Genomic DNA, 142243 nt, shown 5'->3' with positions numbered 1-142243 from the left:
CACTGCTGGGGATTGAACCCAGGGCCTTGAGCATGCTCAGTCAGCACTCTACCATTGAACTATATCCTCAGCTTACAGAGCTAATTCTAATGGCCCCTGCTAGTGTGCCAATTAGCGTCCACATCTGATCTTCTCCCCTGGCCACATCGCACATTGGAGATCAGTTACATGGTCACTTGTTCTGAATGTCCTCCCCAAGGAGACGGCAAGCCCCCATCTTGCTTACCTTAACCTCTTAAAGCCTTTGCTCTTCTAGAAGGTGATTTATTTTTAATTATGTGCATGCATGTGTTTTAGGGGACTATGTATACATGAATGACAGAGCACACAAAAAACAGAGATGTTGGCTCTGCTGCAGCTGGAGTTACAAGGAGTTGTGAGCCACCCAGTGTGGGTGTTTAGAACGGAACTCGGGTCCGCTGTAAGAGCCACACAAAGTCTTAACCTCTGAGCCATCTCTCTAACCCCATGGGTCTTTTTATTTGGAGACAAAATCTCATGAATCCCAGGCTAGCCTCAAACTTACCTCATACTTGGGGTGACCCTAAGCTCCTGATCCTCCGTCTCTACCTTGTGAGTGCTGGGGTTACAGGTGGATGCCAACACAACCAAGTATATGCAGTGCTAGGGGCAGAATCTAGGGCATCGCAAACACTAGGCAAGCAGTCTGCCGATAAAGCTCCATCCCACCCTTTCAGCATCCTCTTAAACTTATATCAGACCCCTTTGGTTTCCGTGCTCTACTTCTTCTTTAGAGTAAGCCAAAGTCCTTCTAAGGACAAAAATATCCATTGAGTTTGGCATGTCTGCCTTTTGACTCCCTCTCCCCATGAGGGTTCTACGTCACAGCCGTGCTGTGGTGCTCAGGTGTGGGTGGTATGGTCCCACCTCTGAGTCTTTGCTCTAGCTGACCCATCTTCTAGATACTCCTTCCCTGCAAGTACTGTGTCCACAGCTGCCTCCGCAGAGGCAGGGGACACACGGGAGACATGCATGGGTAGATTGAGGGAACCCCGTCACTGAGGAACCAGTGTGGGGAAGAGTGTGGCTGGGCGTTCAAATCCCACTCCTGCCACAGTTTCAAGTCACACTGTGCCTCTGAATCTGGTTTCTCATCTGTAGAGTGGGATCATGGGGACAATACCTGCCTTGGGGGAGGGGGTATCCTGGGGTTAAGAAATAGTATTAATAACAAGCACTGAATTTAGAATCCTGCACATAGTAGAGGGTTGGCTTGTAGCCCTCACATATTGATGGCCAGCAAGGGCTGGACTTCTCTGGCTGCTTCTTTTCATCTAAGAGTGCCTCTGACTCTTAGACAAACCTGGCCCAGGGCCCAGAGTGCACTCCCTAGGGCACCAGGCTCTGTATCCCAGGATGGTCACAAGCTGACTTCATGGCACAAGAACTCTGGGAATTTCCTGGCACGAGGGCTTCTGTTGCCTGGACATGAGAACAGCTGATGGATGGCTGGGCTGATGCAAGTGGGAAAGCCACCTCCTGCCCCCCCAACCTGAGCTCCATGGTCTGGGATGGGACACCTGGCATCTAGGCTCAACCACACAGGACACGACTGGTCCAACTATTGGCATGCCCTGTGGGTCCATCACAGACAAAGACTAGGGTCTTCTGAACACAGATTCTTCCCAACCCTTTGACTTGAGCACACCAGGTATTTTTGGCAACTCTACCCCAATGTCTGGGGCCTATAGCAATCTCTTCCTGTCACAGAAAGGGCTGGGGCTAGACAAGCTCACCCAGAAAGGGCTTGGGAGTGCTGTGACTGTCCTGCGGCACTCTCCAGTTTGCATACATATATTCCAAAGAGCAGCTACTGAACACACAACTGGGACATAGCAGCATGGTTGACAAGGTATGATCTTGCCCTTGGCTGGCTTGCTGTATGGCCCAGCTCTCCCCACTTGACCAACGAAGAAACTAAGGTTCAGAGGAATTACCTCTGAGAGCCTTCAATGGCAGATCCAGAACCCTGCCACAGGATGCAAAGAGATGTTTTCCTAACAGACCTTACTGGCTATGAATCAAAATGGTGGCTCTAGCAAAACCATTAGATGGCGGTCTCAGGGCACCGAGCTAAATATAAAGTTAGGAATCCCATCTATGAGAGACCCCTGTACAGGCCTAGCCCTGAGCAAGAAAAAGCAATCAATCAGTGCTCTCTGCCTATCCTTTCCTGACCAGCATCCTGTCCTGTGCTATAACACAAGCCTCACAGGGTTGCCAGGGCTCAGTGGGAGGGGCGGTGGCACCTCCTGTCCATCATGCACCAGTAGAAAGGAGGCAGGTACAAACACATACACACACACACACACACACACACACACACACACACACTGTGGCCCACAGGTTGACGATTTTTAGTAACCTTCTTATTCTTATCCCTGGAGTGAATGGGGGAGGAGAGGAACAGTGACAGTCCTGGGACAGGGAGAGTCTCGCCCTCTGCTGCCACTGAATTCTTCCATTAGGGATTCATTCCCTCTGGTCTTGAAGATCTTCCTGGTACCTGATGTGACTAACCTACAATTCTGGACAGTCGAGAGTTAGAGCTTCATGTCCTCAACCTTTGTCCATGTAGGGGGACTAAGGGAGGAAGGGTCTGGGAAATTGCTTCACCACTGGGCTCCAGCCAGATAGTCCTTCAGGCTGGCCACATCCCTCCTTGTCTAGACATGGACTGAGAATGGAAAGCCAGAGTCCCCAGGGGCCAGCCTGCCTGTGCCTGGGGTGACTGTGCTTCCCATGGAGGCCCACCCAGCCTGGCAGAGTCTTCCCACGTGCAGCTAGCTGCCAGCCCAGCAGAGGTGAGTCACTGGCCCTCAGAACAGTCTACACAAATGCTGGATAAGCCACAGACCTCCAGGCCCTGCCCAAGCTCTGCTGCCCAGCCCCCAGTCTCTGATAGCACATCCCTGTCGCTAAGGACCCAGCCCTGCCCTTAGCTCTTGGAGACCCAGAGCAGAAATGAGACCTTCAGTATGACAGTGAGGGTCCTTACCTTGGGCACACCCACCTCAGTGGGCCCATTCCTCCCTTAGACCTACTGCACAGACTCGCCCACCAGCTGTTCCTCCATGCAAGAAAGAGGCCCCCTTAAGCCTGGCTCCGTTTCAACTCCGGGGTGAAGGAGTGGGGGGTCAAAGGTCAGAAAGAGCAGAAAGGATGCTAAGGTCCGCAGGTGGAATGAGACTCGGAACCTGTGACCCACGTCTCCCTCCCCAAGGCTCAGCGCCAGGCTCCACCCCGCCCGCTGTAGACTAGCTTACAGTGGCGTCCTCCGCGCCGTGGTGGCCGATGAGGCGGCTGCCCCCTGGATGCCGCTGTGCCCAGCGGCTGATGTCGTAGACACGGCGTTTGATGACCAGCCACTTGTCGCCTGGTAGGTCGTGCTGGCGGATCTGCTCCCAGCGGAAGATGGGCAGGGGCGCCCCCAGCGGTGCGGGCCCCTCCCGCGGCCCGGGTCCCCCGCCGGGCTCCCCAACGCCGCCCATGGCCACCGTGCACACGTCCTCCGGACCCTGGTACGTGGCCGAGGTCTGAGAGAGACACCGAGGGAGGCGAGGTCGCGAACGGGGGTCTTCCTCCGCCGCCTGCCCTGCCGGCCCCGCCCTGCCGCTGCGGCCGCCGTACGAACGTGCGCTTGCCCGACTCTCCGCGCAGGGAACTTTTCCCTCCCTTATAACCGCGCTGACAGCGCTCGCCTCGCCCGCCCCTCGTCCCGGCCCCCACGCTGGCCAGTCCCGCGCCCGCTCCAATCCAGGCGCGGCGCCTCCACCTCCATTGGCTGCCCGGGGAGGGCGGTGTCGCGAAGGGGTTTGCCCCACCCGTGAGGGCCTGGGGCCACCACGCCCGGCCCTGCCCCCGGGGCACTGTCCCGCCCCCAGTTCCTGGGACTCAGGACTCAGCTGAGAAGGGGGCGGGGGGATAGGGACCCAGCGCAAGGGAGTCCGGCGGGCCTCTGCGCCGGGGCGCACCACCATTCAGTCCCAGGGGCCCCGAAGAGGAGCCTGGGTCTGAGCAAAAGAAAAAAAAAAAAAGGCTGAGAAGTGTAGTTAGGGACGTCACGGGGCTTTAGCCACGCACCCGGGCGGCTAGAAATGAGGACACTACCTCGGGGTGACTGTCAACAGCTTTCACACAATGGGCCTCAATCCCCGACCCCCCAGCAAATCAACATCCACACAAGGAAGCCATCTAGAATCATCTGCTGGGACGGACGGCCTCGTCTTTCCTCTGGCTGCATACAGGATTGGGGATGCCCAGGGTGGCCATTGCGGAAAAAGGGAGCAGACAGCACTGCTTCCCGGAGCTCTGAGGTTCATGAGATGAAACCATGGACTAGTCTGCAATGTGTGGCTGGCTTGTTACCGCCTCCCACTTTTCCCCCTTCGATGGTCGCATTTTTGACTTATTAAATTTAAATCCTCTTGAGAGTGTAGCTACATTCCCAAGCGATGTTCCTTTGAGGTAGACACCAGATCCTTAAAAGTTAAGCATTCTATCAATTGGAGCCACACTGGCAAACTTGAAGGTTTGCCTGGAGAACCTGCCTGCAGAGCCAGTGGAAGAAACAAACTCCCCCTCACCACCCTAATGTAACTCGGGACAGAAAGGTAAGGCAGACCTGCTGGGTGGGAAAGAATCTTTTCAGAACCTTAAAGTGTATTTCTCTAATATTCTAACCATTCCCCTTGGCTTTCCTATGAATTTGTAGGAGACCTGGACCCTCAGGCACCGTGTGGATACCGAAATCCACCAGTCCTCCTTGGCCTACATAAAATAGTACTTTCATGCAACCTTCACACATTTTTCCCAGGCACTTTAAATCATCTCTGAATTCCTCATTATGCCTAATGTGATGTGAATGCTGTAAAAATAATTGTTCACTGCATTGTTTAGGGAACAATAAGAATAAAAAGGCTGAAAGCATTCAGTCCAAATGCAGCCATTACAGGCCTAAATGCTCAGGACAAGAAAAAAAAAAAAAAAAGCAGAGGCGAGTAATACTCTAAAGAATGTTGGTGAGATAGATACTCAGGACCTGTGAAATGAGGTGACATCAGGGCCAGCCTACATATACACACTGCTTCCATCATATGGACTGTGAGGAGGTCTTGCATTTTGGAAATTTCCAGAATTATTTTCTGAACGTGTCCAATTTACCCCTGTTGTGTCTTAGGCTGCAGAACTCACAGAGATGGAAGACCCATGATCCCTGAGTCAAAGGTCGACCAGAGTTCAAAGAAAGGGACTCATAGTTCTCTCTAGTTCAAGGAACTCTTGCTTTGGTTAGCGTGGACCAGAGACTCATGGTGCTGCCACAGACAGGAGCTGTTTAATCCCTTTCTACAGAGGCTCTTTAAAATCCTGGAACCCGGTTTCTGCACACCTGGAGGAGCCAGCAGCCTGGCCAAAGAGGATGGGCAGGTACTGCTGCCCCCACATGGTCACACTGAGCACTGGGATGGAGAGAGTCTACTCTTCCCAGGAAATATACCTCTTTGCATCCAAACCTAGATGCCCAGAGGGTGTGGTCCTTGCTCCATTTTCAGCACCTCTCAGTATTAAGATATGGCTGGCTCAAAGGCCATCCAAGGGCTCCTTTCCTAGGGGCTTGGCCTGGACTGGGTTATGGGAGGCAGTTAGGGGTAGGGTAAATTAAATCTGTGTCCTAACCAAGGAGTGTAGGCTGGACAGGCTGGGGAGATAAATCAAAGACAAGGCCGGAACCATGCTATCCTCTCTGGCCATTTCAGTCCAACATGGGGTCTATAGGTGGCATGAGACTCTCTTTCCACCTGTATCTAGCTGTGTATTCTCCAAAAGCCTAAACTATGAGTGACCTCTCCCTACCTCCCACACAAACAGCTTCCCACTTTAGTTCTCTGCAGGCCTTTGTGTCATCTCTACGCAGCTCTGTGTCTCTGATCTCTGACCCTGGAGAACTTGCAACTTGTAGGGAATCTGGGGGTGGGGTGGGGTTGGGGGAACTTGAGACTCCATTGTCCCCAAATACCCAAATCTGGGCAGCTGAGGCCTCTCGGACCACTTGGAAAGGGAGAGGCATCACTCAACATTCCTGAGCTGCCATTGGGCCACTGCCAGGGTGTGTGGGTGTAGAAGGGGAGGGAAGCCAGCCAACTGGAGTACTTTTTTTTTGAGGGGGGCAAGCTTGAGGTTTGAGGAGAACCCTTTGAATACCCTGAATGTAGCCCCTTACCTCTGTTCCAGCTGGATTCTTTACTGATGTAAGCTTCTATCCAGGCTTCTCGTTGGACGCCTTGATATCACCACCCCCTACAGAGCCACCAGCTACTGTCCTAGAGCCAAGGCATGTTTGTGCAATGCCAGGGCAGCTCAGCAAGTTGGATAGGCAAGGAGTGGCTTTGAGAAAAAGCTCCAGAGCCACCAAGAAAGAGCAGTCCTAGAGTTCAGGCAGCAGATGCCCAAAGGAACTCAAATCAGAGCTCTAGGGTTTGGTTTGAGTTATAAATCACATCATGAGCTTGGTTATTAGTTCGTGGTACAGCTCTTCTGAGAAAGGAGGGGTGGAAGCCTCAGGCACCACAGAATTATGTAAAGGCCGTTTGGAACTATTTAGGCCAGCAATCACAAGCCTATGGGACAGCTCCTCATTAATACCCTTGGATTCACAGAAATGTGCAGTGAAGGTGACCCCAAATCACTATTAGGGATGCAGCTCCAAGCCCAGGGGGCGAACACCTTACAGCTCTTAGAACGGTTACTACCAAAACCAATAAAATAATTCTGTCCAGAAGGCAGAAGAGTTGGAACCCTGGGGAATAGTTGGTAGAAGGGTACAGCCATAATGGAGACGAATATGGAGGGTTCTCTTAAAAAAATTAAATAAAACTACCACATAAGCAAATTTACTTACTAATGGTTATTTATTAAAAGGACTCTAAGCAGGGTCTTCAAGAGATATTTGCATACACATTAACAGGTACCAGTAACCCATGCCTATCATCAATGAATGGACAAACACAGTGGGGTATTACACATACAACAGATTATTACCAAGCCTTAAAAAGGAAGTCCCGTCATCTTACAACATGGGTAGATATTGAGGACACTACATTAAGTGAAACAAGCCAGTCACTGGAAGATGAATATACTATGATTCCATTTACAGCAAGTCTCTAGAGGAGGGAGTTAGAGTCACAGAGGCAGAAGGTGGAATGCTGGTATCCACAGCCTGGGGGCAGGGAAAATAGGGAATTATTTAATGGGCATAGCCTTTGTTTTTCGAGATATAAAAGGTTTGTAGATTGGTTTCATGGCAGTGTGAATGTCCCTAACACAAGTATAATTCGACACTTAAAATGCATGATAAGATTACATGTTTTAAAAAGTGGGTAAGTATGGCAGAGATTGCTTGGTGGGTACTTGCTGTGCCAGCCTGATGACCTGAGACCAGATCCACAGAACTGTTACAGAGCTTGATCCAGTGGCTCCTGCCTGTAATCCCCGTGCTCCTGAAGGGAAGGTGGGAAACAGAGGCAGGAGAATTCCCAGAAGCTAGCCTGGCTTATACAACATCAGACAATGACAGACTCTGACTCAGAGAGAGGGGAAAATATGGACCAACACAACATCAGAGGTTGTACACTCACACACGCTCACACATACACACACACACACACACACACAATCAACTCACAAGCACCAAATGAATGCCCACAATGCATGAAATGAATGAGGGAAGATTGTGGGGGAAAAAAAATCATCATCCCAACACATAAATGAGAAAAGCCACTTGCTCCAAGGTTATGGCCCTGGCAGGATTCAAATCAGGGCAGGTTTGGCAGATGGTAAAGTGAGATATCTCAGGGTGCTTCACCAGGTAAAAGTGATTAGTCAGGTTCAATGCCTCCATGCCTAGAGGCCAGACTCATGGCCGGCCAAGGAGGCCTCAAATGATCCCTATGTGCCAAGTATTCAAAAAAACCCAAGTGGGTTATCTAGAAAATTGAAGAACTGTGTGGCTGATAGCAGATGACCTCCCCAGTCAGCTTCCAAGAGTCAGAGCCTGAGCTACTTCCCAGGATATAGTATAGGAAACCTAGGTTCAAGTTCCAGGCCTGTCTCGGTCTGTTTTTTGTTCGTTTTGTTTTGTTTCTTTTGTATGTGTGGTTCTGAGGATCAAACTCCAGGCCTTGAATTGAGCACTTTACCACTGATCTATACCCCTGGCCTTCTGTATCAATTAAAAAGGCAAAGAACCTCAGCACACTTTGAGTTTTTAGTATTAAAAAACAAAACAAAACCCACCAGCTGAGCATGGTGGCACATACCTTTAATCCTAGCACTCAGAGGCAGAGGCAGGTACATCTCTGAGTTTGAGGACAGCCTGTTCTAGAAAGTAAGTCCAGGATAGCCAAGGCTGTTTCATGAAGAAACCCATCTCAAAAAGCCAAAATCAAAATCAAATCCCGGCCCAGAACAACAACAAAACAAAAAAACAAACAAACTTAGAGGTGAGTTAATACTTTGGATCCCAGAGACTTAGGTCTTTGTAACACCTTTCTTTCTTTCTCTTTCTTTTTCTGGAGCAGGGGACTGAACCCAGGACCTGTGCTTGCTAGGCGAGCCTCTACCACTGGGGTAAATAAAACATGACCTCAGGACCTCTTTATGTTCTCCAATGCCTCTCTCCATTTACATGAGGGATAATGGCATGTTTTTACGTTGCTAAGAGGCTGAAATAATGGATTCACAGAGAGGGCTGGGAACTCTGACTAGGGCTTGGCTATTAACTGCTGCTAGCAGGGTGTGGCTGTGTTGATGGCCCCACCTGGGGTCTGTTCATGGTCAATGCTTTGTAGGAGCAGGACAAGTAAATCAGGGGAGTAGGGTCCTCCATGGGCTTCTAGGGTGTCTCCTGGTGTTCCTGTGGTCCTGCATGAGGCTGGGCCCCAAACACAGAAGTTAGAGACAGATTAAATCCAGTGCTTAGGTTTTCATCCTCCCTTGTCCCCAGGTGAGCAAGGGTTGACATAGTTAGAGGATGCCATGGAGAACTTGTATGGTACACCAAGTCCTCCCTTCCCTGACATCCTTTGTCTTTTACTTTCCTCCATCCAGTAACCTGGATGTATTGCTGGTATGTTTATTATTGCCAATGCCAAGCACAGGGGAGACCCGAGTGTTGGTTAGTGAATGAGTGGATATGACAGGGGTCTGGTCAGTGACCTGGTGTCTGTGCGGGATAGGGATATAGCGAAGGATTCTAGATTCTAATCATAATGGAGCAGGGGGAGGGGTGTGAGAACACAGAGGTGCAGCAGAGGCAGAAGAGTCCTGGGAACAAGCTACTGGCCGGAGAACATGTGAAGGCAGAGGACCTTGACAGAGCTCTGGATAGCCCCCAGCTGATCTACCATCTGAGTTGTACCTGGGCCTCAGGCCAATTGAGAAGTGCCTGTAGGCTACCAACAACCAACCCCAGAATCTGATGTACCGTCCTCCCAAGAAAGCACAAAGCCCCACAGGGGCAGGGGCAGGGGCAGGGACCAACAAGACGTCCTCTCATTCCTCCTCTGAGGTCACCCCACCTCTTTCCCCTTATGTCTGCCATGCCCAGCAATTCTGTAGTTCCCACAGTCCTAAGGCAGGTAGCACCAGCCAATTCTGAACTGTCCTGTCAAGCCCCAGGAAGCCGAGATGCCTTGACTACCAGGCTTCTAGCAGACCTGGGGTCATCTGTGAGGGCTAGGGGTTTCACAGGTCAGAGCTGAACTCGGAGAGTGGCAAACTCATTCCTCAACTCCAGTAGTCTTCCCGACAGCAAGTAAGTGGTGGCAGCAGTGGGGGTGGCTTCAGGATTTGGGGTTAATCCCAAGCACGAGGCCAGTCAGGAAGGGATTTGATTTCATTCCTTCAGATGCCCAAGCCCTGGCCAGAGCCCTAGGGAGCAGGAGTGAAGGCCACTGCTGCCTAGCCCCTACCAACAAAGCCTTCCTTTATTAAATAGAGATCGTGTTACATTCCACTTGAAGGAAATAGGGGCGTGGTAAGGGATATGTCCAGGTTGGATCCCCCAAGCCCAGTTCCCAAGTGGGCTGTGATGGGTACAGCAGGGTCCAGGTCCTGCATGGCCTGCCCACTCCATCCAGCCCAATCACAGGGCCCCTGCCACCTGGATGGCTGCCCAGGCTACATCCTGAGGCTTCCCTGGTGGCACAGACCTCTGTAATTTTAGGAACTGGGCCTCCTGCAGATGGGGTTGAAGTGGGGAGGGAGGGCCAGGGAGAGGGAGGCCTCTATGCAGAGGAATAAAAGAAGGGTCTTGAACTCATCTTTAGAGCACTTTGGGGCAATTATCCCTCCACCTTGTTCAGACTGGAGACACCTGCCTTACCACTGGGGCAGTCTAATGAGGCCACTTGGGAAACAGAGTGAGAGTTGGCCACAAGGGGGTGCCAGTGATCCAGGACTTAGAAGCTATGGGGGAGATCCAGCCTCCTAGAACAGCGTTGGTAAGAATCAGGGACTTGTGGAGGGGCCTGCTCAAGTGTCCCCTCCCCGAGGCTTAGCCTCTCCTCAGTATGGCTCCAAGCTCCTTGGTCTTTGGTGCTTTCTTGAGATCCTCTTGGTGGCTACAGAGCCCAGTGTGCAAGAGGGTCATCTCATGAAGTCCAGGCCAGGCTGTCCTTCTGTCTGTCCCAGGTGGGATGGGTGGTATTGGCTCAGTACTGTCTCTACAGCCTGGCTGTTTCTCTGTCCTTCATCTTCTGGCTCAGAGCTGGCTCCAGGAATTCTTGTCTGTCTGTCCCAAGGCAGATGTTTGCTCTAGCTCAGAGCCTACTTCAGGCCTGGGGCCATGCCCTAGGCCTCCTGGGGGAAGAAGCCAAGCTTGGCTAGTGACATCCCCTTCCGCAGCCTCATTATTTCCCAGAACATCGGCTCAGCTGCAGACAGAGAGGACAGTTCATGGTCACTTTAGGCAACTACCTTGGCCTTCTCTGGTTTTGGGCAGAGCTCTGGGAACCCCCTCATCCTGGTCAGACATGCCTGCACTCTCTGCCATACAGTTGTTTTCATAACAGGCTTAGAACTCCACGTCTCTGGTTGCAAATGTTCCTCCACCTTGACCCAGAGCAGTGAGCAGGGCCCAGAGCATCAGTCCCTGTGTCTGGAGAAGGACCCTTTAAGCAAGGACTCAGGAGGCAGGGAAGCCATGCTCTGGTGGACATGAAAAAATAGGCAAGGGTCACAGGAGAGAGAGACATCATCAAGAACCTTGAATGTCACAACTAGTAACAGGATGCTGTCTTTGTTGGACCAAAAGATTTCAAGGCAGAGACGGGTGCAGTGGTGCACACCTGTAATCCCAGCACTCTGGGAGACAGAGGCAGGAGGATTACTATGAGTTTGAGGCCAACCTAGTCTACAAAGTTAGTCCAGGACAGCGAAGACTACACAGAGAAACCCTGTCTCTCTCAAAACAAAGAAAGAAAGAAGCAAAAAACAAAGATTTCAAGGCAGAAGAAAAAGCAGCATGACCCAGATATGTGGAAGGCACCAGGTCTGCTGCCCCAGTGAGGCAGAACCCAGCACCAAGGAGGATCTGGGACAGTTTATTAACCTGCAATGCTCCCTTCTGCTACACTTCTACTGGAGAGACTCCAGACGCTTGCCTCTGCTGCCGCTGACAGGTAGACTCTCTCCCTCCCTTGGTCACTATCCCTGAAAAGGCCACTAGGGGTCACTCACCATCCTGCCGAACCAGGCCTTGCTGGATGTAGCGAATGTACGTGAAGAAGTTGCATACTGCAGTGATCTGTGGGCAGAACGGAGAGGGTGTGACCCACAGATTCCCCATACTCTAGGGTCCCCTCCAAAAGCCTGTGTGGACCCTACCCCAGTAAGCAGAGCCAGGGGTTGCTCTCTGACTCTGCTAGAATGGGGCTTCCAAGGTGTGATTAACAGTAGCAAGATTGCTCCAGCTGCTAAGAATAACTGCTGCTACTGTCTGGAAGCTGTGAAGCAGGTGAGACACAGAGACACCATGCCCGCTTTACCAGTGATGAGGACTGTCAGCTGTGGAGTTAGGAAGCGGCCAAGCTGACAGATGAAATCAGGCAGCCTGCACCAGCAGCTAATCTCAGTCTTCTCTGGACCCGCTCCGCCGGTGCTAGGAGGTATGTCTGGGTCCGCCAGACAAAAACTAGGTGTCTTGTGTAATTGCAGGAATTAGAGTCGCTTTCCTGAGCTGCCTTGGTCCCTAAGCTTGAAGACCAAGGATAGCTAGAGAGGCCTGTTCTCTGCCAAGCTCTGGTGATCCTTCATTGGTGTAGGTGCAACCCCAAAGACTCTTACAGAGAGGAGGCTCTGTTGGTATCCTGCCTAGAGGCCCAGAGGCCTAGGCCTGGCCCCATCTCCCAAGCTTCTGCGGGTTTAGGCTACACTGAGCTCACGGTGCCCATTTTGTGATGGGAACACAGGCTAGCTCTTTGGCTGAAACAGGGACATCTCTGTGCTCAGGACTCTCTCCAGATCTAGCCAAAGCTAAGCCCAGTCTTGGTTTGCCTCCTCTCCCTGCCCTAATCCTGCTTCTTGCTCCATTGAGAAGTTCCAGCAATGTCCATGCAGGCTCTGTATCTAGAGAAGTAGCCACGATGAGAGGTAGGCAGGTGGGGATTCTTGAGCAGGGAAGCCCTATGTGTGAGACACCCAGAGACTGGTGAGAGAGAGAGACTCTAGGGAACAGAACTCGCCAGGAGGCCAGAGAAGGTGCAGGGAGCTGGAATTGTGGGGAAGGCTGCCAAAGGCAGGGTGGTATGAAAAAGCACAGGAACATCAGCCACGTATGGCTGAGCCTGGTACTAGGAAGGGGAAACAAGACTAGGGCATGGGAGAGAGGGTTGGCACAATTCAGATGCCTGGGGACCACAAGGGGCTCCTGAGTATGGAGTGGCAGAGTGGTAGAGTTTCTCCCCAAAGGCTGTGTCCATCAGTCTCTTTGACCAAGGATCACATACCACACCATCAGACCCTCCTCAGCTCTGGTCTCTTCCACTACACAGCTTTTCCCAGCAGAACCAGACATCAAGGTCACAAATAAAAGTAAGTGCCACATATAATTTTGCAAGACACAAGGATGGCCAGCATGGGCCCTCCTGTTGCCCAGTGGGTTGGGCTAGAAAGGGATAAAGGGGACTTGAGGCCACACAACAAGGCTCTGGGCAGCCTGTAGATACAAAGTAGGAACCACAAACAATTCAGCCCAAAGGCTTCACATCTAAGCTGCATGGCCCCGGGGTACACCTCAGCCTTGATTTTAAAGGCCATGTGGTGTTCCTGGCCTACAAGGACCATCAAGGACCTCAGTCCTGAAAACACATGGAATTCTACCAACAGCTGCAGGTGCTTGGAAAGGGCTCTGAACTTAGAGAGGAATCCAGCAGAGCTGAGCTCTAATTGCAGGCTGGTGGGTCCCTGAGCTGAGCTTGCATGGTGAATCAGTGTCCAAGGTTCTGGCCCCAGAAAAAGGTGAGATACTGCAAGTGTATAACTGCATTATATAGTGGTTCATGCCTTTAGCCCCAGCACTCAGGGAGCAGAGGCAGGCAGATTCTCTGAATTCAAGCCTGGTCTCTATCGCTAGTTTTAGAACAGTCAGGACTACATAAGACCCTGACTTTAAAAGAAAAAAAGAAGTGTATTACCTTTTGGATGGGGATGTATCTCAACGGGTAGACTGCTTGCCTACCATGCACAAAGCTCTGGGTTCAGTCTCTAGCATAACAAAACTAGGCATGGTGGAACATGCCTGTAATTCTAGCACTTGGGAAATAGAGTCGAGAGGTTCAAGGTTATCTTTAGTTTGCATTACAACTGGGTTGTGAGAGACACTGAAAAAAAACACAGCATATTATCCGTATACTTATGGTCATTTGTCACACAGCCAAGAAGAAAACAAGAGGCTTGGCCTGGCTATGGTCTGCGGCAGTCTCTGCACCTTTGAAAGTTGTCTAGGCCGTGCTTCCTGGCCAGAGGTGAAGAGTTCAAGCCCTTCTGGTCCCACACAGCTAACATGTGTGAAGGAAGACTTACCCTGGCCCGGGAGGATGGTGAGATGTAATAGTGACTCTTAGAGTCCCCGAGGCGGATCCGATGGTGGCAGGTACGGGACAGTCCACTCAGGGCACATGTGCTGGAGGGAACAGAGGAAGTATAAGGGCTGAATGACGCTCAGAGGCATGAACCTGTGCCAGCTAGAGGATGCACGGAGAGTGAGCATAGCAGCCAGGCAGGAAGTAGGGCGGGGCCTCCTCTTCCCTCCTAGCTTCCCTAAGAGCCCAGGGCCAAACAAAGATGTGGGATAAGGCAAGTGTCCTCAGGATAGACCTTAAGTACAACCCCAGACTCTGCTCCTTTCTCCACATAGGCAGGGGAGCTTGGACAACCCCACCCTAGGTATACCAAGGCCACACCCTCTGCAGCCTCTAAAACTGCACACACACACCCATCATCCCATCTACCCCTATTACTTGGGACTTTATGTAGGATCACCTCTTTCCCTAACCGAACTCTGGTCTGACTCCCATAGCCCCACAGGGTTCTTTTCATCCTCTGCCCACCAGGCCTCACTAAAAACCCCCTCGCACGTCACCTTTTTCCTCAGCCAGGCCTGGGAAACCCACTTAGCACCTTCAGCTACATGCACATTAGGTGGCAGTTGTCCCGAGAGCTCACCCTCTGGCCTTCCCCTCCCAAATCTTGTTCCTCCACTAGTCCCTGCCTCCAAGATGAACTCTACTGGGCTCCTTCCCCGACATCTGTATCTGGTCCCCAACCTACATCATCCCTGTTACCTAGATTCCCTCAGTGCTTTCCAACCACTCTCCCTTTCCCTTACCCTTTCTTCTCAATGTTACAGCCAGGAGCTTCTCCAAAGGACATATAGAACCCACCATCTTTCCCCATGGCTTCCATATTGCCCAGGAAATAATTACAGAATGCCAGGTAAAAAGACGGTAAGTGTTACCTTTTCCTTCACTGTGAGGCTGAATGGACCAGAGAACTCTCTTTTAAGGGAGCATCTGCTGATGACCCCCAATAAACCAGCCTAGTAAGTTGGTGCCCAAACTGGCAGAGGCTCTTTATACTCTGGCTGCCCCCCATGCGCACACACACACACACACACACACACACACACACACACTCTCAGTCCCAGCTCCCTGCTCCATGGCTATGGCCTGCTCTGAGGTATTTCACACTCTAGCTTCCCTGACCTTCATTCATTCTGTTCCCTCTGCCTGTAAAGCTGGCTCAGATGTTCCTTCTGTGTGGCCAGGCTTCCTTTGTGGAACCAGCCAGCCAGCTATGGAACCCCACCTAGCCAGCTCTGGAATGTCAACGGGGAAAACCTGCCTGTTCCTCAGTCCACCTTGACTGCTAAGCTCTGCTGCTACTCCTGCTCAGTGCTGGCTGAGCAGCACACAAGATAAGATGCCAAGGCTGTTAGTAACATATTGGCAGGACATAGAGCCAGCCACTAGCAATCACTTATATGCCAATCGGAGCCCAATATCTCTATGGGGCAGAAGAGGAGGGGAAGGGAGCAATGATGACTCCAGCCAGAAAAGACACTGCAGCTGGCATCAGGAATTTTTGACAAAGATACTTCCTGGTCCTAAATCAGGACAGTGGTGATGGTTTCTCTCTTGCAGTTTTGTTTTTTTTTTGTTTGTTTGTTTGTTTGTTTGTTTTGTTTTGTGTTTTTGTTTTGTTTTGTTTTTTTTAAGCAGGGTTTTATGTAGCCCAGGCTTGTCTTGAACTTACTCTGTAGCCAAGAGTGATCTTCAACTTCTGATCTTCCTGCCTCTATCTCCCAAGTGCTGGGATCATAGGTGTATTCCACCACACTTGGTTTTACATGGTGCTGGGGACAGATCCCATGGCTTTGTGCATGATGGTCAATGCTTTTACTAAGCTAAATCCCCAGTCCCATGTCCATCTCTTGGGAGTCCTAGGCTAGGTCATGAACCCTGGGAAACAGTCACCCTGAATGTTACAGTCCCTACCCACCCTGAGGCTCTATATCCCCTCTAGGAGATCCAAGACTCAGGCTCAAGTCCCAGTTCCTTAGGGTGCTGCCTGAGGCTCCACGTTGGACCTTCCCATGGGGGCAGGAGGGGGTCTAGGATGCCAGCTTACTTGGTATTGTTACAGTCAACAGTGGGGACCTTCACAGTGGGCAGAGTCTGTGAAGCCACAGGCTCGATGGTGAGCGTGTTGTCCTCCACAGCAGCCCGCACCAGAGATGAGAGCTGTAGCACATCAAGGTAGAGCAGTGAGACGCTGGGTGACTGGGAACCAACGGGATGGGTCCCCAGCTGGCCACCCTTGGCCCACCTCACCTCCTGCACTGTAAAGTCGAGGCAGGGGCCCACATCCTCCCGGTATACCCTTTCCAGGAAGGGGCAGTTCTTATCCAGGGTAGGTGATGCCCTCCAAGCCTGGAACTCTGCAAACAGGGTTGTATCCACCTGCAAGGAAGAGTTGCCAAGTAAGAGCAGTCAAGGATGAGGGTAAGTACCTCAGTGAAGGCAGAGCTGGCAGAGAGGAGAGCAGGAGGATGCAGGGGCGGGGCTCAGTGGGCTGTCAGGCCTGTCCTCAGCAGCCATGCAGGGGAACAGAGTCCAGGGGAAGAGGAGGTCCTGTTTGCCCTTTGCACCAAAGAATTTGGAACAACAGTTTGTATCTGGGTGTACATTAAGTTTCTTGGCACTGCAAAATTACAGACTTGGATCCAGGGCCTTGGCCTGAATGCTGCTACTGACTCCTTTTGGAAGAACCATCAAGAACAAGCCTGTAAGAACCTGTGGGTCCCCACAGGAGCCCACAGGTCTACACATAGAGGTACATGCATAGAGGAGAGAACATTTCACAGGTTTCCCTGCTGACTACTGGAGGAGGCAACAATGACCTGCCCTGGGCTGCATGCAGTGAGTGAAGCCCAGAGGAGGGATGTGGGGCGGCCCCGAAAGGAGCCATTACCTGTCGGGAAAAGGAGAGAGAGGTATCGGAGTTGGGGGTCGTGGGCGGCTCCCCAGATGGGAGCTGCCAGGTCGGCTCGTAGGTGAGGTGGATGGCCTTGCTGGGGATCACGCACAGGAGCAAGGAGAGTAGAGGGGGCAGCCCAGGCTGGGCCAGGGGAATGGGTGGACAGATGGACAGACAGACATACAGAGACAGACAGGAGTAAGGAGGAGATGTCAGTGTCCAATGGGAAGCTCAGTATTCAGAAGGGGACCCAGAGGGCTTTGCTTGCACATCTTCCCGAAAAGCTTAGGAGACAGATGAAGAGAGTTCTGAGCTAAGATAGGCTTGAGCAAGAACCTCAGGAAGCTGAATCTCACCCCACGTCTCCCTGGTGTTCATCCAAAACAGCCTAAACTGGCTTTTTAGTATCCCAACAGTTCTCCCCTCCACCCCCCCACCCTGAGGGAGGCAGGGAATGTGGCATGTGAGGTAACAGAAGTACTAACAGCTACCTAACAGCCTGTGGTCATGTCAGTCCAGCCTGGGCCAAGCCTCCCTCCCTCTTTTCCCTGCTGAGGCAGGAGAGAGACATTTTTTAATGCCTACTTGCCTCAGTACCACTGCCCAGACCATAGAATATGTGTCATAGTGTAGTCTTAGACCTCAAGACTGTAGTCACAAACATCAGGTATCCCCCCTCTAGAAGTCCAGTGGCATCTGTCTCCTTCCTCCCACCCCCACCCTGACAGGGTTTTTCTGTATAGCCATGGCTGTCTTGGACTCTCTTTGTAGACCAGGCTGGCCTTGAACTCACAAAGATACATCTACCTCTGCCTCCTGAGTGCTGGGATTAAAGGCTCTGTCTGTCACTCTTACCACAAGAAATGTATCTCTGAAGAGGCTTCCTGAGAGAGGACCTTCAGGTCCTAAGAGTCTGCTTGGAATAAAAAGAGCCTGCCCAGCCTTCACAGTTCAAGGGACCCTGAAGCCCAGAGAGGAGAGAGATGAGTAGGCTCCCACAGGAGGGGTCAGGATGGCTCTTCCGGGATGCTGACTTGGCTGGTTAAGCATGCTCACCCCTCCCCATTGTGAGCTCGCTATGGCCTATGCCTCACCTCCTTGCCTTCTTTGTCTGGGGTGGGGATACGCCCTGCAGTGGGGCACACAACAGGGCAGAGGGAACTGCTGGTGCTCTTATGGCGTGAGTGGCCCTTTCGGGGTCCGGCCTTGGTGGGACTCAGCAGCTGTGGGTGGAGCTCACGGTTGGGAGAGGCTGGTGTGGATGTGATGACCAGTGTCTTCAAGGCTGTCACCTCTGCCTGGAGCATGTCGATCTGGCCCAGACAAGATGACCGTCAACCCCAACGTGGGGTTAATGTCACCATGGCTACCATGGCCTGGCAGCCAAGTATCCCCAGCAGTACCTAGCCCATCCCCTCACCCTTGGAACAACCTCTAAGACTTCTATTCTTTAGACAGGGCAACCAAGGCTGAGAGGAGATGTGGCCTGCCTCCGGCCGAGGTGTGAGACTCTGCTGGAGGCAGGCATCTGGGAACTTCCGGGAGTTCCTTCTAGTGAGTGTTCGGGGATTCCCCAGAAGCCAAGAACAGCCCAGCTTCACTTTTACTGATTGGTAAGCGCTCTAAGCAAGGAAGCTGCTTGCCTTGGTTCTGCAGCCACGGCCCATGTTCTGCCTTGGAGGCAGGAGGACACCCAGGGTCCTCTTGCACTCTACAGGATCCTAGAAAAATTTCCAGCAGGAGCACTGATGGAGTCCGGTGCCCTGGGCTACTTAATTTCAGACCCTCCCTGCGTGTCCCAGATCTGTGTCCTTCTGTTCCTGATGTCTGGTTGGTCTGTGAGCAACCTGTTGCATGCCCTTGCTAGCTGAGGGCAGTACTCTCCAGCAAGGACTGTGACAAAAAAAACCTTGGGCTGGCTCAGGCACACAGGGATGGGTCTCACCTTGCCCCAAGCCTCCTTCAACTGCTTTTCTGATGCTGCCTGCTTCATGTTGGCTTCCCGGACCATCTTGTGGGCTTCCTAGAAGGCAGGGCAGCTCTGCATGAGTGGTTACAAGATACTGCACATCTGGGCCACCCACTCCCAGGCTGCCCAGCGCACCTCAAACAGGCTGGCTGTCAGCTCCTCCAGCTCCTGCTCCAGCTGTGCACGAACCTTGCAAAGCCGTTCACACTCCTCATCCTTCAGCTTCAGCTCCTGGGTGCAGGCAGGAGGCTGTCATTCCACCCTAACCAGGCTCCACTTCCCCAGCCACCGCTGTGAGGCTCCGCGCCACCAGCTCGCTTCACCAGGTGTCTGACATTTTGTGGTACGTCATCCCCAATGCACAAGATTAAAACCCTAGCCTGGTAGCCCATCAGAGCTGGAGGCAGATTTCTGGCTAAGTCAAGATGTGCGAAAATCATTTTAGACTTCTGAGGCTTCGTGGTGGAGTGCATGCCTAGCAGGCTTGAAGCCCCAGGGTAAGCCCCTCTTCCTTTGAGTTCCCAGGACTCCAGCCTGGGCCTGGCATGCAACCTTGCCAAGTGATGACCCCTCTTCCTTCCTTCCACAGATATCTGGGCTCAACTAAGTCTGGCTGCTCTTCCTCAGCCCCCAACCCTACCCTGGAGTACCCACCTTCTGGGCTTTGTATAGCTCCTCCTTCAGGAACTCTGAGCCTTTCTCTCGGATCTCCATGGAAGAGCTGCGCAGGCGTGACACGTCCAGTGGGGCAGCTGCGTGTCCCTCACCCTGGGTCTCCTCCCGGGAAGCAGAGGCTTCTACCAGGCCTCCAGGGGGCTCCCTGTTACCTTTGCCAGGGTCCAGGTTTTTCCAGGGGACTGAAACGGCCGAGAGGCCCACAGGGAGGCCCTCGTCTTGTTGGGGTGGGCTGTAAGGCAAACAAGGGCATCAGCACACACAGGCTGGGGCCTCGGGACCTGCAGAACTGAGCCCAGGGACCGACCCTGGGCCACATACCTGTCACACGAGCCTCGGTCTGTCCATCTGTAAAATAGAGCCACTACCAGCTGTAACCGACTGTCACAAGGGCAGAATGGCCAAGCACGAACTCTCTTAGGGGCCAAGGCAGGACTCATGCATCTTTGTCATCCACCATCCCCAACCTAGGGTACAGGGCAGTGCTTGGTATGCAGCAGGTGAGCAGTGCTAGGTCCAAACTCAGTTCATATTTGTCAAGCAGACAGATGAGCATGAATGTATCGGTGCTTAGAATAAGTCTCTACTCTGACGCGGTGGGTAGAGATATGGTGCGTAGCAGGTACTTGTGCGTGTGTCTGTGTGTGTGCCTTTAAGATTTGTATTTGTATTCCCGTGCATATGTATGTGTCTTGGGAGTGACTGTCACTCCCAAGAGTTGGAAGGGGATGGGCAGAAAATCTTGCCTCGGAAGAGGCAGTTAAATGGGAGCCTTCATAGACATAGTTAAAACAAATCGAACGTTATCAATAACATGGTATCGTTAGTGGAAATGTCAATATGATAGAAGTCCACAAAGGCGGGCCAGAGAGGAAGCGTCAGGCCTCAGCAAGCAGGAAGAGTCTGCAAATAGCCCAAGCACCACAGACCCATTTCCTGTCAACCCTGGATTTTGTAAGGAGCAAAATTCAGCTCTCCCTGGCCTTCTGTGTGTCTCCAGACAAACGTTCCCTCTTCTGGAAGCCTCAGGACCCTGAGCTTGCCGGAGCTGAAGCCCCTGGACACACTTGGGGTTATACACTTAACCAGCCCCCACTTCCAAGCTACAGTCCCCCCCTGGAAAGCAGACCCTGGAGAGGAAAGAGAGGAAGGTCTGGCCAGTGGCTGTTTGTGCAGAGACAGCGCCTCTGGATTTGCTTGCTCAGCAAAATCTGGGGCTCCTGAGCCAGCAACCTCAGAGCAGCAGTGGCTTGGCGGGCTGGGGGGGGAGGGGGCTGAGCTGACTGATAACAGTGGGGAAGTGAGGGGGAGGGGCTCAGCCAAGCCTGCACTGGAAGAACACAAGGCCAATGGGACTGGGTCTTCAAATACTTGACAGAATATGCTGGGGACTGTCCCTTTCTCTTGAACCCAAGATCCTGAGAAGTTCACCAAAGAACCTCTGAGCCTCAGTTTCCCTGTGAGTAACTCAAAGAGAGTGAGATAAAGACTATAACCACTGAGCCCACTGCAAACTGCTTTAACATGACCCTGGCCACTGCCCAGCCCAGCCCTTTCTCTGCTCTGGAACAGGCCCAACATGTGGCCTTGAGGCTCCTGGAACTGGGCCCTGCTTGGCAAGGACTTGGCCTCACTGAACATAAGGTAAGGGCAGAGATTCGCCATTCCACCAGTGTGTGGGGCAAGCAGATTTCTCCAATACCATTCATGGGGGAGGGGGCTTGTTGGCACAGGGCCCTTGAGGTCTGAGCCCCCTAACAGTGCTGTGGCAGCTGTATGGAATGAGAACTCTGCCCTGGGGTTTGCAGATTTGCTTAGACTGACTGGACAAGGAGCCTCAGGGGTTCTCCTGCCTCTCTTTTCCCAGGACCATGATTATGAGAGTGTATGCCACCACACCTGGCTCAAGCCCAGGTTCTCATATTTGCAGAGCAGACACTATCAACTAAGCCAGCTCCTGGCTTTGTGTGTGTGTGTGCACGTGCGTGTGCGTGGACGTGTGTGTGTGTGTGTGTGTGTGTGTATTTGTATTCACCTGCATGTGTATATATGTGTCTATTCATGTATGTCATATGTGTTGGTACTCACAGGGGCCAGAAGAAAGCATCAGATCCCCTGGAACTAGAGTAACAAGCAGCCATGAGATCCCTCATTTGGGTTCTGGGAACTTGGGTCCTCTGTTAGAACTTGTTGGGGACTGGCCTGGTACTTTATTTAGACAGAAAAGGGGAATTGTTAAGGATTGGCCTGGTGCTATGTATTCTAATGTTAATTACTGGCCCCCAAGATCTTGTCCCTGCTCAGAAGAGCACATTCTCACTTAAACCTATCCTTGTTTTGTAAATGTGCCTAAGATATTTAACTGATTGGTTGATTAAAGTCCTTTACCTGGGCAGGACAGAATGGGGCAGACTTTTGAGGACAAGAGAATCACAGCAGACAGATGGGAAGAGAGGAAGGAGGAGGATGCCATGATGGGTTAGCATGGAGAAGAAACCCCATAGGTCAAGAGGAAAGACTCAAATAATGGCGAGAAAAGGCCCAGATGAAAAATACAAGCAAGTACCATGGAATTATGTATGGAAGGTATACCAGATGAGGAGGATTAAGGTGGATGACACTGGATGGGGGCTGCGAGACAGCAAGGTGCAGTTATTATTGAGTCAGCATAGGTGAAATATCTGCCCTGCCCAAGATAAATAAGGCAATTATAAAATCTAACAGGTGTCTCTGTCTTATTATTTGTGATAGCAGGTTAGATAATACTGTCATTATAATCTTATGGCTAATAATAAACATTATCTAGCCCGACATTTTTTTAAAATTTACAAGTGCTCTTAATGATTGAGCTCTATCTCTCTCTCTAGTCCCAGACATTGTTTTAAATACTCTTTATACAGTAACTGTAGTGTTTCCTCCATACTAGAGATAGGGATGCAAGCTCAGAGAGTGGAGGGGACTTCCATGGCGGTCCTACAGCTGGCCAGGGGTAGTGTGGAGACAGGCAGCCGGTCTTCAGCAGAGCTCCCAGCTTCTAGCCAAGTGGTCTGGTATGGGGTGAGCATTACAATCAGTACAGAAGCTTCATGATCAAAGGTTTCTGGAACTAGGGGAACTCAGTAGGCCTTTTATGAGTTAGAGCAGGGAAGCCTTACCCAGTCCCAGCTCAAATTGGCTAAGCCGCAGAAAACACCCTGTCTAGAGTAATGGCCTGGGGAGAGAATAAGGAGGAAACTGTGACCAAGATCATGGCCAGGCTTTGCCCTGGGAATGTCTCAAGTTCCTGGAATCTGCTTTCCCCATAGATTCGTAAAGAAACCATCAGGCAGAGGGATGTCTGCCTGATCAAATAGGAAGTCACTTGTTACATAGTGCCAGATGAATAGGGATCAGTCCTAACCAGGCAGAAATGCCCAAAATGCCTGTCCTGATTCTGGGTCCTGAAGCTGAGCCTACAGGCACTCCCGTCCTGGCAAGGGATGACAGAAGTGGAAGGGGAAGAAGGACACAGTGTGAACATGGCAGGGACTCCAGTCTGCAGAGCCTCTTCCCTCTCACTTCCTGGCTTCAAGGCCAGTTCTGGTGATCCATAAAGTTCAGAGAAAGGAGGAAACTGAGCCAGGCTCTCTGACCCTCCACAGACTCCAGCCTCAAAACCTGCATGTGAGGCCTCCGGGAGGCAGGGGACTCACGATCCTTGCACCTCCTCAGTCCAGGCTCTGGGGTAATATAGTCTTTTGTGAGGAGTATACTAGAGGATGGGAATCAATCTTCTAGGGGTGAGAGATACTAAAAGTCGAGGTTAGACACAGATGGGGTGGCCAGCATCCCCCATCTCAAAGCTGGCTTAGAAGCCTAGGGCCCCCACATACAGGAAGTGCTCTCCTGGGTCACTTCCCCAGGAAACACAGTGCAGTGGCTGCAATCTTCAGTCCACCATGCCTGCCCTGCAGAGGCAGCAGAAACTTTTGTCCCTACCCTCAAAGCATAACTGAAGGAGGAGTCCTGAAATCTGGCCTGTCACTCAGACACTCAAAAACCCTCGGGTCAGGAATTCCTGGCCAGAGCTAAATAGGATCCCTCTCAGCCCTCTGAACTTCTGCCTCTCCTAGCCTGGACAAACTGGCCTGCTCTGGGCATGGCCCTCTGCAGCTATTTCTACAATTAAGAATCCCTTCTCTTTTCCAGGCCACAATGGTTCACTAAATAAACAGCAGAGGGGGCCCTGAGCGCAGCTCTGGGACAGGAGAAGGGTGGGGCTGGGAGGGCACATCCCATGCCTGGAACTCTCAGGAGGGCACTGACACGGTTCAGGAGCTACATTCAGACTTATTCAGGAGACTAAGAATGACAGACATATGAGACCCAGGCGGCAACAAGGTGCCAGGAAAGGCCCAGACCAACAGGTCCACAGGGTTGGTTTCCAGGTTCCTGGTTCAGGTTCAGCCCAGCCCACCACTTCAAGCACCGTGGATGTCATGACGGTACCATGGTGAGATTCCTCGGTCTAACTTTAATGACAAAGCACCCAGGAGTGACACAGGGTTGGTGGAGTGGCTGGGACTACACAGCAAGGTGGCAGGATGGGAACTGAACCCAGACTGCAGGCACAGTACAAACAGCATGTGACTTGCCCCCCAGGAGCGGGAATGAATGGAGGTTTCAGAGAAGTGAGGCAGGATGCAGATGGGTTTGAGGAAGTTGGAGGCAGTAAGGGAGGAGTGCTGAAGGGTGATGCCAAGGGCTTCCTTGCCTGCCTGGCAGGACTGAGCTGAGAGGGGGCACACAGGCAAAGCCCTGTAGGGGAAACCATGGGCATGGGCAGGGGTAGAGCAGGAGTCGGGTAGGAGGGCAGGTAAAATATGCAGTATAGTAATTGATTAACTAAGCTAATTTAAAACCAAGGGAAAGGTGAATGAGAATAGTGGAATGGGAATGAGGAAGTGGGAAGGGGTCTTCAGGGAAGCGAAAGGGGGTGGCTCAGGCTTTTGGGAAGTACAGGGTGCTGTGGGTGGCTAAAGGGAAAAGGCAGGACAGTGACAGCTGTTGGGAGGTACCAGTGGGAACAGCCAGCACCCAAGCCTGGGCTTGGGGTGGCAGAGACATATCTTGTCTCTCTGGTGGCAGAGTCTGGAGTCGAGTCAGAATCCAATGAGCCAAGGCAAGGAAGCACAAGGAACAGGCAAAAGACAGAATGGGCCTACGCCACCGATGGAGGGGAGTGGGGCAGAGGCAGGGGATGTTGCAGGAACAGCAGGCCCTAGAGGGAGATCAAGAGACTAAGTAGATGGCCAGGCCAGATTCTTCATGCCACTGCCCCCCAAGGCCAGGCCAGGAGAGGATTCAACCCCATCTCTCCACCAAGAAAAGAACCAGGCCAGGCCTAGATGAGAGAGTTACAGGTTCTGCTGGTATAGGCTTCTGAGGTCTCCCTGTATATGTAGTCCAACATTTCTCACACACACACACACACACACACACACACACACACACACACGACATCTGACATGTAACATGTGTGTGTAGTGAGTGCCACATCCTAATCCTCCCATAGGTGCAAGGAAGATTCCAGGAGCCACCATGGCCATTCCCTTTCCCCTCCCATTTCACTTTGTAGCCTCCCTTCCTTGTTTCCCAAGATTTACTGAGTATACATCCAGTTCGAGGTCTGGCAGGGCAGAGCTCTACGGAGGGTCTACTCTGATCCTAGACACAAACGTGCTGGGTAAGGAGAAGCAGGCAAGACAGTTCCATCTGCTGAACGGCCAGGGAGTGGGGGGAATGGGGAGACCATCTGCCTGATCCTAGGGCCCTCAGTCCCCTGTGACTTAGGTTTCATGGCAGGAGCTCTTAGTGCAGTGAAGGCCCGGAACAGTTAAGTGACTTGCCCAAGACTGCAGAGCCTAGACACCTCCAACTGGGGAACTGCCTAGTCACTGGCCTGGGGCAAAGGCATGGCCCTTAACACCTGGAAGGCTGGGTGATCGTAACAACTTAACTTTTTTTCTTGGCCTTCCCTAGAGATATGTATGGTTCCTCCCATCCAACAAGTGGGGAAACTGAGACTAGCAGATCACACCAAAGTTATGTGGCTGCTCAATGGGACAGAACCAGTGCAGAACCCAGATTCGAACTCTCAAAATAACATCCTCACTCCATCATCTAGACTGGGCTTGGCCCCCAGGACCACAGGCCTATGGAACTATGGGAAATAGAGGAAGGGAAGCCCAGTCTGGGATGTGTCGTGAAGAAGATGGGAGTCCCTAAAAGTGAGGTTAGACAGCTAGGCATAGTGGTGCAGCACCCAGGAGACTAAGGCAAGAGAATCAAGAATTCTAGGCGAGGGCCAGTGAGATGGCTAAGTGAGGAAAGGGGCTTGCTGGATAACCTTGAGGGCCTGTTTGATCCCTCGAACCCACATAAAAATTGAAAGAAGCTGGGCGTTGTGGTTCACACCTATAGTCCCGGCACTCTGGGAGGCAGAGGCAGGCAGGTCTCTGCGAGACCCTGGTCTACAGAGTGAGTCCAAGACAGTGAGTACAAGTCTTGTAGTCCAAGGCTACACAGAGAAACCCTGTCTCAAAAAAACAAAAAACAAAAACAACAAATAAAAAACTCAACAAAGTTTCCTCTTCCTTCAACATGTATTTGGAAACACAAGTGCTCCCTCACTCATCTTACAAACACACACATACACACAAACACACACATACACACATACACACACACACACACACACACACACTCCACACAAATAAAAATTTATTTAAAAAGGCCAGGGCCAGGCATGGTGGCACACGCCTTTAGTCCCAATACTGGAGAAGCAGAGGTAGGCAGACTGCTGTGAGATCAAAACCAGCCTGGTCTACAAAGTGAGTCCAGGACAGCCTATACAGAGAATCCCTTACTCAAAAAAAAAAAAAAAAAAAAAGAGTTCCAGGTTAGCCTAGCCTATATGGCAAGAACCTGTGTCCAAAAAGTACAGCAAAACAAAATGGGACTAAGGTTGAAGATACAGCTCAGTTGCTGGAGTACTTGCCCAGCACACACAAAGCAGCTCTGGATTCCATCCCCAGCACTGCATAAACCAGACACTGTGGCACATGCCTGTAATCCCTCTACTTCGAAAATGAAGAGACAGGTCATCCGTCTCTTAGGAATCCTAAGGAGCTTACTCCTGACACCTACAGGGTCCAGTCACTTCTGCTCATCCCCTTTTAGGACCCTGCCATAAACACCATAGCCCAGTTCATCTTTCAGCAGAAAGTCAACCCCTAGAAACCCTGGATTGGCCAGGCCCCAGCTCTTCCTGGGCTAGGATCCGTAGCTCCTAGGATATACCTCCTGCAGCTGACATGAGCCTCTAGGGGTCACACTGAGTGAATGACCTGGCAGTGTGTGACCCTTAGCATGGTCCCTCTTAACTGCCACAGAGAGTGGAGTGCTCCATGGTCCCTACGTCCTCAGTGCAGTCTAGAAGCTCAAACTCTGATTCCTTTGGCCAAGCGCTTCAGAGATGGCTCAGTGGTTAAGAGTGCTTTCTGCCTAAGCATGAGGACCTGGGTTCAGATCCCAGAGTAGCCACATACACCTGCAAGCTCAGTACGGTGAGGGGACATGGGACCATGAGAATCAATGGGGGCATGGCACACTAACTTAATTAAACAACAAGCTCCAGGGCTCCAGTAAGAGAGACCTTGTCTCAAGGGAATACAGTGGAGAGAAACGGAACAACACACTCACACTCTCAGTGTTCAAGCTGTCCCCATCTCCAGAGAAAGGGAGCTGTACCCTGAGGGTCATGCAGAAATTGCATCAGTCCACTCAGCATAAAGGCTCACAACTGCCTTCAGAACAGGTTGCTCCTCAAACACACAACCCTAAGGATATGCATTCCCAAACAGCATTGCTTCAACCTCTTCCGGCACCAGGAACCCACCCAAAAACACTTCGCAGGCTTAGCTAGAATCTTTCCCTAGAGCAAAATTCCAACAAACACAGGTTGGCTTACGCTCCGTCTAAAAGATCCAAGCCTGTCCACACCTCACGGGAGCCCAGGGTTGGTGCCCTAGTTGGGGTTGGAGCCCCGTTTCTTCCTAGTGCTTCTGCCCAAACTCAGCTGGGATCCATGAGAGTAAATAGAGCTCACCTGTTCCCCTCCCCCAGGGGCTTTCCTCCCTCCTATTCTGGAACAGTCTTTAGAAGGAACACTCCCCAAGACCTAGTCTTTGCAGCCCAGGGAGGAAAAGGCATTTGCTAAATTCAAGAAAGGACATCAACCTCTGTGAACACAGCGCAGGGTCTCCTATTAGACTGGCCAAGAACAGGAGTCAGCCTTAAGAACCAATGGCCCTAACAGATGGAAGAGGGAGGGAGGGGTGGAAAAGAGGCTCGTAGAGAACTCGTGGTCTGTACTATGCCCCTCCAGACTGAGGGAAAGTACCACCCACCTCCTATCTGGAATCAAAAGGTTCCAGTCAACTGGCCAGGGACCTTGGAGAGACACAACTAGCTTTCTCAATTGCACTGCTCCCTCAGAGTTCATGGCTGTCCCCTCCTTCAAATGTGTGGCCCAGATTTACTATCACTCATCTCACCACCACCACTTTTTCTCATGCGCTCCATTGGAGCTAGGAGGAGTTGGTGCTGTCACCCTTCCCACCCTGGGGCAACTCAGATCGGTCCCGCCAAGGTCCTTTCAGCTCCCAGGCTGCAGCGTGTTCTCAAGCTACAAAGCACCCCTCCACTGCAGGCAGGGCTGAGTACAGATCATCTCCCAAATGGGGTACAAACAACAGAGATGACCCCCCCTGTTCTCCCACCCCAGGAGGCCAGCGCGGCCCAGACCGAGCGCAGAGCCACGGACGTGCGGGCACCTACCCGCTCCACATCCCGGCGCCTCCACTCTCCGCGTTGCCGCAGCCGGGTCCAACTCTGCCAGGGCCCCAGAGCTGCGCTGGCGCCTGTCAATCGCTCCACAGCCAGTCTGTCCCGCTGGCCGCCAAGGGTTTGCGGCTCCGCCCCACCCCAGCCCTTCCACTGCCCTGGGCCGGTCACGTGCCAGAGAGGCGGGCCCCAGGCCACGTGCCCGGCCCCGCCCCTCTGCTGGCCCGGCCCTGTCCCTCTAGCTGCAGGGGACAGTGATCCCGCGAAGCGAGGGCAGGCTGGTCCTTTCATCTCATATCCAGAGCTGGTCTTTGCCTTTTTCAGTTTCTGCCTTGAACTTCTGGGCCACCCTTGCTTGAGAACCTACAATGGGTCTCGGGGGTCTCAGCTCTGATTCTCGCGCAGATTGTCACTTAAGGCGGGCAAACACTTCCTGCACACGCACTGAGACTTTTAGCCCTGTTACAGGTCCTGGAGCTCGCAGATCTTCACCAGTACCTGAGTGACACAGGGCTTCTGGGAAGGGGGAGGGGCGGTTAACCCAAGAGAGCGCTACTTTGGCCCAATCTTAACGCCTCTGCTTCCAGCCTTCCCCTCTCCCTCCCCCTACATCTGAACACTGCTTCTCCCAGCTTTGCCAGCCATCCTAAACTCTGGAGACGACTGGGCCAAACCTCACAAACACCTGTCTGTCCCAGGTACGCAAAAGATCTATGAAAAGCTTGGGTCCCTGGCCACTGGTCACCTGTCTCTCAGTTCTTCCGCCCTTCTTTTATCCTGACCACTGATCTAAATGAAATTCAGCCTCAGATCAGAATCCAATGAGTAGGACCCATAGCCAACCCCTCCTTGAGTGCTGCTAGGGCCGTAGGCAGGCTCTGCATCCCTCTCTGGGCTTTTGAGAATACTTCTCACTCAGCCATCCACACAAACAGGCATTCAGCTGCCCCTTCTGAACTGTCTAAGGACCATGCAAAAGCAGGAGATAGTCCAGGATGGAGCCTCTCCCTACCCCCAGCCCCTTCCTGTCAGTGGGGGTGTCATGTATTGCCTAGGTTGGTCTCTAGATTCTGGGCTGACCTCCCTCCTCAATCTCCCCAGTGACTGTGACAACAGCTGTGTGCTTATGAAACTCCAGTCTGGTAGATGATGGGGGCGGGGAGGAGCCTGCTTTCCAGGGCCTCTACTGCCAAAGCCTCCACTTGCCTAGGACCCATCTTCACCAAGGAATAGTGTCTCCTTTTAAAACAGAAAAGAGAGCTGGGTGCAGTGGCACATGCCTTTAATCCCCATACCTGGGAGGCAGAGACAATGGGATTTCTGAGTTTGAGGCCAGCCTGGTCTACACAGAGTTCCAGGATAGCTAGGGCTACACAAAGAAACTCTGTCAAACAAAACAAAACAAACAAAGTCAGGAAAGAATTAGGCTGGAGAGATGGCTTAGGCAGCAAGGACATTCATTGCTCGTTGCATGAGGACCCAAATTTGGTTCTCAGCACCCAAATCAGGCAATTCACAACTTCATTTGGCTCTAGCTGCAGGGTATCCTCTGCTCTCTTCTGACCCCTGTGGGTACCTGCATGAGTGTGCACAAACTCACTCATGGATATACACACATAATAAGCATTTAAAAAATAGAGAAGAATGTTCCTTTCCAGCTTATAGGAACAAGGACTTGGTGACTGGAATCTATGTCTTTTCTCCAAGGCATCGTCTGCCATGGAGAACCTGGACATCTCTCTATAGCATCCTTTCTACCTTGATAGAATCTCTCAGCTCAGGTCTCCTATGTCCTTCCCTCCCTCTTGGGTGGTTACTTACCGGAGAAACCAGGCTATGGTTTCTCCTGGGAAAGGACCAACCCCTTCTTGGAGCTATGTTCCTCCACCCAGCCCAGCCCAGTTTACGGTCGGGGCCAAAGAAGATGTCAACATATTTTTATTGACTTGAACCCTTCACCATCTAAGCCTAGTGCTGTTTTCCTGCTCCTTGTTCTGGTCACTATCTAGGGGAAGGAAGAAAAGACAACACACAAAGAGTCCAGGACAGGGGCCCTTGCCTTCCAAGTCTTTAAAAGGAAGGGCAAAGATAAATTATGGCAGTCGGATTAGTGAGAGATAAAGATCTACAGTGCCAGAGGAAGAGGCCTCATCCTGGGAGCCATTGAAGGAGGCCTCGAAGGACAAGCATGTGGTCACCACCTAAAGAACATTGACATGCAATCGCTAACCAAAAAATCTTGTCATCTAGGCATCTCGACTCTATGAACTCCCAAGCCACACAGCTTCCTCTCAGCAGCACACGGACCCCTGCTGTGTCCCTGGAAAAGGACGGACGCAGAGAAAACTTAAGGAACCTGCTTTATGTTACACGGACAGGAGGGGAGAGATGGAATCTCTTCACAGCAGTTTTTCCAGGGCACAACCCAGCACTACTGGTTTTGCTGGAAGCTGTGCTGGGTACAGCTAGCCCTCTGAAGGTTACCGAACACCTACTAGGTGCCTGGCCCAGCTGATGGTGAACACCTACCAGGTGCCTGGCCCAGCTGATGGTGAACACCTACCAGGTGCCTGCCCAGAAGCCAGAGGGGAGGGAAAATTAAAGATGTGTCTATAGGCACCAAAAGCCTCATCTTCCCTCCTCACGCACCACCACCACTTCCTGTCCACTTTCCCCTCCAAAGCTTGTTACATTCAGCCACAGACCCTAGGCTGAGGCAGAAGGCAGATGGGACTTGGGAGTCAGTATGGATGAATCAGTCGCAGACTGTTTCTAGCTGTGACTTAGGATAAGTGTCTGACCCTCTCTGAGCTTCAGGTTGGACCAGACAACCAAGGCTTCTCTCACTGTGCCCACCCTGAAGGAAGCTCCTGAAAGTCGTCCCGATTCAAAACAGCCCACTGTTCAAAGCCAGCTTCTGACCCCCATGTCCCTGCAGAGTGGCAAGACCCATCTGCCATCTCCCCTCAGTGTCCCAAGACCTTAGCTCACCTGTTTGCATCCGAGGGCTCCTCTCTAAGGTTTCTCTCAGGTACAGGACCCAAACCTGATGGGGCATAGCGGACAGTGCCTGAGCTCATAGCCAAGAACACTGGGCATGACCCTCGGGCAGGGCACTGCCTAGGCTTCTCAGAAGCTTCCATGCCTGGGGGTCAGGCTGAGGTCTCTTTAGAGTCCACCAGAAGAATAAGCGGCAAAGCCTGCCTCCTCTCCAGGCAAAGCCTCACACTAACCTTTGCTATCTCTCATGAGCAGCAGCCCAGTGGCCGGGCGGGGCCTCCCAGACAGGCTTCTATCTTCTTAAACCCTTAATTATTAACTCCTGAAGCTCAGCGGGCAGCAGAAGACTTGGGCCTTTTTCCTGGGTTGTGGGCTGTGAGCCGGACAAGACTGTATACCTGAGAGCAGGAGGGAGGCTACCCCCACATGCTAAGGCCCTAGACTTCAATGAGATCCCTTAAGACGGTCCATCTCCTGTCCTCTACAGCTGAAACACTGGGCAGAGCCTGTCCAGCCTGGTTCTACGATGAACTGGTTGGTTATTTGACTTTGGACAGGTACTCAGTAGCCAGACCCTTAAACCCATTAACTACCATCACCAAAGGGCAATTCAACACAGCTTCAGCTGCTCTGTGCCTCAATTTCCCCAGCCATAAAGTGGATTGTGAGCCTCTGAAGCACATCTATCTGGCCAGCTGTCATTACCCAGATACACCTCAAACTTCTTTCTAAACATTGTTCCCCATGGTCTTTTTCCTCTTTTATTCTGAGCAGGGTGGTGGCCATGTTGGGGATTGAAGCCAGAGCTTTGTGAATACTGAGCCACCACACACCCAATCCTCATTCTTAACTTCAGCTTCCATCCCATTTTGTGCCTTTCAAAAGGAAAAGATTTCCTCCTTGGCTGTGTGACCTTGGACAAGACACTTAACTTCTCTGGAACTCAGCCCTTCGTCCTATAAAACGGGAACTATTCTCTGCTTTGGAAGACAGCACCATTCTTGGAGGGTTTGTCTGCCCTAGTGTCACAGGAGCATCTCCTAAACTCCCTCTTCTCTACTTTCACTGTTGTTTCTGGTCTGCCTTTGGGTCCTTCTGAGCCCCTCCCCACCAGCGCCACACCCCGCCCAGCCAGCGGATAACAGTATCTCTGCTGAGCTCTGGGCTGTGAAGCCTGTGTAGCCTAATGCAAGCCAGATGCTGTCAGAGGGTTTCCTGGCTGTGAATTTTCCATGGCCTGCTCCCACCCCCTTCCTGTTTTTGCTCCTCAATCATCCCCCTACTAAATTCTCCAGTGCCCCCACCTTCCTCTGCAGGGCAACCAAGGCCTCACCTGGAAACCATTAGCGGAAAACAGGATGTGCAGAAAGGGGGTGCATCTCCTACCACCCTGATGCAACCCAGCCTGGATGGTGGCAAAAGGCACAGGATGGAGGGTGGGGGCCCCAGTGAGGAAACTGAGTCAGGGGTCCTGAGAACCTCACAAAGCTCCTTTCTGAGCATTTTGCTTAGAGGGGTTACTCTGTGAAGACCTTTGCCAGAGACAGTTAGGGGTCAACCCTACCCTCTTGCAAATCAGGAAACTGAGACTTGAAGAGTCATCCAGGGTCACTAACGAGGGGGCACCCGAATAGAGTTGGGAATGGGCCAGCTGGCAACAGAGCTGTTGTCTAGAGTCTCTCTGGGTATTGCTATTTCTTATTCATTCCTGCCTGCCCTCCCCCTATAGCTTGAGGTTGAGCCTGGAGTCTGGTCACGAGGAGACTCCCAAGGCGAGACGTAGCTGCCCAGACCTGGCTGGGCAGGCTCTGAGGTAAGATGAATCCACATTTGCAGAAGCTTCACAGGGTGACCTTGGACAGCAGGCCCAGGCCCGTGTAAGCAAGAGGGGACCGCTTTCTCTTCCTCATCCTATGAGCCTTTCCAGGCAGGCAGGGTTTGAACACACCCCCACCTGGTGCCTCTGACCTCTTCATTTCCATGAAAACAACACAACCTCTGGGCTTCCTACCCAGCTCCGCTGGCTGCCCCTCCCTCCACCAGCTGTGCAGTGTTTGGACAACTGGATGGAATGTTCTGCCGCCAGAGTTCTCCCTGGATCCCTGAGTTCATATTTCACCAGGGAGGGAGGAAAGGATGCTGGCTCCAGGAGAGGGAAGAGACTGGGGAGTTCAAACACAGGCCTGGACACCCCACTTTCTGTGCCCTCTGGCCTGGCAGGACTGCCTGCAGCCCCTATTCTGCTGGGGCTCTGAAGTCTGGCCAGGATCCTAGGGAAAGGCCGGATGGCTGGCGCAGGCAGCTGTATGGTGTCAAGACCGTGGTCAGGCCAATGATGAAGTCAGACCCTGGGGACAATCTGGGCTGAGGCAGGGCTGGGTGAGGAACAGCTCTTGGGGAATTCTAAGAATGTGAAGATCATGCTAGCATAGACCTTTTCCATCCTGCAGACTCTTGGTTTTATAGCTAGGACAGTTGAGGTCCCTCGGGCAGCTGTGTTTGCCTCAGTGGACACAGCATGCCGACTTAGACCTGAAACTGAACCAAACCTCCTCATGCTAAACTTGCACTTCTTGCAGTCCAGGGAGTCCTCACCCTCAGGCCTGGGAACACACATTATCTTTGCTCTTCCTCAAAAGACGCAGACGAGACAGCCTCTGGGTGCACAGTGATCTATGTTCACAAAACAAAAGAGTGCCAGGGTGGCCTCTGAGAGTGTGCCATCAGGGAGGCTCTGAGTCAGGACACTCCATCCCCTTTATCTACTGCTTTGTGGTCCAGATTTTGTCCCCTCCCTAGCACTTTCCACTCTCAGGACCTCATAAGAAAATCCTTTTCTCTGGCTTTGAAAACACACAAGCACTAGACCCAATTGTAGCAATGCTAATTTGAGACTCAGTTTACCCATGTTATAATGGGGTAGGGTTATCTTTCACTTGATTCAGTAGTTCTCAACCTTCCTAACGATGCAACCCCTTAATACAGTTCCTCATGTTGTGGTGACCCCCAGCCACAAAATTATGTTCATAACTATAACTTTGCTTCTGTTAAGAATCATAATGTAAGCTGGGCAGTGGTGGTGCACGCCTTTAATCCCTGCACTCAGGAGGCAGAGGCAGGCTGTGTGAGTTCTGGTCTATAAAGAGTCCAGGACAGCCAAGGCTACACAGAGAAACCCTATCTCAAAAAAAAAAAAAAAAAAAAAAAAAAGAAAAGAAAAAGGAAAGGAAAAGACAGAAAGAAAACAATTGTAATGTAAGTACCTGATAAACAAGAGATCTGATGTGTGAACCCTGTGGGGGTCTCAACCCACAGATTGAGAACTGCTTGTTTAATTCCTTATTGTGCTGGGGTTGCTGAGGGCAGGGGTGGGAGGGGGGAGGGGAGAGCACAGGGACTGGTGGACCTCTTTGAAGATTTAGTTTGGAAACTGAGGAAGCCATTGGAGCTCAGATGAAGAGAAAGAAAGAAGGGGATTACTTCAAACCAGATAGGTGTATGAAATGAACCCAGGTACCCCCGGGGCCTGGGCTGGTTCTCAGAGATGAAACCTGTTTGCTCACTCAAATCTGCCCAGCAGGAAAGCTCAGCTACTTGATGGGGGAGTTTGAGCGCCATTCAGAACTTCAGGGAAAGACACAGCTATGAGAAAGTGTGGCTGGAGTGAAAGGCTCCACATGAAGGAGTGTGGGGCTTGACGCTGGCCTGCTAGAAGAGGATGTCACACCCACCCAACCTGGTCCTCGTAGCTTTCAGTTCCTGTTTATTGTTTTTTGAGATAGGGCTTCTCTGTGTAGCCCTGGCTGTCCTAGAACTCACTCTAATAGACCAAGCTGGCCTTGAACTCACAGAGATCCACCCGCCTCTGCCTCCCCGAGAGTGCTGGGATCAAAGGCGTGTGCCACCACTGCCCGACTCTATTCCTATTTTAAAGGTGGGAACTGGGGCCTGGGGTTATAGCTCTGTTGCACAGCACCTGCCCAGCATGCATAAGACCCCAACCTTCATCTTTAGCAGAAGAAGGGTGTTGGGATGAAAACACTGGGAAGGCTAAAAAATATGGCCAATAGCAAACAAATGGAGTTGCTTGGGTCTTAATTCAAAGCTCATTTCCTCGGCTCTCCACCTTTCCAGAAAGAGGAGTAAGGTGAGGTTTGGTTGCTTTGAGAAAGGTCTCATGTAGCCTAGGTGAGCCTCCAACTTGCTAAGTAGCTGAGGATGAGCTTGAACACCTATAGCAATGGGATTGCAGACACGTACCACCAAATCAAGTTTATGTGTGCTAAGGATTCAATTTAGGGCTTCGTGTATGCTGGGTAAGGCCTCTACCAACTAAACTACATCCCCAGCCCTGTCCCTTTGTTCTTATTTTGTTTTCACATTTATCTAGTGTGGCGGGGACAGGCATATGCCACACACAGCACACAAGTGAGAGAACCGCTTGTGAGAGTCAGCTCTCCCCTTCCACCTGTGAGTCTCGGCGATCAAACTCAGGTTATTAGGCTTACCAGCAAGCACCCTTAACCCACTAGGACATCTCGTCAGCCCAAGTTTCTTATTTTTCTGCAATAGAGTCTTACCTGCCTGGCCTCAACCTCGTGGTAACCACTTCGGCCTCAAGCTCCTGAGTGCTGAAAGTGAGGCACTTTAGAAACAGCGGAGCTTGAGGAATATGCAAGATTTACAGTGGAAATGGGGCATCTTAGGCAGAGGGACAAGCAGGTTTGGGAGTGACAAAAGCAGACACATCCAGAGAGAGGCAGACCCTTCATCTTGCCTGGAGTTTGAGCTCAATGTGAGATCAACCAGAAAAGGCTGGGATTAGGCCCAGAGGCCAAACTAAAGAATTCAGAATTTATTCTAAATGCCCTCAGAGCACTGTTAACATTTTGTTTTACTCATTCATTCATTCATTCATTCATTCTGTTAGCAAGGATGATCCATGCCCTGCTGGCCGCAGAAAATACTCGTCAAATCTCCAGTGAGGGAGACTCATCAATCTTGGCGCACTGGACAGAATGGAGATGGAAAAGAACCAACTGATCTGTTCATAGTAACACTGAAAACTTTTTCAAGCCCTCTCTTACCCTCATCACCCTATAGCAGAAATTAAAAGGCAGAAGAGCTGGAAGAACATGCTCAGCCAATGGCAAAGGGGCTACATCTTTAGCATATCAGGAATTCACAGGAATCAACAAGAAAAAGACCGGGAAATCTAGCAGACCCTTGTTCAGTCACTTAATTAGGCCTGATGTAGAGCGATGATAAGTCAGTGATAAAAGCAGTATCTCTCCATTCATGACATACAGCTTGGGAGGCCGTGGTGTGTAGAAGATGAGATTCAGAGAGCTGACTGTGGCATTATGTAGAGGCAACCAGATAGGGGAAGTATGAGATGCTCTGGAAACTCACCCAGCAACTCCTGTGTGATCAGCTGGAGTACAGACAAGCCTTTAATCCCAGGAGACAGGCAAGCAGATCTCTAAATTCAAGGACAGCCTGGTATAGAGCAAGTTTCAGGTAAAGGAACGCTTAGGTCCAGGCCTGATGGTACACACTTTTAGTTCCAGCACTTAGGAGACGAAGACTTGCAGATCTGAGTTTTAGTCAGGACTGTTGAGTCAGTAAGTTGAAAGACAGGGTAGTGGAGTTGAGTTCCAGTTCGTGGAATTCAGAGGCAGGTTTTACCCTGAGAGAGTTTTACAGAGAGAGGTTGAAGAGAGAACAAGCTAGACATAGGTGAAGACAGAACAAGCCAGAGAATGAAAAGGAGCCAGAAGATTAGAACATATCGCTGAAGTAAGTATGAGGCCAAGCAGAGCAATTCAGTCAGTGGCCGAGAGAGAAGCCAGGTTGAATCAGCTAGGAGAGGAGTTTGAGCCAGAATAGCTGAGAAGGCCAACTAGAGCTCAGAAAGAGCTAGAAAGGGTGGGCTTATTTAGCAGTAAGTCTCAGAGGCTAGATTACATTCTAAGCCTAGATTAGAGAAGCTTCCAGGACTAGCCCTAGTTTAGCAGACAGAGACGGTAAGCCTTTAAGACAACAATTAAATCAGGTGAATAAAAGATGATTTTACAGGGAGGAGTTTGAAAGAGGCAAGGGAATCATTGGAAGACATGAGCTAACATGAGGATTAGAAACCAGATTATGGGAGTGGCTAGGGAGCTTTGTATCCTGAGTTTAGACTTTGTACGTAAGAACAAAAGGAAGTCATTGGGAGGTTTAAGCAGATGTGTGATGTGACTGGGTTTACATGTCACATGGTGGCTTCTAAGGGCCAGGTGTGGAGATGTAGGCCTATAATTCCAACACTTGGGAGTTAAAAGGTGGGAAGATCAGGAGTTCCTCAAGGTCATTTTGGCTACATAGTAAGTCTAAGGTCAACCTGGGCTTGGTGAGTCCTGTCTCAAAGCACAGGAAGACTCCTGGAGATGCACATGGAATGAATGCAATGGGGCATTCTGCTCCTCCTACTGCGTTGGACTTGAAGCAATGAGGAGCCCTCCTGTTACTGACACTGTTACTCATCCAGGCATGGTAGAGCTCATCAGTGATTCCAGCTACTTGAGACAGGAGAATGACTTTGAAGACCAGCTTGGGCAACTGGTGATGTGACTCTAAACAAACAAATAAATCCTACAGAGATGCCATGATCCTTTATGGCCTTGTTGGCTGCCGAGGTCTCCAAAAGCCATCTCCTTCCTTACAAAGGAGAGTAAGGATGAAGCAGGGAGCAGGACCAGCAAGAAGGGTGGGGGCTGAAAGTGGAACAGCTAATGCACCCAAAAGAGCCAAAGTATTCTATGTTGGTGACATCCTTTGGCTGAACTATATGTGAATCTATGAAGGAAAGTATCCAAATCTTATTCGTGCAAGATTCCCATCGAGCAAGGAGCTGTCTGTCAGTCAGAGATCTTTAGTACAAGAAGATGCTCGCCGCAATAAGTAAGAATCAGAAGAAGCAATGCACACATTTGGGCACCTTAGGGCTCCAGCAATTTCACTCCCTTATGCAAAGCAGGAAGGTTATAGGTGAGCTTAAGGTTAATAAGCATCATGAGAGCCTTAACGAGAACAGGAAAAAAAATTAAATGGCAAAAATGAATATATTTTCAAAATAAGGGGTTACACGACAAATTAGAGTGAGATAGAGAATTGATCTCTGGAAGATACATACAAATGTGAGAGTCGAGAGGAGCCAGGAAGGAGTGTCATGAACCTTTGTCTTCTGGACATGACACAGCTGTTGTGCCTATGAACTCAAGGTAGCTGTGGTTAGATGCACAAGAGTAGGCTCTTGGACATTTCTTCTTGGATGGTGGAAGTGCTATGAGGCAGGACCCTTCCCTGATGGGCTACTGGCAGCTAATGGTTGCTGGGGGGAAAGGACGTAATTTTCTCCAGTAGTGTAGCCGCTGATAAGTGACTGTATCCCAGTAAATACTCTCTCACCAGTGCTCACGCAGGCCACGCTGACTAACACAGTGGGTCACACACACACACAAGGAAGACGTGGAAGTTGCACAGCAACTCGCCGGGAAGGAGGAGGAGGGGAATGAGGCAAAAATGACTGCAACTCATTACATATGTGTATACAACTGTCAATGAATTACAGATTAAAAATAGAAGTTAAATTTGTCAGGAAGATAATACAGTTCTAAATTAATAGGTGCCTAATAAAATATTTAAGGCAAAAACTGTAAGAGCTGCAAGGAGCAGTTAGATAAATTTGCCATCAGGGGATGAGTATCAATAGGCTAATGGACAGAGCCAGGAAGCAGAACACTGGCTTTTGGCAGCAGGAGATCTCTGCATTGGCAGTAAAGGCCTAAGTGGGGAGCACTGGTTCCAAGCAGACTGGGAAGCAATTGGACCCTGATTCTGTTCCATTCATGCCACCACACAGTTGCCCTTTCAGAGTCCTGCATAAAACTGAAAATTACTCCCTGGAGACAGTAAAACAGAGGGTCTTTGGACCAGTAGCCTCTGCCTGAGGGAGTTTAGCAATTTCAGGCATGTTTTACACTGAGATCCACCCCCTACCACCTACCCACACCCACACACAACTTCTCTCACTAGACTTTCAGAAACGTTACCCTCCAAACATCCTTCTTTGGGACTCTGAACAACCTGAGAAATAGGTCTAAGACTAGTGTAACCATTGGCTAAGATGGCCCGGAAGCTGACCATCACACTTAAGAGCATCCCATCAGTGTCTTGCTTTGTATTGAGATGGGGTGTCATGTAGTCCAAGCTGACCTCAAATTCACTATGGAGCCAAGAGCAGATAACCTTGGATTCCTAATCTTCCCACTTCCACTTCCCAGGTGGGTCACCATGCCCAGCTTCCATCTTGTTTTATTTTTGAGGCATGAGACAGGGTCTTGCTAAGTAGCCCAAGCCAGTCCTGCAGCTTCCATCCTACTCTTTCTGTCCCTTAAAGCTCTTTCTTTTCTTTAACTTGAAAAATCATTCTGATACCTAGGAGTGGGGACACACACTTTGACTCTAGCACTCTGGAGGCAGAGGCTGGGGGATCTCTGAATTTGAGCCTGCTCTACAAAGGGCATTTTAGGACAGCCAGGGCTACACAGAGAAACTCTATCTTGACAAAAAACAGAATAAATTTGTATTTTTTTTTTTTTTTTTTTTTTTTTTAGGGTGAGGGTTTATGTGTGCCACAGTGCACGTGTGTCATTCGGAGGACAACTTGTGGGACTTGGTTTTCTCCTTCTAGGTGGGTCCCAGGAATTTAACTCGCATCAACAGGCTTGGCAGAAAGTGCCTTTACCCCATGAGCCATCTTGCTATCCATGCTTCTAGAGTTTTGGGCTATAAACAGGGAAACCAAAGATTATCGACTGACTGGGGGAAGCCTTCTAACATGAAGGAAACCAAACCCAGTAAGTAAAAACAAAACAAAGCAAGCACGCAAGCACACGGCAGAAGACCCTCAGCTACATGAGACTGTCTCAAAGCAAGCAGGCAAGCAAAATGCGTGACAGAAGACCTGGTTCCACACTCACCAGTTGGGAAGACAAGTGACGCTGACGTTGGCTTTCTAACATGGGTTCTAGGCATCCTGCTTAGGTCCTCCAGCTTGCAAGGCAAGTACTTTACTGACCGAGCCATCTTCCCATCTGGTCTCCTGCTTTTAACTCGTAATGCTAATCAGAATGTGAGATCTTCGTCTATCAAATAGGAAGCCGGTAGCTAATATCTCAAGCTGAATATTAAGAGCCCATCAGTAGAGATGTTTTTAGAAATATGATGATGTGTAAATCCCGGGAACTAGAGGTGAACGAGGATGGACAGAGGGCTGCAGCAAAACACTGCTGTGTTTCGTTGTTTGTTTTGTTTTGTTTTGTTTTCAAGCCATGGTTTATCTGTGTAGTCCTGGCTGTCCTAGAACTCATTATGTAGACCAGGTTGGTCTCAAACTCACAGAGATCCGCCTGCCTCTGTCTCCCAAGTGCTACCTAGGATCAAAGGCCACCACTGCCAGGTTTATCGCTATGTTTTTCTGTTTGTTTTGGTTTGGTTTGGTTTTGGATTTTTGGGACAGAGTTTCTCTGTGTAGCCTTGGCTATCCTGGACTCACTTTGTAGACCAGGCTGGCCTTTAACTCACACAGATTGTCACTGTTGTGTTTTAAGAAGATTTTTGTGTCTGTGTAAGCTTTTGAGTTATGTACACGTGTGGCTGTAGTTTGGGTCTGAAATGTCTCTCAAATGCTCATGTGCTCAAGGCATGGGCCCTAGTTTGGTTACAGAAATTGTTTGTTTGTTTGTTTGTTGTCTGCTTTGAGGCAGGTTCTCATGTAACCCAAGGTGGCCTTGACCTTAATAGTAGCTGAAGATGACTTTGAGCCGGGTGTTGTAGTGCACGCCTTTGATCCAAGCACTCAGGCGGCCGAGGCAGGTAGGTCTCTATGAGTTCCTGGGCAGCCTGGTCTACAGAAAGACCATGTCTCAAAAATAAGCAAAGCAAGATAAAGACAGTAAAAAGGGGATTCCAAGGACAACTATTAAGAGAACCCAGGGATCTAAGTGAAAAAGAAGAAGAAGAAGAAGAAGAAGAAGAAGAAGAAGAAGAAGAAGAAGTAGTGAGAATAAATATGACAAACTGGAAACTATCCGAGAAGGGGCCAGGCATGGTGTTGCACATGCCTAGACTCCTGGCATTTGTAAGGCAGATGAGGGGAGATTGCAAGTTCCAGACCGGAGCTATCTAGCAAGCCCCATGCCAGCCAGGGCACATACAGGGGCACTATTCCAAAATCCCAAGCCCCACTCCCAACAAGGGCTAGAGACGCAGCTTAGTGATAGAACACCTGCCTGGCATGTGCAAGACCCTGGGTTAGAAACACATACACAGGAACACACACAGACATGAACACACACACAGGCTCACATACATAAAATAATGTCACACAAAAACTGTTACAGCTAGTAGATCTAGTAGATACATTCAGTGAAGTTGCAAGATATAGGAGCAAATATGAAAATCAGTTGTTGCACACTTTTAATTCCAGCAATCGGGAGGCAGAGGCAGGTGGATCTCTGAGTTCTAGGACAGCCTGGTCTATGGAGCAAGTTCCAGGACAGCCAAGAGCTATACAGAGAAACCCTGTCTCAAAAAAAAAAAAAAAAAAAGAAAGAAAGAAAGAGAGAGAGAGAGAAAGACAGAAAGAAAGAAAGAAAGAAAGAAAGAAAGAAAAGAACAAAAGAAAGAAAAGAACAAAAGAAAACAAAAACAAGAAAAAAATTAATCAGTTCTTGCTTGGAGTGGTGGCACTAGGTAAGAGGATTCCAAGTCCAAGGCCAGCCTGGCCTACATACTTTGTCTCAAGACACTAAGAGTCTGTGATATAGCACACTGGTAGAGAGCTAGTCTAGCATGCACAAGACCCAGCACACCAAATACTTGACACCCATAAACAAGGACAGCCTTGGAACAGTTACACTTCCATCCACTAGCAAGACTCCAGAAGCAAAGTCAAGAAAAAGTTTTAATTGAAGTACTGTCAGGAGAGAGAGAGAGAGAGAAAGGGAGGGAGGGAGAGGGAGAAGGAGGAGAGGGGGAGAGGGAGGGGGAGAGGAAGAGGGAGGGGGAGAGGAAAAGGGAGAAGGAGGGGTAAGGGACAGGGAGGGGGGTCAGGGCAGGGGAGGAGGAGGGAAGGGAGAGGGGAAGGGGAAGGGGAGAAGGAGGGGAAAGAGAGGGGAGGGGAGAAGGAAGGGGAAAGGAAAAAGGACAGGAAGGGGGAGAAGGAGAGAGAGAGGAAGGGAGGGAGAAAGGGAGAGGGAGGGAGAAGGGAGAAGAGAAGGAAGGGGAAAGGGAGAGGGACAGGGAGAGGGAGGGGGAGGGGAGGAGGAGAGGGAAAGCCGGGCATGGTGGTACAGACCTCTAATACTAGCACTTGGGAGGCAAAGTCAAGCAAATCTCTATGGGGTTGAGGCCAGCCTGGTCTAGAGACTCTGCCTGAAAACAAACAAGCAACAATACGAAGGAACAACAATACGAAGGAAGGAAGGAAAGAAGGAAGGAAGGAAGGAAGGAAGGAAGGAAGGAAGGAAGGAAGGAAGGAAGGAAGGAAGGAAGGAAGGCCTTACGCACTGAAAACTACAAACTTTTGTTGAATAAAATTGAAAGAGACCTGAAGTAATAAACAGATAGCACAGGCTTACAGACAGGAAGAATGATGTGATACGCATGACAGAATGATCTACAGAATCAAATCATCCTGTCACAATTCCAACTATCATTCTTCCAAAATGGCAAGAAGATCCTAAAATTCATAAGGCATTTCCAGGCACCTTGTGGTGGTTCATTATCACTGTCAGCTTGACAAAGTCTAGAATCACTTGGGAAGAGACTCTACAAGTTGGCATAGATTGTCAGTTTCTTTCTCTGCTCCTGACTAGGGATGTGACTGTCTGCTTCAAGTTCCGACTCCCTTGACTTCCCCAAAATGATGGCCTGTGACCTTAAATCATAAGGCAAACAAGGCCCTCCCTCCCTGAAAGGGCTTTTATCAGGTGTTTTTCAACACAGCACCAGAAACTAACCTAAATACTCAAAGTGGGAACAATCACGCTTCCTTTTTCCATTTGCTTATTTGATTTGTTTATGTACGTGTGTGGGGTGGGGGAACATGGTGGGGGTATTGGTGCACATGTGCCTTGGAGCACGTGTGGAAAGCAGAGGACAAGTCGTGGGAGCAAATTCTCTCCTTCCACTTGTGGGTTCCGGGGTTAGGTCATCTTACCCCTGAGCCTAACTCACACTTTCTGATTTCGAAACAGCAAGCTTACCTACCGCCTGCTGCTGCATAAAGCGGGGCTTGGTAGGGCACACTCTGTCATTCTAGCACTTGGGTGGCAGGGAGAGGGGGTCCCTGAAGCAAGCTGGGGAGCTAGACGAGCCAGAACGGATGAGTTCTGGGCTCAGGAAGAGTTCTTGCCTCCGAAAAATGAAGCAGTGAGCTATTGAGACGTTCACTGATATTGACCTAGGACCTCAATATGCATGTTCACACGCATGTTACACATACATCCATCACACACACATGTTACATATACATTACATGCACAAGAAAAAGAAAAAGCAAATCAAAACCAGACAAACGACAAGTGTAGTGGTGGTCTCAGGACAGACATGGAGATCAATGGAATTGAGCAGAAACTCCAGAGATAGAGACATCTGTCACAGATTGATCTTCAATAATGGTGCCAAAACCATTCAGCAAGGAAAATGAACCTTTCCAGCAAAGAATGCATAGACAAGTGGGTATCCATACGCAGCAGAAGACCTTTGACCTTTACCTTACACCACCCACAAAAATGAACTCAAAATATGTCACATCCTAAGTATATGAGCTAAAACCATAAAGCTCTCAGAATGGAACAGGGGGAAACAAATATTCATGAGCTTAGATTCAGCAAGATTAAAATTCATGAAAATTAAAAAGTCTATGTGTCAAAGAACATTCCAACTAAAGTATAAAGAGGTCTGGGGTGTAGACTAGTTGACAGAGTGCTTGCCTAGCAGGCAAGAGATCTTGGGTTCAATCCCCAGCCCTGCATAAATTGGGCCTGCAATCTCAACATTTGAGAAATGGAGATGGGAGGATTAGGAGTTCAATGTCATCTTCAGATATACATCAAGTTCAAGGCCTAGCTAAAAAACAAAGGAATGTAGTGCTTTGTTGTTGGTTTTTTGTTTTGTTTTGTTTGAGAGATGGTTTCTCTGTGTAGCCCTGGCTGTCCTGGACTCACTTTGTAGACTAGGGTGGCCTAGAACTCACAGAGATCTGCCTGCCTCTGCCTTCTGGGTGCTGGGACTAAAGGCGTGTGCCACCACACCGGGCTTGGAATGCAGTGCTTTTAAAATAGAAACAATAATAAACTTCTCTCATCATCATTATCACCTGAAACCAACCTCTCAACATAGGTTATACACTGAATTCAGCTAGAAATCTTATTTAAAATGAAGATTCCCAGTTAGCAAGATGGCTTAGCAGATAAGAATGCTTACAGTGAAGACTGAGTTTGATACCTGGGACCCACATGATAGGAGAAAACCAACTCTTGAAAGTTGTCTTCTGACCCTCTACATGTATACTGTGGTACTTGAACACACACACACACACACACACACACACACACACACACATTAATAAACACAACTGAAAAATTTTAATGCAGATTTTGACTGAGGAGGTCTGGAGCGGAGCCTGAGATTCTTAGATCTCTAACAACCTTCTGTATGGTGTACTATGCTAAGGGACCTCCGTGTAAGAGTCCATGTTCTAGGAGGAGAAGGACAGGTAAAGCAATTCCCTGAAGCTGAAGAGCCCACAGAGAAAGGCTTTTGCTTCTGGAAACCCCCTCTCAGGAGCTTAGACGATGGAGTACATCAAAAACTTACATCGAAAACTCACTCATGAGACTCAAGAACACTGGCTATTCTTACGGAGGACCTGGCTTTGATCCCCGGCATCCGCACAGTGCCTCACACCTATCTGCAACTCAAGTCTCAAGGGATCTTAGCTTTCTTCTGGCTGCCTCAGGTATCAGGCATGCATAGATGTGCAAGCAAAACGCCCATACACATAACACCCCCCCCCAATTAAATAAAAACAAGAAATTACTCATCGTAGGGACTGCGTGAGCATGTCCTCAGAATGCAGGGCTCCTGGTTTTTAAAAGAAAGTCACTATCTGAACAGGTGGGGATGGGGTGGAAAGGTAAGGGTAGGGTCAGGGCCCTACCTGGATGATCTCCGCAGGGTAGAGTCCATGAAGTACTTCGCAGCTAGGGATTCCAGCTCTCCCCAAGGCGGTGCTGAATTCTTACCCTGCGTCAGTTCTGGTCTACACTGCGCTCTCTCATTGCTGTTGCCGGGGTGGTGCTTGGCAGTACCGGATTGTTTTGTCTCCCGGCCTTTCCCTGCCTCAGCTTGTCCCCATTGTCCCTCTGAAGGGATCATAGGTTATTGTGTCAATCTCCCAGAGCTCTAGCGATCGGGTCTGCCTGCTGTCAGGGAAAAGGTGTTGACTGTCTTCTTTCCTGTCCCCGGAGTGACACTCTATGTCCTGTGTCTCCCTGTCCAGCTGTGTTAATCCACCTCTCGGCTTCTTCCCTGTTTATTCTGTGATTGGCCAGGGGAGGAGAGGCTGGCAGTCTCCCTCTGCAGAGCCTGGAGACACCAGCCAGGCCTGCCGAGCCCACCCCAGGGCCTCCTGCCTACTACGTTCTGCCAAGTCTGGTCATTTTCTACATCCCTGGCAGAGGTCAGGCCCTCTGTGATGCTCCTGTTGCCGTGGTGATCCTAGATGAGATGGTTGTGATGTTCTGGGCCTGGAACCTTCACCCATCAGCCCAGCTATGTGCTGCCTGCTTCCTGACATGGCTCTCTACCAGGGGGCTGGAGAGCGTGAGCTCTGCTACCTTCTCTGCACAGCCCACATTCTTCAGACCTCCCTTCAACCCCAACAGAGATCCTAACAGGTAAGCCTCAGGTCCCAGATAACGCTCATCCAGGGCAGAGGTCATGGCTGTGGATAGAAATGGCTCAGGTCTCAAAGCCATAAGATTCATAGGCCTGAATCCTAGTCCAAGATTATTGACAGTGACATGACCTTGGTCATAAGGTCTGCCTTGAGCTCCAGTGTCCCATTGGTGTACTATACTCAACTGTCCCTCCGTAACATCTCTGTGAGATGCCATGGGCTGTTCTTGTGCACTTACATCTTCTCACCCCAGTGAGCGCCAACTCCTGCTTCTAACACCAACCCCAGCACTTGTACTTCATCAGCTTCCCTGGTCTCTCTGTTGGAGGTTTTAAATCGTTTCTCTAGTTGTCACTGAACCCTGGCTTTTTAGAGGCAGGAGTCTGAATGGATTCTATTCTGGTATCAGAGAGATCTTATTGAATAACTTCTTGTGGGAGAGTGTTCCTACCTGCGGACACCTTCCTTGCAAGAGGCATTCTGGGGTCCTGCATCCAGGTATGTCTTGGGGTTTACTGTCTACCTGAGGTCTGCGTGGTCGGCTGGAGACACTTTTGTGTCGGAGATGTGTGACCTATCTTATTCTTGAGTGTGCCTAGAGCTGGGTGGGTACAGGAGCAGATGGCTCGCAGTCTCTGGAGAACTCGTGGCACATCTGGGTGGGCCAGGGAGCAGCACTGGAGGGATTGCTAGGCTAATGTGGAGGAACATGGGCTTCAAGGAAAAGGAAAGAAGGACTCTAGCACCTCCCAGCTCCTCCAAAGAACTGCAGCCCCTGGCAATGGTCAGGGAAACTATTCCCAAGCCAACCTCTGTCTTCAGTGACGCCTGGAGAGCGGGACGAGGCTTCCGTGGCAAGAACCAAGCGAATGGTGACCTCTAGTGGCCAAAGTAAGGAATGCAGCAATGCATCAAGGCAGGCTTTGCAGGTCGTTGTCTTGTTCTGTTTCCTAAACTACCGTGCCAGGAACATATCTGCCTTTAATTTAAACATATACTTACCGGGCTGTCATTTGTATCCGTGGGAGGAGTGCTTGCCTAACATGCGCATCTTGCACTGGATCCCCAGCACCTCATATACTGGGTAAGGTGGCTCACACCTGTGATCTCAGCTCTCCCGAAATGGAGGCCGGAGTCCTAGAAGTTCAAGGTCCTCCTGGGCTACGTAGAAAATTCAAACTTTACCTTGAGCTACATGAGAACGTGCCTCAATGTAGTCTGTGGTGTGTAAAGCACCTAGTAGGTGATAAGGTCTCTTGTGAATGTCAGTATGCTTTGGGAAATAAAAAGAAAACAAGGTAACAGCCTATATGAATCTCGGTCCAGGCCTCACATCGCAACTGAAGAGTACCTTGGCCAGACAGGTCCGCCCTTGTCCTATGGGCCTAGGCACCACTTTGCAGACCTTCTCCAGGCCCAACTCTCATCCTGCAGTGAGGCAACACTTACTCTCAGTCTTTTCTGAGGCTTACGTCAGTCCTGTCCCCTTCTCTGTTCAACTAAGGGCAGGGACAGGGCGGCAGGGAAGGGCAGCTTCTTCTCCTCCTCCAAGGTTGCCCCTGATCTCAGCAGACTCACAGGATAACACCAGCTTTATTGTTCGCTGTGATTAGAAAAGTAAGTAGTCAAGGTCATGGTGAAACGTTTTGTCCCCCTTTCTGGACAGAGAATTTACACAGGCAAAAATGTGTGTGTGCCAGAATCACCTGCAAGCTCGGCCTCATGAGGGAGTGTGTACGAAGAGGTGGAAGAGGGGGAAGAGGAAGCAGGGAGTAGGAGGGTGGCTTCATTTTGAGGCTCAGGGTCATACTGTAAATGGGGCTTCCGGAAGTGTTGTTCCCAAGACCACCCACCTCGCAGACTCCTGCAGCACTCGATAAAAACGCAACGTTTCCAAGGACACACGCAGCATCAGACTCCTGAGAAAGATCCCGAGGAGCGGCGTATTTGGTAACTGTCTTGGCAACTGTTTCAGTCAGTGAAGACTGGGTGCTCCTTGCATTCTGTGCCCTCCACGTAAGACGAGCTTGTGGATAAACTCCCATCTGAGCCTGACACTAAAGAACCTTTAGAAAGGACTGGTGTATTAAGGTCTGCCCAGCCGTTGAGATGCCACCCAGCTGCCCCTGGGGGTGTGGGCATGTACCTTTGTTTCTCTCAGGCTGTCTGGGATTGTGCAATATAAACAGCACCCTATTAGTCATCTCCACCAAGCCCAGAAGCCACCCCTGGCCTTCCTGGCCCCCTTCTCTTTCTCTACCTCTGAAGTACCTACTAGTAGGCCCTGCCAACCAATCACAGCCACTACAACCTATGATGTCACCAGCAGCCAATCAGAGCTTCTCACCAGTATATGCAGATTGCTGTCACTCTTACTGTGCTGATGAAATTCCAAAGCGACACATCCTTTTCAGGTGGGGATGCTGAGGCCCAGTCAAGGCTAGCACACAGGTCACTAGAAGCCAGTGAGGTGTGGCAAAGGGCGGTGGTTCTTTCTGAAGAGGCCCCTAGAGGCCTGGACAAAGACTCCTCCTTCCCTTGAGCCCCTGGTACCTTAGAAGGGGCTCAGTCCTGCTCCCAACCTTCTCTGAAAGACCTCAGGGGTCAGGACACAGTGATGGTGGCACAGGATTCTTTATTTCTAAAGTTTAGAACCATGGAAGAGGGGGCATGGCCCCCCTAATTCCAGCCCCATTCTTAGCTCAACACCCACAGAAAGGAATTGGAGAAACACTGGCCAGGCTGTGTGTGCTGCCTGCTGCTCTTGAGTAGATTACCAGGGGGCTGAGTCACGGGCTCCTTTGCGGAAGCTCTGGCTTAGAAGGTCGGACCACAACATATGTAGATGGGCAGTGCCAGCCTCCAAGTATGGGCAGGGGTATCTGCCTCAGGGTCTCAGAGAGTCCCATCAACCCAGCGGCCAGAACTCTCATGGGGCTGCTTGAACTGCCGGAACCCTACCTGTGGGTAGGGGCTGTCCCGGGTGGGCAGGGCTGGGGCTCTAAGGGCCTTTAGGGGTAGATGGACGCGTTTGAGTATGTGGGTGTGACAGGCACACAGCAGCAGCACATGTGAGGGATGCCGACTCCAGATGTCTGTGCAAAGGTCTTGTGACAGGAATGAATTTTGTGTGCAGGCACAGGGACAACATCCAGTTTGTAGTGGCATCAGAATGGTGGGACTGGGGCAGTCAATCGCTGCTCTAATCAATTTTTATTGAGTATCTGCTCCAAGAACACACTAAGAGCTGCTAGGGGGAGAAGAGAACAAGCAGTAAGCAGAAGTGTCCTGTGTCACATGACTTCAAGTAGAGACGAACACCAGGTAGAAGGATCGAACAAACTGGGAGAAGACACCACTGGTGACAACCGTGCACAACCAGGGCATGACTTCTGGTAGGGTGGCTGTTGACATTTTTCCTAGGAATTGACCTGGAGTAGAAGCAAACCATGGGGTACCGCAGGAAAAGCATCTACCTCCCCAAGCAGGTGGATGGTCCTAGGGCCGCCATTCTGTAACCATCAGTAGGGCACTCCCACCTGCCAGGCTATGTGCTGGGCATGGGAATATGATGGTGAGCACAGCTAGCCTGGGTCCCTGAGCTACTCCAGTGTGGTTGAGAACTCATGCTGCCTGGTTCTGAGGCCCTAAGCTCTGTTTGAATGTTGCTAATACTGCCTTTGCAGCTGCCTTTGTCATCACAATATATATCAAGGGCATTCGGCAATTCACAGACCTGCCCAGTGTCTTCTTGTGTTTGTACCTCGTCCTACTGTGTCCCGGGCTAGAAAAGGAAGGCCCAGTGTAGGACACGATTAAACTCATAAAGTCCCAGACCAGAACCTAGTCTTCTACCCATTCCCATGTCGCTCTCTGCCTACCCAACAGGACTCAAGCCCGCCTACTGCTAGCCAGTGCCACGCCATGACTATCACCTACACAAACAGAGTAGCTGATGCCCACCTCGGCTCCTTCTCCAGCCTCCTCCTGTGCTGGCGTGGCAGCGTCTACAAGCTGATGTATGGAGAATTTCTCATCTTCATGTTCCTCTACTATGCCATCCGTGCAGTCTATAGGTAAGAGGGTCAGGAAGAAGAGGTGAAGCCCAGGGGCAGGGTCTAGAGCTTACGGGGGGGGGGAGCCTTTAAGCCTGCAGGTGAAGTGCTGGAAGTAGTTGAGGAGCTGAGGCTCAGACATTCCAGTGAGCTTGTAAGGCTCAGCTGAACTCCTGGCCAGGCCTGGCCACTGGGGTGGAGGCTGGGGAGAAGAAAAAGAAGACCCAGAGCTGAGCATGTAGCTCAGAGAAATAATATTTGCCTGGCATGTGTGGCATCTCGGGCCAGATCCCCAACACATACACAAGCACGCACGCACGCACGCACGCACGCACACACGTGCACACGCACATACACACCCCCCGCAAATCATACTGAGAAGATACTTTAACTAAGGCCAGAGGTGACTCAGGAACGCTTTCTCTCCAACACAGGAAGGGACCTGAATTCCAGGCCTGAGCTAGTCTTCCAGAGCTGACCCTGTTTTACATAGGCAGTCAGGCACCCACAATACAGTTTATCATGTCTGTTTGAATAAAAATGTTTTCAGAAATAATAAAATATCAAACAGGTATGATCACAGAATATCTTGTAACATTTTAAGAGAAAATCATGGGCTAATGAGGTGGCTCATGTAATTGGAGGCACCTGCACTTGAGCCTGATGATCTAGGTTCAATCCCCAGGACCCATAAATTACAGAAGAGCAACAACTCCCACAAATTGTCCTCTGACCCCCACACACGTGTCATACATGTGTACACACATCCTCTCTCTCACACAATGAAGTAAATGCATATATGTATATTTTTTTTTAAATTGAGACAAGGTTTCTCTGGGTAGCCTTGCCTGTCCTGGACTCACTTTATAGATCAGGCTGGCCTCGAACTCACAGAGATCCACCTGCTTCTGCCTCACTGAGTGATAGGATTACAGGCATGTACCACCACTATAAATTTAAAAAAAAATTTAAAGCAATCATATTGTGGCTGCAACTCCTGTTCCAAGGGATCTGACATCTTCACACTAATGCACATAAAATAATATCTGCTATGTATTTAAAAATAATTAAATATGTATAATTCTGGAGTTTGTTCTAATATCAGCACACTAGTATTTGGCACTTTAAAATTAGAAAATAATTGTCATAATTTTTTTTTAGATTTTTAATTATATTTCCATGTATAAGTGTTTTGCCTACATTTATGTCTGTGCACCATGTATGTGCCTAGTGCCTGTGGAGGTCAGAAGAGGATACTTGATCCTCTAGAACTGCAGTTACAGATGGTTGTGATATGCCATGTGGGTGCTGGGAACCCAACTCAGGTCCTCTGTGAGAGCAACAAATACTCTTAACGAGGGAGCTATTTCCCCAGCCCCAATTAATTAATTCTTTGAGATAAGGTCTTGCTATGTAGCCCTGGCTGTCCTAGAACTCCCTATGTAAACAAGGCTGGCCTCAAACTTGCAGCGAGGTACTCCTCTTGCCCTCTGCCTCCCAAGTGCTAGGATCACAGACAGGTGCCACTATGCCAAGTTAGAGCTTATTTTATTTTACTTATTTTTTTTAAGACATGGTCTCTCTACGGAGCCTTGGCTGGCTTGAAACTCTCTATAATAGACCAGTCTGACCTCAAACACACAGAGAGCTACCTGTCTCTTCCTCCCAGGTGCTAGGATTAAAACCTGGCTAGAGGTTATTTTTTAGGGTGCTTTGTTCGCAACAACACTAAGCAGACGACACAGACACTTCTCATCTGTGCCCACTCTAGCCTCTGCCTTAGCAAAGCACAGCTGCACATTTGCTACAGTCAATGAACATGCCTTGCCACACCACTGCCACAAAGAGTGCATAGTTTTCACTACGGTTAATTCATGGGTTCTCCTAGGGTTCCTCCATCCTATAGGTTTGAGCAGATGTATCTTTTATGACATGTATGTGCCATTAGAGTACCACCAAAAGCCACTTCATTGCCCTAAAACCCGATGCTCAGCCTGGCCATCCCTCTCTACCTTTGTTATTGTTCTGGTTGTGTGACACCATGCCTACAGTCAATCCCACATGTGGTGCAGAGACTGAACATAGGAACTTACATGTCTAGGTAGGCACTGTACTAACTGAGCTACAAAGCCCTCTACATATACACATACATATACTTATAATTAGGTTTTTCGAGACAGGGTTTCTCTGGGCAACCCTGGCTGTCCTGGAACTCTGTAGACCAGGCTGGCCTCAAGCTCACAGAGATTCACTTGCCTCTGCCTCCAGAATGCTGGGATTCAAGGCATGTGCCACCACTGCCCAAATCCATACATAGTCTTTAAAATACCAAACACTCATGCCCAGGTACGGGCACCTCTTTAGTCCCAAGACACAGGAGGCAGAGGTAGGCAAACTTCTGTGAGTTTGAGGCCAGCCTGTCCTCCAAAGTGAATTCCAGGACAGCCAGGGTTGTTATACAGAGAAATCCTGTCTTGAAAAATCAAACCAAAAACAAACAACAAACAAACAAAACCCCCCAAAACAAAAAACACAAAACCTCTTTGATTCTATGTGCTTTTATTTATTTTAAAGATTTATTTATTTTTTTAAGTGTATGAGTGCCTTGGGTGTATGAATGTTTGTTTGTTTGTTTGTTTGTATATATGTTTGTAAGTATGTATACCATGTGTGTGCATTGCTCAAGGAGACCAGAAGTGGGCATCAGATCTCTTCGGAACTGGAGTTACATATGGTTCTAAGCTGACACATGGTGGTGGGCACTGAATTTGGGTCTTCTGCAAGAGTAACAAACGCTCTTAACCACTGAACTATCATTCTAGCCCCCTCAACCTGCCTTTAAACAACTGTCCCCTTGGCTTGTTTAGAAGGGTCAGCGAAGGGCTATATATATCTCAGTGGTGCGAAGGGCTATATATATCTCAGTGGTAGGGTGTTTTTGTAACTTGAGCAAGAGCCAGGTTCCATTCCCAGTATGGCAACATAGACACACACGCACACTCCCGCACGCGCACACGTATACACACACACACACACACACACACACACACACACACGGTGCCCGAAATGTCCCCTTCCGAGAACCCTCCTCAGCTAGAGGGTGACCCTGGGCCAGACCAGGTGAAAGAGCAACCCCTAGATACCTTGTTCACCCCCCACTCCTCGCTGCGTTGCCGGGAGTAGGGACACACTCTTAGCCACTTCCTCTCAATGCCTCACCCACTCCCAGAATGGCTCTCTCGGATAAACAGCAGGTGCTGTTTGAGAAGCTGGCTCTGTACTGCGACAGCTACATTCAGCTCATCCCTATATCCTTTGTTCTGGGTGAGCCCCCTTGGCGGCTGTTCGGGGTCTGGTGGTCTCCCCCTAGCTCCAGACACACAATGGGCGTACCTCCACCAGAGGTGGGAAGTGGGGTAAGGTGGGCCAGTGGCCTTCTAGAAATGTTAAGGCTGAGCCCACGTGTATCAGGAAGACGGAGAAACCAAGGCTTCACCCGGCTCTGGTCTCCGGCCACAGCCCGGCCCCTCCCCGCCGTCCCTCATCCCTCCTGCCAGGTTTCTATGTGACACTGGTGGTGAACCGCTGGTGGAGCCAGTACGAGAACTTGCCGTGGCCTGACCGCATCATGTTCCATGTGTCTGGCTTCGTGGAGGGCAACGACGAGCAAGGCCGGCTGCTGCGGCGCACGCTCATGCGTTACGTCATGCTGGGCCAAGTGCTCATCCTGCGCAGCGTCAGCACCGCAGTCTACAAGCGCTTTCCCAGTCTTCAGCATCTGGTGCAAGCAGGTGGGCAGTACCTGGAGTGGGCGGGGCCGCAGGGCCCCGGCAGACTGGAGGCGGGGCCTGAGACTTGAAGTGGCCGGAGCTGCCGCTGGGTGGAGCCAGAGTACCTTGGACTAGAAATGGGTGCGGTGGTGTTGGGACCAATGGGATCAGAATGGGGACAGAACTGGGCAGGCCAGAATCAGGCGCTTGAAGTGGGGGCGAGACCAGAATAAACCAAAAAGGTTGGGATTTAAGAAAGGGTCAAGAACCCTCAGAGAGAAGGGAAGAAGTGGAGGTTTGGGACTGATGGAACTCAGCTCTACCTCCTTTCCTTCTGTCTGTCCTTATCTTTGTTTTCCTGCCCGGATGGCTTGACATGGGTCCTTAGCTTCCCCTTGACTTTGCCAGGGCCTGACTCTAGCTAATAACAAAGCCCCCTATCTTTCCACCTTCTGCCCCTTGCGGTCCAGAACAGCACCTAACTGGGGCTCAGTAATTTTGTATGTTGAAACAAACATGGATAAAGAGCACGAAGTTCCCTAGGGCCTCAGACAGGCTGGCTGGGTTTCCTGGTGCATGGTTACCTGTTGCCTTGTCCACTCTGCCCTGCAGGCTTTTTGACTACTGCGGAACATAAGGAGTTGGTGAAGTTGAGCATACAACACAACACATTCTGGGTGCCCTGGGTATGGTTTGCCAACCTGGTAATGAAGGCCTATGTTGGAGGTCGAATCCGGGATGGTGTCATGCTCCAGAACCTGATGAACGTGAGCCCGTAGATGGGATGTAGTGGGAAGGGTTGTGGCTTCCCTTAAAGAGAAGGAGGGTCTTCTCACAGCCTGTCCTGGTAGTGTGTGATTCCACAGACCAAGGTGGCCCTTCTCCAGATCTCCTTTCTGTCTCCTCCGTGAGTGAGCCTGTGAAGTCCAGGCTCCTTTTGGCCAGTTGAAGCAACTTAGACACAGAGAGGTCTACTGAGCTGCCTACGACCACACAGCCAAGGATGCTCCATGAGCACCATTGTGTTATACTTGGGGAAGAGCCACGGGAGGTTCTGGGGGCACAGGGAGTGGTCCGCACCTCACCCTCCTCTGCCACCCTCCAGGAGATGTGCACCTTGCGTTCTCAGTGTGGACAGCTGTTTGCCTACGACTGGATCAGTATCCCAATGGTGTACACACAGGTAAGGCCAAGACTGTGAGGCTGTCCCGTGGGAACACCGCAGCTAGGAAGCTAGGAACGCACACTTCCCCCGAGACTTGCACTTCCCTAGAGTGTAAGTCTCAGGCCTAGTACTCAGGTCAAAGCATCTGTGCTCCTGCCTGGTCCAGCCAGCAAACAGGTGAGGATGGGGTGGGGGTGGAGCTCACTGGGTAGTAGTGCTTGCCACATGTGCACAAATCCCTGGGTGGTTCTGCATTGCACAAAACTGGAGGCCAGAGGATCAGAGGTTTGTGGTCATCCTTGGCTACACAGTGAGTTTCATGCTAGCCTGGGCCACATGATACCCTAACTGGAAAATAAAAGTAAACAAACACACACACACACACACACACACACACACACACCAAACAAAGAAACAAAATTAAAAAGGGGAAATGGAGACCCAGTCACATGACTGTGGAGGTCAAAGCAAGGCTTTAGAGTGAAAGCCTGAGGGCTTCCAATTTCCCTGCTCAGCCCTTGCTGCCTGTGCCTCTTCTCCTTGCAGGTGGTCACAGTGGCAGTGTACAGCTTTTTCCTTGCATGCTTGGTGGGGCGGCAGTTTCTGAACCCAGCCAAGAACTACCCAGGCCATGAGATGGACCTCGTTGTGCCTTTCTTCACAATCCTGCAGTTCATATTCTACATGGGCTGGCTGAAGGTGAGCCTGGGTACCACTCTCCCCCATGCTGGACGCATAGCCGGAGGGGTCTTGCCCAGTAGTCACAGGGGAGGAAGACAGGCAGCGGGAAAGAACTCTGGTTATATGTATCACGCATGCGTGAGCATGCACACAGAAACTGTTCTGTCCAACACACATACACATACACACACACACACAGAGAGAGAGAGAGAGAGAGAGAGAAAGAAAGAGAAAGACTGACTCTAGTCTCAATATCATTTCTCCCAGTTATCTTTGCTTGACCAGATTATACTACTTTTATGCTTGAAATGATCTGAGGTGCCTCACTAGCTATTAGGGTGTCCCCCAGACCCACAAAACAGTTACCACTTCAATGGTGCTTTGCTTGGGTATTTTAGATATTAGTGTCCAGGAAGCTCCCTTTCTGGCTACTCTTAATTTAATCCAGCAAAACCTCAGCATTTATCGCTAACATCATAAAACAACAAATACATGCATATTGGAAGATAAATAAATGAACAGAAAACCCTCAAGTTTGAGATGAGTAACATGGGTGAGATCAAGGTGACTTGGCTGAGTAACATAGGGACAGCTGTGGTCTTCAGGGACAGGCTGGCTCAGAAGGGGGAGAGGGAGGGACAGAGGGTAGAGACCTAATATGTGCCTGGGGCCCAAGACTGTGGCCTTGAAGATAGTTGTTAGGCAGGAAAGCCATCATGAGGGCAAGGCTTAGGGATGGCAAGCAGAGTATCAAGGTTCTCAGAGCCTCACCTCTTTCCCCATCCCCTAGGTGGCCGAGCAGCTCATCAACCCCTTCGGAGAGGATGATGATGATTATGAGGCTAACTGGCTCATTGATAGACACCTGCAGGTATGAGAGGAGAGAGAGGAGGAGATTGTGACAAAGTGGGGTCCAGAGAGAGAGAAGTCAGCAGTTTTTCTATTGCCACAGGCAGGGAAACAGGTCAAGAGAGTTTGAGTTGATGCTTCCTAAGGCATCAGGCAAGCTCATGGCCCTGCCTGGTCTGCCCACTCTATTTGATAGCACCTCTGTCCTTGGCACCCAGGTCTCCCTGTTGTCTGTGGATGAGATGCACCAGGATTTGCCTCCCTTGGAGCGTGACATATACTGGAATGAGCCAGATCCTCAGCCGCCCTACACAGTTGCCTCTGCCCAGTCTCGTCGGGCTTCCTTCATGGGCTCCACCTTCAATATCAAGTGTGTAGTACCAGGGAACTGGGTGGGAAACCCCAAAAGAATAAGGCTTTCCCGGCAACTTGGAACAGTTCTTGTCACTATACTGGATGCCCAGTAAGGGCTAGCCAGTGGGCTAAGCTCCTCTCAGTAACCTCTGTTTGTTATCTCTACTTTTCAGGCAACTAAGTACAGGTTCAAAGAGGTTAGTAAAGTTGCCCAGCCCAGTGTCACATAAGTGACCAAGAACAGACACATCTGAGCTAGGTGTCTGGTTCCAGCTCCATACTCTTTATTTATTTTGGACTGGTTTTTCTTGGGAGAGACTCTCATACAGTCCAGGCTGGCTTCAAACTCATTGTGTTACTGGGGGATTACAGGCAGGCACCATGATCTTGGCTTTCAGTGTTTTGTTTGAGACAAGTATGCTACTATCTAGTCCAAGCCGTCTTGGAATCTCTGACTACCCCAGGCTAGCCTTGAATTCACAATCCTTTTGCCTTAGCCTCTCCAGTGCTAGGACTACAGGCAGGAATTATCACTCCATTCTGTACCTTTAAAGACAGACTCTCTCTACACGGCTGTCCAGGAGCTCACTACGTAGACCGCACCAGCCCTGAACTCACAGAGATCTTCCTGCCTCTGCCTCCTGAAATGCTGGGATTAGAGACATGCTGCGCGCCACCACACCCTGCTTACCTCCATGCTTTTAACCTTCCACTATGCTGTGTTAACCCCTCCAGGCCAGTCTCTCCTTCCTTGTATACAGTTGGAATGTATACAGCAAGAAATAGGACTTTTCCAGGGGCAGCCGGTAATTGATAATGCAGTGAGATGCCAAGACTGGCTTCCTAACTCTGATCAGAAGAACTAGCTTTTGTGTGAACGTGGAAGTGGGGGAAGCCTGGGGTAGAGGAGGGACAGTAAGGCAGTCCCAGTAGGAGATAGGGCCTCCTGAATAGACTGTCCTACAGAGAAAAGGCTTCCATCCACCCAGAGCAGCCATGCTCTCCTCTGTACAATCCCATTTCATCTGAATTCCTTGTAGATACAGTGGGCCAAATGGGCCTTTCCACACAGTCCTCTGCATGACTGAGCTGAGCGAGCCCAGGGTTATCTGACAGCGTTGCTGTTCTCTCTCTGCTCTTTTATGACTCAAAGTGTCCATTACACTGAAACTAGAATTAACTAGGAACATTTTGGAAGATGTTTTTGAATTTGTTTCATCTAAACCCCAGCACTGAACCTGTGGTGGGGTAGTGGAGGGTAAGGGTAATACACAGGCCCTACCTCCAGGGAATGTGCAAGCTAGCAAACTGAGCAAGCTCTAACCCACACCAAAGCCTGGGCAGGACACAGAACAGAGGTTGCCTTTGGCTAAGAGGTGACCTCTTCCTGGGTCTGCAAGTGGGTCTTAGAGCCAGGCAGACCTTGGATGTAGGCAAGGGGCCCCATCCTGAGATAAGTAAACGTTTTTCTTACAGATTAAAGGTCCTCCTGGGGCCTCAGGAAGTCTGCTGCCAGGAAGCCAAAGGTCTTTTGGTAGATGTTGCTCCTCCACTGGAAAACATAAATTCTTGATTTTGCCTAGATCCTGCTGGGCCTTATCTGAGCTTTACTGGGAGCAGAAGTTCCCATTGCTGGAGGGAGATGGTCTAACAGGAGGGTGCCTGATAAAGAGGAGCCTGTGGGATTCAGGAATTATTGTTGCTTATAGTAGAGAAGCCTGAGTTTGATCTCCAGAACACATGAAACATGACAGACAGGCATGGTGGCACACACTTGTAATCCCAGTGCCAAGGCAGAGGCAGGGAGATGCCTGGAGATGGCTGGCCAGATGGTCTAGCCTAATTGGTGAGCTTCAGGCCAATGGGAGACCCTGTCCCAACAAAGGTAGATAGCTTTCTGAGGATGCAGAGTCCTCTGGCCTTCACATAGGCATACATAGGTACTCCACTCACATACGAGCACACACCCACCCACCCTAACTCTGTAATGCTAGAGCGGGGAGTTGGATGTTACCAGTGAGCAAGAGAGAGTCTAAGGAGAACTGGTCCTCAAGGGACTCCGTGGGAAGTACAGGATCGGATCCATCAGGGGCGGCGAAAGTCATGCAGCCTTGGTCCTAGGCAGGCACTTGCTTCCATCTTTTGTCTACCCACTCAGTCCTGTGCATCCCTTCTCCTTCCAGCATGCAGGAAGAAGACATGGAGATCCAGTCTGAGGATGACGATGACGACCAGAACAAACACGGCGGCATCATTGGACGCTTCTTGGGGTTGCAGTCCAGTGACCACAATCCTCCCAGGACAAGCTCAAAGACCAAACTATTGTCCTTCAAGAAGGAACGCTACCCCCAGGGCCAGCCTAAGGACAGAGAGAACACTAGGGACCAGGAAGATAATGACTGGAAAATTAAGAGTCTGGACACCTACAGGGCTGTTCCGCTGTTTGAGAGGCCAGACTACCACAGTGCCCCACAGACACCCCTCAGCCAAACTCCCATGGTCTCCCCTCCTGAGTGGTCAGCACCCTCCAAGCCTTACTTAGTCACAGGTATAGACACTAAAGACAAAAGCCTAATACCCATTACTTCTGAGACCAAGAACTTTGTTTTAAAGGTTTATTTTATGTATGTTTATGTCTTTGTGAATGTATGCCACATGAGTGCTGGTACCCTCAGAGGCCAGAAGAGGGTGTCAGAACCCCTGGAATTACAGGCAGTTGTGAGCTGCCTGATTCAAGTGCTGGGACTCAAACTCGGGTCCTCTGCAAGAGCAGGAAGTGCTCTTGACTGCTGTGCCAGCTCTCCAGCCCCACCAAAAACACTGTTGAATTGCTCCTAGGTGATGAGGCTTCCACAAAGAACCAAAAAGTTGGTGACATGAAGAAAACGGTGGAGTTTAACTTGAACATTCCAGAGAGCCCTGCCGCTCAACCTAGACAAGCCCATTTGGATGAGCTGCCAACCAACAGACAAACTGTAATGGAGCACTCTACCAGCTTGGAAAGCAGGTCTGTAGACCCAGACCACGGCCTGCATTCACATGTCTATGGTTCCAGTTGAGTCTACCCATTCCCCACAATTTCCCAAGCTTCCATTATTGCTGACATTTGGGTTAAACGTATGTCCCTACCCTAGCTGGTGGTTAGAAACCACCTTGGCAAGAACTGTTTGATAAGGAGGACTTTTACTTACCTAAGACCTTGGAAGGTGAAATTGTGTTGACAGAATGCTGAAGGGAAGGCTATATTGGTGAAGCAGGGAGTGGGCCAGGCTGTTTACCTTGGTAGGGGACGGATGACTGGCAGAACCTTGAGAAGAACCAAAACTCTAGCCAGGCTGTAGCCCCAAGGGGCAGTTTCTCTACTCTAGCAGCTAGATGGCAAGTAATGCTTGCCTAGAGCCTGTACCTAAGCATTCCCACTTCACCTCAGGCATTGGTCATGGTCTCCTGGGATACCTTCTCAGGGCTTTAGGGCCTCACTTAGTACTTCCCAAAAAGGCCTAAAAGCTGTCACACATCTACCATGTTAACTTTTAAATTTCTTGGACACTTCTGCCCAATTAGAAACATCCCACCCACACTTTGATCCCAACATGGGCAGTCCTAACTTCCCACTTCCACATTCTTAGTTTCATCTGTAACCAGAACACCCACTTTTTCAAAAATGGAAACCAGAGGGCAACAATTTCTATCTCGCTGCTAGTGTTAGACCATCTTTTATAGATCACTAGGTATGTTTAAGACCAGCTTCAACCATTGTCCTCATAAATGTGTTTTGTTTTAAGACAGGGTTTGTGTGTGTAGCCTTGGCTGTCCCGGACTTATATTGTAGACCAGGCTGGTCTCGAAATCACAGCAGTCCTGCCTCTGCCTTCCCGAGTGCTGGGATTACAGGCATGGGCCACCACCACCCAGCTTCTTTTATGTAGGTTCTAGGGGTCAAACTGAGGCCCTCAAGGTTATACAGCAAGCCCCTTTCCTCACTTAACACACCATGCCTGGCACTAGGTAAATCTGAAACTTACAATGTGAATTCTCTGAAATCTTCCACAGTGATGAAGCTGACACCTAACCTGTCTCTCGTAAGTGATGCTTCACAGCCTGGTCCTCAGCTGCTTGGGTGCAGCAGTAGACTGACCGAGTCAGAGGCACACACCAGTTGAAACCCAAGAGTATGTTCCCATGATATTCTGGCAAGTAATTCAGAACCAGGGATGCCTCTTCCTGTCTGAACACACCTGTATCTTACTATCTTTCCCAAACTAAGAAGTTTAATAAATGTAAGTATTCTTTTTAGGTGTTTCAGTGTGATTAATGTAACCGACGATGCAAAGCTGGAAGCTGGCACACTTATACTCAATCTCAAGACAATAGCTGGGTACCAAAATTCTTTATTTGAAGAAATGGTACAAACTAAAGAACTTAAGCAGATGTTTTGGTGCGACTTATAGAAAAGATATAGGCAGACATGCATGCACTGCCTCAGTGACCAGTGAGGTCACATGGCTTTGGGGAAATCAGCTTAGCTCTCACTGTGTCCCAGGGTGTGCTTGTCAAAGAGATACTCTGCCATGCCAGATTCAGGGGCGCCCATCTTGCGCAAGTTGGTCACGTGGTCACCCAGTTCTTTGATGGATTTCACCTGCTCGTTCAGGTAATGTGTCTCAATGAAGTCACATAACTAGAAAAGAGAACATGGGAGAAAATTTTTGGTCAGCTCTCCCAAGTCCTCTGGCAAATGATTTCCTCCATTCAGCCCCTGTCTCCAATACTCACATGGGGGTCATTTTTGTCAGTAGCCAGTTTGTGAAGTTCCAGTAGTGACTGATTCACACTCTTTTCCAAGTGCAGTGCACACTCCATTGCGTTCAGCCCATTCTCCCAGTCATCACGGTCTGGTTTCTGAATGAAACATTAGTCAATTTCATCTGTGGTCTCTACCAATAAACCCAAGTCAGTAAACACCTCACACGTCTAACCACCATGCTCTGGCAATAGGACTGCCTTAAGTTTCCTCTGACAACAGCTTTCATCATAACACGTTTGCTCACTGCTGTTTGCCAACTCAGGTGTCAGTATAGGCTTAAAAAGGCCCAAGGGCAAAAGCACAGTGCACCATCACTTTCTGAGCAAGGGTTAGGTGCTCATTTAAGGTACCCAGAGATCCTCTACTCACCTTGATATCCTGCAGGAAGATCCGGCCACCTCGTTCGTTCTGCAGCTTCATCAGTTTCTCGGCGTGTTCCCTCTCCTCATGAGATTGGTGGAGAAAGTATTTGGCAAAGTTCTTCAGAGCCACATCGTCCCGGTCGAAGTAGCAAGACTGCAAGTGGAAAGGGGACATGTTCTGTATCCCCACAGTAAAGCGGCTATAGGTGGTAAAATGGCTATAGGTAGTAAAGGCCGTTTGCTATCTCACTCAGCCTTTTTAAAGTGCTTTAGGACTTGGCTTTACCAAGTGCCCTGTGGCTTTGTATTACTGCACAGGGAAAATTTTTAGCTAAGGCCTAATCTATTTATCTGAGGGGGAGGTGCTACAGTACCTTGTATTTGGAGGCCATTTTTCTTCACCTCCTTCACCAATTATGAAAAAAAAAAAAAAAACAGCCAACACAAGCTTACAAGATTCCCATCCGAACAGCCAACTGATTTATAAAATTAAAGCATCATGCCTGGTGACAACTGAAGGCATTATATTTTAGCACAAATATATTAGGAGAAGCTTTGAGTTTCAGTTTTAGGCACGCAGTGTATTTGAACCTTCCAGAAAGAATGACAGCCACGGAAGCCCAGGCTTGTTTCAAATCCGTTTGGAACACTTATTTTTTAATAACTTGCACATTCACAGGGCAATTCAAAGGGTGATTCCCGCTACACTGCCCCAAACCTGTTTTTCAGACAGATATACGGAGAACTTCCTTGTCCAGCAACTGAAGGTGAAGCTGTATCCGACAACTACCTCCCACTTCTGTTAGTAAGCCACAACTCTCAGATGCAGAAGGTCGATACAGTACTGTGGATGCCTTTTAGGGGCAAGGTTTAGTGACACTGATGACTGCTCGAGGACAGATTCCTAGAGATAATGTTTCAATACAAGTGAGGCTCTGTGATAATAGAAGAGGTGGAGACCAGTGGAGACCGCTGCTTAAAGAGGTTAGGGTAAGCTCACAAGAGATAAGCCTCTCTGCACCAGGCTCCAAAGCTGCCACTTGACACCGTGACAAAGCAGACACGACATACTCAGAAGAACTGGAGCTGGATGCATACCGAAGCAGAGGAGCCTGCAGGCCACGTGATCGGAGGGAACGAAGAGTGAAAAAATAAAGCACCTAACTGCAGGGTTGACTGGACAAGAGGACAGTCGTGCAACACTAAGACCTCAAGGAACAGGGGCGTGATGACGCGCCTGCTCTATGCAGGAGACACAAGGGGATAACTGTTCAGAATTGCCATTCCAAGGCTGCCCCAGGAGAGCCCCGAACAAACTCCATTTTCCAGAAAGACGCTGGGTGGCGGGGAAGCCCGTAGCAGGCCACGCCCCAACCCGCGCCCCGCCTGCTCCCCCAGTGGCCCCAGGGAGGCCGCGTCGGGCTCCGGCACAAGCCAGGCCGCACTCACCATAGACAGATAGACGTAGGAGGCATACAACTCCAGGTTGATCTGGCGGTTGATGGCAGCCTCCGAGTCCTGGTGGTAGTTCTGGCGCACTTGCGAGGGAGACGCGGTGGTCATGGCGGCGGCGGCGGGGCGAGGCGCGGTGGCGACGCTGGAGCGGCGGAGCGACGAGGTTGCAAAGGGCTCAGGCTCGGAGCGGCCGGCTGCGGTCGGAGGGGTCGAGCACCGGGTTCCGTTCAAGCACTGTTGAAGCAGGAAACCGCGGCGACTCTGGGCGAGAACGTCTGGGGCAGGTGGCCAGCGGGCCGCACTTATAGCGGGAGCCTGCGTCAGGCGCGCCCTGGCCAATCAGCGCCGTGGGCCGCCCAGACCCGCCTCTTCCGGTGAGCGGGTTACCCAGACCCGAAGGCGAGGGCGGGAGGAGCCTGCGTGAGACTACGCAAGGGATCCTGAGACTCAGCCAGAGCAGTCCCTGGCAACGAGCGGGCTGTTTCTGTGCCCCGGGGCGGCCGTAGTTGAATCCAGCCCTACTGTAGTGGCTGTGACCCAGAGGGACAGAGGGTGCCGATGAGGATGATTTTCAAGTCCCACAGAACATCCCTAAGCTCTAGGCTAAGTGCTTGTTGTTAAATCGTGACATAAGCTAGGCAGTGACTTAGGAAAATGGAAAATGGCAGCGTGGCGCCGTAGAGGGCGAACGAGATATAAATTGGGACTGGGAAAGAGCGGCTTTCTCTCCTTCAGAGTCTATGGAGAAAAAGTGTAAAGGAGGAGTAGGGAAGACTATTGGGGAGGAGGAAGTTAGGGTTGGCCCAGTCCTTCTGATTCAAGCAACCCTGGCCTTTTGCTGCAAACAAACATGGCTCTGTGCACAGTTGAAAAAAACAAAGGCTGAGAGGGCGTGTTTCTCCCGAGAGCAGGATAGCCTTCTATGGGGGAGTCCTAGAGCCGGAACCTTCTAGGTTTCTGAGAAAGTCCCTGGTAATGCTTGAAATTAAGAGGTCTGTGGGTTAGAAAAGAAAGGAGAAACGACCTACATGTATCTGTTTCAAATTGGTTACTTTGCGTTCCTAGTAACCTCGGGTTTGTCCTTGAAGAAAAGCTGATGGGGCCGAATGGCAGGTGACTGGGAGGGACAGGCCAACTGTGTGTGTCTTGAGGCGGTGGCCCAGCTTCAAAATGGGTGTGGATTCTCGGGTAGCAGGAGCAGAGGTTAGCCACTGCGTCTAGCAAGGCCCTTCCATCCTCGTATGCTACTGTCAGAGTCTAGTCTTTTGACGCAGGCAGGAGACCCAGCAGAAGCGTTTCCAGATACTCAAAACTGTAAGCTGCACTTCCAAACATTTTGTTGTTACTGATTTAAGACAAGGTTGACGAGGGTTTACTGTATAGCCCAGACTCACCTGGGACTCATGATGTAGCCCAGGCTGGTTCATGATTCTCCTGCCACAGTTTTCAGAGAGCTGGGATTACAACCCCTTCCCTCCCCGTTTATAGTAAGACTAAGACTGGCACGGTGCTGCACACCTGTAATCCCTGCACTCAGGCAGAGGCAGGCAGATCTCCGTGAGTTCGAGGCCAGACTGGTCAACAAAATGAGTCCTGGACAGCTAAGGCTACACAGAGAAACTGTCTTGAAAGAAAAACAAGTAATAATAATAATAAAGTAAGTCCACTGAAATACTACATTACTGGTGGTATTTATTCTTTTAAAAACAAATATGTATGTTCCTTTCGGGAAAGATTTCAGTAGTCCACTAGCTGCAGTATGCTGCTAGATGAATATCCTAGAGTCAGACTTCGGGAAGATGACCCTAAGAGAGTGGTACTGAACAAAATTTGATGATCTTATTACTTGATACTTTGAGCAGATACTGGTGGTATAAGTGAAAATACTTGCTCACCGTCCCCCCAATGCAGGTCCCCCATCTGGCTACATTTTCTGATGGTGGAGTGGAGGAGGGAGGCAGGGAAAGGAATTCTAGGTAGAGGGAATAGCATATGCACAGGTGTGGAAATGCTTGGCCTGTTCAAGGACCCTTAAGGAAAGTGTGTTTGTTGGCCTGGAAAACAAAGTACATGTTGGGAGTGCTGGAAAGAATACGGTCATATGGGTGTGCCATAAAAAGTCATTAAACTTTATTCTGCAGGCAATATGGAGATACCATATCCATTTGTTTTTAGGAACATTACCCTAAATCAATAGGAAAACTGGTAGGAGTCCAGCCAAGTCATCACATGTAGGATGCAAAGCTTTTCTAACAGTAGCCACCATCAGCAAATGTGATAAAAGACCAGCAAGAGTCGGGGGAGGGGCGATAAGCAAATATTTTTCACTTATATGCGAAGTACAAGTAATTATCAGCAGCTTATATGCGAAGTACAAGTAATTAGCTTAACAATAGACGTATGAAGAGAGCATGAGACAAAACAAAGCAGTTACTGAGACAGGGAGGTGCCATCTTCCTGAAGGGTCACCCTCCACATTAGTGTTAGCTCTAAACCTGTAATTCAGCACAGTCTGAGATGTGAAAATACAGAGTTTCTTTGGCAGGGCATGATTCTGAAGCTCATATGGAGTTAGTGGGCTAGCTTGTAAACATTTGAGGAAAGCAAAGGCTATGAGGGGAAGTTTGCTTGCGATACCTATCATATACATGTATATATTATAATAACGTATGGTTATGGTACTGGAACAGGAAGATGAGCTCAACATCAAAATATTCCCACCCACATAGTATGGGGACTTGATATAAGTTAAAGCCATGCATTTCAAATTAGGGAAGGAAGAATGGGCTTAACCAATCGTGTCCACAATTGCCATGTGGATAAAAATGAATCATTCTGTATTTAAAAATAACTCCCAGATGAATTAAAAATACAACCCTTAAAGTTGAAATCTATAAAGTTTTAAGAAGACTATAAAGAAGATTATCCAAATTTGGAGTAAGGAATATTCTTTTGAGTCTTTCAAGAAGTTGGCAGGTTTGACTGCTTAAAACTGCTTTTAAAAAAGGGTTTATATGAAAGATATTTTAAACAAGGTTAACATAGAAACAGTGTGCTGGGCTGGTGATATTTGTTGCCCATAGATAGGATGATGATCAAGAGCCAGGAAGTCTATGTACAATTGTATGTTATATGCTTTTTTTTTTCAGCCTTGGGGATAAAACCTAGGGTCTGGGCATTCTAAGCAGGCTCTCTACACTGGGGTACTCCTGTGAGTTTTCTTCTTATTTAAAGATGGGATTTCATTAGGGTGCCTAGGCTAATCTCAAAAGCCTATGCTCAAATGATCCCAATTCAGGCTCTCTAGTGCTCAAACTCCATTGTATCACTGCTCTAGATGTGTGCTCCAGCCACTGTTTTTATAGGGACTGTTTGGCTGACTTCTCTGCTACTGCAGGTTGAAAGCTCCAGGTAGGGAGGCATTCCTAGCAAGCCCTGTTTTCTGCAAAGTGCCTGGTAATTGGTTGCTTGAAGAAATGAATGTGTTTTATGTGGAGTTTAGATTCCAGTCAAACAAGAGGGCTGGGTACCAGTTAGGAGACAGCTGCCATGGTTTTTAATGAGCATAGGAGACAGAAAGCAGAAAAGAGATATGGGGAAGAAAAGGATAGATGGGATGAAGTGAATGGTTAGATACCGTGTGGGTTGGGAGGGGGCGAGTGAGTACCATGTCCCTCCCTCCCCCCCAGTTTTCAGGACTGGGCAGCTGGATTGCTGCTCCCCTCCTCGGTGCCCAAGAACACAGAGGAAACACAAGTTTAAGGGAAGGCTGTTGGGAAAGGCCAGCTTGGTTTGGGACTGGATGTGCTGGGTCTCTAAGCCTGCCAGGTGAACAGAAAGAGTGTAGTTAGACTCTCTCAAAGGAAGTTGAGCTGTCACATTAAGTAAGCTTTGTGAATCAGTATTAGCTCTCTGCCTTTTAAATACATCCCCAGCTGTAGTAAATAGCATTGCAAACCAGGGACAGTGTATACCGTGGAAGGTCACTGAGGAAGGAGGGTTTGAAGGGAAATGGAAAGTGTGAGCGCCCTAGCTTGGGCCCTGTTCCCACTTTTTGGGACCGGTGGGTGCCAGAACCGCTACCTCCAAGCCTCTGGGTTCTTCTGAAGATATGGCCAGGTCTTTGGATCTTTGTGGATCATACTTCTGCCTCCCCAACCCCCATGTTGCCTCCACTCCTCCTGACTTTGAAGAGGGCGTTTGGCTGGCTGCCCAGAACAAGTTGAACAGCAGCCTTCCAGGGCCAGGAGCCACAGCGCAAACGCAGGCCAGCAGAGAGGAAGGCCCCTCTGTTCTGTAGAATACTAGCTCATTCCAGAGGGGGAGGTGGGGTGGAGAAGCCTTGTGGGAGAGGGCTGCTATTCACCGTGACTCAGCACTCTGCTCCTCTGGAGGGGTTGGGCTCCAAAAGTGCTTTGTCATGGAGGGGCAGGGCAGTCTGGAAGGCCTGGAGGGCTGCGGTTTTGCTCTGGAGAGAGAGGGAGGAAAGGGAAGGGGAAAGAGCAAGCCGGAGAGTGTGACAGAGCTCCCCACTGCCTCGCGGGATGCCGAAGCTGCACAGGGAATAAAGAGGTCTCTATCACCCTTGCCAGGCTTTGGGTGGTATTTTTGCCAGAGAGACAAAATGCCTGTCTCTTGTGGACAACATCTCAGTAGATACTGGCTCGCTTTCCCTTCTAGTGATTGTCCCTCTGCTGTTACAATTGCCAGAGAGGCCACATCCAAGCGCTCTTAACCATTTAGTACCTTAGGGGCCAAGGGACAGTAGGGCTTACACTGTACTTTGTAGGGCAAAAGGTGATATCCAAAGGTGAGGTTTCCTCAGGGAAATAGTCACTGGCTGAAAATGTGGAGCAGAGTATGCAGTGGAACGCTAGACAATCATTAAATACATGATAAGTGCCAGAGTGGGCATGTGGGATAAAGTCCAGTAAGAAAGTGGAGTTCAAAATAGTTCCTGCATGCCAGTTACAGGGAAGGAACACCACAGGGCTGGAAACAAATAAAGGCTGCATGAAAATGGGCCACCGACTCTCAAGACTAAACAACCAAAATTGCTAGAGTATGGGATTCCCCAAAAAGCGCGCAGGAAATTCTGCTGTTGGCAAAATCACCACTCAGCCAGATTCTGGTATATTCTAGATGAAGCAACTGTCATTCAGAGAGCATGTCCTTAAATTATTTCTTGAAAACTCATAAAGCCATGTAGACTTAAAAAGTCTAGATACCCACAATCCCTGTCTTCTAGAATGTTAAAGGCTTGAGACTCACAGCCTGGAATGTCAGAGAACAACTTTTCCCCTTGCGAGGGAAAAAAGAAATTCAGGGCTGGCAAGATTGTTTAGCAGGTTAAGGCGTTTGCTGTCAAGCCTGATGAGTTGGATTCAAAACCCAGTATAAATGGTAGAAGGACTGAACCTATTCCTGTAAGTTGTGTGCTCTCCCTGCTAAATAAAAATTAAAAAAAAAAAAGTGTAGGGAAGGAGTGGAAATGCTGTACATATAGAAATCATGAAAGAAATTCTTAAAAAAAAAAAAAATTAGTTTAGACCTCCCTGTCTCTAGGAAGCCTTCCCAGGTGTGCCTGGGGAACCATAATGCTGTACCTCTGACAGAGACCATATCTCTTGCACTCTGGCTGTTTGTTTGCTTGGTCAGCTTCCCTCTGGACTTTGTATTCTGGAAGTGTCTCCCTAGACAGTAACCCTGCCGGAGGCCCTTCCACTTCCAGTGGGTTGCAGCTCATTAACTTTCCTCTAGTCATCCTACCATATGGTTCCAACTTTGGTCAGTAGGCCTTGGAGGCCTAGGCCTTTTCCTCTGCTAGGGCTCTACTCTGTCCTTCCCAGTGACCCCCTTGCATATCTGCCCACATCCCAGACGCATTCAAGAGGCCACTTGACCTCTCTGAGCTCTGATTCCTGTATTTAGATACTGTATTTGAAGCCTACTCTCCCCTGTACTTCTCCTTATCCAGAATGCTGTTGTTGTGAACACACATCTCTCTCTCTTTTTTTTTTAATTTTATTTATTTCTTATTTTAGATGCATTAGCATAAAGCTGTCAAATCCCTTGGAACTGGAGTTACAGACAGTTGTGAGCTGCCATGTGGGTGCTGGGGATTGAAACTGGGTCTTTAAGAAAAACAGACAGTGCTCTTAAACACTGAGCCATCTCTCCAGGCCCACACATCTCTCTTATGGAGCTAAATGAGAGTGGTAACTGGTAATGCAGATTTAGGTGTCCCCAAATATGATATTCCAGCAAGGAAGCATTATTGTGAAGTCTTTATAATAGCAGAACAAATAAAAATCAAAAATCAAACTTTTCCATTATATTCATGGGTACAGCAGACAGGTAGGTTACAGCAAAAAGAGAGAGCTTTGTTACAGGTGCTATCTGATGATGTTTTTTGCTTTTGAGTTGGGGGAAGATAGGGGGTCTGTTCTTATGCTGTTAGGATTTACCTAACAGTCACAGATTGTTAGACTACATCCAAAGGTGTACAGTAAATGGCCATTTAATAGGGCTAAAAGCGGCTCAAGATAATTTGCAATGAGGTTCTTGTACTTGCAGCTCTCTAATCCAGAATCACCGTTCTTCTAATCAGTCAGCCTCAGCAAGCCCAGCTTCCAAGGCCACCTTTGTTCACAGTTCCCTCCACACCACAGTTCCTGCCAATGCCTTCAGCTGTTACTCAGCCACCTGCCATGCCTACTTTAGCTATTGTAGGCTTATCTGGGCCCACTCTGGCCAAGTCATGGAGTCCCAGATCAGCAGAAGTGACAGCCAGAAGCTTCAGTAGAGGAGAGAAGAAACATGACTTCTAAGACAGGGCAAAGGCCTCAGCAGCCTGGGAACACGTCCTTGAGGAAATGGGGTTTTTGGATGGCTTGGTCTGTTACCTACAAGATACTCACCCACTCAGGGGGGGCTATTCAGTGCCTTAAGTGACAGTCAAGCCTGAAGAGTTGATGGAAGAGACCTGAGTTTGTAGAACTTACTGTGGAGCCTGGGGGTGGGAATTCCAGATTCACTTGCAGTAGTCTGCAAGAAAGAGGAATGGGCCCAGAAGCTCAGTGGGAATCTTGTTGGCAGCCTGGGACATGGGGTGGATAAAAAGGGCAAACCTAGGACTGACCAAGTGGGAAGTCAACAGATGGTTCCACAGGTAAACAGCCAGGCAACCTTCCTCTCCCTGACAAAGGGCCCTTTGGTGCCACCCTGAAGAACTGGCATGCCTAGATGTGCCAGCAGATGGTCAGTAGACAAAGAGTATTTGAGTGTCACATGAAAGAATCAGGGTCCCAGAGCTTCGCCAGATGTACACACGGGGTTTCAGTCACCACGGGGTCACTACCAGGGTCCCAGGATCCTTCTGTTCTGACCATTCTCTTGTAAAAGCAAAGGCAAGCATTTCCCTCCTCAGATTCAGCCTCTGACGGGCTCTCCCCTGCCGCACACCGTAAGGCCTTCCTCTCTGGACTGAGGGAAGTGAATTCGATCTTTCTGCTGCTCGCCTACCTCACACCTCATTTGCTCACCCTAGACTGCCTGCCACTGGATTGCATTTCAGAAAACAAACAAACAACAACAAAACCCACCTAGTCTTCAACAACCCCCAGCTCAGATACCCTCTGTGGCTTCTCTTTTTGCCAAGGGGAGAGTTGAGAATTTTTTTCCTTCCTTCCTTCCTTTTCTTTGTCTTTTTTTGGGGATGGGGTGGGGTGAGACAGGGTGTCTCTGTGTAGCCTTAGCTGTCCTGGACTCACTATGTAGACTAGGCTGGCCTTGAACAGACAGATACACCTGCCCCTGCCTCCCACAGTGCAAGGGTTACAGGCTTGCACTAACATGCCCTATGGCAAGGGGAGAATTTCTATCCTTCCTGCTCTCTAATTAGGCTCCACTACTGGCCTTGCTGGAGTGACTAGTCATTTCCCAGTCCTGGCCACTGGAAGGAGCCCTGCCTTGTTCATCATGGCAGTGCTTTTCTTGCCCCTTACCTCAGACCCAGCAATTAGCAGCCTCAAGTTGTAGAGAAACACAGGTTGCCTTGACCTTGGCCTTAGTTCAAGGTTTACTTTGCTGTTACTGAAGAGGTCAGTAGCCCCACCCCTTTGCCCCATAGCTTTGTTTTTCACATCTTCTCCTAATTAAGACCATCTCTTTCTCCTCCCACATGGGAGATACACAGAGAATAGACCAGTGTTTCTGGGCTTGAGGATTACACCCTGGCACAGACCCCAGGATGGTGTGAGGCAGGGGGCCAAGGACCAGCTGGGCTATGGGGAAAGTGGAATGACACATGGTCACAGGCTCCACTGCTCTGAGGGCCAAGTCCCTTTGCTGCCCCATGGACATAGAATGTCTCCCCACATAGAGGAAATCATGGGGTGTCACAGAGGCCAGGGAGGAAGTGGAGGATTGCTATAGCAAGTTCATGATGAGAAAACACCACGTGCTTCCTGGTGATGGACTGGAACGTTCTTGGGGTGCTTGTCAGTCCATAAATGTGGTGCTGGGCACTCAGCCAGAGGGCTTACACAAAGCCGTTGACACCTATGGCTGAAACTGACAACACCCCTGTTGAGTAGGCTGGGCAGCCCCAGAGCTGTAAGCAGAGTCCTGTCCTCAGATGAGGAAGCTGAGGTCATCAGGGTGATGTGGCTGCCTGGCCTAAGGTTTTGAAACTGGCAGGAGACAGGATCCTGCCTGGAACCCGGGTCCTCACTGTGGGGAAATGTTGTAATGGGGCACCTTGACACAGCCATCATCCTGAAACTTGTCACCTTGTCCAAAGTCTGTAGGAAGATCCCCTAGATTCTGGTTGCCTGGAGACTTCTGAAATGCCATCTTCCCTGGGTATCCACAGGAATTGGGATTTGGGCTGAGGATATGAGTTCTAGGACCCAGTACATATTCCCCAAACCAAGGGTGCTCAGTTTCTTTGTTCCCTTCTTTCCAGGGTCTCATGTATCCCAGACTTGCCTTTCTATGTAGTCAAGAATGACCCAAACTTGTCTGTCCCTCTGTTTCTACCTCTTAAAGACTAAGGTTATAGGCATGTCCCACCAAGAGTGGGTTTATGCCATGCTAGAGTTGGAACCCTGGGATTTATGAATGTAAGGCAAGCTGTCTATCAGCTGAATACATCCCCAGGCCTCAATTCAGGTACATTAAATGGCATAGGGTTTACACATAACCTAGGCACATCTTCTGTGTCTTCATAGTCTGTGTCTGTGTGTCTTTGTGTACATATGCACATGTGCATGGGTGCCCGAGTGCCTGTGAACACATGCATGTGGAAGTTAGAGGCGGGCCTCCACTGGGTATCTTTATCATGCACCACCTATTTTTGATACAGGCTCTCATTGAACTTAGAGCTCACCAGTTTGGATAGACTGCTCAGTGACTCCTGGAGATGCCTCTGCCCCTGCAGCACTAGGGTTATGGGTGTATACCACCACACCTGGATTTTTTCATGGGTACTGAGGATGCAAACTCAGATCCTCATACTTGCTTGGCAGACAATTTGTCCATTGGGCCATCTCTTCATTCAACCTCTTTTTAGAAAGGTTAATTGAAATATAATGACATAATTTACCCCCTCCTCCTTCCAATCCCTCTCTTGTCCCCCATCCCTTTTAACTCTATGACTCCTTTTTTTTTCTAATTATTATTCAACAATAATTATTATTACGTATATATGCAAATAAACATATGAACATAACCTGTGAAGTCCCTTTAGTGTTCTTGCATGTATAAGTTTTAGGGCTCATAACCATTGGATAACCGTTTAGGAGCTCATCTGTGAGGGAAGACAAATTCTTCATTCTCTCTTAATTGCCCCTGTAGGTCTTTGTATAGGGGTGGAACCCCACGAGATTTCCCCCATCTATGTTGGCAGTCAACTGGTGTCATTGTTCGGATTTTACTTAGGCTGTCATATTGTTGAGATTTAATGGGTGTAGCCTCCCTTTCATTGCCAATACAATCACAGTCTATCTGTCGCCTCTTCTGTGATGTTCTCTGAGCCTTAGATATAAGAGTTGTATTAAAGATGTATCAGTTGGGGCTGGGCACCCTCCCCCTCTTTAAGACAGTGTCTCACCGTAGCTCAGGTTGGCCTGGAATTTATCATGTTGTCCAGGCTGGGTTCAAATTTAGGGCAATCCTTATGTCTCAGCCACCAAGTTCTGGGATTATAGGTAGGCCACCCCTCTCCCACAGACTTTAAGTCATGTTTAGTTTACTTATAAAACTGGATAACTGGGTAAGAGCTGTAGAAGTAGCCACTGATCTGTATTGTTTAGGGGACAATAACAAGGGGACAGTTTGGTGTTCTGGAAGGAAGCGGCTAACACACACAGGACCTTCTGTATCTGTACCATAGGTGCACAGCAGTTCCTGTAGCCTGATCCCCAGGCAATGATGAGCCAGGATTCTCTAGATCTGCTTGGACGTGGGCTTAAAAGCTTCGGCTTCCAAGCTTGCTGTGATCCTGTCAACAGCAAAGCCATAGCGATGAGGGGTGATCGTCCAAATTAATTACAGATATAATTCCTAACTGGAGTTTGCTCGTTGGTGGAGTTTTGTGATTCACACCCCACCCCATCCCCATGCCCCGCTCCCAGGATATCAATTTGTAGTCTAGGTTGGCATCGAACTCCTGGTACTTTTACCTTAGTGGGTGTTGGGATTATATGCATTTACTACCTACCTGTAGGTCATGTTTATGGTCCTTTTCTCTCCCTTTCTTTCTTTCTTTCTTTCTTTCTTTCTTTCTTTCTTTCTTTTTCTCATATATTACATGCTCACCATAGTTTTCCCTCCCTCCCCTCAGTCTCTTTCCTCCACCTCCCCTCTCCCTTCCTCTCAGGGACATCAGCCAAACAGGGCATAACAAGCTATAAGACCAGTAATATTCCATCATATCAACGCTGTACAAGGCAACCCACTAGGAGGAAAATGTGGGGCCAGGGAGCCATGGGACCGGGGAGGCCAGCCTGGAGCAAAAGTGGGGTTGATGCGAGTTCAAGTCCTGAAAATCTAGTCCCTTGATCAGCAGCACCCTGTTGTCGTCCCACCCCCACCCCCGCCAACCCCCTGCCCCATGTGTCCTTCCTGGTAGCTAGGTTAAACTTCCTCTCTCCTTATAAGGTAATGTCCAGCAGTACCTGGAATTCCTCCTTCTGCAAATGAGGCATTCCCAGTACCCTGGCCCCAGCCAATGCACACTACACCTCCCCAAAGCCCCTACCCATCCCAAAAGGTTTAAATAGCCTTTGTTCCACCTGCCACTCCCCCAATCCCGAAGGTGGATCCTGAGAAGCAGAAATGCCTGTGGAATGGAGAGCTCTGGCCAGGCATCAAGTGAGCACAGATGAGAACAGACTTAGTGGTAGCTATGTTTTCTGTTACTTGGGACAAAAATTCCAGTCAAGTTACTTTTGTTGTCATTGTTATTGTTGTAGTCTCTTTTGAGTTATGATTATCATGTACCCAGGATGGCCATAAACTCACTAAATGGCTTAGTTATATGAACTATGAATTCACTAGATGGCTGAGGCTGACCTTGCACTCCTCATTCTCCTAAATCTACCTGGAGTTATGTGTGAGTGCCACTATACCCAGCTTCAGTCTGTTTACCCTTTAAATCACCTAAATGACAGCTAACTTCTTCTTGGTTGGTTACAAGCCTGGAAGGAGCCTTTGAGACTAACTTAAGATTTTTATTCTGTCATTTAGATAACGTTTTGTTTATTACTTTTAGAGACAGGGTCTCATGTATCTCATGAATTTGTTATGTAGCTTAGGATGACCTTGACCATGTGGCACCATGGTCAAACACCATTTGTGTGGTGTTTGGAGTCCAGTCGGGCTTAGTGGGTGCTGGGCAAGCACTCTACTGACTAAGCCTCTCATTCCCAGCCTCTCAACAAAAAATTAGTTAAATTGTGTGTGTTTGTGTGTGTGCATGTGTGTGCAGGTGCCTTTGGAGTCCAGAATAAGACACTGGATTACCTGGAGCTGGAGTTATGGGTAGTTGTGAGCCGCCCAATGTGGGAACTTGGATCCTGGAAGAGCGGTAGGATTTCTTAACCACAGAGACATTTCTCTAGCCTGTCACTAACATTTTCTTCCTACCTTTCTCCTTCCTTCCTTCCTTCCTTCTTTCCTTCCTTCCTTCCTTCCTTCCTTCCTTCCTTCCTTCCTTCCTTCCTTCCTTTCCTTCTGCTCTCTGCTTCTTCATTCTCCTCCTCCTCGTTCTACTTTTATTTTTCTGGGTTTCTCTATGTAGTTCTGGCTGTCCTGCAACTCACTGTGTAGACCAGGCAGGCCTCAGACTCAGAGATCCACCTGCCTCTGCCTCCCAAACAAGGGGATTAAAGGTGTGAGCCACCCCCACCTGGTTGCACTTACAGTCTTTAAAAAGGTGTATTCTTCATTTTTACATATGGTTCTAAAAACATGAAAAAGCATGGGGAGTGTGTCCCAGTCTTTGGTTTCCTGAGCAAGGCATGGGTGGGGAGGGGGGAGGGAGGCTGCAGAGCAAAGGAGAGAGAGAAAGGGGTGGCAAGAAAGAAGAATCCAGGCAAATGACGTAATTCACAGGACACTTCAAAGCACACATAGTGCCATGAACCGCATTACACTTTGGTCAATGAAGGATCGCTTATATGACACAGGTCCTGCTTTCTTATTACTCAGTGATGTTTACTTACGTATGTGTGGCGATGCCCTTGTAAACAGAGCAACCACAATGACATTTGTCTGAAAGTGTGATACATGCAATTATGTACACTGTGTCGTACTTGGTAAGAAATCTCTGTTCCTGGCTTAGCTTATTTACTATTGCGTATTTCTTAGCATTCTTTTAGTCTACTCTTTCTACTTGAGAAACAAAATGGAAAACCAAGTTCACTGTCAAATAAAACATCAGACTATGCAGGCAGCAGCCTCACCCACTTCATGTTTACTGTGTCTTTTGATAGCATGAGAGAGAAGGACTGAAAAGGAAGGATTTAACAAGCTATTCATTCAATACGTGTCTGGTAGTAATCTATGCTGAGCCGTCAGGGAAACAGTGACAAGCAAGCCTCCAGCTGCCCCGAGGACCTTCTGTCCTGGGCACATTTTTTGTGAATGTTTTAATAACCACCTTGCCTGCCACACCTGCTCAGTGCCAGGGTTGCTGTAGATCCAGGTGTCTATCTTCCTGGTGTGACCTCTGAGCCAGCAGGCAGCAATTAGCCACCACAAATGGAATCTGATAAAGCACCATCCAGAAGTGGTTAGGGCAAATTCCAAACACCCAGGGCATCTATAACCAACCAGCAGTCAAACTGAGAGGGTCAGGAGAGCTGGGACCAGGTCATTTGGGGAGCCTGTTAAGGTGCCCTGTCCCGCCCTGACTGCCCTGTTTCCTCATGCTGCCAGCTCCACAGCTGACCTCATTCACCTTTCAGACAGTTGCCACTTAGCAACTGTGCCTCTGAGTCCTGGCACAGATGCCTGACAGGTGGCAGGGAAGGCACATGAGGTCTCACTCCCTGGCATCCTTTCGTCCGGCCTCATGGAAGTCATCCGTGTCAGTCCCACGGGTCCAGTGAGGCCCAGTCTCTGCTGTGCCCACAGATCCAGTGTGGTCCTCGCTCTGTCGCTTTCTTTTAAGTCTTTCTAGCTTAAAACCGTACCTCGCTTTAACTTATTTTAAAAAATGTGGTGTGTGTGTGTGTGTGTGTGTGTGTGTTGGGACACAACTCTGAGCACGTGAGACAGGGTCTGTCACTGAACCTAAAGCTCGTAGTTTCACCTAGGCCGGCCCGCCTGTCTCTGCTCTTCGAATGCTCGGGTTATAGGAATGCGAGGCCGTGCTCAGCTTTTACATAGTGTTGGGCTCATAGTCAGGTCCTTATGCTTACACAGCATGTGCTCCTACTCACCAAGTCATCTTTCCAGTCCCCCTAGCTCCTTTCTATCCATCAAAGGCCTGGCCCTGCTCCAAACGCTGGCTTATGTGGGCAGCTGTCAGCTCTGGAGAAGATCTCTTGCTCTTGACTGATTAACCAGCATACATTACTAGTATGATGTGCTAACCTCTGACCTCCACACCCATACACACGTGCCCACACACATGTGATCGTGCATGTGTAACACATGGGCACCACCTACACACATGAAGAGCTATCTTGTATTATCATTATTTGCTGTTTTGAGACAGCATCTTGCTGTGTACCTCTGGCTTGGTTGCTACTTAACTATGTAGCCCAGGCTGTCCTCAGACTTGGAGTACTCTGCCTGCTTCAGTCCCTCAAGCACCGGAGTTACAGGCACAAGCCGCCAATATTATTATTTTTTAATATTATTATTAATTGCTCAATATCATTATTTTTTAATTTCAAGAAGAAATCCAGGTGGTGGTGGTGAGGGTACATGCCTTTGATCCCAGCAGTCGGAGGCAGAGGCAGGCGGATCTCTGAGTCTGAAGGCAGCCTGGTGTACAGAGTGAGTTCTAGGACTGCCAAGGCTACACAGAGAAACCCTGTCTCAAAAACTAAGTTCAGACCCATTAAAATGTGTAAATCTGAGGTTTTACTTAGATCGGGGGCACAGACAGACAGAGATCTTTGTGCCCACAGACGTGCACTAGAGGAACATGAAGTGTTAAGCACACAGGGCTGCTCCTTCAAGGGAAGGAATGGAAGACGTGCTATCTGCCCAGAAGGCTGGAGCAGACGTGCCTTATAACCTGATGACTTTCGTGGTATCTATGTAGCTGGAGTCTTCCAGTACTGGATTCCCCCAGGCCCTTATCGTAAGTTTTGTGTTCAGTCAGTCTACAGAACCTATCTTTGTGGACTTTAAAAAAGAGTTTTGACATAGTCACATCTGAGCTGTATTTATATTAATTTGTCTCCCTAGGAGATCTCTGTGTGCTTGATTGTACACATGGGACTGAGTTAATTATTGTCAGAATACTTTTCTCCAAGTTGTGCCATGTTTAAATATGCCTAAAATAAAACACTCAGGGGTCAGGCTCTTGAAGTTTGAACCAACACCAGCTGCTGTGTTGAGCCCAACTGGCTTCTTGTCTCCTGTGGGGCCTGGCTCATCACTCTGCTGGCCATGGGGGTCACAGAGAGCCCCCTTAACACCCCCCCCCCACACACACCCACAGTTATAGAGATATTTTTGGATCTAAATGGCTTCCCTTCTTTCCTAAATCTTAATTCTTGAGGACAGCACCGTAAGTTGTTCTCTGCATTTTTTTTTCAATGCATGTTATTGGAAACAGCCTGATACTCTGTTAGTGTAGTGTTCTTAGGGAAAACCTCATTAGGGATATGAAATTACCGTGTGGTGAAGTCACTTAGGAGAATTCCTCTGTATTTGTGATGCCGGCTCAGCACACAGGGACATTTGCCTTCAAATTTTAGGAGTTGATTTTGTGAAATGAAGAAAAAGCCAGACTCAATCTACAAGGACGAGTGAATTAATAAGAACATTTAGACTGTAGAGAGTTAGAACGTTGCCCAGCCAGTGCTCAGTTCTCACAGTGGCCATAATAACTGTTCCTGTGTGTGACCTAACATCCTTGTGGCTGTCATGGGAAATCTTTTGGGGTGTATTAACAAATACACTTTTGCCAACCTAAATTTAAGAATGTCATAATGTCTGTAAAATTCACAGCAGAGTTTTTCTTGCTTATCTCACCCATCTGATGTGCCCAGTACTGTGTTTAAAAAATTCCTTGATTAGCTGGACATATTGGCACACACCTTTAATTTCAACACTCAGGAGGCAGAAGGCAGTAGATCTCTGAAAGCTTGAGGCCACTCTGGTTTACATGAGTTCTAGGACAGTGAGAACCACACAGTGATAGTCTGTCTTAAAAAAAAAAAAAAAAAAAAAAAAAAAAAAAGAAAAGAAAAAAAGAAAAGAAAGCAGTTCCATTCTTTTTTTGCATTATGTTATTATAAAGCCTCACATGACCACCCACGTTAGAAAGTGTTATTTTGTGAAAGCTGAATCCAGTTCTCAGGCCCTGGACACTCCTGATTGGCTCAGAATAAATTATCTTTTATTCCTTTTGAGGTGGGAGTGTGTCCTCAGTTTGCCTTTTCATTGTGGCTTTTTTGGTGCTGTAGATGAACTTTGGGCTTTGACCATGCTAAGCACACTCTAACACTGAACTATACCTCCAGCCTGGAGAGTGCTATTAAAATTTAATATAGAGCCAGCAAGATTCCTCTGTGGGTAAAGGCACTTGCTGCTAAGCCTGGATGATCTCAGCTTGATTCCCAGGACTCGTACAGTAGGAGAGAATTACTCTTGAAAGTTGTCCTCTGACCTCTTCATGTATCCTGTGACACAGGAGCCCACACATACACATGTAAGATAAATAAATGCAAATTTTAATTTAATGTTATTAACTTTAAAAAAAAGATTTGTTCATTTTATTTTATATGTCTGAGTGTTTTGTCTGCAGGTATGTATGTGCACCGTGTTTGTGCCTGGTGCCCAAGGACATCAGAGGAGGGTATTGGATCCCTGGGCACTAGAGTTATGGATGGTTGTGAACCACCATGTGGGTGCTAGAAATTGAACCTGGGTCCTTTGCAGGAGCAACAAGTGACTTTAACCATTTAGCTATGTCCCCAGCCCCTGATATAATTTTATAATTACCTAATTCTATAATTAGGTAAAACATATAGACTCATGCCAAATATAAAAATAAGATGCATTTAAAGGAATCTAGAGCATCTTCTTTGCTCTACTCTTTTTCACCCTCTATGCTAGGAAGGTGTCTGTATCTACATTTTCAAATTTGCCTTTTGTCTCTCCTTTCTAGACAAACACTTGCTTCTGAGTGCACCTCTCTCATTTTTCTCCATCATGTTTTCTTCCTGGGACCACTCTGTACTCGTTTGTAGAGATTTTCCTTGTTCTTTTTTTTTTTTTTATTAATATAAATTTTTAAATTAACTATAATTTATTCACTTTGTATCCCAGCTGTAGCCCCCACCCTCAGCTGCTCCCAATCTCACCCTCCCTCCCTCTTCTCTTCCCATGCCTCTTCCCCAGTCCACTGATAGGGGAGGTCCTCCTCCCCTTCCATCTGACTCTAGCCTATCAGGTCTTATCAAGACTGGCTGCATTGTCTTCCTCTGTGGCCTGGTGAGGCTTCTCACTCCCACCCACCCCACCCCCGCCTCAGGGGGAGGTGATTAAAGAACCAGCCACTGAGTTTATATCAGAGACAGCCCCTGTTCCCCTTACTAGAAATCTCAATTGTAGACTGAGCTGCCATGGGATACATCTGTACAGGGGTTCTAGTTATCTCTGAGAATGGTCCTCAGTTGGAGTATCAGTCTCAGAAAAGATGCCTGGCCCCAGATTTTTTGGTTCTGTTGTTCTCCTTATGGAGCTCCAGACCCTTCCAGAACTTTCTGTCTCCCCCTTCTTTCATAAGATTCTCTGCAGTCTGCTGAAAGTTTTGCAATGAGTCTCAGAATCCACTTTAATACCTTGCTGGGTAGAGTCTTTCAGAGGCCCTCTGTGGTAGGCTTCTGTCTTGTTCCTTGTTTTCACCTACTTCTAATGTCTATCCCATTTGCCTTTCTGAATGAGGATTGAACATCTTACCCAGGGTCCTCCTTCTTGCTTAGCTTCTTTAGCTGTACAGATTTTAGTATGTTTATCCTATATTATATGTCTAATATCCACTTATAAGTGAAATATGCCATGATCCTACAATGTTCCGTCCTTTTTGTTATTGTATGTACCCTAAAATTTTTCGTTCTACTAGTGTTAAGAATGCTATGGCGATATGTGTGTCTTTCTGCTTCTGGGATACCTCATTCAGGATGCTCTTTTCTAGTTCCCACCATTTGCCTGCAAATTTCATGATTTCCTTGTTTTTAATTGCTGAGTAGTATTCCATTGTGTAAATGTACCACAATTTCTGTATCCATTCCTCCATTGAGAGACATTTGGGTTGTTTCCAGATTCTGGCTATTATGAATAAAGCTGCTACAAACATGGTTGAGAGAATGTCCTTGTGTGTACTTGGTCATATTTCCTTCTCATGGCCACAGAGTAGTCCTTTGGGTGATGTGCTGGTTATACCCATGCTCTTGTTCTGGACATTTGATGTCTTCCCAGGCCCTGACTGTCACAGTAAGTAACCTTGTCCCAGGACTTTCTGTATTGTTTACAATGGATCTTTAGGATGTGAGTCCAAGAGCAAACATGCAGGCTGCTTTTGCTAAGCATTGCCAAATTCTTTTCTATAGAGCCGCAGGGATGACAGCATCCTCATTCCCACCAACCCTGTGTGACAATGTTGGCTTTCTCACAGTCAAAACAAGAGAGCATTTTGCTAAATGTTTGTATTTTGGCCAATCTGATCAGTGAGAAATAGTTCCTCAGGGCAATTTGAGTTTCTTTTACTATAAGCAAGACTGTGTGTCTTTTAATACAGTTTAGAGGCATTTGCCTTTTTCTTATAGCTACTGGTATCCTTACTATATTTTCAACCAGGTCCTTGACCTTTTAATCTATATTAGAAACCCCTTGTATAATACTATCAGTATATATGTATATTGAATATATACAATTTTAAATATTTACTTATTTATTTATTTTGTTTTATTTTATTTTATTTTTGTTTGAGACAGGGTTTCTATGTGTAGCTTTGGTTGTCCTGGAACTTACTCTGTAGACCAAGCTGGCCTGAAACTCAGAGATCTGCCTGCTTCTGCCTCCTGAATGCTGGGATTACAGGCATGCACCTCTACCACCTGACCTGAGCGTATAAATTTGGCTACAATATAAGTTGAACTTTTAGGCAGTTGTTTGTTGTTTTAATTTTGCTCGTTTATTTACATAAATTTTAAACATTTATTTTCATCTGTGTATATGCATCTGAGTGTAGGCTACATGTGTGTAGGTGTCCTTGGTAGCTAGAGTCTCAGATTCCCTGGAGCTTGAGTTACAAGTGGTTGTGAGCCATCAGATGTGAGTCCCAGGAAGCAAACTTGGATCCTCTGGAGGAGCAGCAAGCGCCGTAACCACTGAGCCATCTCTCCAGTCCCTATTTATATACACTTTCTTTAATTACTTGATTACTTGTTTTGGCCGTACAGAATCCAATTTTTTATGCATTTTTCCTTATGGATTCTGGATGTTGTGTGAGAATCAGGTAAGTTTGGCCTACTCCTAAATTATAGGAGGCTTTGTCCTTGTTATGTTTTTTTATAGTGTTCATAGCTTTACTTTCAGGGGACAGGTTCTTATAAACCCCAGGCTGCCCTCTTGCAGTTCACTGTGTATCCGAGGATGACCTTGAAGCCTTCCACCTCCACGCTCTGAGCGCTGGGATTGCTTGTTAGGCAAGCACTCTAGTCCCTGAGCTACATCTCTAACCACAGTTTCCTTTTGCGTCCAAATCTCCAGTCCCTTCAGGAGGCATCGTGGTCAGCGGCATGAAGAAGGTGTCCAGGTGTTTCTGAGTCCACATGGCTTTCCTCTTAGCCCAGTCCCACCTATTTGAGCCATCCATTCTTCCCCATGGCTTGGGATGCTGCCTCCCTCGTGCCTCCCTTCTCCACTGGCACTAGTGCCGCTTTCTTGAGCTTATACTCTCTTTCCAAGAGGAATGGATTCCTCTCCTTCACCTCTGCCGTAGCCTTCCCTAAAGTAACCGCAGCTATCCAGGATAGCACAGCACCAGGTAGAGCATTTGTAGGTCTAGGGTAGAGGGTGGGTCTGACTTTTGGGCAAGGGAAGGCTCTACCCATCAACAGCTCTTTGTTCCAGACGCAGAGATCAAGCTTTGGAGACAAATGATCTTGAGAAAGGGACCTTGTTTTGTGAGGCAGGAATGGTCTTCCTATGTATCCTGAGCTGGCCTGTTACGTGCTGTGTAGCCCACACTGGCCTTGAACTCCTGTCCATCCTCCTGACTTAACCTCTCAAATGCTGGCATTCAAAATATCCTCCCACCTAAGGAGTTCTTGCTGTTCCAAGTCTATATTAATCCACACTTAGCACAGAGAATTTTGGAAAAACTCACCTTCAGAATACAAGATGTCAGGGACAGGAGGACTGTGTAAGTAGAGGACACCCCTGTGATAATCCTGGGGAGGACATGGCCGGGAACAAACATTAAAAGTTTTACAGTGATTAATGGTTACCCTTGAATGATCATTTCTTCCTAAGAACACAGGACAGCCACCTGCTACCCATCCATCCAGTCCTGTTATAAACACGTCCTTAACATGTAATACATTCCGTGGCAAGCACAAAGCTTGTGATCCGTAGAGAGGAAATGAAAGACACTGCTCCACCCCTTCACTTTGGTGTGTGTGGCGGGGCATAAGCAGCAAAGCTCGAGCTCTGAGGCCTGGAGCATGGCAGAGAAGCACCATGAATGGGGGCCAGAGCCTCGCCTTCTGAGTCAGGCTCAGTGCATCTGTGTGACTCAGGGGCCTCACCCCTCAGCTCTGCTGTTTAGGAAGGAATACAAGTTCTAGGACAAGGAGTGGCCCTGGGGAGCCGACTGCCAGGGATAATCTTCAATTGAAAGACTGAGACTCAAAAACCAGGACTGGCAATGTGGCCTAGGGGGAGAAATGACTTCAGTGGCAAGTCTGAGTTGGATTCTCTAGGTCCCAAGGCCCCGTGTGGTGGAATGGTTCCTGCATGTTGTCAAAAACTTCTTGGAAGTCTTACAACTTAGGGCATCAGGGTGAATTTGTTGGGGAGATTTTTGATGGATTGGCTTGTTCAGGTTGCCTTTTGTTTGGTTTGTTTTTGTTTTTTCAAGGCAGGGTTTTGGCTGACCTGAATGTGAATCTGTGGACCAAGTTGGCCTTGGACTCATAGGGATCTGCCTGCCTCTGCCTCCTGAATTCTGGAATAAAAAGTGAGCACTACCACCATCCGGCTGGCCGGTTGCTTCTTAATAAGCCAATCTGCCTGTAGCAAGAGCTGTGCACGTGGAAGGCATGCTTTAGGAGGGTAGCAGGTCCTGATTCTTCCCTGTAATGGTAGAGCAGGGCAGGACACAGGAATCAGAGATTTTTCTTACTCCTTTCTCCACCCATGTGACAAAATTCCTATTCTTCCCACTTCCCAAGGTCACTGTGAGGATGGATGGATGGGAGGTATACCACAGGTCCTAAATACACTCAAAGTCTTATTACTGTTCATTGGACTAGGCTTTGTGTAGTTATTATTTTGTGTGTAAGTATTTTGCCTGCATGTGTGTATATTCATAATGTGTGCGCAGTGCTGACAGAGGCCAGAAGGGGGCATCAGATCTCCTGGAACTGGAGTCACAGAGAGTTGGAAGCTGCCAGAGATAGCTCAGTGGCCTAGACTTTGTAACCATTGCTTTCACCACTGGAGAAGCATATACAGCTCAGCAACTCTAGCACCTTCCATAGCTCTCCAGAGATTCACAGACTCAAATACAGTTTAAGAATTAAAATAGGCCAGGTACCAGTGACCCCCAGTGCTGTAGACACAGAAACGAGCCAACCTCAGGGTCTCTCTGGCAAGCTAGACTAGCCTAATTAATCAGCTCCAAGCCAGCCAGAGGCTTTTAAAAGACAAGAGGTATGTGGCTGGGGAAAGGCTGGAGAAGAAATGGTTCAGTCGTCAAGAGCACTTGCTGCCTTTGCAGGGGCCTGAGGTTTGCTTCTTGGCACCTACATGGAGTTTCAGAAATGCTTATAACCCAGTTACAAAGGACCCAAAATCGTCTTCTAGCCTTCCCTCATGCTTCCCATAAAATAAAAGAATAAATCTGAAAAAACAAAACAAAACAAAGATGGATGACACCTGAGGAATGACACCCAAGGTTGTCCTCTGGCCTTCTGCATGCGTGAGCACACATAGGAAATCATGATGCAGTCGGTTCTCGGGGCCTGGTGCTGCCATCACTCCACCTCTGGGCGAATGTCTTGTCTCTTAGGTATGTGCATAGGAAAGAGTGGCACAGGCATCTGCTATTCTCCTTGGGTTGTTCCCTTGTTGGCCTCATCTGAGTCCAGGATGAAGCTGTGTCTGTCACCACTCCCCTGGGCCATTCTCTTGCTGCAGTGAAGTGAGGAAGGGGAAGTAGAGCTGTGAGGAGAAGAGGGCCTTGCCTTCCATCAGCCTTGTTCTTCCTGTAACTTCTGACAGGCTGCTTATGGGCCACTCCGCCATCTCTGTCCATTCACACCTTTGCCAGCAAGGAGCTAACACTTCCCGGTAGGCTATGTCAGGCAGTCAGAACCCCCCACCCCCAACAGAGGTGTTTCTGGAGCAACAGGATGCACACGTGCCACTCTACTTCATCTAACCAAAGACTTCCAGCTTCCAGCCAGTGACACGTCCATTGCAAACGGGGACACAGTGGTTGGTGATGGGGATGTGAGTAGGACGATGTTAGTGATTCCAACCTGTCTCCTCCTGCCTTGGTGACTGTTCCCCCTCCCAGCGGTGCTGTTGCCTCTGCTGTGCTTCCATTCTACAGTCCTTACTGATCCTGGTCACTTTCTCTTTTCCCAGCTTCCTTGCCTACCTGGCGGGTGGACTGTATCTCTGAGTGTGCTAGGAAGCCAAAGGTCACCCCCAGCTCTCTGTTTGGGTCTCTAACAGGGTGGTGGGTACCTGTAAGGTGACTCAGGGTAGACACCACAAACTCAGAGGACACTAAGCTTGGGAGGCCATTTCTCAGAGCCTATGGAAGATATCAGAGTTGAGACTAGAATTTATAGTGTCTCTGGAACACTTTGTATTGTCAAATTGCAATTGTTGCAAGTTATAACTGTGCTGGGCCTGATGGTACATACCCTTAATCCAGAGGTAGGTGGAACACTGTGAGTTCCAGCCCAGCTTGGTCTATGTAGTGAGTTCTAGGACAGCCAGGGCTACATAGAGAAACCTTATCTCAAAAAAACCCAACCCCTCCCAAAGAACTACTATTAGGCAATGTGCTCCTTTATCTATCTATCCATCTGTCTGCCTATCTATCTATCTATCTATCTATCTATCTATCTATTTTAGTTTTTGAGACAGGGTTTTACTGTATATCCCTGGCTGTCTTGGAACTCACTCTATAGACCAGGCTGGCCTCAAACTCAGAGATCATCTTGCCTCTGCCTCTTGAGTGCTGCTGGGATTAAAGGCATATGCCACCACTCTGGGTTTAATTTTGTTTTGTTTGTTTGTTTGTTTTGGGGGGACATTTTTTTTTTCTGTGCAGTTCTGGCTGTCATGGAGCTCTCTCTGTAGACCAGGCTGGCTTCAAACTCAGGGATACACCTGCCTCTGCCTCCCAAGTGCTGGGATTATGTGTTAGGTGCCTAAGTTCTTACTTACTTGATTTTGAAGCAAGCAAGAAAACCAGGAGAAAATTATGGAGCTGTAGGAAGGGAAAGGAACACAAACGTAGAGTCTGACTCCTCTTCAACAGCTCAGAAGCAAGAATCCCAGTACAACATCTTCTGTGACAGTTGTGGCCACAAAGATACATGTCTTTCATCTAGAGATATTCTGTGTTACGGTAGAAACGAGCTAAGCTTAAGACCTTAGCTAGGGCCTCATTCATATTTCCTCAGACATATTCTGAGAGTCTCCAACAAGATAATTAACTTTCTTTACAGTGAAGATGTTCTGTCTTCTTGTAGCCCAGCGATTAGGAGAGTTCCCTTCTACACTGGAGTCCTGTCTGTGCCCCTCAGGACCACCCAATGGGCTCATTTAGTTTTCTTAGAAATCCCTTTAAGAGAAGATACTTAGAACCCGTGCGAATGCTGTAAACATGGCTGTTGGTAGACAGTGAGGCTGTGTCTCTTAGAGAAGCCACACCTTGCTCTCGCCTGTGTCTTCTCGAGCTTTTTTTTCTCTTTCTCTTAACACTTGTGTTTTGGGGTTTTATCGTTGTTGTTTTGTTTTTGTAAGACAGGGTTTCTATGTGCAGCCTTGGACTCCCTTTGTAGCCCAGGCTGGCCTTGAATTCAGAGATCCACCTGCCTCTGCCTCCTGAGTGCTGGGATCACAGGCGTGTGCCATCATGCCCAGCTCCTGAAAAAAATATGTTTAAACACAGATTTTTAAAAATCTGCCTGGAGGTGGTGGCATACACCTTTAATCCCAGCATTTAGGAGGCAGAGGCAGGCTTATCTTTGATTTCTAGGGCAGCCTGGTCTACAGAGCAAGTTCCAGGTCTGCCACAGGGCTACATAGAGAAACCCCGTCTCGAAAAAATAAAACAGAACAAAAACAAAGCCCTCTTAATAAACCCTCACTCTGCTTTATACTGGCTTGTTCTGAAATTCTTTTCTGCCTTGGAGCCAAGAATCTTGAGTTTTGCCTGAATGGAGTTCTCTGGAATAGCTCCTGGGGTTGCAGGGGGATACATAATATAGCAGCCTGAGGCCGAGGGAGTGGGATTTCCAGAAGAAGTGAAACTTTGACTTCCTCACCAGCAGAGACACAGACCAGCTGGCCCAGCCCACGCAGTCATCTCTTCTCTGAAGCTCAGAGCTCCAGTTCTCTAGCCTCTGAAAAACTGAAAGGAGTCCACAGAACTGCCTCTTAGGTGCCAAAAAGGGTCCTGTTCCCTCTCCCTACTCTGTCATGAGGAGCTTTCAGGAGTCATCCCCATCAACACCCAGGAATGGATAGAAAGACAAAAAGGCAGAAAAAAGGGCAAGGGTGGGAGGAGGAAAGGAAAGAAAAAAGAAACAGGCAAAAAAATATTTTTTTCTTTCCCCAGCACAACTTGCGGTTTTCCTGCCTTGCTGTTTTCTATTATTATTGAGCAATATCTCTGAATCAGGGCCAAGGCAGGCTTTCAGCCTTGCCTCCAAACCAAGCTGCAGGAAGAAAACAGTGCAAAGAAAGATGTTATTCAGGGCCCCCAAAATGGCCTCCCTCTCTGCCCACTTCCCCCACCCCTCTGACATTCTTCCTGCCCACAGGAACCAGCTCTTTCTGTCCCATGATGGCTGTAGGGGGAAGTGGAAGAGCTGCTTGCAAGCGTTCCTCCCTGCCAGCTGGCTGCCCACTGTGGGTCACAGAGCACCAAAAGATCCCATCTCAGGGGAATGATCCAGATGCCACGAAATGGCAGCCCTGAGTGATTGTGATTTGCTACCACCCGGGGGGTGGGGGAAACAGGGGTTTTGTTTTAGGATGGCTTAGTGGGAGCTGATAAAGGTCTCTGATAAGGAGGCTATTAGCTCCTTCAGGGATGGTAACTTCCAGGCTATAAATTTCAAGAGCCAATTTTTTAGGAGGCCAGGGAGATGGCTTAGCCAGTAAGTCTTGCCGAGTAAGTGTGAGGCCCTGCGTTAGATCAATATCACACATAAAAAGCTGGGTGTGGTGGCACATGTCTCTAACCCCAGGGCTTGGGAGAAGGAGACAAGAGAATCCCTGGGACTTTCTGGGCAGCCAGCCTTGCTAGTTGGTATGCTCCAGGTTCAGTGAGAGACACAGTCTCAAAATAAAGAAAAAGAAGTAAGGTGAAGGGCTGGACATAATGGCACATACCTTTAATCCCAGCACTTGGTTGGCAGAGGAAAGCAGATCTCTATGAGTTCCAGGCCAGCCTGGTCTATATAGAGGGTCCTAGGCCAATCAGGGTCATATAGTAAGAACTTGACATGTGTGTATATGTGTGTGTGTGTGTGTGTGTGTGTGTGTAGTGCATCCACATAAATACATGTACATTCAAACATGCAAACATACCCACCCATTCCATATACAGACACACATGTCATTCACTTTGTGTTTAGTGTTTGAACAATTGGTTGAGTGAGCAGCTATTTGCATTATGAATATGGCTACTTTCTCCAAAGAGAGTAGGATAGAAAGCTGAGATGATAGTGCATGCTTATTACCCTAGCATTTGGGAGGTCGAGGCAGGAGGACCACGAGTTTGAGGCAAGGCTGGGTTACATAGGTGGCTCAAGGCCAGCCTGAACTACCTAGTGAGACCTTAACTCAAAACAAACAAACAAACAAACAAACAAACAAAATTCAGCAATGAAAACAAATGGGAATAAATACTGAGCATAAGGCTTGAACACACATCTCTCTAGACTCTAGAGAAGAGGCATAAAAGTTTAGCTCTGTCCTTTATGTTTCTCCTTGCTATGACAACGTACCTGGCTTATTTGGCTTGTGGTTTAAGAGAACACGGACTGTCATGAGGGGAAAGCATGGTGGCGTTTCCATGTAGCTCAGACCCCTCACCTCTGAGCAGGCCAGAGAGCAAGAAGTGTTGATGCTTTTTCTCCCCTTTTGGTCTAAGTCCAAGTCTAGTCTGAGAACAACCCCATGACACCTTCCACGCATTGACACCATCCTGGCCCAGAAATCAGACATTTAAGTAAAGAAACCTCAGATAACTCCTGTCTCCGTTGCCATCCGATGCCAGCTTCCAGGTACTGCTAGTGAGAAGTGTCCTGTTGAGTCTTGATTCCTAGACAGTGAGAGAAAACAGGAAATTGATGCTGCAAGCCACCAGATTCCGGAGTGCTTTGTTACACATTAGAGCACTGAACCACCACTGAAAGTGATATCAGGAAGTTATGGAGTAAATATTGCCTGGGGAAAACAAATGTCTATTTATCCCAAATAGGGCTCCAACATCAGAGTAAAAAAACTACTCCATCTGTCCTGGTTAGGTTTTTTTTGTTTGTTTGTCTGTTTTTTTGTTTTGTTTCTGTTTTTGTTTTGGTCACCATGCCACAGCTAGAGTCATCAGGATAGAATGAACCTTAACTGAGAGAATGTCTCCATCCCACTGCCTGAAGGCAAGCTCGTGGGGCGTTTTGGTGATTTATGATTGATGTGAGAGGACCTGGCCACTGTGGGCGGTACCATCCCTGGGCAGGTGGTCCTTGGTTGTAGAAACAAGCAGTCTGACTGAGCCACGGAGAGCTGGTCAATAAGCAATGTGCCTCTGCTGTCTTTGTTTTAGTTCCTGCCTCCAGGTTCCTGCCTTGAGTTGCCACTCTGACTTCCTTCATGATGGACTATAAAGTGTGAGTCAAAAAAAAAAAAAGCCTTTCCTCCCCAAGTTGCTTTTGGTCATGAAGTTTTATTGCGGCAATAATAGGATAACTAAGACATTACTCAAGTCTGACTTTGCAAATCAGTGAGTTTAATTAAGGCTGCTTACAGGAGTGTGGGTACTGGTTACTTTACAGGGGCATGGACAACTTATAAGTGGCTATACCATTAAGGAAAATGTCTTGCTACCTCAATAACTGTTCATATGTTCTCAGGGTAGGAAAGGGTATTGTAAGGCTCTACCATTAACTGTCTCTTGAGGGACTTGGCCTTATGAGCCCCTCCCCTCATTCATGATGAAAAGTTAATGGGCCCAATCTTGTTTTGGCATTCTGTGTGTGGCCCAGATGCTGTGAGTTCAAAAGAGCAATGGCCATATCCTTCATTGAGGAGAGTATTCCAAAGGAGTTTTCACTCACTTAGATATGTAGAAGGTTAAGAGGTCCTTGTGCACACAGATAAACACTGGAGAAACCAGGAAAGCCAAACAGGCATATTTGTCTCTTCAAAGGAAGGAGACATTTGCCTGTTTTCTTCCCAGAATGCTGGGAAAGGATGTAGTGCTCTTTTGCCATTTGTAGGACCAGGCTTCACCTAAATCCCCCGAATGTTATGTTTGTTTATCCCAAACATTCCCACCAAACCTTGAACATTGCTTCTTAGTCCATAAACCCATCCTTATGAGAGATGTCACTTGTACTTTACAACAGCCTAAGTAACATCTGTGCTATCTTAGGCCAGGCCAATCCTGACTCCCACAGGCTTTATGTTTACCTCAGTCTTTTCTCCCTAGACCCTTATCTCCAGCTTTATTTCTAAGTCAACAGAACCTATCTTATGAAACAAACCATATGCACTTTGTAAAGAGTTTCAATGTAAACGTTTCTTAATCTTTGTTGTACTCACTGAGTTTATTATTATTGGGAAACTTTCCAAAATTGTGGGATTTTTTTGTTTTGTTTTTTGAGACAGGATTTCACTGTGCAACCCTGGCTGTCCTGGAACTTGCTCTGTAGACCAGGCTGGCCTTGAACTCACAGAGAGCCACCAGCCACTGCCTCCTGAGTGCTGGGGTTAAAGGCATATACTTTCTACTCCTCCACCTCCCCACCACCAAACCCCCTCTGTCTCCTCACTCCCCAGACCCCCACTCTCCTCAACCTCCAACCCTCCCGAGAAGTTTGGCCCAGCATGGTTTAACTAAGTTGTGTTTAACTGAGTTTCATTCTTGCCTCACCTAGATCATTTCCCTGGTGTGCTTGCAGGGACCCTCCTCCCCCACATGTATAGGGACTAAATTTCTTCTGTAACCAAATACAGATTGAAAATTAGCTCTGCAGACCAATCTCCGTGCCTCTCATCAGAGACTCATGAGTACAGTTCCTGAGTCAGGTTGTTTGAAACTGCAGTCCTTCAGCTGGTCAGGTGTGCTTTTTCATTGGCTAACCCAAAGTCTGTCTTCCACAAAGTTAGCCACAAAGTTTCTAATTTTCTCCCGGAAGATTTCAGAATTTATGGCCTTCTTTGGTCCATATTGTGAGGAGAGCACAACTGATGAGTTCTTAGGGGGAAATAAAATTTGCTCTTTATTGATAAGGTGTGTTACTTTCTTTAGGGGACATGAACAAACATTTATCCACCCCTGATAAGGCAGGAATAATAGCATTGATTCCACTAGTGTCCAGCTTGGCAAACCCATGAGTTTATTGGGCTTACTTACAGAGCCTGAATATGTAAAGGTGTTGACAGGCAAAGAACTCTTTGCAATTGTCCCGGGGACTTTAGCTCAGCTTGGTCCCAACCCTATTCAAATTACTATTCAAATTACCAGCTGCCTCTCCTCCCACTCACCCATCAGGACCTGCTTGTCCATTTGTCTACCACATCTCCTTGGACCTAGTCAGTTCTTTCGCCTCTATGATGGGCATCCATGGTCCTATACTTTGACTCTGCAGCTCAGCTTCACTTTGAGCTCTGACCCTTTGGCTTGCCTCTGCAGGGGTGTCTCCAGCAGGCCTCCAACAAATCAGTCAGTTGACCACCACACCCTACACCTCACCTTCAAATAACCTCTGCCACAGAGATTCTGCACCCTCATGAGTGTCCCACCTCTGCCCCTCAGAGGCCTCACTGGACTTTGCTGTAGTCACTTTAGCCATTGTAGTCATTCAGCAAGCAAGTGTGTGTATATGTGTGTGTGTGTGTGTGTGTGTGTGAGAGAGAGAGAGAGAGAGAAAGAGAGCTGACAGTTCACATTAGTAATTTAAACTGGAATGAAAGAACCTGCATTTGCCTTGGTCAGCTCTCACGGAATTCAGGACTCTTTGGCACACTGATGCCAATAAAAGCACAGCACCCTGTGAATTTTTTGTTAGTCAATAAAATTCTGACAGTGAGGACATGACTCTGTTCACTTATATTTCTGACACGGCATGCTCACTACATAGTGGAGGGTGGTTTTCTCTGGGTGTGGTATGACCATTTGGTGGCCAGCGAGCATCCGTAGCTAGAGGTCCTTCTAGCCACTGCATTCTGCTGGAACAAACCAGGAGAGGATGACTGGTAGAGGCATAATTTTGTCTGGGCTTGGGAGAATGAAGCAGTTTCCACATGTTTGAAACTGGAAACAGTCTCCGGGGGGTGTTTATGGGGTCATGGGTAAAAGAACATTGGTGCTGGAGAGAGCTTTCTCTTCTGACATGCTCTCTGAGTTTTGTAGGCTGGAGACCTTCTCCATTTTTCTCTTTCAAAATCACCTTCAGGCCTGAGCTCCGGTGTCTCTGAGAAAACGCTAATTTTACAAGTTGAAAAGGTGATAACCAAGGGAGGAGAGAAGTATCACTCCAGTCGGTCGTGTGACAAGGATAGGTTGTTCCAGATTAAGCAACAGTGGGGCGAGACGCTCCAAAGGACTTTGTTTACACTGGATATCAAAAGACCATTTCGTCCAGGCAAGGGGTTCCTTCCCTCTCCGCCTCTCCCATCTCTCTTTAATAAATTCATTTTTATTTATCTTTCTGTAACTTCCAGCCCACTCTGTTACTCCCCTGGCAACACAATAAATAAAACAGTGCTATGAGAGCGAGGTCAGTGTAATGGCAGTGGTACAGCTTACACTTGCAGCTAGCAGGAGGGGATGGATGGTCCCCTAACCACTGGGAGTTCACCCAGCACTTCCTTCTGCCTCCCAAGTGCCCCTCATCGTGAGAAGTGGAGTTCACTGAAGACTGGACTTCAGGTTGCTTCTTTGTGACGTTGTCATCTATGATGGAGTGGGACTATATTGGCAATGCCGCTGTTTGAGCGCTCAGCTTCTGTAAGTGACCCCTCTTGCATACTCCTTAAGGAAGCCCTTAAAATGAATTAGTTCTTTAAGTGGAACTTGGATAGCATCATTACTTTGGTCATTGATGTTCTATTTGGGGTGAATAAACTGTTCATATTTCCCCAGGAAAAATAACACAAGACAGAATCTCATTACATAGCCTAGACCAGTGGTTCTCAACTTGTGGGTCACAACCCCTTTGAGGGTCAAATGACTCATTCACAGGGGTCACCCAAGAACACCAGAAAACATATTTATATTACAATTAATAACAGTAGCAAAATTAAGTTTTGAAGAAACAGTGAAAATAATTTTATGGTTGGAGGTCACCCCAACATGAGGAACTAACTGTGTGAAAGGGTCACAGTACTAAGGAAGGTAAAGACCCAATGGCCTAAACTGTCCTCAAATGCTCTGTCCTCCTGCCTCAGCCTTTTGATTGCCGGGACTGCAGAGCATACCATCATGCCAAGTTCTAGTGAGATTTTTATCTCCTAGAGCTGGAAGTCCAGGTGGAGGGGAGGAGGACAGTACTGAGCCTCACGGTTGAGCTGGGCTACAAGAGGGATTTCTGGTAATCTTGTCTTGGAATTTGACCTAAACTTGCTTTCAGCACAATAAAACTTTCGGATTTCCCAGAGTCCTTGAGTCCTGGCCATGTGATGGGTCAAGGTTACCTTTCCTGGTCTGAGGATCAGATACTTCCCTGACACTGAGAGCCGGCAGGGCTGAGAGATGACAGTTGTCATGGCTGGTGGGTTAAATCAAGGGATGGCTCTGGCACTGGTTACCTGTCATTTCTCTCTCCTTTAACTTACTCCCTGGAAACAAGTGCTCGAAGCTGTCAGCCATGAATAAGATGTAGTATATTCTACTGGCCTTTGCCCTGGTTTCTGAACATTTCAAAACACTACTAGTGGGTGGGATGCCCAGAGTGAGTTACAAATGGCCTTGCTTCACACTCAACAGTCAACAGGTACCCAGCTTAGCAGGAGAGTACTCTGTGACCCGGAGTCACATGGCTCCCTGAGAAGTGGTTTAGTTGGTGAGCAAGAGGTGTGGGGTAGAAGACAAAGTTGAGCTGAAGAAGATTTTGTTGTATATCCTAGAGCTCACTGTATAGCCAAAGAGGACTTTGAACCCCCAATCTTCCTGCCTTCACCCTCAAATGTTGGGATTACAGGCACATGCCATAATGCTTATGGGTTTTTGCTTGTTTGTTTGTTTGTTTTTGGTACAGTGTTTCTCTGTGTGGTCCTGGATTTCCTGGCGTTCACTTTGTAGGCCAGGCTGCCTACAAACCTCAAACTCAGACCTACAGACCTCAAACTCAGAGGTCTGCCTGCCCTTACCTCCCTAGTCCTGAGATAAAAGACATATGTCACTACCACCTGGCCTTCGTGCTTAGTTTTATGCAATGCAGGGGGTTAAACATAGAGTTTTGTGTCTGTGAGGCAAGCGCTCTACCAACTGAGCTACCTTCTCAGCCCAAGCCAAAGAAATGCTGCGGTGTGTGACACAGTAAGGGATAGATCCAACTTATTTGTTGTTATTGGTTTTGAAACAGGGTTTCATGTAGCCCAGCTTGGCTTTGAACCCGTGATCCTACTGCTTCTACCTCCCAAGAGTGCTGAAAGCATGCTCCACCATGCCTGACTTGGGTTGGAGATCGTGAGGCCATAGCTAGGCTGCCAGCGTCCCATCCCCTTCAGTTGCCTTCTGTGTGCCGCCAATATGGCTGGAGCTACAGGGGAGGTCTGAGAAAGCTGGGAGTTCCGGCCTCTACAGAGACATGATTCAGGTTTTCTCTCTGGCTCCCTGGGAGGCTGAGCTGCTGGGAAATTCCCCGGGAGGTCAGTCCACACTTTGCCTGCCAGCTTTCCTGGAACCTTCTGTGCAGTGAGCCAAGAGAGAGTGCCTGTAGGGCACTGGAACTACAGATCCTCTCTTCTTACCCACGGGGAAGCAGGAAAGGATGTCCTTGCCTCACACTGGCCCAATGCCTTCAATAACAATAATACCGAGTAGGAGCTGGGTTGCCATTTAATGAATGCTTTGGATGTGTTAGGCAGTCTTTACACAAATTACCTCAGTTAGTGTTTTCCACAAGTTAAAAAAAAAGAAGAAAAGGAAGCATCCTAGGACAGTGGTTGTCAGCCTGTGGGTCACACCCCCCACGGGGGTTACATATCAGATATCCTGCATATCTGATGTTCACATTTTGATTCATAACAGTAGTTACGAAGTAGCGGGGAAATAACTTTATGGTTAGGAGTCGCCACAACACAACGAACTGCATTCATGGGTCGCAGCATTAGGAAGATTGAGAACTACTGCCATAGGTGGGTCACACCAGCCAAGATGTGGCCATGGCCAAAAACCCGGCTCAGGTTGGTTGACCCTCTTCCGTCTCCATAACCTAGAGGGAAAAGTCCACAGCACAGTGTTCAGGGCACGAAAAGTTCTGGTCCCCAGCACCGCTCACTCCCTCCCGATGATTCAGCCAGTGCATGCATGCCATACCACCCTTTGCAGACACTGTTCCCTCTGCCAGGAAAGTCTTTGCCACCCCCACTCAGTCCTCCCATTCTTCTTGACCAAGTCCCGAGTGGCTCCAGACTCCATTCCCTCCGATGGGCCTATTCCGAGTCACAGTGTGGGTGAAACTCACGGGGAAGGCCACCATCGCCGCTCTCCGGGGCCATTCAGCATTTTTCCTTCCAGCCTCACAACTGGTCGTCCTGTTCTGCTGAGCATCAGGCAGAGGGGTCACCTTGCATTCAGGAACTGTGATGCTCATCATCTAGAATTTCCATGAACATGCCTGGGATTTATGAGGGTATTTCCAGAAAGGACTAACTGCAAAGTCCCACCCTGGATGTGGGGCGGGAGCTGGGGGGGTTCATTTTTTAAAAAGAGTTATCTTATTTTATGTATATGAGTGTTTTGCTTCGGAGTATATCTGTCCTGTGTGTGTGTGTGTGTGTGTGTGTGTGTGTGTGTGTGTGGTGAGAAGACAGTGTCTGATCCCCTGTGACTGGAGTTACAGATAGCTGTGAGTCATTATATGTGTACTAGGAACCGAACCTAGGTACTCTGCAGGAACAACAAATGCTCTTAGCTGCTGAGTCATGTCTCCAGCTCCCAAGCCGGAGGGTTTTAGAGGACTGAATACAAGCAGGCACACCAACATTAGTACTCTGTTTCCCACTGGGGATGCAACGTGATCCTTGCATTCCCACACCCACCGCTTCTCTACCAGGATGGTCTCTACCTCCAAGAATCCCTTCCCTTCTTAAGTTGCGTCTTGTCAGGTATTTGGACACATCAATGAGAGAGAAACATGACGAATACAGGAACCATGCTGTGCATTAGAATTATTCTCAGCATGATAAAGTGCTGTCCTGGAGGAAGTGGCTATTCCATGCCCTCCCTCTCACCCCCACTCTGGGGCTGACTCCTCTTGAATGAGAGGATGGCCAGAGCAGGATGGCTGGCTTAGGAAGCTTCCTGGAGGTGACCACCGTGGGCTCACATCATATGTAAATATCACTTGTTAGAAGCCTTCATGACTTGTAGGTAGCAAAAAGGTCCTGGGTATATGAAGCCGCGCAGTGGCTGGGGAGGTGGCTCAGTGAGTAAGACTATGTGCTGCGTAAGCGTGAGGAGCTGAATTTGAATCTCCACCACTCCATGTAAAGGAGCTGGACGGGACCACGTGCTTACCTGTAAGCGCTCAGCACTGGGGGATTGGGGGCAGGGACAGGAGGATTGCTGAGCCTTGCTGGCTACCCGCCTCGCTCCAAGTTCAGTGAAAGACCCCATTTCAAGGGAATAAGGCAGACAGTGATAGAACAGGATGCGTGATGTCCTCTTGGGGTCTCCGGCATCTGCATACACATGTGAATATAATATACATATAACATTGCAGGACAGTGTGGGGAGATAGACAGGTACTTAAATTCTCATGAACAGGGGAAACTGGAGGCTATACAGAGAAGGGGCTTCAATAAATCTTCCATATTTAATTTTAAATTTTGCCATGCTGGGAACCAAACCCAGAGCCTTGGATCTTACCTAGGCACGTTCTCCACCTCTGAGCTACATGCTACCCCTTAACTGAATGAAGCAGGCAGTGCTGAGCTTGAATCCAGCTTGTGCTGAGTGCACAGAGTTGGTTTAAAAAAAAAATAACATCATTGTATAATTTTCTGTAAGATTAATTGTTCATAAAAATTTACAGATGGCCACATGTGTTCTCCTGTTGGGTACTGTGGTGGGCCAAATAATGGCTCTCAAAGATGCCAAGGTCCTTATCCCAGAATGTGTGCAGACATCACCTTATGGCAGATGGGCTCTTACCATAAGGTGACTGAGGATTTTCAAAGGGGGAGGTTACTGTGGATTGTCCAAGGGTCACCACATAGGTCATTATAAGAAAGTGGCAAGAGGACCTGGAACAAAAGAAGACACGGAGCTGGAAGTGGAAGCTGGCGTGGTGACCCATTAAGTGAACGTGGACTGTCTTTAGAAAGCAAAAAGGCAAGGAATAGAGTCTGTCTGCAGCTCCCAGAGAGACGTGGGCCTTCCAGCACGTTACTAGTCCTTGAAGAGTTCACTGTAGACCTCCAGAACTGTGAGATTACATATTGGTGCTGTTCTTTTTTTAATGTGCACGGTTGCTTTGCATGTGTGTATATTTGTGTATCACAGGCATGCCTAACATCCACAGAGGCCAGAAGAGGACATCAGATCCCCTGCAACTACTGATTGCTATGAACTACCATGAGCCTTGAACCTAGGTCTTCTGGAAGTACAGCTAGTGCTCTTAGCCACAGAGCCACCTCTGCATTCCTTGCTGGCGCTGTTTGAAAACACTGTCTGTAAGACTGGAGAGATGATTTCCTGGTTAAGAGCACTGTTCTTGCAGGGGACCAGGGTTTGGTTCCCAGAATCCGAATGGTGGTTCACAACCATCCATGGCACATACGTGGTACACATACATACACGCAGGCAAAACACCCGTGTACAGAGAACAAAATAAACTAAATAATTCAAAACAAAAATTCTTTTAAGGACACTTTGGGGTACGTTGTTTTACCAGCTACCAGGAATGACTATGAGCATGGTCAGCAAGATGGAAGCTTTGATAACATGCCTTACTAACAAGAGGCCAAGAATACTCCCTTAAGGCCAGTGGTTCTCAACCTTCCTGATGCTGTAATCCTTTAATACAGTTCATGTTATTTTCATTGCTACTTCCTAACTGTAATTTTGCTACTGTTATGAACTGTAATGTAAATGCCTGTGTTTTCAGATGGTCCAGAGTGACCTCTGTGAAAGGGCTGACTTCCCAAAGGGTCATGACCCACAGGTTGAGAACCCCTGCTAATCAGTGATGGCAAACTGGCTTTCCAGAGTGTAGCCGCACCATCCCCACGCTCAATGCTGCGACTCTGTGCTTGGCTCTCTGTAGCTCTGAGTCGACCGGGCAGAGCGGCTGTAGAAGGAAAACCACAGCGCAGAAGGTTTACAAGACTAGGCACCCCAGCCCACAATCTATATGGACACCACAGGATGGGCTCAGGCACCCATTCCTCCAGGATTCCTGGGGCCAAGATCCAAGGTAGTCCTGTCCAGGGGTCCAACTGCTCAGGCCTGTTGTGGGTCTGGGATATCAAACTCAGGTTGCCAGGCTTGGAAGAAAATGTCTTCATCCACTGAGTCTTGTGACCACCAATTTTTTCTCTGGTCAAAGGTGAGGAAGCTGCTGAGAACAAAAGAGTCCCAGTCTTGAGTAGAGACGTGTGTGTGTGTGTGTGTGTGTGTCTGCAAGCAGTGACTGTTGTTTGTGTTGGCAACAACCAGTGTCTTGAATTAAATTTACGTCATGTGCCTTTGGACATGTCTGTATCCTTGTAATATGTTTTCAAACTTTGCTGCAGAGTCTGAATCACCAGCAGAAGACGGGACCTCAAGTGCGTCTCAGTTTTTCCAGAGTGTTCATCCATGGCAGGTTCCCTGAACAAGGAAAGGGGAAAACATTTCTCAGTGTTGAGCAGCCTTGTAACTAAATATTCTCAAAGGAATGGTAGCAAGAGGGAGTCAAGGATGACCAGAGGTCAGATGGGATGAGCTGAAGAGATCAGGCTAACTTGGAAAGAGCTGAGTGAAGGTATTCTCAGGAAATGAAAAGGATACCCAGGCATCCACACCAGCTGCTTTCCCTAGAGAAGAGAAATTGATCAGAACGGGAGCAGCCATTTTGTTACTTCTATTCAAGTCCTATTAAAGGATAAGAGAGTGTCACTGTCAACCCCAGAGGAGACCACACTCCTTCCTGGACAGTCAGTGAGAAGAAGGCAAACTGAGGGAATACTGTCTTTAACATGGCTGGGCTGCATAGGACAAGAGGTTCAGGAGCAGTGAGGAGGGGCTTCCTGGAGGAAGGGGAATTTGGCAGGCAGAACTGACATTGCTCAGAATCAGCTCCCTTGTGAGCTTAGGATTAAAATTGAGGCAGAAGAAAGGGCAGGGAGTTGTGAGGCTATTTAAACACAAGAAAGGAAAAGATCGCCAGGAGAGAGAGAGGAGCAAGACAAGAATGGGGGAATCATGAAATAATGGTTGTCCCAGTGAGCTTTAATTGCCAACTTGACACAGCCTAGAGTCTTCTGAGAAGGGAGTTTCAACAGAGTGATTGCCCAGAGCAGACTGACCTGTGGGCATGTTGTGGGGGATTGTCTTTGTTTAACTGTTACAGAAGGTGGATCACAGCCTGTTACAGCCGCTGTGGGTGGCTCCATTCCCTGGGCAGGTTTCTCCAAAGTGGGTAAGAAAGTCAGCTAAACATGAAGCTGTGAACCAGGAAGAAGCGCTCCTTCCTAGTTTCTGCTTCAAGTTCCTGCCCCAGTTTCCTTCTGTGATGAACTGTGACCACCTGGAAGTGTAAGCTAAAACAAACCCTTTCCTCTTCTAGTTGTTTGGTCACCATGTTATCAAAGCAACAGCCGTCCAGGGTCAAATTAGAACAATGGTCAGTAACCACAATGGGCTCAAACAAGAATACAGAACAGGACCAGGGAACAATGGGCCCCAGAGGGAGGAACACAGGCCTCGGAGCCACCCATCTCGGTAACAGCACTTCTGCAGTCCCTGGGACTCTGTGACACAAAGGGGGCTAAGAGCATGGGCCAAGCCCAAGGACAAGCTCCCTGCTGTCTGGCTGGGCGGAGGGGCCTTGCATTGCCCGCAAACAGAATGTGATGCTGGAGTCTCAAATGACATAGTTCACAGTTGGCCATGGAGGCTCAGCACTTAGGAGTAAAGGCAGGAGGATTGCTTTAAGCTGAAGGCTAGCTTGAAATCCATGGTGCCTTTCAGGCTAACATAGGCTACTGAGTAAGACACTGTCTCAGGAAACAAACATCTAGACACAGGTTTGCTGCGGTGGGAGCAGTCAGCGTCTGGCTCAGTTTGTGGGTATTTTAGAGTCGGAAAGTTGTACCTTAGTAAGTGACAGTAGGACACAGCATGGAGGGCAAGGCTCTGTGCTCATGTGGTCTGGCTTCTTATCTTTCTGCTTACCAATGGTAAGACTCTGGAGCCTCAGTTTTATGGCTTGCAAAACAGGCACAGTGAGAATAGCTACCTATAAGCTGGTGAATATGAAACTAGCAGATATGTGCTATGTGCTTAGACCAGTGTCCAGCGCATGGAACCTGCCACTCTATGTTAGCACAGGCAGTTATGACTGTTCAAATTCGTGAATACAGAATGCTAGCACAGGAAGTGAAAGAAGAACCTAAGTTGAGGGAGTCAGCTGCACATGTGTGGTGAGTGGTTGGAAGGCGTGGGTTAGGGGGTGTCATTCCTCAAGTTCTGGAGGCCATTTTAGCAAATGATTCAAGCTGAGCAAGGGCTTGTAGGAAGCCCTGATCTGCAGCGGTTGGTCAGAAGCATGGGAAGCCTGGACTTGAGAACCGCAGTCTTGAGCTGAACTAGTCACTTTTCTCGTGACAAATACTGACCTAAGCATTTTTTTTTTTTTTTTTTTTTTTTTGAGACAGGGCTTCTCTGTATAGCCTTGGCTGTCCCGGACTTGCTTTGTAGACCAGGCTGGCCTCAAACTCACAGCGCCCACCTGCCTCTGCCTCCCTGGGTGCTGGGATCAAAGGTGTGAGCCACCAGAAGAGAAGTTTGTTTTTCTGCCTCTCGGTTTCTCGATCACAGACAGAAACCAGGAAGTGGTAAGACTCCCAGCTAAGTTGTCCTTAGCGACCACTTACTTCTGCCAGTCAGGCCCCGCCTCCTGACGTCGCCAGAGCCTTCAAATAGTGCCGCAAGCTGGGGATCAAGAGCTCAAAATATGGTTCATATGGTAACACGGACACCCAGCTGGTGTTGGGGAATTGGTTGCTGAAGGAACGAACACACACACACACACACACACAATCCTAGTCTCAGTCTCCCCAATGCTGGGATTATAAACACGTGCTGCCCCACCTGGCCTGGCCTGCCTGCTGGTTCCGAATTTCGAACTCAGGTTTGTGCAGCAAGTACCCTAGGGGGAAGAAAAAAGCCATCGCCCCAGCCTGCACATCTGGTAACCAGCCAGTCATGTGATGAGGGTGTGTGCTGTGGGGAAGAGGGTGTCTTCCTGTGAGAGAGAGGACAGGGAGTGGAGCACCTGCAGTTTCAGAACACGCAGCCGTGAAAAGAAGGACTCAGCACACCCGCAGCAACAAGAGCAGGCGCCAGTGCAGGGGTGGAAGAAAAACAATCACTGGAAACCCTTGTTTATGTAAACGCCAGTTAGAGAGCCCGAGGACTTTAGTTGCTACCCAGACTGAGCTAAGTGCGTGGGACACACATAGAAGGAGAGAGCTGGCTTCCGGCCTCCACTCTGGTGTCACAACGCGTGCACCTCCCTGCCTAAACAAATGTGTTAAAAAGTTAAAGTAAATTAGAGTACATGCGTGGGAAATAAGAACCGGAAATCCCAAGAGTGCAGTTCAGGAAGCAGTGAGCACAATAGGAGGCTGCTTACGGGAGCCCAGGGAATGGGATGAAAGGAAATAGCCATTTAAAAAGAATTGAAACCAAAGGTTCGGTGTGGAAACTGCCAAGCAGCGAGCACTGTACTCCAGTTGGTGATGCCGCCAATTTAAAAATAGCAGTCTGAAAAGAGCAAATACCCAGCCACGCATGGGTGTATAGACACGACCTAGGCCCAGTCCTCGAGAGACGGAGGCTAGAGGATTATGGGTTGAGGCCATCCTGGATTACAGACTTGTCCTTACTGCGGCCTTGAGGAATGTTTTCCTTTAGTACACATGGTGGAGAGCAGACAGCTTTTCAGTATCTTAGAGTAATATCAGTTGGGATGGAGAGATGATGGCTCAGTCACACACACACACACACACACACACACACACACGAACGTCTCAGTTAATAGAGGTAGAATGACAAACCTGTGAGAGTCATGCAGAAAAATAAACAACTCATCCAACTGTTCTACATTTTTAGAAGAAACAGTACATTTCCTAATTTCTTCCTTCCCCCCCTCTTTATATTAATAGGGAGAAGTTAGTCATGGTGCTCATACCTATAAACCTAGCACTCAGGAGGCTGAGGTAAGAAGATTGCTGCAAGTTCGAGTCCAGTCTGAGTCCAGTACATAGTGAGTTCTACACCTGAGCTATGGATGAGCTCCTGTCTCAAAAAACAAAAACAAGCAAAAGATTAACGGGCACTGGTTGTCTTCTGAAAGGTCTGAATTAGAGTTGGAGTTAATTGTATTTGGTCTGATGTCTCTTGTAAAGACCACAAAGGCGGGAGGAGTTATCTGTCTCTACAACTGCTTCCTCCTTGGTAGTGAAAAGTCACAGAGTGAGCTCATGGCCCAGGCTGTTAGGGGGATTGCTTCTTCCAGATAGAGCACTCTGCAGGGGCAGCCCCCAGGCTCCGGTGAGCAGGAAGGAGAGGTAGAATTCAGTCGGCAGCAGGAAGTGAGTCAGCATCTCCAGCACATGGATTTCCAAACAGGACTGTGGACATCACAGCTGGAAGAAACCCACATGAGGCCTCCGTTATTACATCAGGGGAGCTGAGGTCAGCAAGCACACTGCTGTCAGCAGACATCCACAGGACGTGACAGGGTTTGTTGGACCACACCTCTTCCAATAGTTATGAAGGAAGCAGAATGGAAAGCCTAGCCATCATGACTGGCAGAAAACAACCATTGAGGGCACTTGTTTATGCAACACGAACCGCGTTTCTATTGTACAAGGAAGACGTTATGTGTGCAAGAGCCAAACCTGCTTCAGGCTCGTGATTTCTGAGCACAGGACCTCAGTGCAATATGGTCTGTAATCTCCCCACTTGACATCATCCAGGCTGTGGCAACTGTGGCCCCGCAAGTTGAACGTTCCTCAGGGGCACTGACCATCCATCATGAGTTCACCTTTGTGTGAGGTGGGAACCCAGGCTCTTCTGTGTCTAGGTAATGACGTTTCCCATCTGAGCTCAGCACTCTTGCTTAACTATTGCCTTCCTGTGCTTTTCCACAGTGGAGTTGCTTTTTCTCTCTCCTTCTATTCTCGTTCCCTTCCTTTCCTTTCTTTCTCCCTCCCTTCCATCTTTCCTTTCTTACCTTCTTTCTCTTTGAAGTGGAGTTGGGCCTTAATAAAGACATCTTAGAGCTGGAGAGATAGCACAGCAATCAAGAGCACATATTGCCCTTGTAGAGGGCCTGAGTTCAGTTCCCAGCACCCAAGCCAAGCAGCTCACCACAGCCAGTAACTTCAGCTCCAGGGCTCTGATGCCTCTGGCCTTCCTGTGCACCCACACTCTTGTACACACATCCATAACCCCCACATGTTCCTCCTGCCTTGTGGACCGGGTCCACACCTGCACTGTGCTAACTTCCTGGGCTGATGCTCCAGGCTGCCTCTCAGTTCATTTGGCCACCTAACTCAGAATACTCAGTCTTTTATGGGGACCTCTTTGTTACCTAAATGCAAGATAGTCAAGGCTTGGTCTACATAACAGATCTTTCTAAGCTCTAAATCATAATTTTCAAGTTCTCTTCAGACTTACAATGTAGACGCCATCCCCTTTACTTTTACATATGCCTGGTTACATCTGGAAGGTGATGTTCTTGTCACCTGGCTGTGTTCCTGCTGCAAGAAATTTGAGGACAGTTCCCCACCCCCTCATCTGCAGGACATCAAGGGCCCCAGACACCGTGAAAACTTCCTTTTATGTTATGCCGGAATCAAGAACAACACTGACTGGACCCCTCCTGGACGAAGCAGAAAGATATTTATGTTCTTAAATGATAGAAGTCTTTTGCTGAGTCTGGGCCTCATACACGCTAAACAAGCGCCCTGCCATTGTGCTCTTTCCCCCGCCTTCATTTCTACTTTTAAAGTTTCACCAAGTTTTTCAGCTTGGCCTCGAGCTTGATCTGTAGACCAGCTGCCCTTGAACTTGTGATGCTCCTGCCCTAGCATTCTGAATGACAGCAAACATTCCACCACTGACTGAGACATATCTTAGTGAAGCGATTTTGTTTTATTTTATTTATGTGGGTGCTGGGGGTCAAACTCCTGTCCTCCATAAGCACTTTGCTGACTCAGCTATCTCTCTGACATCTAATATTTAGTTAGTTAGTTGGTTATTTTTGCAACAAGGTCTCAATAAGTGGTGGAAGCAGAACGGGGCAGATAACCCAAGCTGTCCTCAAACCTACAAGCCTCCTGCCTAACATCCCAAGGGATGTGGTTATAGTCATGTGCCACCACACCTGGCTCAAGGCTTAGCACTGGAACAAAAAGAAATAAGAGATTGTTTTGAAAAGTGGTCTAAGGGATACAACCATCGCAGTGGATAGTCCCATGCATGGAAGTGACTCATGATCCCCCATACATGTGTACCATGGCTGTATTTTAACTGAAAAGAGATACACTTAAACCCAAAACAGAACTGGGATGTAACCCAGTTATAGAATGTTTACCTAGCATGGACAAGGCCTTGGGTTGGACCCCAGCCCTGTGTAATACTGGGCTGTGAGACCCTGTCTCAAAATAAAAACAACATTTTAAAAGGATAAACATTTCTGAAGATCCTAACAAGACTCTTAGGGGCCAGTGGGATCCCCTTGGCCTGACCATTGCCAGTAAGTCCATTTACAATGTTCTGGATTGTGCTGGGGTAGTTCTCCTGCCTAAACTTTCCTTTTCAATATTTCAGGCAGAACATTTCTTATATGGAAAAAAAAAAATCAAATGAGCCATCTTTGAAGGAAACTTGCTGGGTTGGGGAGGGGAGGGGCTTGGATGTGGCTTCGTAGCTCAGTGCATAACTAGAATTTACGAGGCCGTGGGTCCTCCAGAACCACAAACCATCAAAACAAACAAACAAGCTGTCTAAGACTTTCCTCTACCTCTGTGGGCGCCCGGGAGCAGAGTCTTGAAGACACGCTGAACACATTCCCATAGCAACTTGAACTTTGCATTCTGACAAGTGAGAGTGCTGTGAAAAAGAGACACTCCTTTGGAAACAGGGAGATGTCTGCATTAGGATGACAGAAGTTTGATAGGCTCGGAGTGTGAGTCTTGGCTAGAGGGCAAAGGAAAGGATGCCATAGTGTAGGACCGGCCAGAGTGCCAAAGGCTTTTTGGGTGATGAAAGAGTGAGGATTGACTCATGTCTATATTTGTTATTTATACCCTAAGGGTTCATAGACTAGGCTGATGTATGTGTAGTTGTTGCTCATTATTGCTGGGGCTGTTGCAATAACAGTAAGCTGCTCTGGGATGACCTTGGTCAGCCGGTGCAAGTGATAGCAATGTTTATTGCAAATAGAGAAGATGGATCATTCCTTATCTAAAGAGACCAGTTAATGTTACCATACTCAGCCACACAGGCAGGCTCCTGTGCAAATTATTCAGGATGCCTGGATTCCATCCTCAATTCCCCTTTAGGTCCATGTGGCCTGTCTCCAAACTCCTCGGCTTGTTGGATATCTTCGTTACTTTTCTATTGTCATGTCAAAACACCATGGCCAAAGAAAAGATTTAACGGGGGCTTACAATTTCAGTGGGTGAGTCCATGACTGTCACGTGGGGAGCATGGGGGCAGGCAAGTATCAAGGGCTTTTGAAATCTCAAAGCTCAGTGACATACCTCCTCCTACAAGGCCAGGCCTCATAATCCTTCCCAAACAGTTTCAGCAACTAGGGACCAAACATTCAAATAGAAGAGCCTGTGGGGGCCATTCTTATTCAAACCACCACACTGGGGTGGGTATCTCTTGTTCCCTATGGCATGTATCCCGAATATATTTCTGGAAATACACAGTAGGGAGAGAATATGGGTGACCACAAGATTACACTCTAGTCTTGTCCCCGGAAAAAAGGACCTTATAGTTGGGCCAGGCAGCAGCACCCACATGGGAACTATCCACCTCAGTAGTTACATCACTCAGACTTCTTTCCAGAATATCCTCGTATTTCATACAGACACACACAAGAACAGTGCACCCATACACACAAAAGAATGCAGTGAGGGTAGTGTGATTCTCAGTGTGGCTGAGACAGGAGGGCTACTGTGAATTCAAAGCCTTCCTGGGTAACATAGGGCATTCCAAATTATTCTAGGCTAAATTGTGAGACCTTATCTCAAAACAAAACAAACACCCTCCTATGCCTTCCCATGAAACAATTTAAAGTGTTCTTTTTTTTTTTCCCCTGGGAAAAAGGTTGAGAGTTTCTTTTTATTAGAATATGGTAAAGATATGTATAATTCTTTTTTAAAGGATTTGTTTATTTCTGTCTTGTCCTCCAGACTGGCTGTGCTTCTCCCTCCTCCCCCTTTTCCTCTTCTTACTTTTCCTCTCCTCCCCTTCCTTCTGACCAGTGGCTCCCTCTCTCCATAGCCCGGAATTCTCCGTTCTCCCACCTTCCTCTCTGAGTCGCCTCTGGAGTCCACCACTTATTCCATTCCCCCAGTCTCACCTTCTCCAGCCCCTCAGTGCACGGTCTGACAATGGAGGAACGTGGGTGCAGGTGCTTGGAGATTCCAATCACATAACATTTGCCCGTGTGCCAATCAAAATGGGTTGTTCCATTCAACAAAAAACAAACAATTTCTCAAATGAGCCCCTTTCCCTCTCTCCCTTCTACAAACATTTACCATCCCTTAGCCTCCTGCTCCTGCCTACTTGGACCCTTAGCTCCCATTTGCCTTTTGTGGCTGTCTGTAGATTCGCTGAGGCCAATGGTATCAGGACCTCTTTCTCCTAGATACAGTTTAACTTGCTCTTCCATTGTTGGATTTTTGTTTGTTTCATTTATTTTGTTTTGTTTTTGTTTTTTTAAAGATAGGTTTTCATGTATCCCAGGATGGCCTCCTAACTCACCCTGTACCTACAGTAGCCCTGAACATTTTTCTGATCTTCCTGCCTCATCTTCTGAGCATAGGGATTATAAGAATATACCAGCAGACTGGGCTTATGCAGTGCTGGGGACCGAACCCAGGATCCCATTCTGTCAGGAGTGTACTCTACAACCTGAGCTACGTTCCCAGCCTCAGCTATGTATTTTTAATTGAAATAAGAACGATTCTTGGTGTTGCAAACCTGAAGTTCACAGAGACAGCCTGATCTGTACAACGTGATAGTTGTAAGAATGAGTAATACTAAACATAAATGACATAAACAATAGTAATGAGAGCCATGAATGGTGATAGACACCTGTAATTCCAGCATCTGAGAGACTGAGGCCAGAAGATAGTGAATTCAAGGGTCGCCTAAGAAAGTGAGTCTCTCTCTCTCTCTCTCTCTCTCTCTCCACACACACACACTCAATTGCAACGTGGAATATTTATTATATGTCAGGAACGGTATGAAAAGCTTTTGTCATTGAATCCTTACAGTGACCCTGTGATATTAATGAAATTTCTTTTAAGGGATGAAAAAACATTCAAAGAGTTAAAAGTCCTGGAATAGAAAGTGATACCTATTCTTGTGGGCTCTGTGGCCACATGTCTCTTGGCTATATCAGAGAGTCTCCCATTTAGTTTTGGGGCTGAGACAGTACTTATATCCTTGCCAGCAGGCTCTCATTATAGCCAATGTTTTTCTTAATGAAGCCCAGCCCGTCCATTTTGTGTTGTTATAACGAAATACTTGGGGCTGGAAACCTTATTAACTTTTTTTAAAGGGGGTGGTGTTAATTAGCCTTATATTTCTAGAATTTAGAGCAGGATCATGGCACGAGGCCCTTGCCATGGATGGAATCATAAAAGTGAAATGTGTGCAGAAGAGCACTCCTAGCAAGAAAAAAAAAAAAAAAAAAAAATAGAGGTTTGGGAAGGGACAGGCTTCAGCCTTTGCAATAACCGATCCTCTCAAGAATTAATCTAGTTCCGTGAGACCTGAATCAACCCTTTCCAAGGGTGGTCGCCTCACCCTGCATGGCTTAGTCCTGAGAAATCTGACTGGGGAAACTTGGGAATGAAGAAATGACAGATACAAATACAGAAAAGCTGGGATCGGGTGGGCTGTGCTGGCTGTGATGGTGTGCACCTACGATGCTACCTGGAAACTCAGCTTTTATTATGTACAGCATAAGGAGGAGGGTCTAGTAGAGGTCTCTGTAGGAAAGTGGTCTCAGGAGGGAAGCTGCGGTCGTTAGATCTTGCATACACTGGTTAATTGTTGGCACTCTCACACTCAGAGCAGAGCAGGCTCTGTCTTGTCTCCGGAGGAAGGCTTTGCCATTTTCATGGGTCTGAGGCATTATGGTCCTTGACATGGTCTTGCCGTTATCAACAACACGTATTCATTCACTCAGGACTTCATCTAATCAGCACTCCACACACACCATCATATTGCACTTTTTGTTTTTGAGATAGGGTCTTATGTAGCCCATACATGTCTTGAAATTACTCTGTAGCCAAGATGACCTTACATTTCTGACCCTTCTACCTCCACATCCCAGTGCTGGGGTTACAGGACTGTACCACAGTGTCTGATTTTAGGCAGTGCTGGGGACTGAGTCCAGGGCTTTGTGCATGCTAAGCTAGCATTCTTAGCCGAGCTACACCCCTAGCTCAGTATCATTACATTGGAAGTCAAGCTTGTAAAATAGAGTACAAGCCTTTGGAGGAGTCGTTCAAGCTATTTCCAATCTGTAACACTAGCTAAAGATTTCCCCAGTTTAAGGAAGAAAGGAAAAAAGGTGGGGGGAAGAAAGGGGATCTGCAAATCCCCTCACCCCTGTGGATACCAAGAGATGACGACATTCCAGAAGTCTCCAGGCAACCAGAATCTAGGGGATCTTCCTGCAGACTTTGGACAAGGTGACAAGTTTCAGGATGATGGCTGTGTCAAGGTGCCCCACTACAACATTTCCCCACAGTGAGGACCCAGGTTCCAGGCAGGGTCCTGTCTCCTGCCAGTTTCAAAACCTTAGGCCAGGCAGCCACATCACCCTGATGACCTCAGCTTCCTCATCTGAGGACAGGACTCTGCTTACAGCTCTGGGGCTGCCCAGCCTACTCAACAGGGGTGTTGTCAGTTTCAGCCATAGGTGTCAACGGCTTTGTGTAAGCCCTCTGGCTGAGTGCCCAGCACCACATTTATGGACTGACAAGCACCCCAGGAACGTTCCAGTCCATCACCAGGAAGCACGTGGTGTTTTCTCATCATGAACTTGCTACAGCAATCCTCCACTTCCTCCCTGGCCTCTGTGACACCCCATGATTTCCTCTATGTGGGGAGACATTCTGTGTCCACAGGGCAGCAAAGGGACTTGGCCCTCAGAGCAGTGGAGTCTGTGACCATGTGTTATTCCACTTTCCCCATAGCCCAGCTGGTCCTTGGCCCCCTGCCTCACACCATCCTGGGGTCTGTGCCAGGGTGTAATCCTCAAGCCCAGAAACACTGGTCTATTCTCTGTGTATCTCCCATGTGGTCTTAATTACGTGAAAATAGGAAAATGAAAGCTATAAAGAAAACAAGAAAAAGAAACTAAGAGAAAGAGAATATGGTCAGATTTTCAAAGTGATGACGCCAGAAGCTTCTGAAGCGTTGGTATTCCATACCTAGGCCTCTTGTTTTCCTCCCTCCACCATCCTTTTTACAGCCCGGCAGGTCAAGATGGCTGCAGGTATAAGTCACCATGCTCGGTCTCCGTTTAGACTTAAAACAGAAACAAAAAACCTGATTATTAGTAAAGCTATGCATTTAGAAATAAGTTTATCTTAATTGTGTATATATCTGTAACTGTGTTTGTATCTATGTGAGTGCGGGTACTCACAGAGTTCAAAAGAGGCCATAGGCTATCCTGAGTTACACATGGTTGAGAGATGCCCAATGTGGGTTCTGGGACTCGAACTCACGTCCTCTTAGGGGAGTACATGTTCTTTCTTTTTTGTTTAAAGATGTAGTTTATCTTTAAGTTATGTGTATGTATATGTGTCTGTGTGGTCATGGGGAGTGGGTTATGTATACATGAGTGCGGGTTCCTGACGAGGCCAGAAAAGGAAGGTGGATTCCTTAGAATCCTTAGAGCCAAAGTAACAGTTGATTGTGAATTGTTTGATGTAGGAACCAAACCTGGGTCCTCTGTAAGAGCAGGGTGTGCTCCTAGCCACTGAGCCATTTCTCTAGGCCTGTAGTACACAGTGCTAACATTAGAACTACTGAACATTCTCTCCAACCCCCAAAACTTTACATTTTTATCACACAAATGCTACTTCCTAGCTCTACCTGAAATTTCCTTTATCTTTAGTGCTTGCTTTATACTAATTTGTATTATTTTCTCCTTTTGGACACAGAAAGGGAGAGTCCATTAAACAGTAAAAAGAAGGAGGAGGAGGAGGCAGAAGGAGGGGAGGAGGAGAAGAGGAAGAGAAGGCGTTCAGAAAAGTCCTCATCCCACCCTCATCTCTCAAGTAGGCACAGGTGGAAACAGAGTGTGTCCTGTGCCCGGGGATCCCATATGCCCACAGAACATTTCCAAAGTCATTTTGCAGCAGAGCACTAGGTCTGCCAAGAAGGCAGGGTGGGAAAGAGAAAGTGTGTGTGTGTGTGTGTGTGTGTGTGGTGGTGGGGGGAAGCAGAGTGAAAAAGACAAAGCTCGGGCAGTCATAGTGCACACCTTTAATCCCAGCACTGGGGAGACAAAGGTAGGTGGATCTCTGAGTTCGAGGCCACCCAGGTCTACAGAGTGAGTTCCAGAACAGCCAGGGCCACACAGGGAAAGCCTGTCCCAACAAAACAAAACAAAACAAAACAAAACAAAACAAAACAAAACAAAACAAGGGGGAGGGGAACAGTCAAAACAAAACAACAACAAAAAAAAAAGACAATAAATTTTAGAGCTCAGACTTAAGGAAAATGTGGCCACTGTTTCTATTTCAGCTGCCATTTTCTATCTAGACACAGAGGGGTTCCTTCTCTGCTTAAGCACAAACTTTAGAGTTATTTTCTACTCACCAAAGAACTCTAAAGTTCTTGGATTTCTTTTTTATTTTTTTCTTCTGGTTCTGCGTGAAATATCTTTTCCTTTGTGTGTGTGTGTGTGGTATAATGTGTGTAAGTGAACATCACTGTATGTGAGTGTGTGAACATGTGATGTATATGTGTGTGTGTGCCTACCATGACATACATGTGGAGATCAGGGCACAACCCCTGGTACAGGTCTTTGGTTTCCATCTACGCTGGGCCAGGGTCTCTATTTTGTTTGCTGCTGTGCTGTGTACACCAGGCTTGCTGGCTCATGAGCTTCCAGAGATTGTCCACCCTTCCCCCCCCCCCCAACTCTAAAGCACCAGAATGACATGCTACTCTGCCTGGCTTAACATAGCTTCTGGAGATGGGAACTCAGGTCCTCACGATTGCTCAGAAAGCGCTTTCTTCAGCCTACCCTCTTGAATTTCTTTTCTATTTAAAATTTTTATTTTTATTTGATGTGTACGAATGTTTTGCCCATCTAAGTGCACTACATGCATGAGTCATATTCCCTGAATGTGGAGTTATGGAGGCCACCATGTGGATGCTGGGAATCAAACCCCAGTCCCCTGCAAGAGCAAGTGCTCTTAACCGCAATCTCTCCCGCCCAATTCTGAATGCCTGATCTTCATGCCTTCACCTCTGGAGTGATGGCATCATAGGTCTGCACACCCTGGTGTTCATCCATGGCCTTATTTTTGCTCTTTACATTTCTTTTCACTCTCTTTTTCCTCTTTCATCTGGGAAGGCGCTAGTGAACACCCCAAGCGTGGATGTCTGTCAGTGGATGGAGCTAAGAAAGAACCTAGAACAAAACCCTGGAGACTGCTGTGTTGTGCTCGTCCATCAGCAGCGGTCATTTTGTAATTGTGTAAGTGCCAGTCGGGCTACAAGGCTTAAAAACCCACCCGACGGTGGCTGGACTCAGGGGAGACTCAGGTGGCAGGACCTAGAGGCTGAGGTTGAAAACTGCTAATTACATGTGGAGAGGTCCGAAATAAAAGCCAGCCCCACATCACCCAGAGCGCTGAGGCAGCACCTGGGTCTATCATTAGCACCTGCGTCATTGCGTCCATCACTTTCTGCAAAGCTGATGACTTTTTCTCCACTCTCCATTTGCTATCAGTTCAGGTGGACCCCAGCACCATGCAAGCTATCGCTGGCCACAGCAAGAAATAAGGGACTGTGAAAAACACACACATTTGGTAGCAGATGGGACATCCAGTCAGAAGAGGGGTGTTCGTAGCCATCAGTTTTGGGGAGTGGATCTTATCCAATGGCTGTCAGAACAAATTACCACAAGCTGGGGAGAACAACTTAAAACAATGAGTACTTATTCTCTTGACCTTTGGGAGAACAAGAGTCTGCAATCAGGCTGTGTGTGGAGCCCTGGAGCCTCTGAAGGTTTTGGGGGAGATCAGGCCTAGCTCAGGAGTCTTCTGGGATCTGGTGGCTGCTGTTTTATCCTTGGCATTCCATGGCTTGCCCTTCCCTCTTCTTCCCTTCCCCTCCTCTGCCCTTCTCTCTCCTTTCTTACCCTCCCTTTTCCATTCCTGTCTCCCTGTCTCTTTCCCTCTTTTTTGGTTTTAATTTTTTTTAAACTATATTCATTTATTTACTCATTTGTTTGTGAGTGTGTGTGACTTGGGAGTCTGTTCTTTCCCTTCACCATGAACCAGCTCATCAGGCTTAGCACCTTTCCCCTCTAGGTATCTCACTGGCCCATATGGGGGTGAATTTACAGGTTCAAAGCACAGAAAGGTGGCTACGGTGGCTGGAATTTGGTGAGCAAGCAAGAGGCACCTGACAAGCTTCCTGCTGGATCAAGAGCTGTGGGAGAAGGTACAATGCTTATTCCAGGAGAGCCAGTGGTCTCAGCTATGTGTTTAAAAGCTCCCTGCGGGGCTGGAAATGTGGCTCAGTTGGTAGAGCACTCACCCAGCATGCAGAAAGCCCTGGTTTTGATGCTTAGTGCTCCATAAACTGGACTTGGTGGCACATGTCTGTAATTCCAGAACTCTGGAGGCAGAGGGCGGAGGACTAGAAGTTTATAGCCATTCTCGGCTACACAGAACAAGTTCAAGGCCAGCCTAGGCTACATGGGACTCTTTTTCAAACAGATACATAGATAGGTAGGTGGATAGACAGACAGACAGACAGACACTCTCAGAGATCTGGCTGCCTATGCTCCTGCCTCTAGAGTGCTGGGGTTAAAGGTGTGTGCTACCGCTGCGCCCCACCCCATCCTGCCCCATAGACTTTATTGAGTGAACAAAGAAGGCAATTGGTAACAGATCTTAGACTTGGAAGTAAGGTGAGGATTGAGTTTCCATTCCACTTCATCATCCCCTGTTTTATATTTAAGCCTTATTCTGTGGCCTGAGCTATCCTGGACTCACTGTGTATTCCATGCAGACCTAGAACTCATGGCAAACCTTCGGTCTCTGCCTCTCAGGTACTAGATTGCAGACATATCACCATGCCCAGATTTTACCTTTGTTTTTAACTGTGGTAAAATGTACAGTTCATGCAAAATACTTCTTGTATTTCAAAGGGAATAAAAAGTTTATTCTTCAGTCACACATGGCTTGGGAGCACAGATGTATGTTGTCCCAAATGACACATTCAGTGTGTAAATGGTTTCATGATTTTTTTTAATAGATAAAAGAAAGCCATACATAAATCAAGGCATGTTTTCAAATACTTTGCTGAGAACATCAGACAGATGGGTTAAAATAAAAGCAGTGGTTAAGAGGACTGGCTTCTCTTCCAGAGGACCTGAGTTCAATTCCCAGCACCGACATGGCAGCTCATAACTGTTTGTAACTCTATTTCCAGGAGATCTGATTCCCTCACACATGCAGGCAAAACACCAGTGCACACAAAATAAAACTAAATCATTAAAAAAAAAAAAAAAAAACATCACTCAGAATGCAGAGGCAGATAGATCTCTTAGTTCCAGGCCAGCCTGATCTACAGAGCTAGTTCCGGGACAGCTAGGGCTGCACAGAGAAACCCTGTCTCAAAAAACAAAGACTCAGTGTCTTTGTTATAAATGTCATAATTAAAGAAAGAAGGAAAGGAAAGAAGAAAGGAAAGAAGGAAGGAAGAAAGGAAGGAAGGAAGGAAAGAAAGAGAAAATCTCTCCTGTGGGTCTCAGGTGCTGTCTGATAGCATTATTAGCTTTGAGGTTGCGGAAGCTAGTGAATTGTTAAGTTAATACATCCCAAAACATTTTACCCGACAGTCACAAGGACATTATTAGGTCAAACACAAATGTGGGCATTGCATGTATTGAGGATTAAAAACAGCTTAGCATAATTTGGCTGTGGACCTGCAGCGTCCCAGCTCTCCACAGTCAGGAAGTTCCAAGCAGTCAATGCTCTTTGCAGAAACTCTAATATAGGGAGGAATCTCCCAGCCCCAGAACTTCAGTTCATGGTGTGGAACAGAGAATTTATCGTCGACCGTTTAAACCATTTCCAGTGCACTTACAATGCTGTACACCCATCGCCGCTCCCGTCCAAAAACTAACACTTTTGTTATTTGTATTCAACAGGGGAAAAAAAAAATCTGCGCATATTCTTTAGATTCTGTTGAAGGCAGCGTGGAAAGTGCCTGGAGGGAAGTCAGTACTACAGCAAGTAAGACCTTGTTTCCTCCAGCTGTTTGTGGTATAGGCAGTGGGGGTGGGAGGGTGGGGGTTGGGGGAGTGGGGTGAGGTGGGGAGGTGGGGTGAGGTGGGGGTGGGGGAGATGGTAGGGTGTTAGGGGACAGACACTTCTGTATCTGCCTCTGCAGAGGGTGGGGAAACTTCTTGTGCTGTTCCTGAATAATCTCTTGACCTTGCTTAGGACTGATGCTCTAATGTTCTGTCCTTCCAAGCGTCTCCGTCCACAGGCCCTTGGAGGCTTCTGAGTTGAGTTCAGGTTAAAATCCTTTGGACACTGAAACTTTGATCTTTGTGGTTCACGAAGATCATCAATTATGGAAAGGTCTACTGAAAGCTAACAGTGCTCCTGACTTCTCCCGCTGAAACCAGAGAGAGGCGGAGACCCAAACTGCTGAGCTCTGCACACAGTGGGGAGGATGGGGGCTGGGTGGAGACAGGGTGGGGCTCACCAAAAGATCCTGGCTTCTGACAAATGGCTCGGCAGAAGTCTCTGATGACTAAATTGACCATGCTAATTTCTTTTATTTTTAAAATTACATTTATTTATTTGCTTATTCATTTATTTGAGACTATATAGCTCTGGTTATCCTGGAGCTTGCTATGTAGGCCAGGCTGACATCAAACTTACAGAGATCCACCTGCTTCTGCCTCCCGAGTGCTGCGACTAAAGGCATGTGCCACCATGCCCAGCCACACCCAGCTTTTTAAACCAAAAGATTATATCATTCTATATCCATATTTTCAGTATATTCTATATTCATAAAAACTATATTCTATGTTTAACACATAGCAATTCTGACAGTATATTACATCTTAGTATTTAAAAAAAAATCTCTTCTTGCGCAGTTCCAAGTGTGGGGATCTATTTTCTGAAAATCTTAGCTTCAAAGGGACTGAACTTTCACCAGACCCTTTAGGCAACCAGTGTTCTTCCTGTTTACTCTGCAAGGGTACGCTTAACCTGTCTTTAAGAGGACAATGTAACCAAACAGACAATGGATTCCCCCTCTCACTCCCCTCCCCCAGTCATCCTTTGAAGCCTAAACTAAACACACAATTTTAATCTCAAAATACATACTCTTCCGCTCCCCTGACCCAAAGTATTGTGTGTGTTATAGTAATCATTTGCCGACAGCAGCCAACAGGTTGAAAGAAAACTTAAAACAAATACCCCATAGCTATTAGAAGTAACTCGGGTTGATAACAGCAGTTTGTAGTCAGGGCAGACAGTTCTGGGTCAGTTTATCAACTTCTTCCCTGGTAAACTCTGTTAAAGATCTCCGAAAAGGATTCCCCACTCTTCACACCTTGCTCTCCGTGGTGGTCAAAAACTGCAGAGCAAAGAAAGCCCTTTGTTACAGTCAGACAGAAAGCACAGGGGTGGAAGTAGAGATTCTAATTTGGGTTCACTTGTTAGATCTCCAACCCAGGATTAATGGCTAATTGAGGTGCCTATTTGACGTATCAGAGTGGACCTGGACACCAGGTTCTCTCAGCATCCCCGTCTCTACCTGTTAGAGGATATGCTGGTTGGCACGCCCTGCCCTCTAGCTGAGCTCTCCAGCACAGGAGCAGGGCTTTGATAATAAGTACTTAGCGGTTTGTCCCAAGATTGAGCCTTAAGGCGTCATGCTTGTCAAAATACTACAAGTCTCTTTCGATTCTTTAATATATCACTGACTTATACAAGTAGGTATTATTTTATTTGATAAAAAGAGAAAATGTTTTAAATACTAATGTTTTGGGGGTTTATTTTATTTTATTTTTTGGCTATATAAAGACCTCAATGATTATTCTCAAAGGTGAGCAAGTGTACCTAAGAGTTAGGGAGTAGCAATGAACACTGAGGACATCAGGGTCCTGTCTCTGTGATTTAAATGACAAATGTCCCCCATAGACTCAGCCATTTAAACCCTTGGTTCCCAGCTGGTAGCACTGTTTGGGTATGGGTTTTGCTGGAGAAAGTATGTCACTGAGGGAGGGCTTTGAACGTTTATAGCCTCCCCCACTTCCAGTTTGCTCTCTGCTTCATGTTTTCTGCTCTGGGCATCTTGCAGAAGTTCAAAATCATGCTTGGCTACATAGGGGGTTTGAGGTCAACCTAGGCCAGAGAACCTGTGTCAAAACAAACAAACAAACACACAAACAAAACTGTAGATGAATTTTAGTCCAGCAACATGGCTGCTCCAATAACATCCAAAGACCTTATATGTGTATGTGATTCAGCTAGAATGCAGACATGCCCTTAATATATACCTATAATCCCAAACAATGAAGATAAAGTTAGTTTGTAGAAGGAAGTACCCATGTTTGAAAGTGATGTTGAAAGGGTTAGACTAACTTTGTAACCTATATGTCTTCTAAAGCCTATAGTTTTGAGGTTTTACCTCCAGGTTAAGCTAAAGCCTCTTAGTACCTTTCCAGAGAATGGAGGAATGTGACCTTATCTGTGAGGACAGATATAAAAAAGCAAGCAAGCAATGACCTTCACTCAGCAAAAAGAATGACCAGACCCTTGTCTTCAAGATAGTGTTTCTTAGCAACAAACCCAGACTTCTTCTGAGTAGCTTTTGACCTCCAGCCAAAAGCCAGCCCTAATCTTCAAAGATGAGCTAACCACCCCCCCTTCAATTGCAGCTGCATCCACACTTGGCAGGACTGGCCAAGCTTGAGCACATAAGACTAACCAATTATCTTACTTTATAGCTTCCTCATCCAATCCTAAATTGCCAAAACTGCAACTTCAAATTTCCCACAATTTTTCTTTTAAAAACCTAAAGGCCTTTGTCTCCCGGTCACTCTTTGCTGACCGACAGGGGTGGCCCCATTGTGCAATGATTAAATTAAACCTCTTGCTTTTGCAACAAGTCTTGGTCTGGGGGAGTTTCTGGGAAGAGCGCGATCTTGAACTCCTGAGCTGTGAGACCCCAGGTCTTACAATGTCTAATTGAGGAGCAGACAAAGTGACAAATCAGAGAAAGATTTGACAGAATGAGTCAGAGATGATATGCCCAACTCTCACTAGAACAGACAGGAAAGGGGGGGCTATGGAAGAGAGAGCAACATAGAGAAAATGGAGGAGGCAGCTTTACTGGGACAGTTTTAAACAGATAGATTGCAGAGAGAGAGAACAAGCTAGACACAGGTGAAGACAGGATGACAGAGAACGAGAAGGAGCCAAAAGATTAGAACATATTGCCAAAGTTAGTATGAGGCCAAGCAGAGCAATTCAGTCAGAAGCCAAGAGAAGCCAGTTAGCTTGGAGAGAAGTTTTGAGCCAGACAACAGAGTTGAACCAGCGAGCCAGAGTTCAGAAACAACTAGAAAGGGTAAGCATATTCAGCAGTAAGTCTCAAAGGCTGAAAACATTCTAGGCCTAAATGAGGCTGTATGAAGGTTAGAAGCTCCCAGGACTAGGCCTAGATTATCAGATGGAGGCAGTAAGACTCTGAGAAGACAATTACATCTGGCAAATAAAAGATGCTTTTACATAAAACAAAACCATTGTGCATTAGAAAGTCCCTGTGCTGGCAGTTCATGAAACTTTGAAAATCTCAGTTGCCATGGCAACTCCCTGGTTTATGCCAGAAAAGTAGGCTATCAGCTAAGAAAACCCCACAGGCATTGAACGAAATTTGGTCTAAGAGAGAGGCCCTGCTTGCTCACTCTCGCATTGGTTTGAGCCGTGGTCTTGTATGCTTGCAATCCCAACATGTGTGTTCAAGGCCAGCCTGGGCTATAGCAAGACTCTGTCTCAAAAAAGCAACAGTATCTTTAGTATAAAATCCCCACCTTTCACCTAAGAGAATTAGTAACCATCTCCTTCCAGGCTTTGTCCCCTCTTTTTTTTTTCTGTTTAGATAATGTTTAGCACTTGAGCTTTGGGTGGAGAGACTTCTCATTTTCCCACCTCTTTCCATTTTGGTTCCATCATATTGAAAGCTACTAGGACTGTCCCTCTCTGCCGGAAGTCAGACAGGGCCACGCCTGGCAAAGTCCTTTTATCTTTCTTCTGTTTGATCTTTCTTCCTTTATGCAGCCAGTTTGCTTTGTTCATCTGTGTTTTCTCATCTCAGAGCTGTTTAGGGTCTGGCTTGACCTGTATACAGCCATCTTCTCTGGGCCTTTTCCCAATGGCCCTTAGTCCCCCCCCCCCCATTTCTTTTCTCGTGCAAATGCAAATAGCATCCACAGTATTCACAGGGTAATTCAATATATTTTGTGGATGACCTCAGACTGCCTTCGCTCTAATCTCAGTTTTCAGGTCTCGGTGGCTCTGGAACTGACTCAGCACAGGAAAGGGCCACTTTCTGGAGGACAGGATTTATATTGCCCCAAGCTAGGAATATCTTAGTGTCTTACCTCAAGCCCACCCTGGGAATGTCTGCAGAATTAGTCACTGCTACATGGGTGTCATCTGTTGAACTGCTCATTGACAAACAGAAGGAAAACAGTAAAATGAAAAGAATGCCAACCACAAATTCTTCTTCTTCTTCTTTTTTTTTTTTTTTTTAATTGAAAATGTTTATTTTGCCTCAGGTTTGGGAGGTTGCAGCCCAAAGCTGTGCATTGCTGGTGGTTCTACTGGAGGGCAATGGTAGGGAGTGAGCACATGCTCAACTCATAAGCCCACGAATTATTCTATACCAAACAGCTGGAAGTATCACTTAAACAAAAAAACCAAACCAAACAACAAAAACAACAACAAAAAAAAAAACGAAACAAAAAGACCCCCAAATATTTGAATGCTTTATTTTTTTAAAATACTAATTTATTGTTCTGTGTTTTCAGGGACACATGTGATTATCAGAGGACAGCTTGTGAGAGCTGGCTCTCGTAGCCAGCTTAATTTGCTTTATTATCATGGTGGTCTGTGATGTTCTTTCGTGGATTAGGTCATTTCCAGCATACAATGAATAGTACAGAGTAAGAATCCTGATTCTTAAAAGGAGGAATGGGAGGTTAAAAACTGGGCCAAAGCAACACTGAAGCCAGCAAGGGAAACAGTGACCCCTGCAGCTCATGCCTGGATCTTGGAGCAAATGCTGCCCTGACTTCTTCCGTAGGGTTAAGTAGCCGAATCTATGAGCCGGCAACCTGCAGCTTATATGGCTTCTCTCTTGGGTCAGTTCCACCGAATGCTTTTTTTTTCCTTTTGTCTTCTCTTCTCAGCAGCTGTCTCACATTCCTAGCCCTTCTAGCACCCAGAGATGTCCCCTGCAACCTAAATTTTGTCTTCAAGACGTCATGCATAGCCCACTCAGGGTTTCCTGCTACACACTGCAGGGCCTCACAGGCATTTTGCTGGAAATTGATGATGCCTATCTCCATGATCCCACACCACTTGAATTCAGGTAGTCTTCAAAACCAGAACTTTGTAGACAACAACAGATTCTCTTGCCAGAAGTTGCTACCTTCCCTGAGTCAGAGCTGTGGTGGTTTCTGAGTGTCTGCTTTGCTGAGCCCTGGGAAACACTCCCCTAAGTAACCCTGTTGGAGTAGAGAACCCAGGGCTCTCTGGACAGAGCAAAGTCTTCTAATGCGTATTTCACTTTCTGGAACCTTTGACAGACCAGGTCTTCTCCTCATGGTCCACAACGTCCCAATGCAAAGTGTGAGGCTTCTCTTTAAACGGTGCTAATCCTTGGAACAATTACAACATTTTGTCTGCACTTGCTTTGTCTGAAACTTTAACCGCGCTCACATTCCCTTCTTAGCCAAACTGCACATTTTGGAAATTCATATGCTCTGTGTTTGCTCCCAATTCTCACCGTGAAGCTGATTCAAAACTGCCAGCTATAACACTACCACAGTGCTATGCTGTCTTGAAATTTCCTCTGCCAAATGATTTAGTCCATTACTTTGTTTTGTTTTTGATTTTTCAAGACAAGTTTTCTCTGCGTAACAGACCTGGAACTTGCCTTGTAGACGAGACTGGTTTTGAGCTCTTAGAGATTCACCTGCCTCTTCCTTTCCAGGGCTGGGATCAAAGGTGCACACCACCACCTCCTGGCTAGTCCACTACTTTTGAGCTCAGTCTCACTCAGATTGTCAGGACACAAGCAGAATTAGCCAGATTCTTTTCCAGTAGCACTGACGGCCACACGTTCGATTCCCAGTAGTCCTCGTTCACACGCAAAACCTCGTGAACATGGTCTTTATTATATGCATTTCCCTTAGCACTCTGGGATTCCAAACTCCCACCAGAATGGTCCAGTGAGCTTTGTTTTATGGCATTCTAGGGCTTTGTATTTATGTGTATGGTTGTGTGTGTGTCTGCATGTGTACCCTCAGGGTCCGGAAGAGGGTATTGGATCCCTTAGAGCTGGAGTTACAGAAGATTGTGAGCTGCTCGGAGTAGGTGCTGGGAGCTAGGTCTGTGGGAAGAACAACACATGGCTTTAATTGCCGAGGCCTCTGTATAGTCAGAATATTCTAAAAATTATTTATTTTTGAAACAGGCTCTCATACAGCCTAGGCTGGCCAAGGCTTTGAGGTATAGATGAGGCTGGCCTTGAACTTCCTACCCTCCTATGCTTATTTTACTCCTAAATTGCAGGCATCTATATTTTTGATAGAAAAAAAAAACACAAAAAACAAAAACCAGACAAACTTCTCTGGACTGACTTGAGAAAGTAATCACTATGCAATGTGGATTAACGAATAGTGTATAAAAGGTACTTACAGAATAGCCTTTTTTTTTTTTTTGGTACATGGAAGATTTGTAGAGAGAAAGAAGATTGGGAGAAATTTCTAGGTGGAGAGGCTGGACATAGTTGAACTTCCTTCTTTATATTTGCATTGATTTTCTAATTCTTTTATTTAGACATTAACATGCATCAATTTACAGTAAGAACAGAAAGACTTAACAATAATTCTTTGTTGTAGCCGCCAACCTTGCTGGTCCGTTGCTGAGACCGAGAAGGAGTGACTTTCCCAAGTTCACCCATGCCAGTTCCCTGAACCAAACTCCACCTTCCTAGAGACCCACATTTGTAATCTCGGCCCTTGGGAGGCTGGGGTAGGAGGATCGTTGAGAGTTTTAGCTACATAGAGAGTCCTGGGCCAGCCTAGGCTTGTGAGACCATTTCAACAGCAAGGCACAGGGTCAGACTTCGGCAACCCCAGAATTTGGGAGTGGAGGCAATAGGGCCAGGAGTGCAGTGTTACTCTCATTTATAAGCCAAGTTCAAGGCCCGCTCTTGCTACATGAGACAATCTCAAATAAATAAATGCAAAACCGACCAACCAACCAACCAACCAACCAACCCAACCACCCAACTAACCAAACCCAACAAAAACCCAAACTAAAACACAAAGCAAAAAATCCACATTTTTTGCTTTTTTTCTGTTTCTCCACTTGGGGGCTTGGTGTATGAAAGCCCTGTTCCTGCGTCAAATGTCAGTCTCTGGATGGCGCTCTTCCTGCAGCAGGTACTGCTCTCCCTGAGCTACTGCATCTCCTCTCTCTTGGGCTTGGGCTTGTGAGCACACACGCTCTTGGCTCTTCTCTGCTATATGCACCCTGGGAATAAGGACATCATATTTTGTATCTCGCTGCCCCTCTAAGGTGCCTCTCAGAGACATAACTCACTGAAGGCTCAGTGAAGGATACGAACCATGTTTTTTTTTCATGGTTCATGAGGTGGTGAGGGTGGCTTTGCTATACATGCACGTAGTTAACTCAAGAACACATTTTAGCTGGGCGTGGTGGCACATGCCTGTGATCCCAGCACTCTGGGAGGCAGGGGCAGGTGGGTATGTAAGACCTGGGGTCTCACAGCTCAGGAGTTCAATCGCGCCCTTCCCAGAAACTCCCCCAGACCAAGACTCGTTGCAAAAGCAAGAGGTTTATTAACCATTGTACAATGGGGTCACCCCTGCTGGTCAGCAAAGAGTGGCACCGGGAGACAAAGGCCTTTAGGTTTTTAAAAGAAAAATTGCGGGAGATTTGAAGTTCTAGTTTTGGCAATTTAGGATTGGATGAGGAAGCTATAAAGTAAGATAATTGGTTAGTCTTAGGTGTTTAAGCTTGGCCAGTCCTGCCAAGTGTGGATGCAGCTGCAATTGAAGGTGGGGGTGGTTAGCTCATCCTTGAAAATTAGGGCTGCGGGCTCTTGGCTGGAGGTCAAAAGCTAATCAGAAGAAGTCTAGGTTCGTTGCTAAGAAACGCTATCTCAAGGACAAGGGTCTGGTCCTTCTTTTGCTGAGTGAAGGTCATTGCTTGCTTGCCCTTTCTTTATATCTGTCCTCACGGATAGGGTCACATTTCTTCACTCTCTGGAAAGGTACTAAGAGGCTTTAGCTTAACCTGGACCTAAAACTCAAAACTATAGGCTTTAGAAGACATATAGGTTACAAAGTTAGCCTAACCCTTTCAGGTCACTGTGAGTTTGAGGCCAGCTTGGTCTACAAAGCAAGTCCAGGATAGCTAAGGCTACACAGAGAAACCTTGTCTGTAAACGCAACAAAACAGAACAAAACAAACAACAAAACACCCCAAAATACATTTTATTTTATTTCTGTGTATGAGTGTCTTGCATGCATGGATGCCCGGACACTGTATACATGCCTGATGCCTGCAGAAGCCGGAAAACGGGGTCAGATCACCTGGAACTGGAGTTACAGTGAGTGTCTATGTGGGTGCTAGGAATTGAACCAGGGTTCTCTGGAGGATCACACAGTGCTCTTAAGTACTGAGCCACTCATCCACATACCTCTTAATTGCCCCCCACCTATCCAACCCCTCCTACATCATCTCCCCACCTTCCCACCTCCCCTACCTCTCCCCTCCTGCCCCTCTCCTGCCTGAAGTGCCACCCCACCCCATCTCACTCCACCCCATCAAAAAAAAAAAAAAGATTTTTGTTTGTTTGTTTTGTTTTGTTTTGGTCTGAGCCCAGGCCCAGGTTTTGGGAATTTCTGAGTAGGATATAGGTAGGGCAGCTATTCTAAGGGAATGTGAATTTTGCAGTTCCCGAGAAATTACTAGGGAAGCTGTTAAAAGCCTGGGTCCCTGGGTGGGTTCAAACCATCAACCTTTCGGTTAACAGCCAAACACGCTAACTGATCACTCCACAGAGATAGCAAGGAAAAGCTTTATTGTCTACATTCAGTGTACCGGAGGCCACGCAAGTAGAGCCTTGTTGTGGAGGAAGATTTTGTGTCTGACGAAGCTAGGCCTCCAACAATAGTTTGATTATCAACCAGGGGTACAGTAACCTAGCATGCAGGAAACAGTGAGCTTAACCCCGATTGCTTCAAACAAGAGCAATGAAAAGATCCTCTCCATTTCCGGGAGAACTGGAGCGGCCAGCTGGCCTTGTCCTCTGGCGCCCCCAAGTGGAAGTTCAAGCAACTGCAACTGTAGTTTCCTTTCTGATGGATTAGGATTTTCTGTAATGGTTTCCATTGCTTTCTGAAAGTCCTACTTCACAAAGACTAGCATATCAAAGAGAAAGGGACAAAGCATCAGGGATTTCAATACACGACCAGTATTTGAGATATTTAGTCTATTTGTGAACACACATAAAGGCCAACAATATTGTAATTGTAATTTTTCTTTGAGACCGGGCATACATTGCTTTGGCTGGCCTCCAACTCACTCTGTACCTGAGGACGACCCTGAATTCACAGTTCTCTTGCTGTCACTGTCTGAGCGCTGGTATTACAAGCAGTTGCCACCATGCCCAGTTTTATTCATATTATTTTTAGATCTTGAAAGATATAAAAACTAGTTTTTCAATATTATCTCCTCAAAGCACTAAAACTATTTTTCCTTTGCCTTGGAAGTAAAAAAAAAAAAAAATTCAGAATAGTGGTTTTTTGTTTGTTTGTTTGTTTTTGTTTTTAGATGTGTGTAATAATACTGGTGCAACCAACCAGATGCTGGTGGTGCAGGCCTTTAATCCCAGCAGCACTCAGGAGGCAGGGGCAGGCAGATCTCTGAGTTGAGGCCGGCCTAGTATACAGAGTGAGTTCCAGGACAGCCAGGGCTATACAGAGAAATCCTGTCTTGAAAAAACAAACAAGAAAAAAACCAAAACAAAAAACCCCACCAAACAAACACCCCCCCCAAACAAAAACAAAAAATAAAATAACTGTGCAACCTATGTAAGTACCCACTAACATATACTGTAGCATGTGTTTTGGTTAAAAATGGCATTGTGTGGTATCATTGTAAAGATCTTGCTTATGAATGTGTTTGTGTGGGCGCTGCTTGGAACTGAACCTAGGACTTCACTGTACCAAAGAGCTACACACCTCCCATAGCTATGAGGTCTTTTTTTTTAATTTTTCATCATAAATACTATAATTTAGTTCATTGTCTATTTAAAAAGTGTGTAGAAAGGATTATTATTTGATATGGATTTATATGGTTATTAAAGCAGTGGTTATTATTTAACCCACTATTATAGAAATAAAAGACACAGACACACCTGTTAAAATTTTAATAGGTCTTAAACACTGGGGCTGGGCAGATCTTAACCCTGTAAACTATCTTGTTATCTCCCATCCAAATTTTTCATAAATACTTGCACACGCTCCATTTGGACTGCTTCTCTCCTTCATGCCAATCCTCAGGGCCAGCTCCTCCTGGCCATGTGCTTCTTATTCACTCTAACCCACACCAACCTGCTATTTTCTCCTTCTCCTCTCTCCTCCACTCATGGTCCTTCAACCCTCAAAAGCCCTCGAACCTAGGCCCTTCCTACCTTTCTCCTCCCAGCCCAGGTGTTGGCACTTTATTTGCCCATCAGGGACAATTTGGGAGGCAAGGTTTACCATGTCATTTTGGATGTGGAGGATTTGCTGGTGAGAAACTTGGGGAGCAAGCAATTAACATTTGAAAGAAGTAACTGTTAAGTAACAAAATGTTTTCTTATAAGAGAAATTTATTATTGAGTTAAAAAAAAGTAAGCAGCAAAATGATAGGTCTGTGGACACATGGATGTAATCTCAGCCCTTGAAAAATGGAGGCAGGATCAGAAGTTCAAAGTCACCCTGGGCTTGATGGCAAAGCAAGTCTTAGGCCAACCTGGCAATCACAAGACTCTATCTTAAAAATGTGGATAAAAGGGCTAGGGAGATGGCACAGTGGGAAATGCTTGCTGTCCTGGCATGAGAACTAGAGTTTGTTTCCCCCAAAAATGCCAGGTAATGAACACCTGTTACCCCAGCTCTTGAGAGGCAGAGATTTGCCCATGCAGCAAGTGAGCTAGAGTGGCTGACTCTTCGAGCTCTGTGTCTAAGTGGGAGACGCTGCCTCCATACACGATGGAGAATTGCTGAGGAAGACACCTATGTCAGCCTCTGGCTTCCGTGTGCATACATACAGACACAGATGCTTCTGAACACAGACGTATATTCTGATGTGTTTGAACATGCACACATGCATGCATTCACAACAAAACAAATATATGCAAAAGAGAGATGAATAAAAGACTCCCTGAAGGCATGTTAGGTTATTTCATGAAAATTCTAGTGCTGGAATAGGCTACCTCCCTTCCAAACGTTGGCCATAGAGACTCCTGAGGCCCTCCCCACAACAATATAGAAAATAGCTTCTGCTCATGAGAACTAGATAGGAAGATCCTATTTTTGAAGAGATCTTACACGCTGGAGGACAGAGAAACCAAGCTGGAATTGGACCAGAATACTGACAAGCCAGGCAAGATGTCTTACTTAGACAGTAGTGGTTAGTCTGTTGTGGAAGTAACCGAGCAGTTTTTTTTTTTTTTAGAGGAAGTGACTCTTTTATTTTTTTATTTTATGTGCATTGGTGTGAGGATTTCAAATCCCTTAGAATTGGAGTTACAAACAGTTGTGGGTTGCCACGTGGGTGCTGGGAATTGAACCCGGGTCCTTTGGAAGAGCAGACAGTGCTCTTCACCACTGAGCCATCTCTCCAGCCCCCCCCCCTTTTTTATTTGCTCTGATGCCTGCTCTATCGGAAAAAAAAAATCACATATGGTTCTGTAAATCCTCGTGGGCACGATACTTTGACCACTTCACTAAACAGACATGATGTGCCCATCAAAATACCTTCTAAACAACTGTTTGTGCCCATAGAATATTAATGTTGTCAGTTGAAGTCAGAGGACTTCCTTTTGCATTGGTCAGAGGTTACTGCAGAGACTCAGGATTGCCAACATACTGAAAATAAATGACTGTTGAACGTTCAGCCACAAATTCGACACACTCAGCCCACTCTCCAAGGTCCAGGAAACATTTTGGAAGAAGAGGAAGAAGGAAAGTCTGAGATGGGGGAATGGGAGAGACGTGTGGGCTGCTGACTTCCAAAATCCCACAAGGGTTTCTAATCCAGACCTAAGGCTGTGCAGGTCTGCCCACCAAGGGGACAAACGCTGGACACTGTGATATGCTTTATCAGCGGCTCTACTGAGCAGTGACATTGTTCTCTGCAGTGACAACTCTCTTGGCGGAAGAATTCTAGTCAGTTCTTGTCTTTGGAAACATGTTTCATGTCCTAGGCCTTGTCAAGTGACAAGGAAATTGGGACTCAGGGAATTGGGGTGACTAAAGTCACAGTGGTGCTGCTCTCTGCTCTCCACTGATACTCAGCCGGCCTACCTAAGGAAGTGGCTTCTGTCTATCAGGGCAATGCGACATTCTTCATTCTGTGCCCTACCAGGCTCTGTGATTGACTTCCATTTTTATCTTATTTCATTTTCCTTTATCTTTGGCAAAGGGTCTCATATGTACTAGACTGGCCTTGGATTTGCTATGGAGTTGAGAATGACTTTGAGCTTTTGATCCTCCTGCCTCTATTTTCAACTCGGGTCTGATTGCCTCTGTCTCCTAGGATTAAAGACGTGTCTGTATTCCAGCCAGATCACACAGACTTAGAAGGTCTTTGGATATGATCTCTTGCCAGAACAGCCATTTTCTGAATTAAAAAATTCCTCTACAAAAATGTGTAGATATCACATTATAAAATTATCCAAACTGGGGGGCGGGGGAGCTGAAGAGATGACTCAGAGGTTAAGACTGTTATTCCAGTGGACCTGGGCTGGAGTCTCAGCACCACGTGGTGGCTCACGGCAGTGTGTAAAACCAGTTCTAGGGGAAGCAACACCCTCTTCTGGCCTCTACGGGAGCTAGACAGATGTGTAGTGCACAGGTATACATGCAGGCAAAATACCCATAACATTAAAAAAAATCAGAATGTGGAGCAGGATGTAGTGAGTGGTTTATGCCTGTAATCCCAACACGTAGGAGGTAAAGGCAGAAGGATGAGAAGTTTAAAGTGACGTAGTGAGACCCTATCTAAAAACAAAACCCAACCCCAAATGACCAAAATGTGGATACAGCATTTTAATAAATTTTCCTGCTCTACAAAACCCAAAAGCTCACGGAACAAGAATTTTAAGGGATTTATCTTAGATTCAACTGAGACGAGTTTCCTGAAATTTGATGTGCTCTTATTCTGATGAGGGTTTTGAACGATCCAGCTCTGTTATTACAGGGTCACTTCACCTCATTTGCATGTTAGAGCCCCCACAGGGAGCAGATGGCTCTGAATTGTGATCTTGAAGACCAGACACTCAGATTCTTAGGCCTAGAGGAACCCCAGAAGCCTCTTCTTATGACACTACTAAGAAGATTGACAATGTCCATTTCTGGGCATGTTACAGGATCTTCATGTGACCAGAAGCTAGCAACCCAGGCCTCTGAGCTGCTTGCTCAGTTACAAAGTGTCGGCTTCTGTTCTGAAGCTGTGTCATCTGTAGGGAAACAAGTCAGTGATTATCAAATTGACCTTATTAGGGTAACGAGTGGGATCCAAAGGATGAATCTGGGAACAGTCCGGCCCAGGTAACAATAGGACACTTTAAAAAAAAAAAATTGCTTCAGACCAGCGTTTCTCAATCTGATCCTTTTGGGGGTCAGCTACCCTTTCACACAGGTCGTATATCGGATATCCCGCATATCAGATACTTACGATTCCTAACAATGAAAATAATTTTATATTTGGGTCACCACAGCATGAGAAATTGTATTAAAGGGTGGCAGCATGAGGAAGACCCATTGTTCCAGACCGGCTATGATTTAGGAGGTTTTTTTTTTTTTTTTTTTTGTCGTGTAGCTAGGTGAAAGGTTTGGAAAGCCAAGCCAGGTTCCTTGTGTCCTGCTTGGTAAAGGGCTTCAGATCCGAGATCGGAAAGCAGAAAGTTACTGCCCCCTAGTGGACTCAGAGGATTGGCCTCGTCTCTCAATCCAGACATTAAAATTTGATTTCCCAGGCGATGAATTTATCTTGGGAGAACCTTCCGAAGCCATCGGCCATCCGTCCCAACTCTGTTATCATGAGACACTGACCCCAACCCCCACGCCCCAGCCACACAGCAGCTAGCGTCCAAGCCCTACCTCACACTGCACATCTGTAGTCAGCACGGCGCATGCTCCAGCCTGGCGGTAGGCTTCTGCACTGTCTCTGCTGCAGGCTAAGAAGGTGCAGCTGTCACCCCCCAAACACGCTCTTTTATCCATGGTGAATATTTCAAACTGACAACACCAGAGTTGAGGGCCTTCATATTCAAGGAGGGACTTTTTCTTTTTCCCTTTTTTGGTTTTTCCAGACCGGGCTTCTCTGTGCAGCAGTTACGGCTGTTCTGGAACTCACTTCGTAAACCCGGCTAGCCACTGCCTCCCTGGTGCTGGGATTAAAGGTGTGTACTGTATCTGACCAAACAAATCCTCCACATGTCCCAGGAGAGGAAACAGAAGACCATTACCTGTTTTTCTGACATAACTTAATCCTGAGAGCCCTCCCTCTTTCCTCTCTCCTCTATTCTCTGCGCTCCCCCTCTCTCTCTGTGTGTGGTTGTGTCTGGGTGTGCATGACACGTGTGTGGGTGTCCTCAGAGGCCAGAGGCGTTGGATCCCCTGGAGCTGGAGTAGTGACTGGTGGTTGTGAGCCAACTGATAGTGGGTGCTGAGAACTGAATTACAAGATCTTAACTGCTAAGCCATTTCTCCAGCCCCGTCTCCTCTTCAGTTTTTGAGACAGGCTCTCTCACTGTTCCTAGTTTGACCTATTTAGGCCGGCTGGCCAGGGAGCTTAGGAGATCCCTCACCACAGCCCACCCCCAGCTTCAGTCACAAATGCACACGGATAGGAACGGCTTTTACACAGTTGCTGAGGTCTGAGGAGATGGTTCAGGGGTGAAGAGAGCATACTGCTTTTGCAGAGGATCTGAATTTGGTTTCTAGCGCCCATGTTGGCAGTTCACAACCTCCTTAATTAACCTTAGATCTCTTTTGGACTCCAGGGCATCTGCACGCAAGTGCACATACACACAGACACACATGGTACACACAATTAAAGCCTGTCAAATCAAATCTTCAAATATTATTTGTTCCCCGTAGAGTAGGATAGGTGTTGGGATGCGCCGTATAAAAACGGCCAATATTTAACTTTTGATCCTGTCTCAAGAAAGGAAGACACCAAAGGACAATTTCACCAGTGTTAACGAGGCCAAGATGACGTTATTCAAGGCTACCCCAACAACAGCAGAGAGACTAAAGTGAGTCTGACCTCAGCTCTGCAGGTGGGGCGGGCTAGAGGAGAGGTTCTGGAGGGTATTAGGTGGGGGATGAACCTGTGGAAAGTGGGAGTCAGTTAAGTTATTCCTGAGCTTGAAAAGCTTTTCTCCCTGACGAGGCCATCTGGGGCTTGCAAACTCACACTTTCCAAAGTTAGTGCCTCTCTTTCTCAGCGCCTGTGGGAGATTTACTTTCTGAAATGTGTTTTTTTATTTTTATTTTAAAAATTTTAATATCCGTCTGTCTGTCTGTCTGTCTATCTATCTATCTGTAGTCCATGAAACTACTTCCACAGCGGAACACGCCCATTCAGGGAAAAGCGAATTTAAGTTTCCTGGCTATAGCTATTCATATTTGACTCAGAATAAACTCTTGCTTATTCCTTTAAAAATTAATTTTTCAGGCTGGCGCAGTGGCAAATGCCTGTAATCCCAGCACTTGGGAGGCAGAGGCAGGCCGATCTCTGTGAGACTGAGGCCAGCCTGGTCTACCAAGTGAGTCCAGGACAGCCAAGGCTACACGAGAAACCCTGTCTCAAAAAAAAAACAAAAAATAAAAAAATAAAAATAAAACCCTCCAAAACACTTTTCATTTTGATTGACACATAGTTGTGCATACTTGTGGAGTACAGGGTAGTGTTTGAACACATATATGTGTGTGTGTGTGTGTGTGTCACATGTAATGGTCAAATCAGGGGAGCAGAATTTCTGTAGCTTTAGACAATTACTTCATGCTGGTGCTATTCAAAATCGTCTATTTTACTTTTTTTTTTTTTACAGAGTCTCATTGTATAGTCCAGACTGGTATAAAACTTGACGTACGGACTAGGCTGGCCTTGAATGTGCATCTCCCCTCCTACCTGTGGGAGTCTGGGTACGTGCTACCACATCCCGCCGTCAGGGGATTTATTATGAAGGAATGCCGAATCAAATAAAATGTTCTTTCTGTGTCTATTGAGAAAGTCATATGAATTTTGTCCTTAATCCTGTTTGCTATAGTAATGCATTTATAAATGTTGAGTCATCTTGCATCCTGTATCAAATCCCAATCATGGAGTACAATCTGATATGCTGTTGGATTTGGTTTGTTGGTAATGGTTGAGGATTTTTGCATCTGTGCTCATGAGGGATGTTGGTCTGTAGGTGTGTGTGTGTTCCTGTTATTAACTGTATCATGCCCATAAGATACTGTTTCACGGTAGCAGCAGCACCACCACCCAGGCCCTCCCTCCCCCCGCCCTCCCCCCCAACCTCTGGCTCTTACCATCCTCTCTTCCACAATGTTTCTTAGCCCTAGTGGGGAGGGCTGTGATATAGATGTCCTTCTTAGGGCCAAGAATCACACTGACATCTAATCTCTACACTTTGGACAGCTGTATTAACTTCCGTCCACTGGTGGGGTGGGGGGAGGTGAGGGAAAGCTTCTCTGATGAGAGCTGAGAGCTGAAATAATCTGTGAGTATACAGATAAGTATTTAGGGGACAGTTGAATATGATGTTCATTTAAGCAGTTCTGCCCTAGGGCCTGACCAGTCATCCGATCTTAGCTAAGTTTATAGTACCAGGTACAGGTTGCCTTCTGTGAAGCAAGACTTAGATTCAATCAGAAAGCATTTGGTTACATTGAACATTCATGCCACCATTGCACCAATGAGCATGTCCTGCCAGCCTGGTCATCATTGTAGCTTGCAGAGTCCATAGCTGGGTAAGACTATTCCCTTCTCCCCCAGCAATCTGCACAGCACCTCTGCACAGCTACAAAAGCTAGACACCAAGGAGGAAGAAACCTCTAGGCCAGCACCCGTTTGATTTCATCCTGTCACCAAAGTATGTGGTGTCTTCAGCAACAGGGTCTTAAAAAAGATTTATTTTATTTTTAATTGTGTGTGTGTGTGTCTGTATGTGGGAATGAACACTGTAAGTGCAGATGCCTATGGAGCCCAGAAGGGAGCATTGGATCCCCTGAAGCTGGGTTTACAAGTGATTGTGAGTGGCCAACTTGGATTCTGGGAACCAAACCTCGGTCCTTTGCAAGAGCAGGAAATGCTCTGAACCCCTGAGCCATCTCTCCAGCCCCACTGATAGAACCATCAAGTTCTGGAGGGCAATGGTGATGGTCGGTTCTTTTATGGTCAAGTTAACACAATCTAGAGTCACCTGGGAAAAGCATCTCATTGTGGAATAGAGCAGGTTGGCTGGCAGGGAAGTCTGCCAGAGACTGTCTTGATGACTCAGGGGAAGACTCAGCCTGTGCATGGGAAGCACTGTTCTCTGGGTTTGGCTGGGCACACGTACACGTGTCCACTCTCTGTCTCTCTGCTCTTGACTGGATGTGCTGGCTGCTTCACGGTCCTGCTGCTTTGACTTCACTATGATGATGCACTGTACCTTGAAACTGTGAGCTAAAATAAACCTTTTCTCCAGTAAGTTACTTTTGTCAGGGTATTTTATCACAGCAACACAAAACTGGGACAACAAAGAGCAACAGCAACCAAGAGCAACAGCAACAGCCAGGGCTATTTTGAGACTCTCGAGGAGCTTTAGTAGGATATACCCTTGAAGCTCTCTCTTTCTCTCTCTTTGTTTTTTTGAGACAAGGTTTCTCGGTGTAGCCTTGGCTGTTCTGGACTCACTTTGTAGACCAGGCTGGCCTTGAACTCACAGAGATCCACCTGCCTCCACCTCCCAGAGTGCTGGGACTACATGTGTGTGCCACCGCACCTGGCTGTTCTTCTTTAATCATATTATTTTTTATGAGTGTATGAGTGTAAAAAGTCTCCTGAGGTAATTGTTGTCTTGGAGGCTTATTGCTTCCGTCTGCCTAGTCCTTGAAGCTCCTAGCCTCTGTACAATCTAACCTAGGCCTAGAATGTTTTCAGCCTCTGAGACTTACTGCTTAATTAGCCTGCCCTTTCTTGTTCTTTCTGAGCTCTGGGCTGGCTGGTTCAACTCAGCTGTTCTGGCTCAAACTCCTCTCCCAGCTGATTTATTCAATCTGGCTTCTCTCTCGGACCCTAAGAAGCCATTGTTCTGCTGGGCTTCACACTAATTCCAGCAACCTTTTCTAATCTTTTTGTCTCCTTCTCATTCTTTCTTCACCTGTGTCTAGTTTGTTCTCTCATTCAACCTCTCTCTGTAAAACTCTCCTGGTAAAACTGCCTCCTCTCTGTCTCTGCATTGCCCCTTGTGTAGCTTCCCTTTCCTCTGTCTTCTCTTGAGAGTTGGGCGTATCCTATTTTGTCAAATCTTTCTCTGATTTGACACCTTTTCTGCCACTCAATTAGACATCACTTTCAAACAAGGGTGCTTCCTTCTACAAATTAACTTTACCTTCCTTGTTTTTGGATTAAAGGTGTGTACCACTACACCTGGGCCTAAGCTTTTCTTTACTTGAAACTTGCTCTATACCAGGCTGGCCCTGAATTCAGATCTATCTCCTGGATTAAATGCATATTTGTATTTCAGCCGGATCACACAGACCTGGAAGGTTTTTGGATGTGATCTCTTGTCAGAGCAGCCATGTCTTGAGTTAAAATTTCTCTACATGTAAATGTTTTGCCTGCATATACGGATGTGCACCGTATGTGTGGTTGGTGCCTGTGATCAGAAAAAATCTGATCTTTTGAAACTGAAGTTACAGATGGTTTTGAGCCACCATATGGTGCTGGGACTCAAACCCAGGTCTTCTGCAAGAGTAGCCAGTGCTCTTAACCACTGAGCCATCTCTCCAGCACCCCAAACTCCTTAAAAAACTGTATTTTAATAAGCTTATAAAAGAGGTTCTTGTGGCTCTTTCAAACATGCTTCATGTTAGTTATTTCTCCCCTTTCATTTGCCTCTGTCCTATGCTCCTCTCTTCCCTTCCCACTTTTTCTTGCCCTCTCCTATCATTCCTCCCTTTCCCTTCATACTCCCTGTGTTCTACTCTCCACCCTCCCCAAGATCTTTCTTCCCTCTAGCTTCTTTCTACTTTCCTGGGTTCTGCAGGGATTCCAGGGTAACTGTAACACTGTGTATGTGTGTACATGCTCATGTGCGTGAGCTGGAAAGTGAGCTAGAGCCTCATGAATATTAGGCAAGCAGCCTATTACTGAGCTATATTTCCAGACCTTTTGTGTTTTTTGCTTTTGATAAAGGACTGGCCTCCAACTTACTTCATAATAGAGGCTGGGTTTGAATTCTTGATCCTCCTGCCTCCGTGTCCTGAGAACTAGCATTACAGGTGTGCACCTCCATTCTCAGTTCACGTGGTGCTGGAGATCTAAATGTCAGAAACCCTCCTCTGACGCCTAATGTGGGAATAATGGGATCTTACCTTTCCTGCCTTTTGAAGGTTTGATATTTGAGCATCTAAATCTTATATGACATTTATTATTGTTGTTATTATTACGTAACGGTGCCATATGAGAGAAACTGAATATCGCCAAATCAAGTGTGACTTAAAGGTGTATGAATCCTCTTTATTAGAGGAAAAGGGTAAGAAAGAGATTTCAGTGCTTAGGAGTGCTTGCTGTTCTTTCAGAGGACTTGAGTTCTCAGCACCCATGGCTCACAACTGCCCATAACTTCAGGTATAGGGGATCTGATGCCATATTTTGGCTTCTGTAGACACCTGTATATAAAATACTCTCTCTCTCTCTCACTAACACATATTGAAAAAAAATACTTAAAAGGAGGGGGATACACATACACATATATGTATGTATATGTGTATATAACCTAAAGAGTATGAATTATGGAAAGATGACTGGGCTCTTATGTGAAATAGATAACAGCTTGTCTGGAAAATTCTTGTCTATTCCTATGGTATGGGGAGAGAGGGAGAGAGAGAGAGAGAAAGAGAGAGAGACTATGGAAGGTTTTCATGATGACTGGGTTGGATCTGAAGGCTGTTTTTGATCAGAAGATATTCTTCAGAGAAGGTCTCTTTTATGCATCCATGATTCCCTTGAGTTTGAAATAATCATCAGACAAATGTAGTATACTTGGAGGTAATATTTTCTGTACATTTCCAATTTAAAAAGAGTTTATTTTCTGTGGCATCCTGGTACATATTTATTCTCTCATCAGATGAAATTGAGAAACAACCTACTGGCTTGTTGTGAGGACATAACACATAGAAAAAAGCCCAAGGCCTGGATAGCATCATCACTTTGCTTTGTCAATTATCTACTTTTGAGACCTCACATAAGAACCATACAGACATACAGACATTTGTCTGTTCTGTTTGTGACTTAGTTACATTATAACAAAATGGCCTCAAGGTTTGTCAGTGTTGCATGTGGGACTTGGCTGTTAACAGTCGAAGTCTGCCAGATCCGGATAGGCAACTGAGCTTGGTCTATTATGATGAACAATATTTTCTCAGCACCATTCTTTCTCCACCTGATCTGGTGACCCCAGATATTGTAATGGGTGTCTTATAGCCTTCAGGAATGATTACAGACCCAACCCTTTCCTGATAAGAAAACCCATCCAACAAGCATCTGGGAATTCATGGAAATACCCCACCCTGATAAAGAGATCTTGGTTTTCAGCAATGACTTTCAATTGTACTTAGAAATACCCCCACTCATAGGATAATTAAGTACTGTGTTCTCCTTCTTGTGATAGGACCATGCTAGTGCATGTAAAATGAGGCATTGTTCCAGTACATGTAAATCAAGCACCCTGACCCTGGTGAATCAAACACATTCACCCTTGAAACCCCTCTACTGCCCAAGGTTTACAAATCCCTGATTTCAAATAAATGTGTTGGGTGCTGTGTGCTGTGTGACACCATCAGCCTTCCACCATGGCAGCCTGAGATTCATCATTTATTCTGGAGGGCAGGGAATTCCCCTCCTCCCTAGAGATTTGAAGCTGAGCTTCCAGGGCTTGGTTTCCAGCTAGGCTGGCTGGAGCCTGCCCAACCACTGAGAGCTTCTGGACTTCATGGGGCTTGAGTGCCAGCTGACTGGCTATGTGCTACTGGCTGTAGTGAGCTTCCACTGTTCACCAGTGGGCAGCACAACCTTGGTAGTCTCACCAGACCTGCCTTCTGGCCTCACTGTAAAGTGCTTTAGCCATTCCAAGAGATGGGGTCCTCCTGTTATTCATCCAGAAGTCAACAGCTGCATCCCAGATTTCCACTGAACAGAGAATGACAGTTGCAGAATGACAAAAATTCCTTTCCTAAAAGCTTGGTACTATCCAATTATAAACTCCATTTTAAAACTTTTGTTGGTTGTGTGGTTGGACACATTTCATTCCAGAAACCAGGAGACTGCAACATGAATTTCTCTAGTTCTAGGGCAGCCAAAGCTATAGAGACTCTTCAAAATAAATAAATAAATAAATAAATAAAACCTTACTCCAGCCAGGGAAGTAGGTAGGGCAACTGTAGATCATCACCTTTCCCCTGTTCCTCCAAGTCCAGTCCCCAGTCTCATACCCAGCTCTGTAGCAGACCAGCTTTTCTTACTCTCTTCCCCATTCCCAGGGAACTAAGCAGATCCTGGTGGAACACCCTGCTTTCTTCTCTCCTGTGGATTCCCTTACTCCCCAACCCCTACCAGCCCTAAGTGTCAGATCCCAATACCTAAAAGCACGTTTTATCTAGAACCCCCAGTGGCCACATGTATCAGGATCCCAGAATAATTTTCTTACCAGGCAACATACAGCCACCATACTAAGAACCAGACAGGTCAATAGAAACCAAGGAGCAAAACACCTGTTCAAAAAGGATAAGATCAGGTCTTAGCACCTAGAATTAGAACCTTCCCAAACCCTACCATAGCAGGTCCTGGGCACTGTCACACAACTGAGGCACAATGAGACCTTAAATAGCCTTTATGAATATGACAGAGGATATGCATAAATCCTTTAAAGAAATCTATGAAGACACAAATAAACAGTGAAAGGAAATGGAGAAAACAATTCAAGACCTGAAAACGAAATCAGAATCTATAAAGAAAACCCAAGAAACTGAGGAAAATCTGAAATGAAAAATGTAAGCACTTGAACAGGAACCTCAGAGACAAGCCTCACCAACAGAATAGAAGAGGTGAGAGGGAGACTCTCAGGCATTAAAGATATGCTAGAAGAAATGGAATTTCAGTCAAAGAAATGTAAATCTAAAACATTCCTGGCACAAAATATCAAGGAAATTTTGAGGCACTGTGAAAAGAACAAGTCTAAGAATAACAGGAAGGGAGGAGGGAGAAGGAATAGAGGCAGAAGCTCTGGGGTTAGAATAAGATTGGCCTCCGCAAGACAGGTGCTGGTGGTGCACACCTTTAATCCCAGCACTTGGGAGGGACAGGAAGTCGTATCTCTGTGATTTTGAAGCTGGCCCGGTCTACAGGGTGACCAGGATGACCAGGGCTACACAGAGAAACCCTGTCTCGAAAACCAAAACCAAAACCAACAGAAAAAGAAAGAAAGAAGAATGGCCTATGGTCTCCATAAATCAGAAAGTGGTGTGGCCTTGTTGGGGGAAGTATGTCACAGGGGTGGGGATGGAGGTGTGAGGGTGGGCTTTGTGCACAAGCCGGACCCAGGGCTTCTCTCTCTCTCTCTCTCTCTCTCTCTCTCTCTCTCTCTCTCTCTCTCTTTCCTCTCTCCCCTGAAGATTTGGATGTAGAATGCTCAGCACTTCTCCAGCCTCATGTCTGCCTGCATTTTGCCATGCTTTCCACAGTGGCTTAAACCTCTGCAACTCTAAGCCAGCCCCAATGAATGCTTTCCTTTATAAGAGTAACTGTAGTCAGGGTGTCTCTTCATAGAAATAAAACACCTTCTTAGACAAAGGCACAGACAATATTTTCAACAAAATTATAGAATAAAATTTCCTTAACCTAAAGAAGGAGAAGCCTATCAAAATACAAGAAGTATATAGAACACCAAATAGACTGGACCAGAAAAGAAAGTTCTCTCAGCACATAATAATTAAAACCCTAAATATACAGAACAAAGAAAGAATACTAAAAGCTGCAAGGGAAAAGGACCAAGTACCTTACAATGGCAGCCCTATTAGAATTACCTCTGGCTTCTCAGTGGAGACTCTAGAAGGGCTTGAACAGATGTGCTGTACACTCTAAGAGACCACAGATGACATCCCAGACTACTATGCCCATCAAAACTTTCAATCACCACTGTTGTAAGAGACGATTAATATTTACTATTGGTTTATCTTCTGGTAAAGCTTGCTGTTAATCTTAAACAGCTGTATAACCAAATCACCACACAGAAACTGGGTTTTTAGTTAACCTAGAACACAATGCTGGGCAATATTTACTCCCTCCTAAACCTCCAAGCCCTCAGTTTCCTAACATTTAGATTTCCCACATTATACTTGCTTTTTGTGAAATCTTAGGTGTGGTTCATGCTCCACGTCCTCCAAGATCTCTCCTCCAGCTCTGCTCTCCTCTCGTCCCTTCTCCTCCCACTCACCTCCTGCCTTCTGGCTCCTCCCCTCTTTCCTGTCCTCTGGCTCCTCCCATTGCACAACATTGTATCTAGTTGCTTTATTTTGTCCTGTTTACACAAGAGTTGAGGCAGGATGCTTATGAGTATCACAATGCAATATCTGGATTGAAACCAGAGAGTTGGGGGTGATGAAATCAGCATTTGAATTAACAAGGGTAAGGCCTATACATTTTAAAAGAACATTATACCAACACACCACAAATGAAAAAAATATGATATTCCATGATAAAGTCAAACATAAATAGTTACTACAAATCCAGGCCTACAGAAGGCACTAGAAGGAATATTCCAACCTAAGGAGGTTAAGTGCATCCAAAAAAACACAAAGAATAAATAATCCCACACAAGCAAATCAAAAGAAGGGAACACACACACCACAACAAAATAACAGGAATCAACAAACACTGCTTATTGATATCTCTCAATATCAATGGTCTCTATTCTTCAATAACAGAGTCAGACTAATAGAATGAATGCACAAACAGCATCCATTCTTTTGCTGCATCCAAGAAATACACCTCAACTTCAAGGACAATATCACTTCAGGGTAAAAGGTTAGAAAAAGATATTCCAAACACATGGATCTAAGAAGCAAGATGGTGTAGCCATTCAGTATCTGACAAAATAGACTTCAAACCAAAACTAATTAGATGAGATAGAGGATGCTTCATACTTATAAAAAGGAAAAATTCACTAAGAGCATATTGCAGTTCTCAACATCTCTGCTCCAAACACGAGGATACCTAAGATTGTAAAACATTCCAATAGCTTAAATCCCATATTGACCCTCATACACGAGAATTGAAGTAATACTCTGCATCCTATCTGACCATCCTGGGTCGAGGCTGGATATCAACAACAGAAACATCAGAAAGTTTACAAACTCCTGGAAATGAAAGACTTTCTAGAATTGAATGAAAATGAAAAATAACATACCCAAACTTGTGGAACACAATGAAAAGGCTATTCTAAGAGGGAACCTGATAGCACTAAGTGCTTATATTAAAACAATTAGAGAGATCCCACATTAGTAACTTAACAGCACATCTAAAAGCTCTAGGAAAAATAAAAAAAGAAGAAACCACACTCAAAAGGAGTAGGCAGTAAAGAAATAATCAAACTCAGGGCTGAAATCAGTAAAATAGAAACAAACAAGCAAACAAAAAAACATTACAAAAAAATCAATGAAACAAGGAGTTGGATCTTTGAGAAAATCAGTGTATTGACAAACCCTATCCAAATTAACTAAAAAGCAGAGAGAAAATATCTAATTAACAAAATCAGAAATGAAAAGGGGAAAAAACAGCAGACACTGAGAAAATCAAGAGACTCATAAGGACCTACTTTAAACATCTAATACAATAAAAAAATCTCCCTAAAAATATACATATATGGAGGCAATCTAAATGAAATTGTTAAATAATAGGGGAGACAGAGCCCTAACTGGCCATGTTTTGTCACCAAATGTATCTCCAGTACCGGGATGGGGTTACATCTAATTG

General features: G+C 47.5%; 4 protein-coding genes and 1 long non-coding RNA gene across 11 annotated transcripts in view; 2 read left to right on the top strand and 3 right to left on the bottom strand.

The window, feature by feature from the left end:
• Fads3 (fatty acid desaturase 3) overlaps positions 1-3717 on the bottom strand; it is an 18665-nt gene extending 14948 nt beyond the window's left edge. Inside the window, exon 1 of the mRNA XM_021636084.2 lies at positions 3288-3717. Within this exon, the coding sequence (XP_021491759.1) occupies positions 3288-3512 (225 nt within the window). The 5' untranslated portion in view covers positions 3513-3717. The remainder of the gene's footprint in view (positions 1-3287) is intronic.
• A 3193-nt stretch (positions 3718-6910) lies between these two features.
• Positions 6911-31834, bottom strand: Rab3il1 (RAB3A interacting protein like 1). Of its 7 annotated transcripts, XM_060386263.1 has the most exons (12): positions 28580-28733; positions 20021-20166; positions 19679-19931; positions 19160-19255; positions 19001-19078; positions 18150-18368; positions 17050-17196; positions 16410-16538; positions 16207-16319; positions 14101-14200; positions 11758-11824; positions 6911-10952 (listed from the first exon to the last, which is right to left on the bottom strand). In XM_060386263.1, exons 2-12 carry the CDS (start codon positions 20137-20139, stop codon positions 10870-10872), a joined length of 1404 nt encoding a protein of 467 aa, XP_060242246.1. In that variant the 5' UTR covers positions 20140-20166; positions 28580-28733; the 3' UTR covers positions 6911-10869. The 7 variants fall into 7 exon arrangements, with proteins under 7 accessions (XP_060242246.1, XP_060242242.1, XP_060242253.1 ...); XM_060386259.1 differs by lacking the exons at positions 20021-20166; positions 28580-28733 and adding an exon at positions 31577-31834; XM_060386270.1 differs by lacking the exon at positions 20021-20166.
• Positions 31835-54237: 22403 nt separating this feature from the next.
• Best1 (bestrophin 1) lies at positions 54238-61727 on the top strand. Its single transcript, XM_060386255.1, has 8 exons — positions 54238-54444; positions 55036-55190; positions 55529-55606; positions 56135-56287; positions 57060-57140; positions 57337-57488; positions 59656-60020; positions 60311-61727. The coding sequence occupies exons 1-8, from the start codon at positions 54282-54284 to the stop codon at positions 60529-60531; spliced, it is 1368 nt and encodes a 455-aa protein (XP_060242238.1). The 5' UTR covers positions 54238-54281; the 3' UTR covers positions 60532-61727.
• Positions 61728-61847: 120 nt separating this feature from the next.
• Fth1 (ferritin heavy chain 1) lies at positions 61848-64697 on the bottom strand. The gene is made up of 4 exons (XM_021636071.2): positions 64091-64697; positions 62649-62795; positions 62249-62374; positions 61848-62153 (listed from the first exon to the last, which is right to left on the bottom strand). Exons 1-4 carry the CDS (start codon positions 64202-64204, stop codon positions 61995-61997), a joined length of 546 nt encoding a protein of 181 aa, XP_021491746.1. The 5' UTR covers positions 64205-64697; the 3' UTR covers positions 61848-61994.
• LOC132655080 (uncharacterized) lies at positions 64364-133210 on the top strand. Its single transcript, XR_009592659.1, has 5 exons — positions 64364-64470; positions 116590-116674; positions 131307-131396; positions 132164-132254; positions 133053-133210. It is a non-coding gene; the product is annotated as an uncharacterized LOC132655080 (long non-coding RNA).
• The last annotated feature ends 9033 nt before the right edge of the window (positions 133211-142243 follow it).

The sequence above is a fragment of the Meriones unguiculatus genome, chromosome 1 (genome assembly GCF_030254825.1).
Source record: "Meriones unguiculatus strain TT.TT164.6M chromosome 1, Bangor_MerUng_6.1, whole genome shotgun sequence".
NCBI classification, from domain to species: domain Eukaryota; kingdom Metazoa; phylum Chordata; class Mammalia; order Rodentia; family Muridae; genus Meriones; species Meriones unguiculatus.
The sequence above is the reverse complement of the archived record's forward strand: the minus strand, read 5'-3'. Positions and strand labels throughout refer to the sequence as shown.

What these genes read in the sequence shown, in the direction of transcription:
- Rab3il1 (XM_060386259.1), bottom strand. Translation starts at nt 31,728, where the DNA reads ATGGAAGCTTCTGAGAAGCCTAGGCAGTGCCCTGCCCGAGGGTCATGC. An exon ending in AGCTATACAAAGCCCAGAAG is followed by an intron (nt 19,256 to 19,678) that starts GTGGGTACTCCA and finishes GCCTGCACCCAG; the next exon opens with GAGCTGAAGCTGAAGGATGA. An exon ending in GTTGACTGTAACAATACCAA is followed by an intron (nt 14,201 to 16,206) that starts GTAAGCTGGCAT and finishes TGTTCCCTCCAG; the next exon opens with CACATGTGCCCTGAGTGGAC.
- Fth1 (XM_021636071.2), bottom strand. Translation starts at nt 64,204, where the DNA reads ATGACCACCGCGTCTCCCTCGCAAGTGCGCCAGAACTACCACCAGGAC. An exon ending in CCTACGTCTATCTGTCTATG is followed by an intron (nt 62,796 to 64,090) that starts GTGAGTGCGGCC and finishes TTCCACTTGCAG; the next exon opens with TCTTGCTACTTCGACCGGGA. An exon ending in CTGACAAAAATGACCCCCAT is followed by an intron (nt 62,154 to 62,248) that starts GTGAGTATTGGA and finishes TCTCTTTTCTAG; the next exon opens with TTATGTGACTTCATTGAGAC.
- Best1 (XM_060386255.1), top strand. Translation starts at nt 54,282, where the DNA reads ATGTTCCATGTGTCTGGCTTCGTGGAGGGCAACGACGAGCAAGGCCGG. An exon ending in TCATTGATAGACACCTGCAG is followed by an intron (nt 57,141 to 57,336) that starts GTATGAGAGGAG and finishes CTTGGCACCCAG; the next exon opens with GTCTCCCTGTTGTCTGTGGA. An exon ending in CAAGCCTTACTTAGTCACAG is followed by an intron (nt 60,021 to 60,310) that starts GTATAGACACTA and finishes AATTGCTCCTAG; the next exon opens with GTGATGAGGCTTCCACAAAG.